This window comes from Pavona decussata, unplaced genomic scaffold, assembly GCF_977016875.1.
Source record: "Pavona decussata unplaced genomic scaffold, jaPavDecu1.1 SCAFFOLD_145, whole genome shotgun sequence".
Taxonomy (NCBI): domain Eukaryota; kingdom Metazoa; phylum Cnidaria; class Anthozoa; order Scleractinia; family Agariciidae; genus Pavona; species Pavona decussata.
The window spans coordinates 1-110,000 of record NW_028145558.1 but is presented as its reverse complement, the minus strand read 5'-3'; the positions used below and the strand labels follow the sequence as shown (position 1 = coordinate 110,000).

Genomic DNA, 110,000 nt, shown 5'->3' with positions numbered 1-110,000 from the left:
TGAAATTCTCTAATTTTCCATTGGTGTTGCGCGACATAACTTTCTGGACATGCTCTGAAACTGCATTATCAACAAGTGATCCGAAATTGAACTCCCAGCGACTAGATATACCTACAATTGTAGTAACTTTCGAGTTGCATGGAGACTTCTACCTTCGGTTACTTGGTTTAGTTAGTTATCTTTGCTACATATTTTGTTAATCTGTAACTTGTGTCCCATTCCTGGAAGAGTGGGGGAAAATAAATAAAAACTGGTTTTAAATAATGCTACAGTTTTCACTATAAATTCTGAAGAAAACGACAAAACTTTCAAGTTTACCAAAAATATTTCGACAGAGACTTCTGACATCTTCAGTTAGTAGGCGTTGGAAGTGAATTTATATAAGTAGGCACAAATGCTAATTATGACGAAAGGTGACAACAAAATGAACATGAAACGTGACAATGTGAGAATTGTAAGGATAATTTTAGATTTACATGATGAAATTGTTGATTCAAGGAAGGTTGTTCTCAGAACGTTGTTCTCTTTGAATATGAAACGCTTCTTTTATCGTGAGTTGGAAAATGGTAGAAATAATGGAAACAATCTAATGAACATAAGGCACGACTATGTTCAGAATTCTGTAAGTTTTCCAACTTGTGTTTAAATCTTTAGTGTCAAGAACTACAAAGCTTTTTGTAATTGAAGGTATCATTTCACACTTCATCTCTTTAGGCTACTTATTTACATGCAAAACATGCCTTTATACCTTGATATAAAGCTTGATGTTAACCACAACGCAGAGTAAAACTGTACCATTTATTTTAATTCAAATTTCGTTTGTCTAGTTAACTTCACTTATTAAAAGAGAAAAGCTCAATGTCATATCGTCCGAAATAGGTCAATAACAAATTGTTAAACTTTAGAAATGTCCGGTACCTGTTGTTTACTTTTTTCAGGAAATTGTTTCGTCAAATTTTGCACAACTCTGTGCTTTAAAGTTGTAGAAGGAAACAATAATGGCGGTATAGAATCGATGTTTGGCTCTCAATCTTTTGTTAATACGTTACGTCCACTGATAGGCAAGCTTTCAATGTTTAACGTTTCTTGAACTCTCTACCGAGTTTGTTAACAGACCTAACGCGAAGGCGAATCCAATTTTATTTTGTCAGTCTATGCTGTTTCGTATTTTTGGTTCGGGCTCACATAAATACGTGCTTAAGATTATTATTAAGTTAACTTTGAAAACTCATTAATGGTTCACGAAGTCAAAAAAAAGGGGTATCACTACCATGATGGAGACACTACGCTCTGAACCAATAGAGCAGCGTGATAAACAGGTCCAACGAGATTAGCGGTTCTAAAGAATTGCGTGCTTTCTACAGTGGAAGAGGTTTGGAAAAGCCATATTAATTATCATAAAATTCGGTAAACATATCTCCAAGAGTTTTTAATGGTTGGAGAAGCCACGTCCAACACTCGAAAGAGTGTTTGATTCGATTTCCAAATCTTCGAAGATAATCTTCGATGAGCCTCGTTCAGTCTTCAACCCACTTCTGGGTTCAAGCTTATTAATAATTCATCAAGAGAAAACAAAGAAAATCACTACTGTGACCGTGGTTTGGATATGTGTTCGTTATAACATAGAGGGTAAAATTACTGAATGCTGATTTGTCCAAACAGGGGGCATTTCTTCTTAATTCTCCTTTCACCGAGGGCAAAATTACTCACTCCTGATCGGTCGAGCGGCGAAAATACTCATTTTCACAAGTATTATCACCGTAAACAACATTAACTGGATGAAAAATTTTCCACGATGATCGGTTGCAATTTGAGTTAAATCTTAACTACACCTGACAAATGATCTTACGGGTTAGATCCAAGATTTTAACTAAAGCATGACAAGTAGCTGGCTACATAAAACAAGTAAACCGTAAAGGCTTATTAATCGACCGCATTTTACCCCTCCCACCACGCTACGCCCCTTAGCTTTTTAGTCTTTCCCCACCCACGGTACCCGCGATGACAAAGAACAAAGAAATTAATAATTTGTTACTTTGGAGGCGGAGCGACGCCGTTGCATAGATGAATACTCGATTTGTAGACTTTGTTTAGGAAATAAACTTCGCTTACTTCAACGTGAAGTTGTTGTTGTGTCTTCTGTGTAACTTGAGTGGAATTTGTGGCCACCCACGTTTTTAAGGCGGGGTTTAGTTTCGGTGTTGTCTCCCTACAAAAGAAGAAGAAGGAATCCCCAAGCCAACCTCAGAATCGCCATGAGAAACACCATATCCCAAAACATCAATAAATTGACAATAACACTCGCTCATTAGCTCCACGTTGAACGCACTGTAATCTCATTGTGAGAAAATTCAATAATATCTAAATTCGTCGATACACCCTCGCGTTGGGCTTTTGTTATAAGATACCCGCTGTTTGGTTTCACTGCAATTCTCTTAAGGATTCCCGAAATAAAGGTGGTTCGTCAATACCTCCAAAACTCAGCGAATTACGAGTGATTTTCCAACTAAAACGAACCATGTTGACCTGTGTGAAAACGTTTTTTCGACCTTCCTTTACAAGTGGTCGAATTTGCATTTATATTGTTACGATTTTGGAAACACTTTTTAATTTGCTATTTTAAATTCATTTTTAAATTTTTAACGTTTAAAAATTGTTTGGACCTTTGATGTGCTTGGCTTTCGAAGGTAAAAATAGAAAAAACTATATAAATAAAAAATTTCATCCGCGCGGGCGGAACTCAAATGCCCCTAACTGTAAAATTAACCTTCATTTTCTTTGCTTTATTACTAGGAGCGTCATAGCATACGCGACGAACGCTTACAAAATAGGTACTAGAGGCAGTGTGGTATACGGGACGGCCGCCAAACAAATGAGTTCACTTTCGTCTTAAAAATAAAGATAACTGATAAATGCTAACTTTCAAAGGTATTTTAAATTCATTTGATCCTTTGTTAAAGCTTTAGGCCAGTTTGTTCAACTCAGCACGAAAAAAAATTCACCTGTTAAAATCACAGCAGTTCGACTTTTTCGCTAGTAGGAAACTAAGTATTTAATAATAAATTGCTACACAGTTTTCCCATTGACCTGAACGCAAATTGCCCATTCTGAGTTCTATTCCTTTCAGTCGAGAGCTGCAAAGCTTCCTTCCATGAGTAAGTAACATTTATTTACATTTATTGTTTTGAAAGTATGCCGTGCAGTTGTACATGTTACTGATAAATTATAGTAAATATATACATAAGAGTATTTTATTTCGAGCATTCCACTATTTGGCAAATTGTGACCTTGACTAGAGACGTTATTCACTACTTACATTAACACATAATATTGAATTTATTTTCATGTTCTGGTTAAATTGAATAAACAAAAAAAAAGACAAAAAAAAAAAAACAAGATTCTCCAGTTACCGTTAGTGAGTCCAGGAGACGATGTTAATGATTTAATTTACTCCGCAGTTGCGATTTTCAGAAAATATTGAAACATACGCTTATATCAGGTTGTGAAACTCATTTCCCTGATATATCTACTTTGTTTTGTACTAGTATGTCAGTTAAAACCCATAGGCAAAAAAGTAAAAATAACTATATATTTAAAAAGTAAATAACCATTAACTAGATATTCGTGATACCCGTCACTCTTCATTTTTGAACAATGCTCCGGCCAATTTTCTCAGACAATAACCAAATTTTCCTACCTTCGAATTTCTTAAGAAGGACCACTTACCATGGAAAATAATTTGTATATTTAGCTTTCAATTCTGCGTTACAAGTGCGTTTTTATGACGTTTTATATAGCTATTTCAACTGACGTTGTCGGAAAGATAACATGACAATACCTCAAGGCGGTGTGGGTTACTTATTAACAAATTTATCAAATTTAGCTATACTTTACGGCCCGTCAGAAAATAAATCACAGAAACAAATATTTATGATGTTTTCACCAATTCTATGGCATCGACAACCACGAAATCACAGCCGAATTACAAAGGATTTACAGGTACCCGGTTACCCCTGTGAGGATTTTCCCTTCTCGCCGTCGGAATAAAAAGTTTTTTTTTTGTAGGCGGAAATGTTTTAAATACTTAGCGAAGACCTTTAAAAGTCATCTACTATTTCGGACATTTTTCAAAAAGTTGTTTAAAATATCAAAATGTCAAAAAAGCAAAAATGCCAAATGCAACAATATCCACTTGTAAGTTAGACAGTGCATAATGGTCAGTAGACATGTACTCAGTAAAATAGTAGACAAATACCATTGTCCATTATCTACCGCAAACGCCGCCACGTTCTACTGGGTTTGGTTGGTTGGGTTTTTGTCGCGTTCTTTATGGCAAAAAAAAAAAAAACCCGTTTTTGGTTGGTTTAGTTACTTAACTTTTTCAACTCATAACTGGGTTGAAATCCATGGTCCGTACCCGCTGACACGTTAGGGTACAAGAAACAAAGTGGTGAGGAGGTGATAAGCTAAACATGTGAGTAGTGTAAACTAATTGTCCGTACAAATCGACGAGAACCAGACTAATAAAATATCACGCAAAGCGCCTCCATAATCTTGAAGAAGTTAGAAGACGAGTATTCATGGGCTTGATCGCCGACAATTCATTTCAGTTTTGGACGGACCACTGGCATTTTTTCAGTTTATTTATTAATAATAAAGATGTCGCGGAGTTCGTGCTGTGCTGTTCGATCCAATACCTTATTCTAAAGAAGCGTAGGCATAAAATTATGGAGCATTTTGTATACAACGGATTTCAACTGAAATGTCACGAAAACTTCTTACAAAAGCTCGTAAACAGTCACGAAGACGATTTTCGTACTCAGCTTTTCTCCTGTTAAAAAAAGAAAAATAGATGTGTAGCGAAAATGTTCAAGCACAAGGTTAAATATATTAAATTGTTTTGACTACACAGCCGTGCTGAAAACAATATTTTTCTACCAGAGAGACTTCAGTAGTGAAAAGTGTTGCATTACCCATTGCATAACAGGACGTTTGTGAAATTTTTCAATTCTCAATTGACTAACAAAGACATCACCTGAATTAAAGAATTTTTCGACACATAGCGTTTGTATTCCGGTTAGCCTGACCTATCATTTGTTGATAAGAAACAAAGCATAAATTCTGGATTATTACCATATTAGCAGTAGTCACATGATCGACCACGCCCTAATTTATGCGACATTTCAATATTCGGATTACAACCTGATAATCGACATCAAACTACTGTTCATTGTCTTCAAGTCTTCACTTTGCAGATAATTATCCTAATTTAATCGGGATTTTTTTGAAAGCTTTAAATGTTATTTAACTATTTAGTGTTTTTCTTCTTGTTCCAGTCCCTCAGCAAGCTAAAAACGTCGTCGGTCACAGAGAGTAAATAAATTTCAAACCCCAAATTAGTTCCCTAGACCCTTACATCAAAGTCCTTCATATAAGGTAACTTGGATGGGAAATCATTTTTCAAAACTGTCGTAAATTTCAATCAAAATAAATTTAAAATTGGGTGTGGTGTCACGTGGCATGAGAACACCGTTGGTGAAACCAAAAATGAAACGCTTCTTGTAGATTATTGAATCTTCCAACCTTGCAAATCATCACCTTCAATTCATTATTAAATAGGCCCACCCCTGCTAATACATCGAGACCCTTTTCCTTGATTCACCTGAGACCTCCTTAGTTAAAAGTTAAAGATATATCCCGAATATTGATTGTTGTTGTCCCAACACTAGTCTACAGTTGGCAAAAAATACTTCAGATTCACCTTAACTAGGGTTTTATGATTCAGTTCATCTGTTTGGAGGTCACGAGTCAGTTAAGTTCTATAATCAACAATTATTCCACGAGCGCGCGTTGGATATGACATGATTTATAGCCAACGAGGCGCGTAGCGCCGAGTTGGCTATAATCATCTCATATCCAACAAACGCAAGTGGAATAATTTTTTATTAAAAAATATCAAGAAATATTGCTAGATCTTACTGATTTCGCTGTGCAAGAACAACTACAAGACAATTTTAATGGTCGCCATTTCTTGGCCATGGTATAATGGCTCATATACCATGGCCGCTAAGCCAATCAAATCCCTGGAATTGCATTAAACAATGATTCAGTTTTTAATAATGATACATATCGTAGTATAATCAATATTTTCAAATAATATAATATATGAGATAATTACTGTTTAAACGGATAAATAAAGCAAGGAGAAATTGCTGAAAATCACAAGTTTTGAAGGTGTGCTATTGATACGAGCTGTGTTTATTTCCTTTTTTAGACAAGATGTTCACCTGTGCTAGATTGTTGTTGTTAATGGTATTTTTATCGGCCTCAACCACAAACCCAACAGGCGAAGCCAGTGAAGGTAAGAGTCATTCACAATTTGAACAGTTTGCCCTTCATAGAAAATGAAAAAAAGAAAAGAAAAGAAATTTTATCCATACTTGTTTACAAGTATTACCTCAAAAATTACCGCACTGGGCAGTTTTCTGTTTCCATTTTCAGCGCCATGTGTTACGGAAGATAATAGCGGAGGAAGCTTGCCGGGAAGCTATGATGTTCCATCACAGGATTGGCTCTCGACTCCTTCAATTGTGGAAATTTCAACGGGTGAGATAAAAATGTTAAGTATTTAACGCCATCCAGTCAGGGTCTTTTTCGTGTTTTGGGCGAAATCGGTGTCCTCAATAACTTAACATAAGGTTATGAGAATTAGAATCAGACAGTAGGTTCAAAGATGCTTCTTGTGAGGTAGGCAATATGACGAGGCAATTACTGTAAAATTTCAAATTGGAGACCATTCTGGATCCGCCATCTTGGATTTCCAGATTTTCACCAAAACCTAAGAAGCACGCTTATCAGGAGGTTTAGCCGTGAAACACTGACAAGAATGTACATACACAATATTTTCCATACGTCACGATAGGAAGATTATTGTAAATTAGTGTAAACAATACACGCTTAAACTAATTCTTTTAAAATGCAGGACAAACGATCGTAAATTCCATCAAAACACCCTCAAGCCTTTCTCAACTTATGCAGAGTTCACTGTGTTTGGAAAGCTAGAACAAAATCGACCCAATTGAAAATGATCGAGACAACCATTTTACAATGCCAGTGAACTGAGCTCGAGAGGATAATCTTGTTAAGTTTCTACTAAGGGAAAAGGTACATAATTTGCTGACTAGTTTTTAAAGACCCCAAAGTCATTTAGGCTCACAAGCTTTCTGCAGTAAATCCAGAAAACGTTTTATCGACACCATTTTTAATTTTCCCGTTTTCTGTCAGGCTCGTCGGTCATTTCAACTGTATATGTTGTATTGGATCATCGAAAGAATCGTTTCACTCACCAGACAGAAAGAAAATATACAATACGAAAGTTTGACATTTGACTTGGTTGGAAAAGCTGGCGAACGAAACTTCCCTAGTTCGAATGGATTTCATATCTGCATAGTGTGTCTAAAATAATATATCTTTTGCATATATCACTATGGCTTGACGCAAATATACCAATATCACATATAGCAATTTCCGGATACCTAAATAACTCCCAAACGAGGACTTCGTGAAAAAGATTAACCTGTATCTTCTATTTAAGGTCATTATCGGGCTGTTGGTCGAATAATTCATGCCAATTACTTGAAGGAGCGATTAGCGTTGAAAACATCGGCTTTTGGTGACAGTGAAACAAGTGAGAATGTGGATCTTGTTGAACAGCTGGAAATTCTTACAGATACACTTTATATACAGGTAAGATCCTTCTGCATACAGTACCTCATCTTCCTTGCACCGTGCAATTTTATGTGTTGTATATTATTTTAATTGATTGCTTGGTTCCTTGGTTCCCTTCTTCCTCCCTCCCTTCCGTTTTCCCTCCCTCCCTCCCTCCCACCCTTCTTTCCTTCATCTTTTCACTGCCTGTCTGTGTCTGTCTGTCTCGTTCTATCCTTTGTTGAAACTTATATCATATTTTTAAATCGTTGAATTTTTGTGAAAAGACTTTGTGGTTAAAGGCGTTTTGTTTTTCAACCTTTGAAAACAACAAAGGCAACCTTATCTTTCAGGTTTTATCGCGAGACCTAAACATGCATCTTATGAAATAGGAAAAATTAATCCAGATATTTAAATAATACTACAAAAAGACGTTGAAAGCTAGTTAAACACTTGCAGTTTTTCTGTGAGAGCACTGTGGGCTCACTCTTGTAATTTATTTGGTATTGTTGTCTTTCTAGCTTTAAAATAAATAAATAAATAAATAAATAAATAAATAAATAAATAAATAAATAAATAAATAAATAAATAAATAAATAAATAGGAATTTCAGTGGATTCCACGGGGTGGCTCTTCCATCCACTGTTTCCAGGTCGAATTAGAATTTGGAAATGTTGGTTTTTGTGGAGGGAGGAAAACCGGAGTACCCGGAGAAAAACCCTCGGAGCAGGGACGAGAACCAACAACTAACTCAACCCACATATGACGCCGAGACCGGGAACCGAACCGAGGTTAATATTTAATCCTGTGTAATATTACGTTCTTTTACTTTTTGAATTGGTAAACTGAATGGTATTCTTGTATATTTAATAAGCAATTAAAATTTAACAATTTATAGAACAACGTTGAAATTTACGGAGTAAGAAATGTCAAAATATACGCAAGGGAGATTGTGTCGACCCCAGGAGCCAAGCTATCTTTCACTGCTCCAGATCGACCAGAAGCTTATACAAGTGCAGCGACTACTGGAAACAACGGGAATGGTAATCCGGGCAACGATGGTGACCATGGTGTTAACGGCCCTCAGGGTAAGTCCTAGAGTAACAAACAGTACAAACAGATGCATGCATGCGCATGCATGCGCATTTCACTTTCTTATCAACTCTTTGGCCTTAAAAATCCCACTCATATGTACTTCAGTAATCACATTCTATAATTAGTCCAAGTAAAAAGACTGATGACCAAAATTTACAGAAAATGCTAGTGGATTGAACTCGTATTGTCGATTTTGAATTTAGTGTTGACCCGTAGGATTATTCCGCGGTTGATGTGTTTACAGTTATTTGCATGCGAAATAACGCAATCATATGAAAAATTTACCACCCGAGTTACCTATTCCCTTCCGAATGGTTCATAAACAACTAATTAAATTAAACAGGCTTGGGTCATAGTGAGCAAAAGCGAAAAAACTATTTCGATTCATGGACATGCGCAGAACCGTGAACCCCTCTCTTTAAGTTTACACGAAAGGCAAACGAGAATGGCCTAAGATGAACCGTAAGGAAAAACACGATGGCAGAGGACGACATTCAGCTTGCTGGAGAAACTTCATTCCGGTTGCTTACAGCGAATGTATTAAATTCCTTGCTTTTTTACATTTGAACATTAGATTTGTGGTGAAATAAAAGAGAGAAAAATAATAAAAAAAAAACCTTTGACACGTAGAACTATTTCTGCGAGCACTTGAAGTCGCGAAATTTATCTTGCTGTTAAAAGGAAAACTTAATCTTTGAAATCTAAAAATGGGGATAGAAGAGAACTTATCATCAAATTAATGAATGGGGAGGCCAAGCCGGACCCTGAAGCAAGCTAAAATACAAACAACTTGTACGTTTCGTAAGTTTCAACAAACAACTCGTAAAAAGAAAAACAAATCGTACGGCGGGGTTTTACCGTACGAATAACTTGCCCACCCCAAAACAGTTTGTTATAGTACAAGTAAAAAGCTGTGCAGATTTAGCGCCTTTTTCGTACTACCCTCACGCTCTCTTAATGGAGTAGGATAATGACTTGTTATATTAATAATTCAAAAGAAGTAAATTGGAATGATGGAAATTGAGAAGTCCATCCATCTCTTTGATCAATTTTCTTCGTTTCGGTATCACGGAACATTGTCAGAATCCTGGGAATCGTTTGGAACTTAGCATCTTTAATTTTATTTTCAGTCGAGATTTTCTGTGACGTCATCACTGGCGACTTAAAGGTAACCTCCAATGGAGGAAATGGACAAAAGGGACAAGATGGCGGCAAAGGTGGCAAGGGGCGAGACAACGGTGATGATGTAAGGGTATTCTTTGTTTTTGCGAATCAGTTGACAGTAACAAGTCAAATGTATAAGAATAATGTGTTGTTCAGTCATTGGCCATCTCACCTCTACGGGTATAAAACGAATTCATAAAATGACCAACTCCCAGTTGCCTTGATATTAACCAAATGACCGTTGAAAGAAATGCTTTGTTCATCATCATGATTATCAAGATGAGTTTCCCGCCGAGATAGTGAAGTAGGTGGCAAAAGACCTGTCGGAAAAAGACTTTAGAGTTTGTTTGTTTCGATGGTTTCTCACCAATTTTGTCCTTTCAATAGAGTGATGACAGGACAGGAGCAGACTGCACATCACAGCGTTATCATGCTTGCCGCGATGTAGCTGGAAGACGTGGAAAAAGAGGACACAGAGGAGGAAACGGGGGCAACGCCGGAAAATCAGGTAGAGGTCGAGGAAAGTCCTTTACTGAGTAATATGTTAGTGCGGTTTGATTAAAACAGAGGTAGGACCTGACAACAGCATAGATTCCAGACAACCAGAACAGAGTTATATGTATATGTTCCACACACATAACAAATGGAACGGACTAACCCTGACCAGAAGGAAAGAGAATCTTCCAACATTGACAAAGGAAGCTGGTACATTTACTCGGAGAAGGAAAAGCCACTATTTCTTAAACAATAACAACAACAACAACATGGTAACACTAATTTAACGGTAAGCAAAGTCAGAATTTGTATTTTCTCTCTCTACGATGAATAAAACAAAATGTTTTTGACGAAACCTTTCATTTTTGTGTTTCGCATGTCGGGATTTTTATGCATTTTAAAAAAGGTCAAGTAGACTGTTATTTAGAACATATAGAAATAACTTTTTCGCCATGAGTCTTTATGAACTCATGTTTTAAACCTCCCCTCAAAATTAGGAAGTAATCAGAATCCCCCTGTACCTAACCATGCCCCTCCTTCACCACAATCACAAAACACCAAATAATCTCAAACAGACAAACCATGGCAGAGTGCATGAGAATTTCAAAGTAGCAAGAACAAAAAGAGATATACCAATCTTTGTACCTAAAATGCTTGTAGGAAATGGTGGAGATGCTGGAGATGTAAATGTGCGCTACAGAACAATTAATGGGAACTTTCAATTGAAGACCTGCGCAGGAGTAGGAGCCCCAGCAACCAGAAACGGAGCGGGAGGAAGAGGTAATATGATTCATGCACGCCGTAAAAATAACATTCAGTCACAAATACATTCAATTTGACCGCTCATGTATACTCGACCAGATGATATAAGAACATGACCAAACAAAGCGTCATGAAATGTCACGGGTAAGAAAACCACGTTCTAAGCCATTTTCCATTTTGCCAACAGTCATATCTAAACATTGTCTGCTGCTGACAGTAACTCGAAGGTTTGCATCCCAGACTAGAAAACTATTTAATATCTACTTAAAATAAACCACTTATTAACAGATTTGGAGGCACACTAATTGTCTTAAGCCGCGGCCTAAGTCAGACTCTGTTTAAATAATTGGCACTACGTGTCTGTTGAAATTCTATCTATAACAACAATGTTTACCTGGTCAGGATGAGGCGAAGCGTGACTTTTTCGGAAAGCATACTGAGATCTCAATAAGAAAGGTTTTGATCAATATAGCGCATTTAAATGAGCCAAACCAGACCAAGTTTAAATGACCCAAAGGTCAACTTCTAACAAAGAGGTTTTTAAAGAAATAATCACTTCTTGAATTTAATTTTATTCAATTCATTTTGTGATACGTATCCTGTTCTGAAATTTGTTCTTCGTCTGTTTATGTTACATCGTTTGCTGCTAGCTCTACCAAACAAGTCTCCCGTTATACTGGCAGCCAGAGCACAAATCATTAAGCGAGAAAGTGACTTTTTGGAAGTCGTTTCCAACTGAATTGACGAGAGTTTGTGTTCCTTTTTAAACGTTGCTATGAATTTGTTATAACTACCAACTTTCACTTAATGAGTTGTGTGTTACTTCCCATTGCAGGCGGTGCAGGTAGTGGAGGCGGAAGAGGAAGGGAATGCTACCAGGATGGGGCAATTTGGTCACGCAAGTGCAGGGACACTAGGAGATCTACTGGAAGAGGTCCAAGAGGACCAACTGGATACAGTGGAAGCCCAGGAACAGGTAAGATAAAAATTGTTACACATAACTCCACCATGGCTCTCATTGAAGGGGTACTGCCACTTAATTTTAGTGTCACTATGAATAGCCCCAAAACATATTTGTTTCAATGGAATCTTTAAAATAACTGTTTTGTTAACAATAACGTACCTTACCAGTGCGCAGAAACTACTATTAATTGTACTTAGCTGCGGATGGCTAGGATGGAAGTGGATTGCAACTTGAAAAATCGGCCAACTTGTTCAAGTTCTTCTTGAACTTCCTGCGTATTTTAGACAAGGCATTAGAAACTGATTATAGTTCGTTTTTCCTTAATATTTTCTTTAAGATGTTGCAAAAGTAATTTTCATTTTACAAATAAACCAGGTTCAAATATTTGACGGCTTTGACCAGAATGCAGTAAAATCGTCGTGACAGTGCCCCTTTAAGCTCAGGATATACGATGAAGCATTTTTTAAGCTATTGGGCAAAAAAAAACAAAAAAAAAACAAAAAAACAAAAACGAAAAAAAACCTCCATCACTTGATGCTTATTAATGAGATTAAACTGAAAGCCCACTTTTTGTGTTTTTGTTCCAAGACTACACACCACAACCTTTTTTGTACGGCTGCTCTCATGTACCTTATTCCGGAATAATATTGATCTTAAAGAAAAGAAATATAGTCATGAACAATATTGATTTCGTCAGTTAAACCACACAGAAATTTCCTTTAACTGCGGAACCAGCTTGTTTCTTGAGTAACTAACTCTAATGGGAATGAGTAACTGTTCCCTCATCCTTCCGATTAAGGGAAATGTTTGCAACCATCAGTACTTTTGGCGCTTGGTTATATGTAACTTAGTCAGCGGCACCTGTTTATTAACATCCAGGTACTTGTTAGCCTGCATAGCAGGCGTATTTTTGGAGCGGGAGCGCTGAATAAACCTTCGTTGCTGTCATCTTGGTCGAGGAAGCGCGAGAGGGCTGGAGCGAGTCAAAAGTGACCCTAAGGGAGAGGACGACTGGCTGAGAAATAAAGGAGGGGGAGGGGGAGAGGAGGGAAAAATACGCCTGCTTTTTTTTTTTTTTGCTCTCATTTCCTGCCCCCCCCCCCCCCCTCCCCCTCAGCCTCCTTCAAATACGCGAACTAAATTTATTATTCAGCGCTCGCCCATGAAAAACGCCTGCACTGCAGGCTAGGTACTTGTGATATATAGATGATGATGATAATGATGGTGGTGGTGGCTGGAAAAAATAAATATATTTTTTATAATTTTTTAGCTCGAAATACCCAGGGAGATGATGGCGCAGTTCAGCAATCTCTCATTCAACATGGGTCCTTAGAGGAAGCAAATAAACAAAGCTTCCCATTGGAGCTGATCAAAATCATGGAAAGAAAGGCTGTAGACTTGTTGCTAACCAGCTCTGATAATAAAGGCAGGGACATCCTAACATTTATAGTCAGCTTGACGGAGGGAAGGAGTGAACTGGTGCAGTTTAAAAAAGGTTATTTTTCTGTTTACCGTTTAAGATGACAGGGGGCATATTTTGCAGACCCCTTAAGTTAAACACAAACTCGACTCAATTCAAGTCCTGCTCATTATTTCTGATATTGTAGCGTTCTTTTTAAGACCTAATGATCACTTCTTTTGACGACGCTATATCTGGTTCGATCTTTGTCATGTTGATGGAAATTGTAGGACAAAAAAGGACTTTTTAATGTGATTATATGGAAGTGGTAGTTACACAAAACTGCCTGTTTTCATCTGACGCATCTCATGCCTGAGTTTCATTTGGTTGTCCGTGAGCAAATATTCTTCTCGAACTTATTAAAAATTCATGAAGAGGAAACAAAGGAAATCATTATCGTGAAATGTGATCTTAATCATCCCAGACTTTAGTTAACTATTGCTTTAAATTTCTCCAAGAACTATTGATAATTTACGAAGCTATATATCAAAGATTTAAAAGGGTGTTTCATCAAACACCTTGAAGTTGGAAAAAAAGCTCGGTTAATCAAACGCTCTTCTTGGAAATCGAATAAAACACTCTTTCTTCTGTTTGATATATTACTTCATTTATGTTCTCAGATGCACAAAGAAGGCTTAATTATTTGGGAATGGAAGGCTACAACATATTTGGAAAGAACAAATTCTTTGCTCCTCGCGTCAGGTGGAGTACCCTTGAAACAAGAGTGCAAAGAGCTCACGATGCAGCTAAAGTTTATGAAGATGCTTTCAACAATGTTATAGAGATCGAAAATGTTGACTCAAATTTCAAACAGGTCAGTGTTCCGGATACCGATTTTGTTCTCTAGATAGACTTTCGCGGTTAGAGTACGGGCCTTTGACTGATATCTCTACATTCGGTTATTGAAGTCTGTAGTCAAGTACTCCGTTCATCGTTAGCATGGTGTCAAAGAAGGGTCATTTGGAGCAAGATCCTCAAAAGCCATACATTGAATGATTACGTGTTCAAACTATTGTTCTAAGTTACTTCAGCATACTTAGAAATCTTGTTTTGCATCTTTTCCACCACTAGGTGGACGAGTTTTACAAAATTATATCAGTCCTGAAAGTTTACAGAACGTACTCCGAGATTTAGTTTCATTGTAAACTCGTACAAAAGCCAATGCAGTGCTCCTAATACTTTGATTATTTGAGCATTTTTCTAACTGCTTATTTAATGAGAGAATGATGTATTATTCTAGAAAGTGAAACAGGCATACTAACTCGGAAAATAGAAATCCGAGTGCTCCTATCAGGAGTCGAACCTAAGACCTTCCGATTACTAGTTCGGATACTCTACCACTGAGATGCTAATTTAGTCTACACAAGAATTTCCACGTCTTTACGTAGATGCATTTGTTCATTTATAGATGGCAGTAAAAATGTCGCAAATTTCAGAGACATCCGTTGAAGGAGAACGAACGCGACTTGAAATGGCCAGAACGATTGCAGAAAGTGAGAAGAGGTTGAATATCAAGGTAACTCCTGGGCAACTGATTGATCAACGAGTCCGTGCTTCAGACAGGTTGTGCTACCGACTGTGAGAATGACTATTATAAACCTACGACATCCCTTTTGCCATAGAACCAAAGTTGAAAAAAAAAATAAGTATTGGGTTTTGTAATTCAAACCTGGAACACACAAAATTTAAGATTTTTTTACAGGGTTTTGGTTTATGGTCACCATGGTAATTGTACATTTCCAATGTCGCATTAACGGGGTACCTTTGTTATATTACGAGATCGTGAAATAAACGGGGTTTTCCGACAAGGAAATTTCTGACCGGTTGTTTCCGGACAAAACCGCAGGCGCTAGATTCTTAGTCTGTAGGTCCCCGATTCCAGGTTTGTTTGGCAATTGGCTAGGGCTGTTCTCCGTAGGCCAGTGTTCAAACCCTCGTCCACGCTTTGAGCCATTAGGCCTGCCTCCGGAAAGTTGGGATTTTTAACTTGGTATGTTTCAGTTGGATTATATGTTTCCATAATTTGAGTGTGGTGTCTTTAAAATAGCTTAGGTTTCTAAGTTCTCGTTTACTTTAAACAATGTAATCACATTGTGTCTGTCCATGCACATTCCTAGCCAAGAGTCCGATTTTTCTAATTTTATCTCCTCTCCTCACAGGCGATTAAAACACTAGAGGAAGAGATGGAAAGTATTATAAGAAGATTCCCGACCTTACTTAAGGACACGTACGAGCAAGGAAAGTTTAACAAAAATGACCTTATAGCTATGCTGCAGGGTATCACAGGATTTGCAAAAGCAATTGCATCCAGGAACCCTTTGGATTTCATTGATGCAGCTCTTGGTGTTGCCTCATCTTTCGCTGGAAAAGCATGTCTGAAGACCCTTGACCAATACCTAGACAGTGTCAAAACATGGCTGACGTTTGGAGAAAAGTACATAGCTCTAACTGATTCCAGTGACTTAGACTTTGATCAAGTGGCCGTGTCTTCAGTACCTGAGATCATGCAGGTAACAGGTTTTTGTATATACTTCAGCCTTGTGTGCATAATTATTTAATTCATGTCTTGTTTGTGTTTGCATCGTATAAATTAATCTTCGTTTACTCAGGTTGTTAGTGGATATACCAGTGAAGTAGTATTTCACGCACGGAAGTTAATAAGAATTTCACATTGTTTAACAGTGATAACTAGTATCGCGAACAGTTACAATTTGATTGCTGATTTTGCTAAAGGTTACTTTCTTTTAGGCGAATCTTGAGATGAACAAGGAAACGTTTGCCGCGGAATTGGTGTGTCTGCTGGAGGTGGCCTCCTTAGAGGGCGATGTTGCAGACTTAAAAGCGGAAATAGAGTCATTCTTTATCGCAGGATCGGCCCGTATCGACCTGATAGCAAAAGTTATGGACCTGGATAATGAGATTGGAGGATACAACTTTGACATTCCAGTTCTTCAAGACACCGAGAACGCAATTGCTGAGATTAGCGCATCACCAGGTACTATTGCGGTTTGTTTCGATCAGGGAAACTGATAAGCAGGGAAAGATCCCCTCGGACAGTTTTAATAATAATGTTTTAGTACATTTACCTTAATGGTTACTTGAAGAACTGGCTATCAGACACTGCCGTCTTTGAAGTTGATAATAACGGTTCTGCAATTTAAGTTGGAAGGACGGTGACCGTGCACAAACAACTCAATATCTTATTTAGAACGTTTCTGGTAGTCAGTAGCTCCAAGGCATTTCGAACTTTGTTGTGGTTTAAACAAAACCAATGCCAAAAATGATATAAAACCTACAACAAAATTTTTTTTATCTAGCTTCATAACCATTGTCTTTTACTTTTTAAACTATCTAATGGTGCGGCTTAGTTTTTGTCTCAAGAAGGTCATCTGAGAGAGATGATCTTGTTGACATTTTGCTTGTGCTGACAGAATCCTGTAGTAGCATCTTTCTAAATTTATACCTGGCATTTTTACCTTCAAGATGCCCCTATCAGCAAAAACCTCCAGCAGACCTTCACTGAAAGTCTGCTCCGCTCATACGAAGAACTGGAACGATCATATACGAAGAAAATCTACCAATTCTACAAGGCTATCGAGTTCCGTACATTGTGGGTAGGAAATAATCCACTAACGTCTTTCCGAAGAGTGGCCAGTGAGAGTGCAACGGGAACGAAGACTCTTGTTGGAGTGGTTGAACTCTCCAAAGCGCTTATAAAAGTGAATCAGTTAAAAGACAAGGCAGTGGACTGTTTCAGTAGACACATATTCACCACCAATGTACAAAAGTGGAGTTTTGATGAAGTCAAAAACAAAGGGGTATGTTTCTGTTTATTAAGGTTTGGTGTGTGTCCTCTTTCTTACATGCTGTTGCGGTTTCGCTGGTTAATCCGAAGGAACTCATCCATTTCAAAATAACTGTGAGAAGTCATCCACGGAGGCACTGCTACTTAGGCCGCACAAATAGATCACAACCGAATGATGTTCATTTACCATGTTATATCAGGGTTTGTTTTACTCACTCATTGCCCTTAGTTGTTGTACATAGTGGTCCTTCTTACAGTTCCACATGCTTTACATTTACGAAACACCCACACTCGGACGTAAATTGTATTATTGCAATTATGTCCAACTATGTCATGAGATCGCTTAATGCAGTCTGATGACTTGATAGAATTCCAACCAAACTTCAACTTATAGGTGAGTCTCGCTTAAGTTCTCAATAAAATGATACGTTGCTAACACAAAAGTCTCACTTTGTTTCTACCCTTCAGATGTTTCAGCAACTTGGTTCGAACGGGAACACAACATTCAGCATTAATATAAGCGAAAGTTGTGGAACGTGCTACAACGTGCGAATGCTAAAGGTAAGAGTTACTGAACACACCTCCATTTTTAAATATTTAGAAGACGTTGTATACAAGCCTACTGAGCCACTAGCTCTTTTTTTTAGATATACCGAGTAAATATGTACAACAAATTGTCTTGTTCTTTCTTACCGTCAAAAGTTTCAGTTCATGTCTTTTTTTTTGTCAGATATATATTGAGCTTTTTGGCCCCGATGAGCAGCCTGCCAATGTTCCCACCAGGGTTCATCTTAGACTTCGTCATCGAAACAGTTCTTATTTTCGTGCTGGTGACAATACCATCAAGAAATACGTCCAACAACTCGAACCCAGGCCGATTGAGTTTGATCGGCTCACCATCACTGATGAGGAGACGTGCCGGGAGAGGAAACGATTAGGACAAGATACAGGTGTTAATAGCTTGCTGGCATCTTATTTTGGCTAGGTCATCAAACCACACTTTCCACCTTTTGTTCTTTGTTTTGTCTTGAAGGATAATCTTTCTCACCCCATTAATCACTGCATGGACGGCTGGGAAGAGCCAGCCCTGCCCTTGCATGCAAATTATGATAGGATGAAAGATCAATCTAAATTTAACGAAACCAGCTGTTTGTTATCAAACTTTTCTCGTTTTGGTTGTCGTATAAAATGCCGAGAGCCTCTGTATTACTCTTTCCGCTGTTGCTCTGCTGCTCCTGACTATTCATTCTTGGTGATATGGACAAGATGAATAAAAATGTTCTGTTCTTGATTAGATCACCTCTTTAACTTTCCGCGTGGAAACAATGGAACACGATGATGAATCTTAGAATCAAGCACCGATCAAAAGAAAATCGATTGCTTTTCTTGCATGGCTTAGGCATATATAATAATGATAATAAAAAATAAATAAATCACTTTATCTAAGTGTCAATGTCTTTAGCGCAGAGCAATAATTGGGGACACTTTCCAAATCGAATTGGAATTTAGAAGTGTTAGTTTTGAAGAGAGGGGAAAACCGGAGTACCCGGAGAAAAACCTCTCGGAGCAAAGACGAGAACCAACAACAAACTCAACCCACATATGTCGCCGAGTCAGGGAATCGAGCCCGGGCCACATTGGTGGGAGGTGAGTGCTCTTACCACTGCGCCATCCCTGCTCCCCTGACATGAGGACAGACGACAAGAAGTACAACGACGTAAAAAACGAGTATTTATCCATGTGGCGACAGTGTCCTCCCCCCTCCAAAAGTCACAAGGAAATGAACTTTCTTCGTTCTCAACAGGACATTATTGCATGACTAGAGGGGATAATCGCTGGACATCTATGTGCAGTGATCCATTGACCAGTAGAAGTGACGATTTCTTGGGAGCAGATGAATGCATCAGTCCATTTGGTATTTATGAGCTAGAAATACCTATCAATAAAGATCTGGCGTGTGGAGGCAGCAGGATAACAACCTTCAACTGCAAAGACCTTGACGTAAGTGCAACATTGCGCTCTGCAACAAAACAAGGGCAGATGCGATTAACTTCTTTTATAAAGCGAAATTCAAATTACACGCCTAGCAAAAAACTTTCAAGTGGCTCTGGAAAGTCGGTTTAGATAGTACGGTCTTAAATTACTTCCTTGATCACTGGAATTGCCATATTATAACCGTGGGAGTAAATCACGTGATCATTAAATGCGGGGTCCTTCTTTCAGCAAAGTGTAATATAGTTGTAGCCAGTGTTTCGATATCTTTGGATACTGCTCACGTTAGCATTCGAAACAAGAGCAAGGCGGGTATATTCAATATTGTATTCATAGAAATTCTAATTTCAAAGAGGCCGAATTCTGTAATCCAGAGAATTTTAATATTTTGTTGAACTTCACCCGAACGGAAATCTGTAGTCAAGCCGTTTGTATTCTCCACTCGTTTGTCTATAGTTTCAGCGTGAGCACTACCTTGAATGATAACGTCACAAAACAAGCCTTGGACGGCGACGTCATAATATCGACAGCAAAATTGAAAAAGAATGCTTTCGTACTTGGTCCAGCCTCATCACAAATATAAAATTCTAGTCTAGTCGTTAGTTAATCCTTGAATTCAGTTACTTCATTTTCTCCACTGTTTTCGTGGAATAAGCCAAACACGTTTAATATACATTTTCCACAATGCGTTGTTTTATATCCATTTCCCCACAGTTGACAAAGTTCACAAAGATGAACGTCTGGACTTACGTCTATTTATGGTCTGGCCAGTATCCCACGGGACCAACCGACCACATGTGCAACAGACCTGTGTTAAAACTCAATCAAACAGCTATAGCCACAGAGTGAGTCCCACTGGCTCAAATGAAGAGGAACATGGATTTTTGGACGCCTTTGATTCTCCTTATTCTCGTTCGTTTGATGGTATACCATATAGCATACATGGCGTATGGTCTATATAGTCTATATGAGCTATAGTCTATACTCTACTGATTTCTATGCTCTGAAAAGCGCGGATAAAAATGCTTTACTAAGATCGTGGTAACTTAATACCACAACCTAATCTCAATCAACCAATTATCTTAATAGTTAGTATGTATGTTTGTATAACCAGCCAACATGAAAAAGAAATAAACTTCATTGAACATCACTATAGTCTTTTATTTTTTAAATGTTATTATAGACGGCCCATAAGCGCACGATAAAACCCAGGGGTAGTGAGAGGAGTTACTTCCTGTGATGGGATACATTTGGGGACTTCCCCCCAACGGGATGTCGTGTACACTCATGTAGTCGTTAAAGGCTAGGGCAAATTTTAAAATTTTCTTTTATAATGGGATACAAAAATTGACTGTGAACCGAAAGGGAAGCAATTGATTTTAAATATAAGCAAGAGAAAAAGAAACTGAGGGAAATTTTGGCAGAAAATACCACGTTGGGAAAGAAATGAAGCGCGCAAGGAGATAGGTCAATGGAGTCTATTAATTTGTTGGCCGCCCATTTTGCGCACATAAAACACAGTGAATACATACTGAATGTTTTTATACGAGAAAAATTCGAACAAAATATTCTTAGGTTTGTTTTTGCGCTCTTTTTTTTTTTACTTGAAGTGAAATATCTAACATCTCTATACTTGAACCGCGGATGATTAGTGGGAGTGCGTGATGTGGTAGTTGTGAAAATTTCACTAAGTTCCGACGGTGTCTGACAGAAATGTCGAGGTACAGCGCAGTGTCGATGTCGCAGAGGTCATGGGTTCGAACCTGTTCGAGTCTGTATTATTTTCAGCAGCTGTCTAACTTGCGAAAATAACTCTCATGGCCTCACATAGAAGTCTTTCCCTCCGGGCTGGAACACCAAGTTTGTTAAGTCTAATAGCCTGGAATCTTGTACTTTCTTTAAACAGAGTTCAACAACAATAATGATCACAACAATAAGGATAACTTACTCAACAAATAGGAGCTGCTATTTTCTGGAACTTCAGAGCAAACCCTGGATCCACTCAATGTAACCTGTTGCAACCAGTTTCAAAACACAAGTCAATCCAGTATACCTATCAAAAATTTAAACTGAGGCTTTGCCTTATCAGAGCAGATTATGCCTTGCACGAAATAGATTGTACCTCTAGTTAGGGTTTTTTTCAGGGCGGCCTTTTCCATCTTTAGTTTCTTGCATCTCATGCTTTCTTATAGTTTGCATGTAACATTTCGTCCCACTTTCCAATGCAGTCTGCTGTAAAAAGTATATACATAAGAGGCTATGTTAAAAGTGAAGATTGCCTATAATTTCCTTGCGATTTTGTAGCTATCTGAAACTAGCGGGCAAGATAAGTCAAATTCTGCGCTGCGATTGGCTACTCGAGCGGGCAAGATGGAGTTATCTCATCCGCTCGGGATTGCCGGCCGTTGCTCGTTCGCTTGGCTTCGAAAAATGCCGCAATCTTTTCTTCTATTTTTCAACAGTTGCCTAAAGAAAAGGAAAGGGACATAAAATCATCTTGGTGTATTGTAAATTTTGTTTTGGCTAAACTAAATGTGGCATTGAATCGGTGAGCTGCTCTTTAGTGTCGGATCTTACGCAGATTAATTTTGTTAACGCTTGTTATCTAAATTCGGGTACTAAAATAGTTAGTTCTCCCGATCTGCAATGAGCTATATTTGAATCCAGTGAAAGTTGCGTCAAGCGTTAGTACAGTCCAGAAACTGAGTGTTTTTTCACAAGTTCTCCCACGAAGATCACGTTCAATTTACCTGCGTCTTGCTTGTTGTAAACAACAAAATCTTCTCACTATTTCGCATAGTTTTCTAATTTACCCGCTCTAATTTTCGGCTTATGTTTGAATATGTTTTGAAATTTACTGTCTCGTTCAAGAATTTTTGATTGGAACCCGAAAACCTTGTAAAAATGTTTAACATTTACTCCACCGCACGATCGGTGGAGCGATCGCGAGTTTAACGATTAGTCAATAAGGTACATATATTTTACCTATGCCATGGTATTTCATCGTACACACTCATTCAGTAATAATAGGGACGTTACGAATGGAAGTTAAGTTGACGACGCCAACGAAAACGTCACTTGAAAATATAACTTCATTTCATCTGTGCTACTTCGCGATTATTTCAACTCGTTCAACTAACACAAACGATCGACAAACTACCTAGGAACCAAATTGGTAGAAGTGGCGTTCAAGTTAAGAAAGAGAAAGAAAAATTGACCGTCGTGTGTTCACGTTCTTGACAAAACCTTGAATTTTATCATTTCACTTTGTTGCTTCGTAGAGAATGGCAGAGAAATCGACCAAAACTTCAAACGCACGTGCACAGCGATTGTTTATTGTTCATTAAGCCTTTTGTTTTGTGGCGTTGTCGTTGCCGTTGCCGTCGCCGTCGCCGTCGTGTTTTCGTAAGGTCCCTAATAAATACAAACAAAACCTCTAGGGTGGTGTATTTACGTTCTTCGATGACAAGCACGTTCCCAGGCGTCTGCATTGTTTGCGTGTAGTAGTTTGGAATCACAAAAATTCCCTTCTTTTTTCCAATGCAGCCAACTCCCGTTATACTGACGGACACTTTTGTGACCATGAGTTTGTGTACTTTAGAGAGTCCGTAGTGACGCGAGTTATTACCGTTTTCCACGACAATTCAACTCTTGTTCTTAATTAAGACGGAAGACGATCTTAGTTACTTCATGAAGATAATTTCATGCTTTCGGTCAGTTCCTTAATTTGTTATTTACTACTTGCTGAGGATTTCCGAAAATTTTCAAGTACCATTCCAAGATTAGCCAAAATTTCATATCTGAAAAGATACTTTTACTGATCAGAAACAATGAACCCTTTGAATAATAAAAAAAAAAAAAAAAACAAATATGTTGTGACAATCTACACTTAAAATCCTAATTTGAAGGAGGCTTACCAGCTAACTATTTAGATAATGTGGGCGAGGATGTGACCGGGTTGTTTTCAAAACAATTGCACAGCTTATGTTCAAACATGATACTCAAGCAAGAGACACTTGGGATTAAAACTCAGTGCCTCTTACCAATTGACAACTTTAAAATAACTCTCTTCCACGAGGACTGGTTATAGCGAAACCTTTTCAATAGTTAACCTTTCAACGGTTAAGGCGGTGTACAGATTGTCGTTTGTCAATTATGATATCCATATGCTCTTGTTTTTATTCGACATAAGAGTATACACAGACACAATAATGCCCTGCAGTCCTTAAACGAGAGTTTAACAATTTCATTGGCAATTAAGTTATTTTTAAATTTTGAAGTTCTGAGCTTATAGCTGGCAATTGGGGGCAACTGGGTAGGAGAAATATTTGTCTTTCTCTTCAATGTTTCAGCTAGCGTTAAGTTGTCGCAAGCAAGTCACCTGCCGCAATACACATTTAACTTGTAACTTTCACTCAAATAACAAAAAGGCTGTTCGGTGGTAGCTGTTAAACTGAGTAATCAATTGTTTAACTTAAGGGCTTCGTCATAAAACTGAGCAGATTATGCTAGGTAGAGCTCGAGGATTCCATAAATTCTGCCGGTAGAAACGTTGATTAGCATTTGGCTTTGGTGAAGGACTACAAAGTTGATGGTAAGTTATATTTCTATTTCATTCAACCAAAGCACAGTCATCATTCAAACTGGTGCACTACCCGATAAGCGGCGGCACAATCCTTAAGAAATTATGATCTCATAATTTCCCTACGCGTAAAACCATCAGGCAGAAAATAATTTTCATGAAGGTCACGACTTTTTTCACTTCATCAATCTTTAGTGCAAGTAACAGAAACCACTAGTTTGTGTGATATAAATACGAGGATATTCATATTCAATGGAAAAAACCCTTACCCAATACGCAAATTTTTCAAGTCAATCTTTTAGATCAGTCGTATTACTACTGATCATCTATTTCACGTTCCGTTGCTTTGTCATCGTCACACCGCAATTAGCTATACCTTTTTCTTGTCCAAACCATTGAAGAAACTAAAAAACATAAATTAAAAGCTTCTGAAAGTAATTTTTCTTCATTTTAAAAAGTGATTTCCCCGTTTCCTGAATATAAGTAGCCTGTCAAAAATTGGTTGACATGGAAACATCAAAGTCGATGAATTCCATCCGACCAGATTAAATTTTCCCAGATAAATTTCTGAAAACATACTGAAGTTTCAGCGCGTTTGCTCAAACATAAAAAAGCTATTCAGGTTCAAAATCGCAACGGGCAGAATCGCTCTCTCCTGTCTACAGAAGGTTAAGGTTAATTCATCTTTTCAATTGTAAAACCTTTCTAATCCGATTCCCTTCGCTGTGACCTCACCCATACGTGAAGTTCAAATTTCCCTCTTTTTTAACGATTTTGCCTTGTTGTCGCTATTAGTATTTCTGATAGAGAAAATAATGGAATATTTCAACAGAACAATGAGGGCTGCGTTAATGTTATCACTTCTGACGATTTGCTCAGCAGCTAAACCTAAACCTGCTGGTAAGTAAAAAGTGTTTTCATTTAAGACGCACAAACATATACCCCATCGACATATTTTATCAACGAAGACGTACTTTAAAAGGTTTTCATTCTCTCTAGAACGTCAATAAAACACATACTCAGTCACAATAAACCAGTGGGTAGTAAATTATAAAGTGTGTAAGTATCAGTAAGTATTAATCAACCAAATAAAATGATCAAATAAAGAAAAACAATACGCAACAAGACACCACCTTGAATAATGATGACATGAAAAGAAATAATTTAAAGTGCCCCTAACCCTTAAATTTGTTTTCTTTTGGTAGATTTCCATATCTGTGAAGAACTCATTTGCGAAAAAAATGTTTTAGAAATATTGAATCCTTTTATTTACGAGCGCTAAAAGTTACTGAAATTTTTAAATTTTTGCGCGCTTTAAGCCTCACTGGACAAATTTTTGTCTCGTGGGCTTATTAGGAACGAGCCAATGAAAAGCGTCCGATATTTGACACTTTCTCAGCTGTTACGTAAAAAAAAGGACACCAGAAGGATGCAGAAGGCATCTTATGCATGCTGGTTCCTTTCTCTACATTTCGAGAGTTGCTGCATCCAAAAACCACATTTTTTTCAACCATTTTCTCTGTTTACAATTGAAGCATTACCGCGAATCTTCGGATAATTTTGCACGATGTCCTTTTCTTACGTCACGCTCCATATTTGGACACATTTGGCCGAGTGGGGAACTAATGCGAACGATAGGTGAAAATATCGACAACACTGCCTTCACTTCTAGCGCTCGTAAAAAAAGGATTTAATATTTCTCAAAATTATTTTCGAAAATGCGTTCTTAAAAGATATGGAAATCTACCAAAAGAAAACAAATTGAAGAGTTAGGGGCACTTTGACGTGAGACCATTCTTTCTTGTAAGATATTGAAATTACTTGTACGTTTCTTTCTTGTTTTTCTGTTTCTCTCTCGCTCTGTAAATAGACCTCCCACAGGGAAGGTGGCCTTCTATTCCTGTGTGGCCTATTGACCCAACATGGATACCACCCCCAACAAAGAAGAGGCCACCCGCGAGATGTGAGTGAAGACTTTGTCCTTGTTTAACTATTAACGGCCAGGATATAAGCTTAAGTTACAAATGGCAACGAATCAAATGGCACAAAACAACCTTAGTTTTGCAGGTTCTTGTTTCATCTTCCTCGAAAGAGAACCCTGGTTGCAGCTGGTAACTTTGTACTCCAGGTCTGGGTGTTTCACAGTATTTGCCATTAGGCAGAGATAGTAGATTATGAAATAGCCCGCTTTCTCAAACGGCCCGAGAAGCCGTCTACCATTTCTTCGTGGCATACGCATTTTCGACCGGTAAGAAGTTCGCCAAAAAGGAAAGTAAAACAAAAACAAACAAACAAACAAACAAAAACTGGCAAAGTTTGGTTGTGTTCGCCAAAATACATATATGTAAAAAAAAAAAAAGGTTTCGGCAAAATGAGGTTTTGATATTCACATGACGTGAGAATTACGCCATTGTTATTTGATAGCCGCCATTATGGATCCGCCATCTTGGATTTTTCAATTTCTGGAAACTTCCTAATATAGTCAACTACTCTCATAAGTTATGTATAAATAACAAAAAAATAAATAAGTAACGAAATTCAAAAATGACACAAAAAATGTATAAAAGGTTGAAATTTTTACACAAAAAGTTTAGAATTCCAAATTTCGAATAAGAACTCTACCCAAAAGCATATTGCCGTGGAAACGCACTAAAACCATATCGTTGCCCGGTAAATTTTATGAGAGACAACATATGTATTGTCTTAGCTTTCAAACGTTACCTTAAAATTTGAAATTGACTCAGAGAATTGGAAGAAATTAGTTTATTTATGTTAGAAATCGATCAAGACTATGTGGCGAAGAATCAGTTTTTTCATTAGGTTAGCTCTTGTTAGAAAGTAACAGGTTACGGAATAAGTTGACCTGTGCCATAATGATTTGAACTAAAAATCGTTTCAACTGACAACAACCACATTCTTTCAGTTTTAAATCCCGGTATTAAGCTTTAAACTGCTACTGTTATCACTGCTATTTGTTGTGCTCATTTCCAGTGCTTTTGCCTTCTCATTGTCGTGGAGTAGAAGAAAGCCAAGGTAGCGTGCCGACTAAATACGACATTTCATTACCAACCTGGCTTCTGACTCCCTCAATTGTGTCAGCCAAAACGGGTAAAGTATTCGCAATAATGTGATTTTACTCTATTTTGGTTTTTAGAATCTGCTACGATAAAATCTAGAGGGTGTGATGCAATAGACTAATTTCGATATATTAAAATTCGGACTCGACCATGAGAGGCAACAGAAATTACGAGATTCAGAGATGAAAAACTAATTCCTTTTGCTTTATTTCCCTAAACACCTCCGTTTTAGCCCCTTAGCCATGTTAGAATTTTAATACATCGAAACTGGTTTATTCCACACTCCACTGAGTAAAAGTAAGAAGAAAGTAAGGGAGTAAGGGATTGTGAAATCGCTTGGGTAGACGGATGGACATCGCGTCGGCAAATAAATTCATTTTCTGGCATCTTCTTTGGGTAGCTCTTTTTAAATCGTTTCCAGATAAGAGTATTTCCTATAAAACTGACTGCCGAGAAGTGCACTTATTCATTGGTGCAATATCGCATTTAATTCCTTCCGACTACCCACACAGTCCCATAATTCCTCACTCTTGCTAGTCTCACCGTAATTTGTGGGGTGAGGAATGGTACATGACATTTTTCAACCTCACCCCAAGGTCAACCCTTCTCTTCCCATATCATCATCATGGAACAAGAGATGACCCTTCACACAAATTTGGTATTTCCTTTGAGGCTAGGCTAGATTTGTTTCTATAATTGAAAAGAAAACCCTTTAAGTTTTTAAAATTGCGAATTAAGGAAGGTTTAAATAATCTAACAGGCAAAGGATTCCAGACAAAAAAAAGATATAAAAATAATTAAGAAAACAACGATAACTTAAATTTTGAAAGAACTAAAAGATTCTCACGATGCGTTGTCAAAGCGAAGATTTACCAATCTAATGGAAAGACTATCTTTAACTAAGTTAAGAGTGGCGTCCAATACTAACTGCGACAAATAATTACAGAAGTTCTCGGCGATCATAGCAAAGCACGGTTACTGTCAGAAAATTGTCTGTTATTAACACTTACTTCTATGATCAGAGTTTTTGCCCAGCACGAAAAGTGTTCGCAATTACGTAAATTGTCAACCTTTCCTCCTAACTCTATCTTCCCTATGTTCGCCAACAGAGCTGTCGTTGTATCTCTTTTTGTATCTTTTCGTGTTCTGTTTCAGGTTATTATCGAGCTATCGGTCGAACCATCCATGTCGATTACTTAAAGGAGAGATTGGAGGAGGAAACGGATGCGTTTTCTTCAACCAAAACGAAGGAAGGTCTTGCTCTCGTAAAGGAACTGGAAATCCTTGCAGACACACTTTACATTAAGGTAAAGTAACAGAAAACCAAAGTGTTTTCTTATCTCCACCAAGATCGGGCTTTTTTCGTCTTCTGTTGGTGAGTCGATAGGGAGTGGGGTGGGTGGTACGGGTGAATTCCTCTCCTGTCATTAACCCCGACAGTAATAACCGCGGGCTGGGGGGATTCTACTCGCTGCGATTTTAAACCTGAATTACTTCTACAATATTTAAGTAACTGACATGAAACTTCACGAATTTTTCCGCAATTTATCTGGGAACTATTTGATGTGGTCAATAAGTGTTATTTGACTTGATGTTACCATAGCAACCAAATTTCGACCGGCAGTTTTCTCAAGAATGCGGATAATGCGTAACATGAATAAGATATCCACATGCCGAGGATTCATTAATAAATAAAGCTTGACCCTTTGCAAACCTGTATGTGTGTATGTATTTGTAAATACGTATGTTTTGTAAACCTGGAGGGTAAATAGTACCCCCACCCCCTTCCCACTCACTCCACCCCACCAAGGCTGAAAAGGGTTAATACAGGATTTAAAAAACTAAAGAAAAACCAAGGGTACTCGTGATTAACTGATGAAAATCTTGAATATATTTCTCCAGGGTTCCATTACTCTCTATGGAATAGACACCGTCAAGATATACGCAAGAGAGATTGTTGCGCACCCAGAAAGCTCGATCAATTTCACTGCACCACACCGGCATTCTTTTGAAGATGCAGCGGGTACTGGAAGTAACGGCTTAAACGGAGACAAGGGTGTTAAAGGATCCACTAGTAAGTCAATTTTCCTTAGAAAGAAAGATATTGCTGATATCAAATAAGGGTTAAAAATACTAGGATAAATGAGTGCGTAAACTGTAACGGGAAAGTAAAATGCTATTCCAACGATAAATTTTAAGCTAGAAATTACAATCTGGAAGCTCATTTATTTAGTACGAAGAAAACTTGAGGTAATGAAGGCTACCAAGAAATCAAGAATCTCCGAATTTATTCTGAAATTAACAAGTAAAATAAGGGCAGCACTGCTTTCAAATATTACAACATTTTTTTATATTCCAATAAAAGTTCCCTAAAATATCTTGGTCAACAGTTAAATATGACCATACCATATAAATATAAAAATTAATCTTTGCCCTTGATGAAGGTCAAGATCGAGCTCATATAGAAATAAACATTATGTTTAACAAAACCAAGTTCTAAGCCATTTTTAATCTTGCAATTAGTTCTATGTAAATAATTACTGTCTACTGCTGGCGGTAACAAGAAGGCTTGCATCCCAGCCTAGAAAACTATTAATCTATTTAAAATAAACCGCTTACAAACAGATTTGGAGGCTCACTGATTGTCTTAAGCCGCGGCCTAAGTTACACTCTGTTTAAATAACTGGTCCTATGTCAAACATTTCTCTCCTGGTAAGAAATTGAACAGATCACGATCACCGTATATGTACAAAAATATTTACGAATAAGAAAATATTTACACTTGTAAACCACTCATGTGGTTTACAAGTATATCCTGTTTTATGGACAAGCATATTTACCAACCAATAATTTTTTTACCTTCTCTTATGGGGTAAAATTGCCAATTTCTTGACTCTGTCACCTTGAAATATTGTCAGAGTCCCAATTAATTTCAACTGCTTTTCTTTGGTTGACGTCCACCAAAACGCAACTTTATCCTACTCTTTTAACGGCGGATATTGCAAACCGCTGTAAGGGTATTGACTTTTACCACGGCCAAAAACCTCTCATTTTTAAACGATACACGTTTTCTCCGTCGAGACAATGTGTTTAAACGTCTTCCATCACCTTTTCCTAAGAAAAACTTGATTTCTCGTCTACCAATAACATTTGACTACTAAATATGCAATTAATTAATTAATTAATTGGAGTTGAAATATAAGAAATTCATACATTAACAGTACCCATTGCTGTAAACTAGAGGTTTCTCTTTCTTCTTCATTTTCAGTCCAAATTTTCTGTGACGTCATTACTGGCTCCTTAAATGTATGGTCTAACGGAGGAAATGGGAAAAACGGACAGGATGCCGGCGACGGTGATAGAGGATCGGACAATACTGAGAACGTAAGAAGCGTTTTATCTTTTTACATATATATATTTCATCATCGCTTTTTTAAACAACTACGCATTAGCTATGATAAGTACAAACAAACAAACCAAAAAAAAAATAATAAAATAAAGAAACAAAAACATGTGCCTATTTGTGACTAATTTAGTAAGATTTATAACCAAATCTTTGATATACAGAACCTCTGAACAGCATTCAACCGGACCCGTCGACACAAATTTAAAAAAATAACGATAACAACCTCTTGAAGACTGGAGCTCTATCACAACGTAATCTCTATGGAGAGTTTGAACACTTTTATCGGATAACGCGACTCAATAAAACGATGGAATATTTTATACGATCATAGTACATTCAAAGTCACGTAATATACACATTTCGTGTCACGTTACGTGATAGAATCACAATCAATGATGGTGATGACGATAACAATGATGATAATGATCAACTTTAGCTATTAATAAGTGTCACGGTATTTAGAATTTTTGCTAATTGTCGACAAGATAACTAATAGTTATCAGTAAAAAAAAAAAAAAATGAAAAAGGTGCGCACTGCAGCGCAAGACAGGAATCGATGGAAAGCACATGTGGAGGCCCTATGCGCCATCTTGGCACCAGGGGACAAGTAAAGTAAAGTAAAAAAAAAAAAAAAATGAAGAATGCTTGGTTAAAAGAAATACAGACTAGCGACAGTCCATGATCAATTCATTGTATATGACGTTTCCCACTTAACTTCCTGTTTTAAGAATGCTGGATGTCATCAATGAAGAAACCAATAAAAGAGGGTTTAGCTTGCCAAGAAATCTCACTATGCTTGGGAAAATTTTGCTACTTTCTACCAGACGATTTTTTATGCTGTTAAATTTATCTAAAAAGAGGCGGTTGGAAATTGATTGAATAGTTTGCTGTGTAGTTTATAACACAAAGAACAATAAGGAAATTGAGTGAGAAAAAAAAATACAAACTCAGGAACGGTAGGACAAAAACTTCAAAAACCTAAAAGAAATGTTCTTATATTCAGTATTCGATAAACTGGTGCTATGCGCTGGAAAATTAAAAAAAAAAAAAAAAAAAAAGAGAAGGTAAGCTTGCCAAATCGCTTGGCGAATTACACAGGAAGACAGCCTACCCGTCTTTTACAGGGCAACGCTTTTCTCAAAACTAGCCACAGCCATTTAACGTAATGCAATTGGCTCTACTGTAGAAGTTTATCCTTTTGTGGTTTTTCGTTCGCTTTAAAATAAAGTCGAAAGTATATATCATTCTATTGAAAGGCTGATGATAGGAAAGACACAGATTGCACAACTCAGTGGCCCGCTGCATGCACAAGTGTTGGTGGAAGACAAGGAAAGAAGGGACATCCAGGCAAAAAAGGAGGAAACGGAGGAAAACCGGGTAGGATTATGAGGGAAGGGGGAATTTCATACAATAAATCTTGCCTTGTAGCATTCCTTTCGGATTATGTCGTAGGCTTTTTGGGATAAAATATAATTTCAGGTTAATGTAACGCGCTTTTAATCTAAAAAAAAAAAAATGACTTGAGCATGCGATGCGTTTTCCTGGCAGAATCTCACCAAAAATTTGATTGTGCCAGCGAGTATAAGTCGTAAGTGTGTTCCTTCTTAGAGCTTGATTGGATGACTGTTTCAGCTCTGTTATAAGGCATAAACGAAGAAAACTAACCAGTGTAAAGCCCGATCTGAAATGACCTCTCCAATGGAGCTAATATGCTGCTTCGGAGTTTAAACAGTTACTGTCAGTTTGCCATACCTACAGAAACAGAAAATGGTTATGTAAAGTCACATAGAGTGCATTGGAATACGTTTTATTGTATAATGGCATTGTATTGTATAATGGCATAAAGCCAACGACCATTTGTACCAAACACGAGGAAGAGTATTTTATCCAATTTCGGAGAAGTGGGTTGAAAAAACGAGGTGAAGCCGAGATCGTTCCCGCACTCAGAACCCTACTCTGATGTCAAGGCCTTCTCACTGCAGAACTACTACTTCTTAGGCCTCGTTTTTCAACGGAACTGTAAAACCCTGGAATACTATCTGCAATCTTGCCTCTCCTGACAAATTCTCCAGTCTAAGTATTTTTAAGAATTTTCTACGTGCTACCTATTTGACCTTATTAGATACAGCCTTTGACGTTTATTTATTTATTTATTTATTTATTTACTTATTTATTTATTTATTTATTCACCACGACATACAATCATAGAAAGTGTCAGTGAATTATAGACTAGGATCTTACATAAGTTTAGAGTAAATAATAATAGTAAAAGAAGAAGTAAGAAGTGGCGAGGAGACCTCAAGAAGCCCCCGGGCTTATACTGAGAGGTCTCCTCGGAGATATGTTAGGACTGTAAGACTAGGAAGGACTAAAAAGGGCGAGGGCAGCAAACGTTGGTGATAGGAAAACATAAACTTTGCAATATAAAGGGAATTCGCTTTAAAAATATCTGGGATATTCAATTGTGCAAATAAAGGTGCATAAGGTGCAAGGTGATTAGAATTTGTCATAGCTCGCACAGCTCGTTTTTGAAGACGAAAAATGCGATTTAAGTTTGTTACTTAAGTAGAAGACCAAACTGTAGTACAATAAGTTAAATAGGGGTAAATTAAGGTATAATACAAAGCTTTTTAGTGTTTGATGACAAAAAGAAACGAAATCTGTACATTGTACCGACGGACTTATAGATTTTCTTGCAAATATAGCAGATATGCGATTTCCAGGTAAGACCTGGTTCCTCTCCCGTGACTGCCCGTGCCACCGTTCGTAATCTTCGTGTTTTTGTTTTATTAGTGTTCCCATTTGTAATTTTACTTGATTTTTCTTAGGTTGGGGTTGCGCCTAGCATGGGTATCATGTCCCGTTCGCGCTAACCCTTTTGGTCTTTCTTTCCAAATTTCTTTCTTTCATATTTATAGTTTGTTGTTAATTAATTAATTAATTAATTAATTAATTAATTAATTGACCAATAAAGCTGAAAGAAACCTTAACCAACTTTGAGGTTTTGGGAAATAACAGAAGACACCCTTACGATTGTTTGATATAGCTTCTCCAACCATTAATAATTCTTTAAGAAAATCAAAGCAAAAGTTCTCCAAATTTTACGATAATTAAGGCCACATTTCCAAACATCCTTCACGAAGGTGATTTCCTTTGATTTCTCTTCATGGATTATTTATTAGTTTGAGAATATCTAGGAAGAATCCATCTTATCGTTTCAACTTACAATCATTTTGAATTCAAATGTTCTATTCTGACTTCGCGTTATTGGCCTGGCTCCGGTTGTTTAAAGAGGGGATAAAGTTATCCGCTCTTTGAACAACTGGGGCCTTGTCATAAAGGTTTCATTTATTTAGAAGCCATCTTTTGTACTCCAAACTTTTCAAGGAAACGGTGGAGACGCTGGAAGCTTAACCATCCGCTACAAAACATTACAAGGAAAATTTCAACTGAAATCTTGCGCGGGATTTGGAGCCAAACCAGGAAAGAATGGAAAAGGAGGAAAGGGTAATATATTTCTCATATGTCTTATAACACTCGAACATAGCAGCAATATTCTGTAAGTAGAGTCCAATTTGGCCCATTTGAATTGAGTAAAATTCCCTGAACATGGCCCACTAGATTAACCAGCTGGAAACACGTACAGCAAGTAAGATACATTTCCACCTGGAGGGGGCTATGTCAGCTGGGGCACATGCGCAGTAGAGTCCGGTTGAGACTAATGCATATAACTCATCACGATATTTTTGCTTTTCCGACATTGCAAAAGCGTTAAAAAAAGGAACACAACAAACAGCTTCTGTAATTACTAAAGAACGTATGTAAATAAAAAATTCTCCTAATGGAAGCAACTTTCTGAACTCTACGACAGTATTTCAAACAGTTGGGCCAACAATTTTAAAGTGCTACACATCAACGCGTGCATGCACCTGGGGTGACACTTTTTTGGCCCAGGTCATTTCATTAAGCAAATATGAACTGGAAAATGAAATAAGATGTACCAGACTGAAACAGGGTCAAAGTTATAGGTCTCTGCTTCTATTATCATTCCTATCTGTTAAGCCGATCAGATCTGCAATTGATCCAATGTATACCAGCAGGATTATCGCCCACGGTTGTTTGCTTAGACATAACTACTTATAAACCATAGCCTCAATATGAAGTCGAGGCTAAGTGCGTAATATTAAATAATTATGAAATTTACTTTTCATTTGTTAGCAAACAAAACTAGTATTCACATGAAAAGTTTTGCACTAAGCCTCGCGCTTTTAAAACGATATTCAAAACAACTCAAAAATGGCCTATCGATTACATTCATTGTTCTTCATTTTTCCAAGAACGTCTCCACCCCCGTTAACATAAATTTGGGTACCTTTGTGACATTTCAGGCGGTGCGGGTAGCGCAGGTGGACATGGAAGAAAATGCAAAAAGAAAAGAACTCCTTTTGGGACAACTTTTAACCCAAACTTTTGCGAGGACGATGGCCCTAGCGGCAGAGGCCCAGATGGCCCAGAAGGACCTAATGGGGTTCCAGGAACAAGTGAGATCTTTTGATAAAGTAAACGCTTATTTAGTTTTGCAGGACGTAGTTAAAATAACAATATTTGGACATAATAAGAAATATGATACACAGACGACAGATTTGCTTGAGTGACATAGGCCAGATCGTCTCAGACGTTGTCTGTTGGAGACTACCATTTCCAAACAAAGGAGAAAGACCCACTAATTATATGGATACTATTTCAAGGGACACAACAGATAATTGAGGACCTACTAAAATGAGCAACAAAACTTCCTGGCGCAGTGTGGCGAGTTTTACTTGGTTACGGCTAAAGAAAGATGATGATGATGATGATGACACTAAAACAGTTTCAGTGGCTTTTTTTCTACATTCACAAAAACGCAGGAAATCAGGACACTCCACGTAGGCCACAACACGTACTAGTAGAAAAAAATTACAAGTATACGTATTTTTATTCTTTTATATCACGAATTGGTAACCTTGTCTCTAATTGCTTCCCTGTTCATCCAAGATGGCAACGTTTACCTTGACATGCATTCTTATGAAAACCGAAAACATTTTCAGGACCTAATCGTTCGCAGAAATCAGGAGTTTTCTCTTTGATTATGATAAACTACTGGTATGTCAATGGTCAAATAACCGAAAAAAATTAAAATACCAACTCGCACCGTGGCTCTGGTCGGAAATTCCTAAAACTTAACTTTGTAGCTTTGTAAGGAGTTTCTATAAAAGGGCAAGCCCTTCCTTTATTTCACACCTTTACGGGCGTGAAATGCAAATTTAGACGCTGTTTAGTCGTGGCAAGTTGTTGACTCAAGCGTCCTCTTAAACATGTGCCTCAAAATTTTGTAATATCACCACAGCAATATAAGATATCAAGTTCTAATTTGTTTAACAAGGGTTATTCTGAAAACTAAGCCAATTTTATCAGTAAAAGCCAATGAAAAAGGCACATGTTGTTTGTCAGTTGTTTACGCTCTGATGGTTGATTGACAACTGAAGGTGAGAATGGCCTGGCCACGCCCTTTTTATACCGGAACTTCCTGTTTAAGTGATTGCTCCCACCTCACAGTGACAGCCACTCTTTATTACGAGGTCTCGAAAGCAATTCATTTCTCATTAAAACTACTTCATAGTAGAAGTACTAGATCTAAAGAAAATGTCATTGCTACAAGCAGTATTTGAAATTAAGCAAGATTATGCATTGCCTAAATATTTGAGACTTTATCGAATTGCTATACAGAGATTTTTGAGTAATAGGGTTATAAGTTTCTTATTTAAATATTTTTTTAAAAATATTTCATGGCCTAAATAATGACAGTGAGGAAGGAAAGGAAGCTTAGATCATGCAAATCAAATGCGCTGACTGTGTTTGTGTTGTTGGTGTCTTTTTTTTAAACTGAATTGGAGTTATTGAATTTACAAACAATTGGTTGTTGATGGGTCTACAAATTAGTATACTTTCTTTTCTGTTGTTCAGCTCCTAATACTCCTGGGAAAACGGGCTCAATTCAGCAGTCTTATATCCAACACGGGACATTAGACGCGGCAAGTTTACAAAACTTTCCACTCGAACTTATCAAAATCATGAGAAGAAACGCTGAAGACCTGTTGCTAAGCAACAAGCGTGATCACAAGGCCACCGACACGTTACGGTTTATTCTCAGTTTGAGGAAAGGAAGAACCGATGTGCAAGGGATAAAGAAAGGTACGTTTATGAGAAAGCTCAAGTTATAACTTTAAACTAGAGAATAGCTTTGCTTCCTTAGAAGTACATAGTGTATGATATCTGAAGAGGAAGAAACTCACTGGGAATGAACGTCCACTCTAATCACTTCCTCATAGCTTTGAGAGTAAAATGAAGACGTCCAGTAAAACATAATCACAGAGCTTCACTTGTCGCGGTTTTGATATATGGTTCCTTTGCAGTACCTCCTGTTTAGGTTGCACGGCTGCTACGCAAATGTAATTTTGACGTTGAAAGGTTCCACAAAGGAGAACTTCGCGAAGTTAAAGCAGACTTCAACTTCAAGTTGGGTTTGTTATTGTAATGATGTACATCAAACTGTTTCAGTTGATATTCGTACTTGGTTAGCCAAAAAGCGTTTTGTTTTTAAGGGATTTTTTTTTTTTGTTATTTCAACCTAAAGGAAGAAATTGCTGTGCAAAAGTTGAACTGAACTACCTCACTCAAGAATTTTCGATAAAATACAGTATAATCCCGTTCTTAATTTAAAACTAACAGACATTGTTAGTTTCTTGACAGAATTGCATTTTTTATTTCAGACATTAATAGAACGCTTGGATTCTTGGGAAAACCAGGCTTCGACATTTTTGGGAAGAATGAACTCTTTGCACCTCGCCTTAGATGGGATATTCTGGAAAGAAGGGTCGAACGCATCAAAAAAGCAGCTAAGGACTATGAAGAAGCTTTCAACCGTGTAATCGCCATCGAAAATAGCCAAACCAACTTCAATGAGGTCAGCTCATCTTTGAATAACGAACTAAACATATTTTCATTGAAATAATGGTTCAATTTTGTTAAAAACTATCTTACTACGGCACAGAAACTAGTACCAATAATCTATGATTGCAGATGGCTTGGATGCAAATGGATTACAACTTTTTTCAAGTCCCTCCTGAGAAACGGCTAAAAACTGGTAATAGTTTATTCTTCCGCGAAGAAATCATATTTTTCTCCCGGTGCTCTAAGAACGATTTTAAGTTAAAGAAGAGGTTTTTTGTTAAATATTTGGGCTGTTTTTGCCAACAAACAGAAAAAATATCCGTAACAGTTCCCCCTTAAGCTGTAGACCCCGTCCGTTATTTTTGTTGCATACTTTTGGAAACGTGCACTAAACTAAAAATTGAGAAAATGTGAATTTTATCTGATGATAACTAAACAGTTCGGGCAAGGAGCACAAGGCAGAGAAAGATGTTTCAAGCCATCAAGCCAAAACAAAGCAAATCACTATCGTGAAGGAGGTTTAGAAATGTGATCTTAATTATCATAAAATTTTGTGAACTTTTGCTTCGAATTTCTCCAAGAATTATCAATATTTTGAGAAACTATATCAAACACTCGAAAGAGTGTTTCCTCCTATTTCCAAACACCTCGAACTTGGTTAAAAAAAACTCGGCTGCGCCTCGTTTTTTCAACCTACTTCTCGGTGTTTGGAAATCGGAGGAAACACTCTAAATTCCTCGTGTTTGATATATTACGTCAAAGTCTGCTGTTCTGAATTTAAAGTGAATCTCCACCATGACAACAACTTGACGTTAAAATGTTGGAAGTAATGTCTCAATCCATAACTTTCTTTTGGAAAGTGGAAAGACCATTCAAGTCTGCTAGAAATTGGATATGATTATCGCCTATTTTCGCTTTTAAATTTCCCGGGGACCACCATTTTGGATTTTATGGCATGATACGGTTGTCGCTATTTTCAGAAAGCAGGCATTGTTTTGTGTGAAACAACTGGGAAAGCGTATGACGTTACAGAATCCAACACGGTGCCTACCGTTAAATTCAAAAGCAGGTGTAATGAAATTCCGTTTTGTCCAAAACGGAAACAGGATTGCCATGTTTGTCAACGAACTTTGAACTTACATTGTACTTTCATCGATTTGACGTTATTTCATTTCAAGAGTGACAGTTTTCTTTAAGGGTTTCACTGATATGTATTTTCAAGGTTTACTGCTAATGCTGTTATACGTTTATAATTATCTCCTCGTGGAACATGACGACACAAGTATACATGATTATTTTTAATTGATTGATTATTGATTGATTAATTGACTGACTGATTGACTTACTGACTTACTGGTTGACTGCTTAATCGAGTAATTGATTGATCTCAGCTATTTTGAAAATATGTTACTCACCATTTTTGCTGTGTAGACGAAGACATGTCATGTTTACTTTTTTTTTATCTATTAATTGATCTCAGCTATTTTGCAAGGATGACAATCACCATTTTGCTGTACACATGACATCTTTGAATTTTTTTTTTATTCTTTTCTGAAGATGGCTGGTAAATTGTCAACGATATCATCTACATCTCTGGAGGCAGAAAGAGTACGACTTGAGGACGCCAAAGGGTCAAAGGAGAAGGAAAAGAAGATAAATGTTTTGGTAACTCTTAAACAGATTATGAATTCAAGGAGCCTTTACGCATTACGCACCAAACGTTATACAAAGATGTTTTTAAAATTGCATTAGTCTCATTCGATAGATATATTAAGTAATATATCAAACACGAGAAGGCATGTTCCATCAGATATCCAAACAATGAGAAGTAGGTTAAAAAAACAAGGCGCAGCTCAGTTTTTTTTAAACGACTTTGAGGTGTTTGGATATCTGATGAAACACACTTTCTAATGTACGGTATTTGGCTTCTAAAATGATCAATAATTCTTGGAGAAATTCAAGGCTAAAGTTGGCAAAATTTTATGGTAATTAGGAAGACATATCCAAACCACAGTCACAGAAGTGGTTCAATGTTTTTCTTAGTTTTCTCCTGATAAATTATTAATGAGTTTGAGAGCATTGCATATTACATCTATTCACAGTTTTGGTAACTCTTACACAGCTTAATAATCCAAGGAGCCTTTATGCATTACTCCTTCCGCACCAAAAGTTATATACCGATGTTTAATTGAATTATTCTCATTAGATCGATATGTTAACATTACATATTACATCTGGTTACAAAAAAAAAAAGAAGTTATAAACAGGTTAAATAAACCATAAATGTCTGGTTCAGTACAAACGTACATAGGTAGCGAGATACGAGAGTGGTGCTCAACTTACCTAGTTATCAACCCAGTTGAAAGAACAAAATATACGCTTCCACTCCCCCAATCAAAGCAGCATCATAGCCTTGTTCAGAAACTAACCGCCTTATATACGTATTCACTTTCTTTTCAACGTGTGGTTGAGGCAGAGACAGCATCGATCTTCTGCCATGGCACATTCCTTAGTACTTCACCATTCTCTTAAATTTGAAATTTGCAGGCAGCCAACTTCTCAGCTGTTTTTTGTAATAGGCAATGCTTTACAGGGCAGTGCCTCGGAATATAAAGTTAGCCTTCATATATCACATGTCAAGAGCAAATTATATTTGACAGTGAGGGTATCAGCAAACCCCCCAGGTCATTACAGCGTTTTGTTTCTGGCGGGCGGTCGTTGCAAGGCCTTAGACCAGGTTACATTTACAGGACAAAGGGACTAAATAATAAGGGTGAGGTGTTTTTATCATGTATGCACATCCAACGATCTTGACGCAGTCATCGCCAAGCCCTATAACAAATCCCCGGATGTTCTTAGCAAGGTGCTCTTGGGACAAGTCCCAGCGCTGAAACTCATTTCTTATGTGCTGCCCTGGTTTGAACATTTTTCCTTTCTTCAGATGCTTTCGAAAGGAGACCTCATAAAACAAGATTAAAAGAAACCAATATGAAAAGATTAATTACCATTCCTTTTGTTTTTCCTGAGTTGAGGAATTTTTATTCTCTCTTTCCTTAGGCTATCAAGAGGCTAGAGAAACAGATGACGGATATCCTGAAAAGTATCTTAACATTGCTACCAGGCGTGGTCCCAAAAGATAAATACACCTTTGTGACTCTCCTTCAGAGTCTTACAGGATATAGTCAAGAACTAGTAAATTATGACCCTTTCGATTACATCAACGGGGCTGTCAATCTTATCTCGTCAAACGATGGCGAATCCTGCCTCAAGACACTTAAATCGTATCTAGCGAGTGCTAGGAAATGGTTAACATTTGGAGATAAATACAAATCTCTGGATGATTCCAGTAATTTGGACTTTGATCAGCTTGACATCGCTGCACTCCCCGAGATAATGAAGGTACGATTGTTGAACATTTGAAACTAAAGATCCAAACGTTTACACAATTCAAGGAGAAATATAGTATACCCTGGCGTCTGTTTCAGGGAACAATCCAGTGTTTCTGCCGAAGGGCTGTCGGCTCCCAGATAAATGGTCCGCTAAAGTCTTATGTTCTTAAAACCGCTTTCCCACTTTTCAGAACATAAATTTGTCTGATACTGCCGCTATCCGAAGTTCGGCAGAAATATTACCCGCTTACCGATTTTTGTAGTGAACCTCAAAGTAAACGTCTTTAGACATACTGTTGATCTTCTAAGTGTCATTGTCAACGGTCAGAATCTCTTTTCCCGCGGTCCCAGAAGACGACGAAAACCCGGTCTAGATAGGTTTGCTGCAGTGCAGGAATAAATAGGTTTTCTTTCAGAGGAGTGTCAGACAAGTATTGGACAAAGCGTCTCTCCGCGGATGAAAACTGCCACTTAACTTGATTAAATTCACATAATCAGACTTGGAGAACATTTAGTGAACTATGACTTGCTGTAGTATGAATAAATGAATTTTCGCCATTTTACAGGAAAAACGACAAATACGTTTTTGAAGCTCTGGGCAGGAAAATATAAATAAATGCATAACACTCGCTCACCCTTGTAAACTATTTTCTTTGAAAGGCCAACCTTGAGATGAACAAAGAAACGTTTGCCAAGGAACTAGTTTGCCTTCTGGTTGTGTCTGATACTAGAGATTTGGAACTACTGATAGAGAAATACTTCATCACGGGAACAGCTCGTATTGACCTTATAGCAAAAGTTATGGACCTCGATAATGATATTGGAGGACTCAAGTTTGATATCACAATCCTGAATGACGCTGAAAATGCAATTAAAGCCGCCAGTACATCAGGTATAACAACGATAGTGTGATAAATTAATTCTCGATATCTAACCGAAAATACGGAGGTTAACTGGGGTTTTACTGGCCTCCCACGCAGACGTTCTTAGTGGTTCTTTGCGGGGCAGGAACGCGTGACGAACCCCTAAGAACGTCTGCGTGGGAGGCTAGGGTTTTACCATAATGGGAACAAACACGATAAAATGCATAATTGGTAGTTTCTTTACCCTCGAACATTTTGGAGAAAAGGCTTGGGCTAGAACATTAACTAGTGAAGTAGTCCTCCATAAAAGCATTATTTAATAAAATAAATGACAACAAATCTAGTTTTTTTCCAAATTCAGGCATCAGGTAATGACGTGACAACCGATCATACTTTGTCATAATTTTAGAATAGGAGAGATATTGGATTTCTAGATTTCTCTTAAATGTCCCTGAACAATTACGCGTTATTTCCAAGTAAAATTTCTCCACCTCGTTAAAATAACACGAAGCAAATGTTATTCAAAAGCCAGACAGAATCGCAGAGAACTTTCAACCTGATTTTGTAGTCCTCTAAATTGAAGGAACGTGATTTAAACATTAAAACTAGTAATCTCTTGAAAATAGCGGCCACACTGCCTTTTTCTGCAGGGAAATGTAGTGCAATAATTCTTTTGGAGTTTAGTATTAAGGTTTAAGCAACAAAACGTACATTGATCACCTCTGGGGTAAAAATTATCTCCACTCGTGTCAAAGTCTATGGCGATCTTTCCTGAGTAAATCTCATAGTGGAGAACTTTGAGTTATTTGGTTCCAAAATGGACTTGGTAAAGTCAGTCCAACTGCCTTACAGAAAGATTACCGTGCACATTGAATCCCGAGACATCATTAGACCCGTTCCATCACGCATTCAATCCGACAAGCTTCTAACCAAGTTAGAGGTGATGGAAACGTTCATTTGCGTTTATAGTTCTCGAAGCTAAGGATGAACAAGAAAGTCGTTGCTGTTACCCTATGCTAGAGATTACTTACAGGAAATACTTGATTCATACGCTGAGCGATCCTGTGCCGGTCCTTTGTGTTGCTGGATACACATCTTTCTTGCCACAAGTAAACATTATTTTCCTGGCCGGGAATAACAACCTCCGAACATATAGCCGGGAGGAACACTTCCGTGACCTAATAGACTTGTCCCGGTAATTCGGCAAGGAACTACCTGATGCAGGGAGTTAACGCTCTTTTATTATTAGATTCATTAAAGCTATCATCAGTTAGGCGCAGTACATTAAACGGAATTGGAGGAGCAAAAACGAAAACAAATTCCTTCCAACGATAAGGTTTGGATTTACGGAAATGTTGAAGGGGTCGTTGTTATCGGTGCGGACTTAGCGAGAGATCCAGAGTGACTAGGGAAGAAGAAGAACACTATACATATGTGAACAAGATTCTACTAGACCGGGCTTGCAGCCCAGGCAATTCAATGAGCGGACAGACCTGTCCCTTCTTTGCCTGTGATAAACTACATCAAGATCAGAGAGTCATTCATGCGCTGTGAACGATGTGTAACCTTCGCTACAGTTTCGCTTAAACAACAATTTTGTTTACGATTTGACCGTTTACGCTAGCAATGAATCCACATAGTGAGAGATCCAGAGTGCTAGGGAAGACTAGCTACCAGCAACTTTGGCTAGGGAAGTTAACAAACTGTATGCTTCGGCCAAGTCACCGAAGACAATAGCTTCGCCTAATAAAGTGTCCCCTCAGAGCAGATAGCTAAGTTTGAGGTGCAAATATATTTGAGACTCGTGATGGAAAGTGTATCATTATGAATCTGTTTCATGTGCATGTAAGTTTTTGTTAAATGTCCACGACTCTGTTCTTTAAGAAAGTGGAGCTGTAGTGTTTGCTAGGACCGGACGGCGGGCATCTAAAGTCGGTGATAACGGATGCCTGCTGTTGCCTTTGTCCATGAAACCCGGTGTACTCTGCTACTCAAATTTGTGTAAGGAATCTACATCCACCCACAGGCTAAATGTTGCAAAAAGGTTCTTTGTAGCGACGATAGCGTTGTAGTCAATCAAATTGCTTGATTTCAGTTTGTTATTATCTTTCCATTGTAAAATGAACAAACTCAATTTACAATTCAGGTGTCCAGATGAGCATTGAGCTGCAGCAGACCTTTGCAGACGATCTTCTCAGTGCGTACGAAGGACTAGAACGACTATTCGTGAGGAAACTCTATCAATTCCACAAAGCGATCGAGTTCCGAACACTGTGGTCATTAAACATCCCGATAGCCTCGTTCCAACGAGTGGCCAGTGAGGGTGCTCTGGGGGCTAAGACACTTGTTGGAGTGGTTGAACTGACAAAGAGGCTCAACCAAGTCCAAGATATAAAAGACAGAGCTGCGGATTGCTTCAGCACTAACATTTACAAAAGCGACTTCCAGAAATGGAGTTTTTGTAGCGCTACACACAAAAAGGTGAGCATTGCCTTTTTGTTTAAATTTGTTTTTTTGCCATTCGTGTTTCGCTTTCCAATATTTGTTTAAAGTGTATGCACGGATATGACGTGGAAAAAAACCCTTAAGCATTGGTGGTTTCAATAAATAACTTGTACAAAACATTCACAATTAAGTTCATTGTCAAAACAATTGAAACGAAAAGTTGCGCTTGTCTCCCAGCTTTGCACACCATTTTCTTATGTTTGTCCTTATAATGTTAATTGCTGTGGAGATTAGTACCTAAAATTTAATACTGATAGCCAATTGGCACTTTAATTGTTCCTTCTCATCAACAAATATGACAAAGAAAAATCAGTTATATCAACCAACGCAGAAAGAATATGTATGGAAGCAGTCGCAAATACCTAAAAAAGCTTTAAATAACCGTAAGACATAAAGAAAAGGAGAAATTTAATCCGTCTAAGTTTTTAATCTGCCGCCGTCCACAAACCTGGACGAATAAATTAAAAATTCTGGTCTCTAACCGGCTGTCAACAAGCAGCTTGTAAGCACTTTGTCCGACGGTTTGGAATTTAAATGATAAAAGTTGCTGTGCAGCGCTGACATCAATCAATACCTGACTGCGTGAATTCGTTTGTGACTTTTGTGAGCGTTTTGGGTGAGAATTTCTTTGAAACTTTCGAGGCGAGTTGCTGACGTGACGTACTAAAATACAGGAAGTGATGATTCACATGACGTATTATAGCGTATGTCACGCATGCACGACAGTGAATGGACAGATGTGTCAAAAGATTCTGCAAGGACTTCTCCTTCAGCGTTGGAGATATCAGCTCGCGTTTAATTCCCTTCAGCTCTTTTTCAAAATAAAAAAGAAATAACATAGATTCGCCTTCTTTCAGATGTTCGAAGAGCTTGCCATGAACGGAAAAACGACATTTAGTATCGACATTGATCAGAGTTGTAGTACTTGCTACAACGTGCGTTTGGTGAAGGTAAGCCCATCCAAAATGTCCATTTTTGTAACTCCGATTTAGATTTGTTAAAAGTGATTTGTGCCAATTTCTTTTCCATTCCTTTTCCAGATATATATTGAGCTTTTCGGCGTCAATAAGCAGCCTGACAATGTCCCCACCAAGGTTCACATTAATGTCCGACATCGGAACAGCTCTTACTTTCGTGCAGGCGATAACACGATCAAGCTATTCGTTCAAAATCTTGGATCCAAGTCAATCGAGTTTAACCGATTCACCATCACTGATGAGAAACAGTGCCAAGAGAAGCTCAAGCAAGGAGAAGACCCCAGTAAATGTAAGCCATCATTGAGGCTTTATTTAAGGGGAGGCGACCTAACCGAGTGATAAGAGGCGCGGACTCGTAATCTGGAGGCCTCAGGTTCTAGCCCCCCCTGACCACGAGCGTTGCTTCGGGGTAGTCCCCTGTTCAAATCCTTGGCCACACTTTGTAAATAGCCAACTGGTAAGCGCCCCTGCCAGTTGGAATTCTAAAGGAGTTTCTATTCGTTTGATTTCACGGCCCCACAAGCTTCTAGCTTTAAATCTAACCACGTTTAAATTAAAATAAATTTGCTTTACTCTACTTTACTTTTCGCTGTAGAGTGGTGTAATCATGTTAGTTTCAGTTTTGAAGTTTAAAAATGGCTAATAAGTTGTCTTCCGAAAAGGCAATCATTAGAAACGATCGTAAACACAGATCAGAATTAGGTGAATGTCCCAAACAGTTTTAATCGATCCTTTTCAAAAGGGATGAAACTACATTGCTTTACATATCCTCTTCGTCGACACCCGCCAAACAATAACGGAAGTGGTCAAAACTAGATAGCAGTTCCTCTGCCTGAACCCCCTTCCTCAACCTCAAAAGATGGTGTCTTTATTGCATAGCCACCCCTCTAACCAGCGGTAAAAATGACGGTGGGATTCAACCCTCACTTTTCTTGTTTATCTAGCAATCCCGACCTTGCTAGCTGTGTCAAAGGCGATCAAATGTTGTTGGTAATGTTCATGAGATAGGCGTTGTCTTCAGTAACCCCGCTACCCCAGACAAGGTGGGTCATCTCCGAACAAGGGTTATGGCCAGTTCCCTAAGGCTTTGTTTTTGTTGTTTTATTTTATTTTATTATTATTTTTTTTTTATCGCCAGGGACGTATTGTATAAATAAAGATGATTCGCGTTGGGAGTCCATGTGCAGTGACCCAACGAAGGCCAAAGCGGATGAGCTGCTGGGAGCAGATGAATGCGTCAGTCCGTTTGGTGTTTACGACTTAGAAATACCAGTGGATGAAGATCTGGTGTGTGGAAGCTCCGGAGTAACTGACAAAAACTGCAAAGATCTTGACGTAAGTTGAACGTTTCCCTTCTTTGAAACTAAAGGGATTCTGTCATGTGAACATTGGAGCATCCTGGTAACATGACGTTTGGGTCATCTTACCTTGTCATTTAAATTCTTTATCATAAAGGAGGACACTGCCTAGACATGGTTAAAGACTGACTATTTTCTTGTTTTTACTGTGTCAATGCCAGTGTTAATTACTGTATTTCTTTGTGCCAGTCGACATTCTTGTAATGCTCACCTAACTGCATATGATGGATCAGACAATTAACTCTGCAGTGTATGTTAACCCTATTAGGGTTAACATACACTGCAGGCTATCTATACTGGGAAGGGGAGCAAGGGGGTTATTCTGCCTGCGTTGACCTCAAGCCTGAATAACTCTTTTATATTTGCGCAAACACCATGAAACTTCAGGACTTTTTCGGACATGTATCTGAGAAAAATTTAACGTGGTCGTTAAGTGTTCATTGACTTTGCTGTTACCATGGCGACCACTTTTTGACAGACGGTTTTTTCTAGAAAATGGACAGTCTCTTTTGAAAACCCAGAAATCCAAGATGGTCGCCATTTGTCAATCATGACGTAATTTCAACGCCAAACAACGGCAATAATTGCCATTGCCATTGTGGACTTCAGCGGAAACATCTCTGGACTTGCTATCCTCTTGCTATCCTCTAAGCCTCATCATCATAGACAAAAAAAACCCGATCTAGATAAGGTTAAAGTCCTAATGAAATTTCTGTTGAGTGTAAGCCCTAGTAAGGAAAGGGGAGACCGCACAAGACAACAACAAAAAAACATTCAATCTCGTCGGGGATCGAACACACGACCTCCAGATTTGATCGTCCGTTGTTCTACCGACTAAGCTACGAGGCCAGGCGAGAGCAAGTCGTAGTGGTAATTGCGGCAATTTGAATGTGAATTTGCCTTTAATGCTAACGGCACAACATTCACTTCGCTACAGTCTGACTGTTGTCTTTATTTAGGCCGCAAAATAATATGTATGTGTATTCCACTGTCTTTTGTTATTGATGTCCATTCTAATCAAGTTTATCATAATTTTAATTTCCTTCTTTTCTCTGTCTTTTCTTGCAGCTGGCGAAGTTCACCAGTATGAACGTTTGGACGTATATCTACTATTGGCCTGGGCAATACCCTACAGGACCAAATGACCCTATATGCCCCACACGACGGCGCAAATTAGATCAAACAGCTATCAACACAGAGTGACCCCATCCCAGATGAACAATACCGTGAATTATCTGCCGCCTTTGCAGATTTAGCTTTTATTTATTCGCTTGATGTAATGCCGTGTATATAGCATAGAATATTTGAGGGATCTAATTTTTTGCGTATTTCCTCGGTAAAAACGATCCAGAATCACCATCCGTTTACAGTGACTCTAATGAGCTCGTTTGAAATAGCACATGTTTTTAATGCCATGCGTTGTGTTTGTTAAAAAGCTGAAAACTTGGACACGAAAACTGCTTTTCGTTAAAGTGCCCCTAACCCTTCAATTTGTTTTCTTTTGGTAGATTTCCATATCTTTCAAGAACTCATTTTCGAAAAAAATTTTGAGAAATATTGAATCCTTTTTGTTTTCACGAGCGCTAGAAGTGAAGGCATTCTTGTCGATATTTTCACTTATCGTTCGCATTAGTCCCCCACTCGGCCAAATATGGAGCGTGACGTAAGAAAAGGACATCGTGCAAAAATATCCGAAGATTTGCGATGATGCTTCAGTTGTAAACAGAGAAAATGGTTGAAAAATGTGTGGTTTTTGGTTGCAGCAACTCTCGAAATGTAGAGAAAGGAATCAGCATGCATAAGATTCCTTCTGAATCCTTCTGGTGTCGTTTTCTTACGTCACAGCTAAGAAAGTGTCAAATATCGGACGCTTCTCATTGGCTCGTTCCTAATGAGCCCACGAGACAAAAATTTGTCCAGCGGGACTTAAAGCGCGCAAAAATTTAAAAATTTCAGTAACTTTTACCGTTCGTAAAATAAAAAGGATTCAATATTTCCAAAAAAATTTTTCGAAAATGAGTTCTTCACAGGTATGGAAATCTACCAAAAGAAAACATATTGAAGGGTTGGGGGCACTTTAATTCCAGGGTTGGTAAATTGACACCTCACCGTAATGCGCTCTCTGACAGACAAACAACGGTCATAGTAACATTCCATTATCTGCCAACATCTCCAGAAAATTTAAGGACAATGGACTTTGGAAATTCAGATGTGTGAAGGTTTACCACAGAAATTTGGCTAATGAATTTATTTATGGCAGGGGTCATGTGCAACATTAGATGGCAGTCCACAGCAAAAATGATACCCACAAATGGGACAAGCTCATTAATTATTTTCTGAAACAACAGCGGGATCGATGCGCAGTTGTGTTTTAAAAGTAATTGTCATAAAATACTTAACTGTCGTGAAAATTTAATGTAGCACGGTTCTGTAATCAACCATCTTGCGAAAGAAATAAAATTTAGGTGAGCATTATTGAATTCGTTGGTTTTATTAACGGTGCCTACTTTTGTTACTGCGCATACGTTCTGCGCATCTCGAGATACTCGGATTTCCTATGGGTGGTGCCTACTAATACAGGGAATTTTTTTGTACGGTTTAAAACTATGCGGAGAAAGCATAACTTAGCAAGAGCTCTCGGGCTTTAAAAAAAATGGGGGTAGCCATGCATTTTTCAGAGATAATAAAGCTTCAATTAAAAAAAATAAAAAAGCCATACATTGCTTTGTATTTTAGCACTTTTTAGAATAATTGTTGCTTAATTATCTCTAAAAAATGCGTGGTTACCCCCAATTTTCTCTTTGGATTCCAATAGCCCTTGCTAAGATCTGCTTTTCCCGCATAGTAATAAACTGCACAAAAATACCTCTGTGTTACCAGGCACCGTCCTTAACATGTGGGGGTTATGTGAAATATTTATTTCTCCTCCCCAACTAAACGATAAAGAATAAAGGAAGAGAACAGGAATAATTTTGGTTTCGACGGACGATTTCAAGTACCCATAGAGTTTGAATTACTCCATTAAGTCCACGGTTATATCTTTATACCATTGGACCTATAGACCTCTTTCATAATGGAGGGCATAATTAGTATTCTTTTATGTGCATGCAAATAAGCTTTCTTGACCTCGCTTTTGAGTGAAAATACTTTTGTTTTTACACATGCTAGCGAGGCCAGGAAGGCTAATTTAAATGCATACAAAAGAATAACAATTAAGCCCTCCATTTATGAAAGAGGTCTATTTTTAGTGTCACTGTGAACAGACAAAAGACATATTTGCATGGATGTAAACGTTACAATAATGCTTCAGTTTTGTTAACAACAACCCTACTAGCGCACAGTAGGGTAACTAGTATCATTCATCAATGGATGCGGATGGCTAGGATGGAAATGGATTGCAACTTGAAAAAATTAGCCAACTTTTTCAAGTTTTTTTTTTTTTTACAACAACAACAATTTATTTACAAATTCAGATGATATAAGGGGCCTTCCGAGTTCATTGTGAGTATTTTGAAAGAATTGCAAAAAACTGTTTACAGTTGATTCTTCCTTAGAGACTCATGTAACATTTTCCTCCCGGTGCTCCAAGAGTAATCTCACGTCAGAAAAGAGGTTCTTAGTCAAATATTTAAGCAGTTTAAACCAACATACAGCACAATCTCCGTGGCAGTGCCCCTTTAAAGATTTCAGACCGTCTAGCGTACGTTGGCACTTGCACACCCTGTTTCGTCCAAACTGGGGCAACTTACGTCTAATTCACGCTGAGTTTTAAGTCTGACGTTAGGGTTTAGATGGTACTTGAGATCCCGATGACAGGCTAGTGTGATAGGAACAACTGTTGTTTACATCTGAGTCAGCGAACTGACATTCAGGAGTTTCAGGCAGTTTAAGAATATCTGCAACAAAAGCCAGTGCTTAGAATCTTAGCCAGTTTGAAAGGGACATGACCTTTTTCTCATGTTTTCTCTACGCTCTCAGCTAGATAAACAAGGAGAGGTATTTTAGAACTCGCGTAAGATTTAAACACGAAGGGAACATCATCATGATCACGATCTTAATCATCATTACCATTATCACAATCACGTCATTACTGTTATTATCACAACATTTATGACATCATCATCACCATCGTCGTCGTCATTATCATCATCATCATCATCGTCACTATCATCACTTTACTATTATTATCACAACATTTAAGTCATTAACATCGCATCATCATCATCATCATCATCATCATCATCATCATCATCATCATCATCATCAACACTGTCATTTTTTAAATTTAGATTTCTGTTGGAAGACAGACTGTAAATTGGAATCATTTCAAATTCGTAAGAGGTCAACACCTGAAGCCACTCATGTATCAATGTCACGCCGTTAGCTTGCGTAAACGGCGGTCCCTTATCGCTGGGAACGGTGAAAGGCAGCAGTATTCGCAGACTTAGCCACGATAACAAAATCTTGCCAAACGCAAGATTGCTTCCACAGTTTGTAGATTATTTTTTAGTATTTATTCTTTTCAAGCGTGTTTCCAAGGGTTTTCTGTTATCGTTTATTTACAAAGTTGTTGTTGCTGTTGCTGTTGTTAGTTTTGAAGATTGGGTTGAGGCAAAAATTTTATTTGAAGCGAAACCAAAACTGTCGACCTGCACCCTTAAAAAGCTCTATTTTGACTCAACTTTGATAACCTGCAGCTGCATTGTTTTTTTTTTTTTTTTAGGGTCGGGAGTTTTGCTCTATCGTCCGTTCCTTTGCCCTCCCGACCATGTAAGACGTAGCTAATGGTGCAAGTCGTCCCAACCAAAAGAAGAACCAACATTTTGACAAAATATGGATCTGCATAATGAGTCAAGAAATACATACTGCTGACCTGTTGAACAGCTTTCATTAAATAAAGCCTGGCGAACATAGCGGGGAAAAGATGATGTCTTGACTCCTGAAAACACATGTAAATAATAATAAAAAAATCGTAAAAATTACCAAGCAAAGCTATAGCGCTTTCAGAGGGGCCAACGGCACCCAACACGAACAAAAATAATGTTTTATTGCACAACAAGCTCTTAATCTGCTGTCTAAATGGTAATTTGTGCTGACACGCTTTTCCATAGGTTCAGTGTTTTTTCTCAATTCAATGCACAAATCCAAGCAACTGAAAAAACTCTCCTCCGATGCTATTTGTTATACTACACAATGCATTTATCCCTTACAACTCTAAAAGAATATGAATATATAAAACATATATTTGAACTGCGGGTGACAGATTAAATACAAGAAAAACCACAGACGTTCGAGTCTGTGACTCACCCCAAGAATGTGCACTCGTCCGTAATATGAGCTGAACTTATGGCTCAGCGTAAACAGGAAGGTACAGATCTGTGAAAAAAACAATCGTTACCTTTGAGTCAGACCTTCGTTAACTGACAACAGTTTAAAGGACTGAACAACACGTATGACTTGATGGCAAGGTCAATTGTAAGCTGACAAACGCCCCGCCACCACCCCCAAGGCATGTGGTCAATCCACAATCGGGTATTTGCTTGACATAAGTGAAGGTCTGCCCTGGGAGAGGCGTTAGTCCATTGCTCAACAATAAAGAATTAAAATGAGTACCATTTGAGTATTAGTTCGTAACAGTAGACCCTGTATAACCCTAACATTAAATACAAGTACATGCATATCTTTATATTTGTCAACAATTCTGCTTTGACTGTTAGTACTTGAAAGAAAGTGATATTTTTATGTTATTCCATGTGGCGCACTTACACTCTTGCCTAAGCTCTACCATGGGGATTTCGTATACAACAGTTGACTCCAAAATGTGCCATTTTACAATGGCCTAAAAAAAAGGGAAAGGGGAAGGATAGAGGAGATAGTCAGGTTGTAAATACGTGGCACAATAAGTATGCACTTTACTTTCTGAGTGTAACTAAAATATATGCGTAAGGTAACGTTTGTGTCTGAGTCAATGGATTAGATGAGTCGACAGTGTGATGGTCATTCAAACACGGTTATTAAAACCCCACCGGCACCATAACTTTAGCTCACTGCCTCCTGTTAAGATGTGGAAAATTTTCCAGGACGAATCAATGGGTAATAGCTAAAAACGGAGATGGTACACCGGGACTAGTTTGCAACTGCGATCAAAATCGCAGTGAAATCAGGTAACAATGTCCTCTACAGCAGTGTAGATACCTCCCAAAATTCTTCAAGGTTACACCGAAACGTCTACCAAGTTTTTTTTTTACTACACGGTTTTTATACCTGTATAAATCAACTTTTTGCTGACCTTATTTGTGTGGATGGTAACGTATTGCGACTTGGTAGCAGTTGTTGGGGTTGCTTCCTTTATAACAGATGGAAAGGCCACTATGAAGTTCAATACCAATTCCCATTCAGCCTATGGAAAACATACAGGAAAAAAAAACATTAAAGAGTGATAAACCATTCCCACATGTGCTTAAATAAGCAGAAAGGCTAGGAAGGCAGGACAGAAGGATGGAGAGAAAAGTGAAGGAGGGAGGCGTGGGTGCAGGGAGGGAGGAAGGAGAGAGGGAGGAGGAGAGTGGAAGTATAGCGATATACGGAAGATAGGACAGAGGGCAGGAGGGAACGAAAGGATGTATAATGAGGGAGGGAGGGAGAGGCAGCAGAAGGAAAGGAGGAAACGGAATGAAAGAGGGAATGGGGCAGGATGTAGAGGGATGAAGGGAAGGAGGAAGGAGATCAAGGGCAGGTGGTAAGGAAGGAGGCGAGGATGGACAGAGAGAGGGACAGAGGGAGGAAGGAAGGGACAAAGGGTGCTGGAAAAGAAGGAAGGAAGGAAGGAAGGAAGGAAGAAAGGAAGGAAGAAAGGGAGGGAAGGAGGGAGGGAGGGTGGCAGGCGGGGGAGGAAGGGAAAGGGGGAAAGATGGATGGTGAAGGCGGTAGAGAGGGAGGGAGTGACAGATTGAAGGTGAAACACAGATATGGACGTATGTTGTAAAAGTATGCTATCATAAAGGTGTGTAGTTTTATTTGTAACAAAAAAGTTAAAGGAGAGAAAACAAAAATTAGGAACAGTCTGCAAACAGAGAGAGCTCTCAAAAACAGGCACGATTGTTACACTGAGTTGGCAACTCTTCACACATTGTGCGGGTCCTCTTTTCCTTTAGTGCCCCCTCGACCTCCTCATACATAGGGGTATTTAGGTCTGCCTATGTGCAAACTAGACCACATTTAACAACGAAGTCCACAGTTCTAAAATTTTCACGAAGAGTAACTTACCTGGTCTCGGAGAAGATTAAAATCCACATCTTTCACTGGTGGTAGTGCTGGATATACGCCTACATAAACATATACCGTAAATAAGTAGTGTATGTGTACAGCAAAAATTTACGCCAGGGGCCAATTCAATGAAACTTTTACACTTGTAGCTAAGAAGCTTGTTATTACATGCGCGTGCAGAAAACAAGTTCAGTTAACATTGTTAGAAGGCCTTAAAAAATGATTAGTGAACTTGGCTACGGACGCTTTATTTACTTCTCTGTTGCGAGCACATGTATAAGCAAGGACCCACCTTGAAACCTACGGGCGTGAAAATTGAAATTGGACTAGCCCCAGGTTGAATCTTAAACAAAGATACATTTGGCTTAAAAATACACGGAATCTCCTCCTCTTTAAATAGCATTGAGGGAAAGCAAGTTCTGGTAGTGAAGGCGAAAAGCAACGGAGGTGAGGCGATAGTAGAACAAAAGTGAATGACATTCGACGCTTTTGAAAGTAGCTTTAAATGTCTTCTAACAGTAATTTCTCACGTTGCTGTTTTTCCAGGGGTTTGCATGATGTAATTTGGACAAAACAACTTACGTTGTCCTCACCTTTCTGAACATTTTCTTCATAATTTTGGAAAAGTTTGGCGAGCCTGGCACAATTGTACAGAACGAAGGTAGCTTGTCTGAATTCCCGTGAAGATTCACATAAGTTTATTTTTAACTGAAAAAAAAAAAAAGAAAGAAAAGAAACTTGGCTTTAACACTATTCAGATTAGGGAGTGTGGAATAAAATTGAAAATACTATGAAGAAAATCTAAGATGGCAGAAGATCCAAGATGGCGACGAATTAACTATTGACGACGCAAGGCCAGGTCTTCGTCACCAGTTCAATAATATGGACCTTGAAGGAAACATTGTTGGACGTAAGTTTACAAAGTATTTACCCTCCAAGTTTAATTCTCATGGAGTGAGTTTCCACCAGCGCCAGGAGAAATAGGATTAACTACTATAAACTGCCACAATAATTAAGATAGACTACAGCGTGTACTACCAGTTGGGAATCTTTTCACCATTTTGGAAAAATGGGTAACTGAGGAACACAGAGGAATGTTAATACAGCGTTTGGATCTTGAGGGTAGCAGAAAAGTTTTACTTAAGCAATAGACCGCACTTTCCAGAAGTTTACCAGCGTAATAAAACCACGCGGGATGTTGGGAGAACACGAGAAAGCTTGTAAATCACGAGCCGCAGGCGAGTGATTTACAAGCTTTTCGAGTGTACTCCCAACATCCCAAGTGGTTTTATTACGCTGGTAAACTTCTGGAAAGTGCGGTCTATTGCTTTTATGAAATAACTACTTAGACAAAAACACTTAGAAATCGGCGCTTTTTATTTTGTAACTTGATCAAGTTGTTTATTCTCGTCAAATTCATCAGTAAGGCGGGAGAACCAATCACAAATCGGGATCTATTTTGAGCATAAACCTGTTGAATCGCCGAAGGACGCATCGCAGTTTGAGCGAATGAATGAAAGTGTTTTTTAAGTTAAATTACTGTCTAACTCTCACAAAAATGTGGCTAAAAAAGCTTAATGCCTTGGCGAAAGAATGCTTTTTATCAGCAGATAGCAGTTACTGATGAAAAGCGGACAACGGCTTGGTGAGTGAAAAAAACTTCACTTGTTTTGAGCTTGGCCAGGTCTTCTTTTTCTATTGCTGGTTTGTGCATGGTGTTTTGCATGCCTTCTTGCTTAAGCTGTTTAATTTTGGCGTGAAGCATTTGGTTTGAGAGGACAAAACGTGGGTCGTGAGTGAACCTTATTTCTAAACTGTGTGGTGGTGTGTTTAGATATCTCTCAATGCCATTTCTTATTGACAGAAGAGTCGCACGGCTGTAATTTTCGCCTTCTTTATTTCTTGCTTCGGCGTAGAATTGCCTCAGATTCCTGTCCAGCTCTTCGACCGCCATTTCCGCCAGACTTACGCCAATAACCTCTTGTTTACTCCACTCTAGGTGAACAGAGAAAGAGGAATTATGATTTGAGCAGTTAATATCAAATACCTTGTACTCGGGTTGAAGTCGGTTTTATATTGTTTTAAACGCTTCAAGTTATTTGTAAACAACTTGACTTTGGCATACATAACCTTCAATAAATTACAAATTTTGTACTGTTTATCAATACTGTTTGAGCCGTTTATTTTATAAAATAACAGTTTCAGTGAAAAGCCAGGCTAAAAGATTATTCATGTAATTAAAACCAACCTGTGAATACGGAAACTGCCCACTGTGTTGCCTGCTTGGTTTTTTTGGCTTGTGCATTTTCGACGATCGAGTCAAGTTCTTCGTTTTCCACATCGGCAAATCTTCTCTTTTTGCTCGACCTTTCTTCTTCTGCCTCAGTATTTAAGCTCTCCTTTTTAGAATTTGGCTCCGAATTTTTATTGTGCGGCAAAAGCACATCAAAGCCTGACAATATGTCGAAGTTCGGAAAGTTTTCGTCGCGCTCGTCGGCCATTATCGAGAAATCTCCAGCGGGAGAGCAGCGGGAGTTTACCGGTACAATAGTACATAGGTTTGGCAACTCTATTGACCAATCAGAACGCGCGTAGTATGTTAGTTATTTTATAAAGAGCAATATTTGGAACATTGCAAGATACATCCAAAAAGAAACATTTTATTAATATCATTTTCTTTAATATGCGTCGTCACCAGTTGTAGAAAATGGCAACAAAAAAAGTTGGCATCAGTTGACATTTTAATTATTTAAGGAAACATTGACACCCGTTGAAACTTCAATTATTTAAAGGAAAAAACTTAACACCAGTTGATTCTTCAATTTTTCAAGGAAAAAATTGACACCAGTTGACACTACGGGTGTAGTTTGTGCTATTAAGAATTGATCTCAACCCTCAACTGATCATTATTAAGGTCGCTATTTTAATGGTATTTTAATTAATTATGGATAGTTGCCGATTAACGGATATTTTCTAAGTTATAAGTTCGATGTATACATTTATTTAAATTTTTAAAGTATGATTCTTCATTTTTATTTTCTCAAGTTTTTAGTATATATTATACTACTTAATGTGAAGCGCTTAGAATATTTTAATAATTTAAGCGCTTTAAAAGTGATTTTATTATTATTATTATTATTATTATTATTATTATTATTATTATTAATGTTGGAGAAGCGGACTTTGAATTAGATAGATGCCTACCCAAAATCTAGGTCCTATGATTTTTATACGTACTTTTTCTTGTTTCTTTTTTTATGATATAGTTTGATGGGTTTTTTTTAGGTAAAAATCAATGAACGAATAATATTGTTGTAACCTGATGAGATTTTTTTCCCTTTTCTTCCAAAAAATTGTGCTTAAAAATAGTCTTTTTTTCGAAAAGAATTGTAAATAAGTTTTAATAGCTACTTTTAACCTGTAAATAACATTTTACTTGGAATATTTTAATAAAGAGATTATTATTATTATTATTATTATTATTATTATTATTATTATTATTATTATTATTATTATTATTATTATTATTCACCCTAATTGACACCTCAATTATTTACGGGAAACTTACTGAACTTACTTCGCTATTTGGGGATACTGATAGAATTTCCAGCTTCACGGCAGCTACTGCCATTTGTCTGATTGACGATTCCCAGCCTTGCCCTAACAACACAAGAAAAAAAAAATTGAACATTGTCCACCAGAGTCAGAAAAAATTGTAAGTCGCTACGCTACTACAACGAGGTGTCAGTTTACCCCAAACTTGCAGATAGTATGCAGCTCTTAAGAACTTTGTCTGAACTTGATAGCACACAGCTCTATTGTTTCAGGGGTCTCCGCTAGTGGTGATGGTGTTGTTTATTAGCCAATCCTGTGATCCGTTCTAAGAACTGCGTGACGCCCTAACAATTGATCTAAGATTAATATCAGGTGAATGATCAAACATTCCTCAGTGCCTCACGTATGGGAGATGCGCTTTCTTGCCGTTATACTCTCTTTATTTCCAAAACAGCAGTTAAAAACCGCGTGAGGCGGGATCAATCTTCCGTCTAACCTGGAGGTTTTAAAAAGTTTCTTGGGCGAGTACAATTAAAATTTGTTATGTAAACGGCTCATTGGAAGAGCATTTTTAATGAAGTGATACCTTTAATAAAGCTTACCCATTGACAGCACCATTGTCGTTTCAAACGTTTGCCAAGTCGCGCGGACCGTCTCCCAATGGGAGAAAAAGTTTTAACTCAAATTCTACGGCACAGCCAAGTTTTTCTTCCCCTAAATGTTGGTCCAGACAGGATTTCATTGTTGCGAGTCACTATCATCAACATTGGGGGAAGGCGAAGAGAGAAATGTTCAGTCTTTCAAGTCTAGCGCAAAACCATCTTTAAGGGTATCTTTAGAGACCGTTATGTCTGCTCAAAAAAATCATTTTTCTTTGTTTTTGAATGTTTATTTCAAATATTGCGTTATTCGTGACTGACGTATGAAGCTCATTTTAGGGAAGTGGTTAAAACTGCTATACTCGAACAGGACCCACCAAGCTTCAAAAAAGATCGTGGTCTCTGCCTGCATCCCCTTTCCTCAACCTCAAAAGATGGTGTCTTTATTGCATAGCCACCGCTCCATCCAGCAGCAAAAAAAAGACAGTGAGATTCAAACCACACTTTTCTTGTTTTATCTAGCAATACTGCCTCTTGCTAGCTGAATATATTTTTTGTCTGTGTCAACTCAAATTTTAAAGCCAAAAACATTTGTCGGTAAAAGGGTAATGTTCATGAGATAGGTGGTGTCTTCGATAACCAACCTACCCCAGACAAGGTGGGTCCTCTTTGAACAAACTTGTTATAACCAGTTCCCTTATATTGTCTTTCTAGTTTCAAAGCATGTCAATGAACTGTAACGCAAAACTATTTGCGATTTGTATCGGCCTTTAGCATCCAAGTCGCAGCACTTTGGTTGACATAGCTATGATTCAAGCAATCACCGACAGAGAGAACTTTCTCAGTCAAGAAATATCAATTTAAAATCATTTACCTTCAACTTTGTCGCCGTATTTCAGAACATAAGATTCCCTTAGCTGCTTTTCACGTACTCTAAGGCAAGATATTCAGATTTGAGTATAGTAATAGAACCTTCTCCAAAATGGAAGCAACAGATTTGAATAAGTTAAAATTGAACTGAATGAAAAACTGATACCAGCACTGGAAAGAGCACCTTTACTTTAGTAACCTTGCAAAGTTTCAGCATATTAGGTGATATATCAGCTTAGGAAATGTAAGACGAAATTTGACAAATTTACAGACGTTTGTATGACTGGGGGTATACGTCATACATCCAGTCTTACAAACGTCTGTAAATTTTTCATTTTCTCAGCTGATATGCTGAAACTTTGCAGGGTTACTAAAGTAAAAGTGCTTTTTCTAGTGCTGGCATGCATTTTTAATTTGGACTTATTTGAATTTTCGGCCGCCATTTTGGAGAAGGGTCTGTCAAACAAGAAATAAATAAATAAATACATAAATAAATAAATAAATAAATAAATAAATAAATAAATAAATAAATAAATAAATAATTAGTTTTCTGAGTTCATGGATTTTCCTTGTAAACTGATCGTTTTACTGTAAGATTTTTGACTAAGCGTGAAGCTTAAATTAGTCACCATTTACGATTTTATTTTTTTGCGAAAAGCATCCAGGATAGTTCACAGGTCACCTACAATTTCCCAGCTAGCACTCGAGATGTCAGCTCTCCAATCTCTTTACGGTGGCCAAATTACCTTATCAACACTGTTGATAAAAGCAAATATTCATGATAAAGATAGCATCAAATTCCACTACACCTTAGAAGATTCATAGCATCAACGTGATCTTGGATTTTTTCTCCATCATTGTTCACTGTCACCAGTCCATGAGTCAGGTAAAACTGTATAATGAAAATTGTTAAAAACTGGATAATTTTATAATACAGTTCCAGAGATTTGATTGGCTTACCGGCCATAGTATATGAGCCATTATACCATGCCCCCCGAGAAATGGCGACCATTTAGCAATATTTCTTGATTGTTTTTAATATAACAATTATTCCACTCACGCTCATTGGATATGAGATGATTTTCAAAAACTCATTAATAATTTATAAGCCCATTGACCTATCAAACGGTCGATAAAACATCACGTGCAGTAGTTTTCAAAACCCGATAAAACCTCCCCCTTACTAGTAAGAGGTGTTTAATGTTTTTATCGTATACTAATTTCCAACGTTCACAAAAGCATCATTGTTCTGAACTCTCTTGACACACGCTTTTCCAGGAATGTTTTTGAAGCCGTTCAAAAAACTCGCAGCACGTGTTTTATCGGGTCTAAAACCACTCGACTGCGCCTTGTGGTTTTAAATCCCGATAAAACACTGCTGTTCGTTTTTTAAACATTACATAGCCAACTCGGCGTTACGCTCCTCGTTGGCTATCTATCATCTTACATGTATATCCAACGCGCGCTCGTGACGTGGAATAATTGTTAATTACAATATACTAAACAAAGGATTTTGCAGATTTAAGCAATATTGTTGGTTCCGTAATAAAGATATACATAATACATGTAACAATATTCCCTGAGTGCGTGTTGGAAGCGAGATACTTGATAACCAACGAGGCGCGAAGTGCTATAATCACACCCATTATTAATCGACAAGTGTGTGTGGGATAATTGTTTTATTAATTCGTGAGATCTTCATTATTTCATTTTGCAAAAAAAAGACCATTTCTCGCACACGGTATAATGAATGATTCAGAAGAATGGTAGGTAATGTATAGCAAATTACATTCACTTCGTTGAGGCAGTCAGAGCAATTTTCAATTTATTTAGTAAAACCAAGTAGCCAAGTAATTACTCTGATCGATCACAGCAGCCGTAAATAGCGGAATGACCCAATTAGAATTAATAGCAAAATCAAGTCATGTAACCGGCTCCAAGTACGGGAAAACGCGATCGATAAAGTCAAGTGGTTTTGGGGTTTACTTCTCGTTGTTTGTGAAATTGGCACAAGTTTTGTTAGGCAATCACAGAGCGCAGTAAAGCAAATACTAATAAGAAGCAAATGTTCCGACACTCATTGAAAACGGCTTTATGTTAGATAGTTTTGCAAGAGTTTAATCCTGATAAGTCATCATTTCAAATCGCACACGTGTTTGTCATGCATGTGGTTTCATGCTTTGGCTGTCTAATTAAGGACGGTGCCTACTTTTGTTACTGCGCATACGTTCTGCGGATTTCGAGCTACTCAGGTTCCTATGGGTGGCACCTACTAAATAAATACAGGGATATTTTTGCGCGGTTTAAAACTATGCGGAGAAAGCAGAACTAAGCAAGTGCTCTTGGTACCCAAAAGGAAAATTTGGGGTAAGCATGCATTTTTCAAAGGTAACAAAGCTTCAATTTAGAAAAAAAAAAAAACGTCATATACATGTACCCTTGCTAAGATCTGCTTTCCCTGCATAGTCATAAGCCACACAGAAACACTTCTTCATCAGTAGGCACCATTCTTAAGAGGCTTCATTTTAACTGGGTATACAATTTTTTGAATGTTTCTGTCTCAATCCACCCACACCCTAAAAAGAGTTTGACAATATATCACCTGCTTATTTGCCAAAAGACTTTTAGAAGCCATCTGCCACAAAGTACTAACTTGCTGCTGCATAAACGTTCTCCTACAACTTGTCACGTGAAGCAACATGTCTGTGCTTACTTCCTGAATATGCAAACAAACGCAGCAAAGTTACTTTAAGTCCCCGGCTTAATGACATGAAAGAACATTGCTCATTCCAGAGATGGGATTTAACCAGGGAGGAGGGGGTAATGTCCTCTTTTAAGCTATAATGCAGGTACGTGTCAATGCGGTGTTTAGGCTACGATTTTTGTGGCCTGAAAGTCCAAAAACGGGTTCTATGGATTCTAGAAACCAAGGTCTCAAAAGAGTTCGGGAAAATTACTTTTTTTGGTCTGATATAGGATCAGGGCTAGAAAAACCAAGCCACTCCACCCTACCCCACCCTATACAATAACCAAGGCAGTCGTGAAAGGGATATTAGGGGCTTTAAGAAACCACGACGGCAACGGCAACGAAAACGTCGTTGAAAATAAAGTTCGCGTTACTTGTACTACTTTAAGATTATTCCAATTCGTTCAACATGTACAATGTGCGCGAACTATCCAGTAACAGAATGGGTGAGAACGGGGTTCACGTTTAAGACAGAGAATGAAAAATTGACCGTCTTGTGCTCACGTTCTCTAAAAAACCTTGAATTTGGTAATTTCACGTTGCTGTTTGGCCGACCACGGTGAAGGAATGTACCAAAATTTAAACGCACGTGCAGGACCTTTGTTTTTCTCACTAAATCCTATTGTTTTGACACGTTGTCGTCACCGTCAACGTAGTAGCTTCACAAACTCCCTATTCATGATGAAAGTACTGTAGCTAACTGCGAGCAGTGCCTATCTTCTCTTTCTATGTGTTTAAATCTTTTAATAAACTTGAAGCTTTAAACTGGTACGGCATCTTTGAATAAACAAGGCGTATACAATGTAAGACACCTCCCAGTTGTACAATTCCACATGTCTGGCGGGGGAGAAGCGGGGGGGGGGGGGGGGGTCCCTCTGCTCTGATAAATCAGTGATTGCAGGAGCAAATTCCTCTGATTCTATAACACAGATTGTAGATCACTGAATTATATGGGCCTTGATTATGATTTGTGTTTCGTTTCCTTTGGCTTTCTCAGCAACTGAAAAGAAGACTTTTCTCTTTAGGAATGTTACTTTACTAATAAAAATGACAATTTTGGTGATCAGTGGAATAATATCGAAAATTGTTTTAATGTAAACATATTAGTATTGTCTAATCATAGCCTAACAATGAATTACAATGAACTTACACTTTTTCCAGCAAGTTCCAATTTTGCTACATCTTTGAGAAGAGAACATGACATGGCAACTGCTTGATAAAATGGGGGTAGTGACAAATTTCATTACATACATGTACATCTTAAAAACTGAAGTGAAGAGAACATGTTGTATCTACATTAAGTTGCTAAATAAAATTGAGTTATTAAAGGGGATTTTTCATGGGGATCTTGTCCTATTTCGATGAAAATGGTACAACCATACACTTACCCTTTAGTTCCAAAAAAAAAAAAATGCTGAAACGCCGAGAACAAGAAATGAACTGAATGTTTGAATGGAATAACTTGTGATCTGCTCAAGAGAATTTTGGAGTCAAAGTTGGCCTAACTTTTTTCCTGTTGCAATCAATTCTGACCAAGTCCATTTGTGGCCAGTGACACTCATCGACAGTTTTAGGAAACTGAAGTGGCAATTTATAATAAAAAAGGATGGTTATTATTAGGTTTCTGTGATAGAAAAAAATGTCGTTTTGGTTTTGGAAATGAAATCAAACTCATTTGAGATTTCCCTTTGATCTTAATACATGACTGCAAACTGCCCTTGTCACTTGCATGAGGATGGTGTTAACAATGAAGATTAAAAATTAAAAAAAAAAAATCAGTTACCTTTGGGTTTATTGCACAAATCTGTGGCACAAAAGAAATAGTACAAATATTAAATTGAAAAGAAAATTTTTGTACTTGTATTAACAAGATTCCCATGCTTGAGAGAAGGGGATTAATTAATGATCCCTATAAGGAAATCCCATATAAGTTTTACAGGGGTGCCTGCTTGTTAAATTTGCATTTTCTTTCATTTGCATGTATTTTTCTGGTTAATAGCTGAAAACTTCGAAACTTACTAAGGTTTCCAAAGTGTACCACATTTAACCCTAATGGGTTTAACAAGCATTGGTAAATATACTCAATGGCCAATTAAACTACAGCTGTAGATGCACTTTTTTCAGGAGTGAAAATAAAATCATTAACCATGCTTAAAATTGTGGTTATGCTATCCATTGGGTTACACTTCTTACTCTGATACATGTCAAGTAATTTTCTCACTGGCACACTTGTCACATGAATGTTGCAGACCCCCACCCCCCCCCCCCCTAAAAAAAAATCTGGAATCTGCAATCAGGAAAAGGGTTGGGGCTTAGGGAGGGGGGGGGGGGAGCAGCATATGTAGGATCATACAATAATTTAAAGATCAATTTATTAGGATAATTAATTTTTGTGGGTGTCATGATTCCTGGTTTAAGTAACAAGTATTAGCCTGGTAATCTATTTACAATTCTTGATAGGATGTAGCCTCCCACGCAGACGTTCTTAGGGGTTCGTCACGTGTTCCTGCCCCACTAACGTCTGCTGAAACGAACAGCCACTTCCGTTCGTCGGCAAATTGCCTTTGTCTGAATAGACCAATCAGCATTGACTCATTATGACAAGTAAAGCCAATCACATACTGCGAAACAACGGAAATCATCACCTGTGGAGATATTTTCGCTTCCGGACGTGCGATTGAAATTTTTCCTTCCACAACACCCTGCATTTTCTTCAGTGATTTCACTGAGAGAAGCGGCAAGAATTCCAAGATTTGCCAATTTGTCTACCTGGTCTTTCATAAGATTTACAAGCGGCGAAACCACAACAAAACAATCAGTGACCAGCAGCTTCAAGAATTGAATTGTAAACAAACAATAGAGCTTGATAAATAAGTGACTTTCCATAACCAGTTGGAAGGTTTACGAACACATCAGTTTTCTTCAGCGCAAATTGCACTATGACTTCTCTTTGATACGCATTCAACTCCCTTATACCAAACGTTTAGCACACATGACCAAAAACCACATTAAGTCCGCCATCCTGTCTAGGGTAATTTTTTTTAATATCAAACACGAGTTTACCCAAAGTTGGGAAACGGCTCCTGATTGGTCCGCATTCGACGAACGGAAGTGGCCGTTCGTTTCAGCAGATGTTCGTGGGGCAGGAACGCGTGACAAACCTCTAAGAACGTCTGCGTGGGAGGCTAGATAGAATGGTGATGGCTCATGAAAAAATCCTATACAATCCTTTCATCACTCCTACCAATATCATAGGTGACATTTTAAATAATTAATAAACACCTTACAATAATGTCAAATCTGACCTTGTGAAATCTGATTGCTTTCATTGAAATACTCTCCCACATCAACAACAAAGTTTCCACAGAAGCATTCTCCTTCACAAACACAATCAACACCCTGCACACTGTTTGTCGTCTGGTTGTCATAAGAGGGTTTAGATGCAGCCAATTCAGCTTGATCAATCTGCTTAGCATATCTACAGCTTTTTAGGATACTGCCCAGTTCTTTAGCTGTTCTCACAAGATCTTTTTCTGTCCATGGATTTGTGTTACTTGAGGTATTTGATAGAGTAAAGAGTTGGCACATTTCTTGCCTTACTGGAATTTTTCCGACTTCAGTTCGTATCGTTTGGAAGTCATACGGCACAGCTGTCACAGAAACGCTGTAACATTAAAGTTGGATATAAAGGATTAAACGTGAGTAAAAAACCTTTAAAATGCATGAGTGTTATGGGGGGTGGGTGTTATAACAGTACAATAAAAAAAAAAGATACCTTGTTTCCATGACTATTAATAAAAACTAACTCGTGTGCACTATTAAATCTGAGGAAATTAAATATTTCATGACTCACCCATTGGCTTGCAAAAGTTCTTGAGCATGCTCACAAACAAGGAGTGTTCTCAACTGATCAAGATTTAAATTCTCCTGATCTCTGCCATATGACCTCCAAAACAATGCAGGATTCAAGAAAACAGATTGAGAGTTCTCTTCAGTTGATTTTCCAAACTGATCCCCTTTTTTCACTACATCGTTAACTACAGCGCTAGTGACAAGGACCTTGTTTAGTGTCAACAAGAGATGTCCACCACTGGTTAGCTGACAATCTTTTATAAACTGAATTTTTAATATTCTGTTAATGACCTCTTCAGTGAGCCTTTGATAGATCACCTAGAAAAAGTACAGTTAAACAGTCAAATTAAAAACATATTTTTTTTATTATAAATAAAAGCCAGATTTTAAGGAAATTGTAGTATGCATATCATCAGCACAAAAAAAAAAAAAAAAACGAGGCTGCAAGACAATGAAGTTTGGTTTAAAGTTTACCCCTTATAGGGGTATGACCATCAAGTTATTCTTGCACGCTTAATAAAAATATATAACGCGGCATTAACTCCGATTCTGTGAATGGGATGCTATAATTTGATCTTAAAAATAAAAGATACTGAGCAGACTGCTTTTCAGTGGTACTTTTTAAGCTTACTGTTATATGCAAGGTGATTCTACATTAAAATTCTAAGCTTACGTATACAGTAATAGGCCATTTTACAGTTGCTTACTCAGTGACCGGGCCTATTAATGGTAGCGAGGCTGCCGGTGACCTTGTATTTATACAGACCTCACTGTTTTTATCATGTAAATTGTGTTGTTGTGATGCAAACTAGCCTGCATTTGCATAAGAAAAGTAAAGAGATTTGTATCAAAACAAGGTCACCGGCAACCTCGCTTCCAGCCATAAGCCAGGTAACACAACAACAACTGTAAAATGGTCTATTCCCTTTCGGTTCGCTAAGAAACCCCTAGATGTGTTCATACAAATTAAAGTACCATCATTTCCAACTGGATCTGTTCTTTTTTTTTCATTCGAAAATGATAACAATTCATTGCCCTTTTCAGGAGTTAAATGAAAAAGAACTGATAAGCTCAAACTCACATCTTCCTCGCTGCCAGATAGATCGCCAAAACACGTGCGAATGAAGGCAGGGATGATTAAATCTCCAATTGAAAGCTTCTTGTTGAATTTCAAAGAGCATAAACCTATTCTGCTTTGATCCAGTCCTTCAACATTTTTCAGTGAATCGCAAATTAAAAGTTTTAAATGCGGCAGAAGATCACTAACACAACATTGCTGAAGATTTTCGGCAGCACTCGTGCCCGCCATGTTGTTGAAAGCGCAGCCTCCCCTGCTAGCTTCCAGTCTCTTTCATCTACTTTGAAAGAAAATTAGGAACCCTGGACATGTATGAACTATGGAATGAAAACAAGATAAAAGCTTGGGAAAAGCCGGTTTGTAAACAAAATTATGCAGATTACGCTTGTAGTAAAATTTAACAAATAAAATTCAACACATTGTAACACTACCGCCAAAAATCGCCGTGGTGCAAACAATTTTCATCGTCCGTAGTGAACACAAAGCTTACCGGAGCGATCATTTCGCTGCATTACTGTTTGGTGGATTCGCTACATTTTAAAATTGACATATCAGTTCTACATTTGAGCTCAGTTTACTCCTCAAGCAAATAGTGTGAATCGCAGAAACAGGTAAAATAATTATCCCCAAAGTAACTGAGATCGAGAAATAATCACATTTTGATACTTAGCGGTGAAGCGAAACGACCGTGTAGCCAAAAGGACTTTGTAGCGAAATGACCGGACATCAAAACATATCCTGCGATATTTATAAAAATTAAAAAAAAAATAAAGATCCTCTCCAGCTTTTCTGCAATACTACTATGCTTTTGTTATAGATGTGTTGAAAAATAAAACAAAAATAAAATTGGTGATACAGTAAACACGAGCATAAAAGAACAAGTGGAATTATTAACCTCCAGGCTGAAATTCGTCATTTTATATAAGACACCTGTTGAGAACCTTACAATAACCTATGAAGACTTATTCAGGCTGACCTTAAAAAAAAAGTTTCTAAAATGTGGGTGTTAACTGTATTACACGCGATTTTGCAGGATCATTTAATTTTCATGTCGCAGGAGATTTGTTGTGTAGAGAAAACGAGTATGGAGTCGGCACCATGGCAATATTTGGGCAGCGTTACAATGTGTTGATCATGAATAGTAAAATCAAATAAATGCTGTTTCTATGGACTCCCATTGTTCTTGTCAGTCAGTTTTGCGCAATCCAAGACACACTGTACGTCAGTGAGAAGTTCTATGTTCTATGTTGCTAAAGCGAAAAACACAACTAGGTCGGCCTCTTGAACCTGTAGGATGGTACAAGCACCTAACATTTTACTCTACAGTGTAAATCGCTGGGTTACGGGAAAGGTTAGAATGAGGGACAAAATAAATTAGATTGGTTGGCCGCCCCCTACTGTTAACAATGCCCAAACAGCCTTCTTTGCTCTGCATAATGTAACCAGGCTGAGATTTGTGAAAAATGCTAAAGAACGTATTCTCCTTCTCTCAAGACAAATGGTACAAATTAAGCAAACACTTTATTGCACTGCATACATGTGCACGATAGAGGAGTCGTATCAACAACTCGTACTTCGTGTTTCATCCGAACTCCTCGATACAATAGCGCCAGGCCGGCGGCCTCATCAGTTTCGAACCTCTAATTAAACACTCACATGTACACTCATTGTTCAGAGTACTACTTAAAAGTAACTATGTTATCAAATATCCATACTGGGATTCGCTGTTGATTTCCACGGCATTTCTGTGAGTGCGAGTGCTGTAGACAGAAAAGCTCTTCACGGAGCTAAACAGTGGAAATATCTCCCGATTAATTTGTGAGGTAAGTGTAGTTTTTTATCCGCGGTAAGTAAATAGTTCAGATTAATTAGGCTTGTTCTGGGCGCAAATTTATCAATAATAAAACAGATAAATGGGCGAGAACAGACAGTAGAAATCATTTGGCATTTTTGCAGCGAAGTTTAAGCCACTGAAGACTTCTTAGTTTAAAAACCAACAACAACAACAACAAAAAAAGAAAAAAAAAAAAAGGAAAAACAACAATTGCTCAGCAGTTATCTTATTTATGAAAAAAAATTGCATAACAACGTCCGGCTTGTCGGTTTCAAATAAAGTATGTTTCTATTATATTAAATGGACATTTTTATATTAACATATGAAATTAATAAAACATCCTGGGTTCACTGGGCAACTGTTGGTTATTTTCGCCAATTTTCTAGTTTCTTTTCCGTGAAGGGAGTGTCAGTGAACGGTACTGAGCGACTACATGTCCAGGTAAGAGAAATCTTTTTGCAAGTTCAGCACACTATAATGAGAACGACAGATATAAAAAAGGTTTTCTCTTGGCCTTCACAGCCAGTGCGGTCGATTTTCGCCCTCTTCAATTATAAGTCCTGGGATTAAATAAGTTGCTATAAAGACAACGAGATGGGTTTTCAGGTCATTTAGATAAAAAAGAGAGTTCGGTGAAGTAGGTAACGTGTCGAATCAAATTAGGAGAGTTTCGTTGAGGCCACTTGTTTGAGAACAAGGTAAAGATGCTGAACCGCTCTATATTACCTAAGATCAAGGGGGAAATCGTTTGATTCGTTACGTATTTTTTATTTATTTTATTTTATTTTATTTTGTTTTATTTTTTTTAGTTAAAGAGGCGAGCAAAATTGAAAAAGCTCAAACCTCATAGAGTACACCCACTTGAACTGCTTGAGTGTCTCGTTTTTTACTTGCTTACAGTTTCTTTCGAGTGTTTCCGTTTAGGTGTTAAAAAGCCTTCAAACAATAGGAACTAATCTTTTACAATGATAGTTACAATATAGTAATAATAGTTATTTCTTATGTCTTCTGTTTCTCCCGCCAGGTTACATACATCATTTGTAACATTTTGTGGCCTTTATTTTCTTGTTCGTGGAAGTATCTCTCACGGCAAGACCAGGTATATTTTTCTTTCTTTCCGTCTTGTTCCTCTCATCAAGATCAGCCAGATATAGTAACTGTCCAATTTTTATTGACACTTAAATGGTTCTACAAAAATAGCCAGATCTTCAAGATTAATTCAGAATGTAATTACTTTCAGAATGTAGGCAGGATTAAATGTTGCACACCCATACTTTAACTGAAAATTGCATTGAAACTCGTCACTGCTGTCAGCTGAGGCAGCGAAGTTCAATCTTGGCAGCTTTTCTGCGCATTTTAGGTAAAACTGATCATTTGATATAAAATTAGTCGTGGAGTGTATAAAGCTACTAATTAACATGTATCATTAAAGACCAATGACGACGAGGACAAACTAGTTACCATATTATATTGAATATTTCATATAGTTTTCTGGTGTAAACTTCCCAGTAAATAAAAGAAATAGTCTTTCGTTCGTTCAGTTATTCGTTTATTCTTTCGTTCGTTCGTTTGTTCGTTCGTTCATTCATTCATTCGTTCATTCGTTCGCTCGTTCGTTCGTTTGTTCGTTCGTTCATTCGTTCATTCGTTCATTCGTTCATTCGTTCATTCGTTCATTCGTTCATTCGTTCATTCGTTCATTCGTTCATTCATTCATTCATTCATTCATTCATTCATTCATTCATTCATTCATTCATTCATTCATTCATTCATTCACTCATTCATTCATTCATTCATTCATTCGTTCGTTCGTTCGTTCGTTCGTTCGTTCATTCATTCTTTCGTTCGTTCGTTCGTTCGTTCGTTCGTGCGTGCGTTCGTTCGTTCGTTCGTTCATTCATTCATCCGTTCGTTTATTCGTTCATTCGTTCGTTCGTTCGTTCGTTCATTCCTTCTATCGTTCATTCGCTCGTTTGTTCGTTCATTCATTCATTTATTCATTCATTTATTTTTCATTCATTCATTCATTCATTCGTTCGTTCGTTCGTTCGTTCGTTCGTTCGTTCGTTCGTTCGTTCGTTCGTTCGTTCGTTCGTTCGTTCGTTCGTTCGTTCATTCATTCATTCGTTCGTTCGTTCGTCCGTTCGTTTTTATTCATTTATTTATTTACTTTTTTATTTTATCATAGATTACACAAGCGCACGATGAAATCCAGTGGGAGGGGAATGGGGTGGTCCATGAAAAGGGCTACACATTGGGATGCCGTTTTCACCCACCATGTATTTTAAGGGTGAGGCAATTTAAAACTGGTTATTTAAAAGCATTTTAAGCACCGGTGTTGTAGAAGTCATGGGTTCGATCCTGTTCATGCCTGTGTTTTTTCAGACGTTCTTCCCAGTCCAATGCTGTGATACTAGCCTGAATGCATATGACGTTACACAAATCACATCTACTCGATATCTGCAAATTTTGCATAAGTCTAGCCTTTGGCTGAGAAAGCAAACACAACATGCAGAACGGGTACCATTGAATAAAAATCGGCATGGAATTCTATTGATGATTACAAATCTCGACATCGTCAATTTTGTTACCTTAATATTTGTTTCTACCGCAAGTTATCTTTGTCATAGATAATATACCATAATATTAGAGCAGGGATAAAATGTGTAAAGCGACAATAGACGGTTTTTACGGCGGTCTTGTTGGAGGTACAGGATAATTACAAATATTTGCATAAAACTGTATTTTATTTCCCAAAGAAAATTATATACTTTTTTATTATTATTACTATTCCAATATGGTTTCCATAAAAAAACCCTCTATACTCAAGAATAAGAACAGAGAGCTTATACAGACCTATTATTTGGAAATATTATTTATACTATCTATCATCTCATATCTAACGCGCGCTCGTGGAATAATTGTTAATTACATCAAGGGAATGACAATAAGGAGAATCAAAGGCGTTGAATACTGCATGTTTACTCTTCATCACTCTGTGGCTATAGCTGTTTGATTGAGCCTTAACACAGGTCTGTTGCACATGTGGTCGGTTGGTCCCGTGGGATACTGGCCAGACCATAAATAGACATACGTCCAGACGTTCATCTTTGTGAACTTTGTCAGCTGTGGGGAAATTGATATAAAACAACACATTCAGTGGAGAAAATGAAGTAACTGTATTCAGGGATTAACTAACGACTAGACTAGACTTTCATATTTATGATGAGGTTGGGTCAAGTGAGATGGCATTCTTTTTCAAAATCAATTTTGCTGTCGATATTATGAAGTCGTCTTCCAGAGCTTGTTTTGTGACGTTATTATTCAAGGTAGTGCTCACGTTTAAACTATAGACAAACGAGTGGAGAACACAAACGGCTTGACTACAGATTTCCGTACGAGTGAAGTTCAACAAAATAGTGACATTCTTTGGATTACAAAATTCGGCTTCTTTGAAATAAAAATTTCTTTTAATACAGTATTGAATATACTCGCCTTACTCTTGTTTCAAGTGCTAACGTGAATAGTATCCAAAGATATCGAAACTGAACCAGCTACAACTATATTATATTTAGCTGAAAGAAAGACCTCGCATTTAATGATCACTTGATTTACCGTCGCACGTTAATCATGTGGCAATTCCAGTCATTGAGGAAGTAATCTAAGACCGTAGTATCTAAACCGACTTTTGAGAGCCACTTGAAAGTTTTTTTTTAGGCGTGTAATTTGAATTTCGCTTTTTAAAAGAAGTTAATCGCATCTGCCCTTGTTTTGTTGTAGAGCGCAATGTTGCACTTACGTCAAGGTCTTTGCAGTTGAAGGTTGTTATCCTGCTGCCTCCACACGCCAGACCTTTATTAATAGGTATTTCTAGCTCATAAATACCAAACGGACTGATGCATTCATCTGCTCCCAAGAAATCGTCACTTCTACTGGCCAGTGGATCACTGCACATAGACGTCCAGCGATTATCCCCTCTAGTCATGCAATAATGTCCTGTAGAGAACGGAGAAAATTCATTTCCTTATAACTTTTGGATGGGGAAAGACACTGTCGCCATATGGATAAATACTCGGTTTTGGCGTCGTTGAAATTATGAAGTTCGGTTATTCTTCTCGTCGTCTGTCCTCATGTCTAAGCCATACATGAATAGCAGTAAATTTTACTTTGTTCGGTGCTTGATTCTAAGATTCGTCATCGTGTTCCATTGTTTCGACGCAGAAAGTTAAAGAGGTGATCTAATTTAGCAAATTTCCATTCATCTTGTCCATACCACCAAGAATGAATAGTCAGAAGCAGCAGGGCAACAGCGGAAAGAGTAATACAGAGGCTCTCGGTATTTTATACGACAACCAAAACGTGAAAAGTTTGATAACAAACAGCTGGTTTCGTTAAGTTTAGATTGATCTTTCATCATATCGTAATTTACATGCAAGTGCAGGAAATTTCCAAATCAAATTATAGAAGGTTGGCTCTTCTCAGCCGTCCATGCAGCGATTTCTAGGGTGAGAAAGATTATCCCTCAAAGCAAAATAAAGAACAAAAGGTGGAAAGTGTGGTTTGATGACTTGGCCAAAATAAGATGACAGCAAGCTATTAATACCTGTATCTTGTCCTAGTCGTTTCCTCTCCCGGCACGTCTTCTCGTCAGTGATGGTGAGCCGATCAAACTCAATCGACCTGGGTTCGAGTTCTTGAACGTATTTCTTGATGGTATTGTCACCAGCACGAAAATAAGAACTGTTTCGATGACGAAGTCTAAGATGAACCCTGGTGGGAACATTGGCAGGTTGCTCATCGGGACCAAAAAGCTCAATATATAGCTGACAAAAAAAAATATGAATGAATTGAAACTTTTGACGGTAAGAAAAAACAAGACAATTTGTTCCACATTTTTACTTGGTACATCTAACAAAGAGCTAGTGGCTCAGTAGTCTTGTGCAGAAAGTCTGCTAAATAGCAAAAAATGGAGATGTGTTCAGTTCACCTCTTACCTTTAGCATTCGCACGTTGTAGCACGTTCCACAACTTTCGCTTATATTAATGCTGAATGTTGTTTTTCCGTTCAAACCAAGTTGCTGAAACATCTAAAGGGTAGAAACAAACCGAGACTTTTGTGTTAGCAACATATCATTTTATTGAGACCTTAAGCACCTGTAAGTTGAAGTTTGATTGGAATTCTATCAAGTTATCAGACTGCTTTAGCGATTCCATGACATCATAGTTGGACACAATTGCAATAATACTATTTACGTCCGAGTGTGGGTGTTTCGTAAATGTAAGGTATATGGCACTGTAGGAAGGAACACTATGTACAACAACTAAGGACATGAGTGGGCAATTACTAAAGCAAACCCTGATATAACATGGTAAACGAACATCGTTCGTTTGTGATCTCTTTGTGCAGCCTAGGTAGCGGTGCCTTCGTGGATGACTTCTCGCAGTTATTTAGAAATGGATGAGGAGCTTTAACCAGCGAAACCGCAACGGCATGTAAGAAAGAGGACACACTAAAGCTTAATAAACAGAAACATACCCCTTTGTTTTTTACTTCATCAAAACTCCACTTTTGTACATTGGTGGTGAATATGTGTCTACTGAAACAATCCACTGCCTTGTCTTTTAACTGGTTCACTTTTGTAAGCGCTTTGGTGAGTTCAACCACTCCAACAAGAGTCTTCGTTCCCGTTGCACTCTCACTGGCCACTCTTCGGAAAGACGTTAGTGGATTATTTCCTACCCACAATGTACGGAACTCGATAGCCTTGTAGAATTGGTAGATTTTCTTCATAAATGATCGTTCCAGTTCTTCGTATGAGCGGAGAAGATTTTCAGTGAAGGTCTGCTGGAGATTTTTGCTGATAGGGGCACCTTGAAGGTAAAAATGCCAGGTATAAATTTAGAAAGATGCTACTACAGAATTCTGTCGGCACAAACAAAATATCAACAAGATCATGTCTCTCAAATGACCTTCTTGAGACAAAAACTAGGCGACACCATTAGATAATTAAGGTAAAAGACAATGGTTATGGAGCTAGACAAGGTTATTTGTTATATGTTTTTTATATCATTTACGGCATTGGCTGTGTATAAACCACAACAGAGTTCGAAATGCCTCGGAGCTACTGACCACCAGAAACGTTCCTGATAAGATATTGAGATGTTTGTGCACGGTCGTAGTACTTCCAACGTAAATTGCAGAACCGAAATCAACCAACTTCAAAGACGGCTGTGTCTGATAGCCAGTTCTTCAATTAACCATTAGGGTATATGTACTAGAACATTACTATTAAAACTGACCGAAGTGAATTTAATCACTTTCCCTGATCGAAACAAACCGCAATAGTACCTGGTGATTTTCCAATCTTAGCAATTGCGTTCTCGGTGTCTTGAAGGACTGGAATGTCAAAGTTGTATCCTCCAATGTCATTATCCAGGTCCATAACTTTTGCTATAAGGTCAATACGGGCTGATCCTGCAATAAAAAATGACTCTATTTCCGCTTTTAAGTCTGCAACATCGCTCTCTAAGGAGGCCACATCTAGCAGACACACCAATTCCGCGGCAAACTTTTCCTTGTTCATCTCCAGATTCGCCTAAAAGAAAGTAACGGTTAGCAAAATCAGCGATCAAATTGTAACTGTTCGCGATACTAGTTATCACTGTCAAACAATGTGAAATTCTTTTTAATTTTCGTGCATGAAATACTACGTCACTGTAACTTCACTGGTTGACCCGCTAGCAACCTGAGTAAACGAAGATTATTTAATACAATGCAAACACAAACAAGGCACGAGTTAAACAAATAATTATGCACAGACAGCAACGTGACACCAGGCTAAAGTAAATACTGACAACAACCTGTTACCTGCATGATCTCGGGTACTGAAGACACGGCCACTTGATCAAAGTCTAAGTCACTGGAATCAGTTAGAGCTATGTACTTTTGTCCAAACGTCAGCCATTTCCTGACACTGCCTAGGTATTTGTCAAGGGTCTTCAGACATGCTTTTCCAGCGAAAGATGAGGCAACACCAAGAGCTGCATCAATGAAATCCATAGGGTTCCTGGATGCAATTGCTTTTGCAAATCCTGTGATACCCTGCAGCATAGCTATAAGGTCATTTTTGTTGAACTTTCCTTTCTTGTACGTGTCCTTTAGTAAGGTCGGGAATCGTTTTATAATACTTTCCATCTGTTCCTCTAGTGTTTTAATCGCCTGTGAGCAGAAGAGATAAAATTAGAAAAATCGGACTCTTGGCTAGGAATGTGCATGGACAGACACAATGAGCTCACATTGTTTAAAGTAAACGAGAACTTAGAAACCTAAGCTATTTTAGAGACACCACAATCCAATTATGGAAACATATAATCCAACTGAAACATACCAAGTTAAAAATCCCAACTTTTCGGAGGCAGGCCAAATGGCTCAAACCGTGGACGAGGATTTGAACACTGGCCTACGGAGAACAGCCCTAGCCAATTGCCGAACAAAACTAAAATCTGGGACCTACGGACTATGAATCTGGCTCCTGCAACTTTGTTTGGAAACAACTGGTCAGAAATTTCCTCGTCCGAAAAACCCCCTTCATTTCACAATCTCGTAATATAACAAAGGTACCCTTTTAATGCGACATTGGAAATGTACAATTACCTTGGTGACCAACTGCATAAAACAAAAAACCTCTAAATAGATCTTAAATTTTCTGTGTTCCGGATTTGAATTACAAAACCCAATACTTAAATTTTCAACTATGTTTCTATGCCAAACGGGATGCCGTAGGTTCTAAACAATCATTCTCACAGTCGGTAGCACAACCTCTCTGAAGCACGGACTCGTTGATCAATCAGTTGCCCAGGAGTTACCTTGATTTTCAACCTCTTCTCACTTTGAGCAATTGTTCTGGCCATCTCAAGTCGCGTTCTTTCTCCTTTAACGGATGTCTTTGTGATTCGCGACATTGCTACCGCCATCTATAAATAAACAAATACATTTACGTAAAGACATCGAAATTCATGTGTTTATCAAATGAATATCTCAGTGGTAGAGCATACGAACTAGTAATCGGCAGGTCTTAGGTTTGACTCCTGATAGCATCACTCGGACTTCTTTTTTCCGAGTATGCCAGTGTCACTTTCTAGAATAATATGTCATTGTCATTAAATATGCAGTTAGAAAAATGTCAAATAATCAAAGTATTAGGTGCACTTTATTGACTTTTGTACGAGCATCTAAAGAACCTAAAGCTTTGACTACTCTGTAAACTTTCAGGAGTGATATAATTTTGTAAAAGTCGTCCACGTAAGGGTGGAAAAGATGCAAGACAAGATATCTTAGTATGCTGAGGTAACTTAGAACAACAGGTTAAACTGTGGATAAGTCAGGGTATGGTTTTTGAAGATGTTACTCCAGATTACACTTTTTTGACTCCATGCTAATAATGAACGGAATAGTTGACTGCAGACTGCAGTTACGGAATGTAGAGAAATCAGTCGAAGGCTTGTACTGTAACTGCGACAGTCTATCTAGAGAACAAAATAAGTATCCGGAACACTGACCCGGTTGAAGTTTGAGTCAACATTTTTGATCTGTATAACATTGTTGAAAGCATCTTCATAATCTTTAGCTGCATTGTGAGCTCTTCGCACTCTTGTTTCAAGGGTACTCCACCTGACGCGAGGAGCAAAGAATTTGTTCTTTCCAAATATGTTGTAGCCTCCCTTTCCTAAATAATTAAGCCTTCTCTGTGCATCTGAAAATTAAATGAAGTAATATATCAAACAGGAGAAAGAGTGTTTCATTTGATTTCCTTTGTTTCCTCTTCATGAATTTTTAATAAGTTCTAGAAGAAACTAAAACTTAGGCAAAGATGCGTCTGATAAGAACAGGCAGTTTTGTGTAACTACCACTTCCATTTAATCACATTAAAAAATCCTTTTTTGTCTTACAATTTTCATCAGCATGACTGAGATGGAACCAGATATAGCATCGTCAAACGAAGAGATCATTAGGTCTTCAAAAAGGATTTTACAATATCAGAAATAATGAGCAGGACTTGAATTAACTCCAGTTTGTATTTAAGTTAAGGTGTCTGCAAAATATGCCGCCTATCATCTTAAACGGTACACAAAAAGCTAACCTTTTTTAAACCGCACCAGTTCACTCCTTCCCTCCGTCAAGCTGACTATAAATGATAAGATGTCCCTGCCTTTATTATCAGAGCTGGTTAGCAACAAGTCTACGGCCTTTCTCTCCATGATTCTGATCAGCTCCAATGGGAAGCTTTGTTTATTTGCTTTCTCCAATGACCCATGTTGAATGAGAGATTGCTGAACTGCGCCATTATCTCCCTGGGTATTTCGAGCTAAATACATAATAGATACCTCGATGTTAATAAACGGTTGCCGCTCACTAAGTTCCATGCATACAACTAAGCGCCAAAAGTACTGATGGTTGCAAACATTTCCCTTAATCGGAAGGCTGAGGGAACAGTTACTCATTCCCATTAGAGTTAGTTACTAAAGAAACAAGCTGGTTCCGCAGTTAAAGGAAATTTCTGTGTGGTTTAACTGACGAAAACAATATTGTCTATGACTATATTTCTTTTCTTTAAGATCAATATTATTACGGGATAAGGTAAACGAGAGCAGCCGTACAAATGCAGGTGTGGTATGTAGTCTTAGAAAAGAAAAAAAAAATATTAAAAGTGGGCAGTCAGTTTAATCTCATTAATAAGTATCAAGTGATGGAGTTGGGTTTTTTTTTGCCCATTGCATAAAAAAAATGCTTGATCGTATATCCTGGGCTTAAAGGGGCACTGTCTAGGCGATTTACTGCATTCTGGTCAAAACCGTTAAATATTTGAACCTGGTTTATTTGTAAAACGAAAATTACTTTTGCAACATCGGAAAGAAAATTTTAAGGTTTTTCTCCAAGGAAAAACGAACTATAATCAGTTTCTAATGCCTTGTCTAAAATACGCAGAAAATTCAAGAAAAACTGGTACAAGTTGGCCAATTTTTCAAGTTGCAATGAACTTCCATCCTAGCCATCCGCAGCTAAGTACAATTAATAGTTGTTTCTGCGCACTGGTAAGGTTATTGTTAACAAAACTCAACAATTTTTTTTAAAGATTCCATTGAAACAAATATGTTTTGGGGCTATTCTTAGTGACACTAAAACTAAGTGGCAGTACCCCTTCAATGAGAACCATGGTGGAGTTATGTGTAACAATTTTTTGTCTTACCTTCTCCTGGGCTTCCACTGTATCCAGTTGGTCCTCTTGGACCTCTTCGAGTATATTCCCCAGTGGGCTTGCATTTGCGTGACCAAACCGCCCCATCCTGGTAGCATTCCCTTCCTCTTCCGCCTCCACTACCTGCACCGCCTGCAATGGGAAGTAACACACAACTCATTAAGTGAAAGTTGGTAGTTATAGCAAATTCATAGCTACGTTTAAAAAAGAACACAAACTCTCGTCAATTCAGTTGGAAACGACTTCCAAACAGTCACTTTCTTGCATATTGATTTGCGTTCTGGCTGCCAGTATAACGGGAGACTTGTTTGGTAGAGCTAGCAGCAAACGATGTAACATAAACAGACGAAGAGAAAATTTCAGAACAAGATACTTATCACAAAATGAACTGAATAAAATTAAATTCAAGAAGTGATTATTTCTTTAAAAACCTCTTTGTTAGCAGATGACTTTTGGGCCATTTAAATTTGGTCTGGTTTGGCTCATTTAATTGCGCTATATTGACCAAAACCTTTCTTGTTGAGATCTCAGTATGCTTTCCGAAAAGGTTACGCGTAGCCTCACCCTGACGAGGTAAACATTGTTGTCTTTTGTGTTATAGATAGAATTTCAACAGATACGTGGGGCCAATTATTTAAACGGAGTCAGTGAATAACTGGTTTATTTTAAGTAGATAAATAGTTTTCTAGTCTGGGAAGCAAGCCTTTTTCTTACTGTCAGCGGGAGACAATGTTTAGATATGACTGTTGGCAAAACTGAAAATGGCTTAGAACGCGGTTTTCTTAAACACTGTCTAAACTGTCTTTTAATAACTGACCCGCGTCATTTCATGACACTTTGTTTGGTCATGTCCTTATATCATCAGATCGAGTACACATGAGCGGTCAAATTGAATGTATTTGTTACTGAATATTATTCTTACGGGGTGCATAAATCATATTACCTCTCCCTCCTGCTCCGTTTCTGGTTGCTGGGGCTCCTACTCCTGCGCAGGTCTTCAATTGAAAGTTCCCATTAATTGTTCTGTAGCGCACATTTACAGCCCCAGCATCTCCACCATTTCCTACAAGCATTTTAGGTACAAACATTGGTATATCTCTTTTAGTTCTTGCTACTTAGAAATTCTTATGCACTCTGCCATGGAAGGTCTCACAACTGTTTGAGATTATTTGGTGCTTTATGATTGTGGTGAAGGACGGGCATGTTAGGGGCAGGGGATCCTGATTGCTTCCTAATTCTGAGGGGAAATTCAAAACAAGAATTGGCAAAGATGCGTGGTGAAAAAGTTATTTTTATATCTTCTAAATAACAGTCTACTTGAGTTTTTTAAAATGCATAAAAATCCCGACATGCGAGATACAAAAATGAAATGTGTCGTCAAATACATTTTGTTCTATTCATCGTAGAGAGAGGAAAAAAAATTCTGACTTTGCTTCCCGTCAAATTAGCTTTACCATATTGTTGCTGTTGTTGTTGTTTTTATTGTTAACAAAGAGTGGCCTTTCCTTCTCCGAGTGAATATACCAGCCTCCTTTGTCAATGTTGGAAGATTCTCTTTCCTTCTGGTCAGGGTTACTCCGTTAAATTTGTTATGCGTGTGGAACATTTACTTGAAACTGTCCTCTGGTTGTCTGGAATCTATGCTGTTGTCTGGTCCTACCTCTGTTTTAATCAAAGCGCACTAATATATTACTTAGTAGAGGACTTTCTTCGACCTCTACCTGATTGTCCGGCGTTGCCCCCGTTTCCTCCCCTATGCCCCCTTTTTCCAGCTCTTCCAGCTACATCGCGGCAATAATGATAACGCTGTGAAGTGCAGTCTGCTCCAGTCCTGTCATCACTCTATTGAAAGGACGAAATTGGTGAGAAACCATCGAAACAAACAAACTCTAAAGTCTGTTTCTCACAGGTCTTTTGCCATCTACTTCACCATCTCGGCGGGAAACTCATCTTGATAATGATGATGATGATGGACAAAGCATTTCTTTCAGCGGTCATTTGGTTACTTTTAAGGTAACTGGGAGTTGGTCATTTTGTGAATTCGTTTTATACCCTTAGAGTTGAGATGGCCAATGACTGAACAACACATTATTCTTATACATTTGACTTGTAACTGTCAAATGATTCGAAAAAACAAAGAATACCCTTACATCATCCCCGTTGTCTCGCCCCTTGCCACCTTTGCCGCCATCTTGTCCCTTTTGTCCATTTCCTCCATTGGAGGTTACCTTTAAATTGCCAGTGATGACGTCACAGAAAATCGCGACTGAAAATTAAAATTAAAGATGCTAAGTTCCAAACAATTCCCAGGATTCTGACAATGTTCCGTGATACCAAAACGAAGGAAATCGATCAAAGAGATGGAGTGAGTTCTCAATTTCCATCATTCCAATTTACCTCTTTTGAATTATTAATGTAAAAGTCATTATCCTACTCCATTAATAGAGCATGAAGGTAGTACAAAAATGGCGCTATAAGTGCACAGATAGTTACTTGTACTGTAACAAAATGTTTTGGGGTGGGCAAGTTATTCGTATGGTAAAGCCCCGGCCGTGCGATTTGTTTTTCTTTTTTATGTACGAGTTGTTTGTATTTTAGCTTGCTTCAGGGTCCGGCTTGGCCTCACCAGTCATCTCCGAACCCAATTCATCAATCTGAAAATTGAAGTCGTGTCATTGTTATGGAAAAGAAACCGTAAATAAGTTCTCTTTCATCTACATTTTTACATTTCAAAGATTAAGTTTTCCTTTTTACAGCAAGATAAATTTCGCGACTTCAAGTGCTCGCAGAAATATTTCTACGCGTCAAAGGTTTTTTTTTTTTTATTTTTCTCTATTTTATTTCACCACAAATCTAATGTTCAAATGTAAAAAAGCAAGGAATTTAATACATCCGCTGTAAGCCAGCGGAATGAAGATTTTCCAGCAAGCCGAATGTCGTGCTCTGCCATTGTTTTTCCTTACGGTTCATCTTAGGCCCTTCTCGCTTACCTTTCGTGACAACTTAAAGGGAGGGGTTCACGGTTCTGTGCATGCCCATGAATCGAAATACTTTTTTCGCCTTTGTTCGGTATGACCCAAGCCTATTTAATTTAATTCGCTGTTTATGAACCATTCGGAAGGGAATAGGTAACTCGGGTGGTTATTTATTTATTTTTTTTTTCATATGATTGCGTTATTTCGCACGCAAATAACTGTAAACACATCAACCGTGAGTACAATCTGAGTACAATCCAGTAGCATTTTCTTTGAATTTTGGTCAACAGTCATTTTGCTTGGACTAATTATAGAACGTGATTACTGAAGTACATATGAGTGGGATTTTTAAGGCTAAAGAGTTGATAAGAAAGTAAAATGCACATGCGCTGAAATGTGAACTCCTTCCTTTAACGCCGTGATCAATATCACCTCATTGCATCCTTGCTGTCATCTATTCTAGCACTCGAGTTTTTTGGACCATCCCGGAATACGCAGAGTGTACAACCATTTATAAAAGGAGGCTTAGTATTTTTGTACTGTCTGTCACTCGAAAACTTACCCTTAGGGCCGTTAACACCATGATCACCATCTTTGCCCGGATTACCATTCCCGTTGTTTCCAGTAGTCGCTGGACTTGTATAAGCTTCTGGTCGATCTGGAGCAGTGAAAGATAGCTTGGCTCCTGGGGTGGACACAATCTCCCTTGCGTATATTTTGACATTTTTTACTCCATAAATTTCAACGTTTTTCTATAAATTGTTAAAATTTTAATTGTTATTAAATATTCAAGAATACTATTGTTACAAATACAAAAGGAAAAAGAACGTAATATTACACGAATTAAGGCTTGAAAGACAACAATACCAAATAAATTACAAGAAAGAGCACACAGTGCTCTCACAGAAAAACTGTTAGTGTGTAAGTAGCTTTCAACGTCTTTTTATAGTATTTAAATATCTGGGTTAATTTTTCCTATTTATAAGATGCATGTATAGTCCTCGCGATAAAACCGGAAAAAAGGTTGCTTTTGTTGTTTTAAAAGGTTGAAAAAAAAAAAGACACTTTTAACCACTAAGTCTTTTCATAAAAAATTCAAGGATTGAAAATTTGATATAAGTTTCAACAAAGGATAGAACTACACAGATAGACACAGACAGGCAGTAAAAAGATGGAGGAAGGAAGAGTGGGAGGGAGGGAGGGAAGGCGGAAGGGAAGGAAGGTGCACGTGGGAGGGAGGGAGGAACCAACGAACCAAGGAACCAAGCCATCAATTAAAGAAATAGACAACACATAAAATTGCACGGTGCAAGGAAGATGAGGTACTGTATGCAGAAGGATCTTACCTGTATATAAAGTGTATCTGTAAGAATTTCCAGCTGTTCAACAAGATTCACATTCTTACTAGTTTTACTGTCACCAAAAGCCGATGTTTTCAACGCTAATCGCTCCTTCAAGTAATTGGCATGAATTAGAGTAGAACAGAATAGAATGGAATAGATACTTTATTCAGACGTTGCAGCCATAGGCTGAATTACATCTTGACTAACAATCATAAAAGTGAATAAAATAGAATCAAGGTTAAAAACTTAACTAAAATGTTCATAAACTGTATGCTAAGCTTCTAACGAAACCCTTTTTACAACAAACGGTCTTGCAAAGGGGACGAACGAACTTCCTCGAGTTCCTGAGCGAGTAATCGCAATTGTTTCTAGCTAGGAGAAGCTTTTGGAGCCTATGCTTTAGATTTGTAGTAATCTCATCAAAAAGTGTACAGAGACCAGATTGGCCTAAGGCATCGCTGTATGACAGACCGAGATAGATGAACCTAAGCTCCCGTTTTTGCAATCTCTCTAAGTCATCACTTAATTATTCCGGTAGAGCACGATGGTAAACTTGGCAGGCGTTATGATTGTTTGATTTGTATGTTTAAACATACATTTAATATTCGGGAGATATCTTTCTTTCTTTCATTCATTCATTCATTCATTCATTCATTCATTCATTCATTCATTCATTCATTCATTCGTTCGTTCGTTCGTTCGTTCGTTCGTTCGTTCGTTCGTTCGTTCGTTCGTTCGTTCGTTCGTTCATTCATTCATCCATGCATTCGTTCGTTCGTTCGTTCGTTCATTCATTCGTTCATTCATTTTTCCATTAACCAGAAATACAACAACATAAATACATTAAAGATGATATACAATATTCCTACTACTACAATATCCCTACTAAATCATTTACAGGATCAAATGTGGTAAAGGCGAGGAAGCCTATATAGAAGCCGGGGGATTATATTAAACTATAGGCTTCTTGGAACTATAGGATGAACTATACAAGTTAATTTTTTAATTCCAGTTAATTTTTTTTAAGAAAAAGAAAAGGTTTGTAGCTTAACAAAGAGTCAATTTAACTAAGAAAGAAGGAATTTTTTTACGTCTTTTGCCAAACAAACTGATACTTTCACTGTTTTGAATTTCACGACTAAGCGAGTTGAAAAACGAAGGACCTTGAAACCGAATTGAGCATTTTCGAAGATTAACTAAGGTAGTCGACGTGAATCAAGGAAAAGGTTCTTGATGTATATGCAGGTGTGGGTCTATTTAATAATGAATTGACGGCAATGATTTGCAAGGCTGGAAGATTCAAGAATCTACAAGAAGCGTTTCATTTTTGGTTTCACTGACGGTGTTCTTATGTCACGTGACACACAACGCCCAATTTTAAATTTATTTTCATTGAAATTTACAAAATTTTAGAAAAATAAATTTCCCATCCAAGTTACCTTCTATGAATGACTTTGATGTAAGGGTCTAGGGAACTAATTTGGGGTTTGAAAATTATTTACTCTCTGTGACCGACGACGTTTTTAGCTTACTGAGGGACTGGAACGAGAACAAAAACATTAAATAGTTACTTAACTTTTAAAACTTTCAAACAAATCCCGACTAAATTATGATAATTCTCTGCAACGTGAAGACTTGAAGACAATGAACAGCAGTTTGATTCTGATTATCAGGTTGTAATCCGAATATTGTCGCATAAATTAGGGCGTGGTCGATCATGTGACCACTGCTAATATGGTAATAATCCAAAAAATATGCTTTGTTTCTTATCACCAAATGATAGGCCAGGCTAACCAAAATGCAAACGCTATGTGTCAAAAAAAATTCTTTAATTCAGGTGATGTCTTTGCTAGTCAATTAAAAATTGCAAAAAAAAAAAAAAAAAATTCAAAAACGTGCTGATATGCAAAAGGTAATGTAACATTTTTCACTACTGAAGTCTCTCTAATAGAAAAAAAATATGTTTTTCGGCACGGCTGTATAGTCAAAACACTTTTAATATATTGAACCTTATGCTTGAACATTTTCGCTACCCATCTATTTTTTGTTTTTTTAACAAGAGAAGTGCTGAGCAAGAAAATCGTCCTCGTGACTGTCTGGGAGCTTTTGTGAGAAGTTTTCGTGACATTTCAGTTGAAATCTGTTGCATACAAAATGCTCCATAATTTTTTAACTACACTTCTTTAGGATAAGGTATTGGATCGAACAGCACAGCACGAACTCAGCGACAACTTTATTGTTATCTTAATAATTAATAAACTGAGAAAGTGCCGTCCAAAACTGATATGAATTGTCGGCGATCGAGCCCATAAACACTCGTTTTCTAACTTCTTCTTTAAAATTCTGGAGGCGCTTTGCGTGATTTTTTATCAGCCTGTTGTTGTCGATTTGTAGCGACAATTAGGGTACACTACTTACATGTTTAGCTTATCGCCTCCTCACCATTTCTTTTCTTGTCAGTGGGTGCTAACCATGGATTTCAACCGAGTATTGAGTTGAAAACGTTAAGTAACGAAACCAACCAAAACGGTTTTTATCATAAAGAACAGGAAAAAACCCAACCAACCAAAACTTAGTAGAACGTGGCCTAAACAACACCGTGGTAGATAATGGACAATGGCATTTGTTTACTATTTTACTGAGTACATGTCTACGGACCATTTCACACCTTCCAAATTTTAAGTAGATATTGTTACATGTGGCATTTTTGATATTTGATATTTTAAACAACCTTTAAGGAAATGTCCAAAATAGTAGTTAACTTTTAAAGGTCTTCGCTAAGTATTTGAAAAATTTCCACCTACGGAAAAGAAACGTTTTAGTCCGACGGCGAAAAAAGGAAAATCCTCACAGAATAAGTTAATGCAGCCGGGTACCTGTAAATCTTTTGTAATTTAACTGCGATTTCGCGGTTCCCGATGCCATAGCATGGGTGGAAACACCACAAGTAAGTTTTCTCTGAAATATTTTTTTAAAGGCCGTAAGGCATATAGCTAGATTTGATAAATTTGTTAAGAAATAACCCACACCGCCTTGAGGTATTGTCTTGTGGGCTTTCCTACAACGTCAGTTGAAATAGCTACACAAAACGTCATGAAAACGCACTCGTAACGCAAAATATAAAGCCAAATATACAAATTACTTTCCATAGTAAATGATCCTTATTACGAAATTTGAAGGTAAGCAAATTGGGTTATTGGCCGGAACATTTTTCAAACATGGCGAGTGGCAGGTGTCGCGAATATTTAGTCAATAGTTATTTACTTTTTAAATAGAAAGTTAATTTTACTTTTATGCCTGACATACTAGTACAAAACAGAGTAGTCATATCACTAAAATGAGGCTCAAAACCTGATAAAAGCGTATGTTTCAATATTTCCTAAGAAACGCAGATGAGTAAATTAAATCATTGACATCGTCTCCTAGACTAGTACGCACTGAAGGTTAGGGTTAAAAATAGGGTTAGGGTAAGAAAAAATAATCTTGGCTACTCACTCATGGAATGAAGCCTTGCAGTTGTCGAGTGAAAAGGATGGCACTCTGAATGAGCAATTTCCCACAAGAAGCGGTCAGGTCAATGGGGAAATTGTGGTGTAATCTATTATTAAATACCCAGTTTCTTACTAGAGAAAAAGTCGAACTGCTCTGAATTTAACAGGTGAATTTTTTTCGTGCTGAGTTGAACAAACTGACTTATAGCTTTAACAAATGATCAAATGAATTTAAAATACCTCTGAAAGTTAGAATTTATCAGTTGTCTTTATTTTTAAGACCAAACTGAACTCATTTTTTTAAGCGGCCGTCGCGTATACCACATTGCCTCCTTTAACCAAGTTTTTAAACGTTTGTCGCATATGCAATGACGCTTCTTGTAATAAAGGAAAAAAGGTCAAGGCTAATTTTACAGTTAGGTGCATTTGAGTTCCGGCCTGGTGGATGCAATTTGTTTTTCTATTTTTCACCTTCAAAAGCCAAACACATTAAAGGTCCAAACAGTTTTTAAACGTTTAAAATTTAAAAAATAAATTTAAAATAACAAATTCAAGAGGGTGTTTCCAAAATCTTTTCAATATAACTGCAAATTCCACCACTTGTAAAAAAAGGTCCTTAAAAGGGTGTCACACAGCCAAAGTCAACATGGTTCGTTTAAGTTGGAAAATCACTCGTAATTCTCTGAGTTTTGGAGGTATTGACGAGCCTCCTTTATTTCGAGATTCCGCAAGGGAATTGCAGTGAAACCAAACAGCGGGTACTTCAGACGAAAAGCCCAACGCGTGGGAGTATCGACGAATTTAGATATTATTAAATTTTCTCACAATACGAATACAGTGCCTTCAACGTGGAGCTAATTAACAAGTGTTATTGTCGAATTATGGATGTTTAGGGATATGAAACATCAAACAAATCAACAAACAACACTTTATTAAAAACAGATAGTTACAAGCTGGTTATATACCTACCCGCAAATAGCTGAAGCCAGTAGAGGCGGATAGGTATGTCTGTACTAAACTAAATAGAAATAAATTTGGTGTTTACAAATTGACTTAAATAAAAGCTAAATAAGTGGTAAACGATATAGTGTTTCTCATGGCGATTCTAAGGTTGGCTTGGGGATTCCTTCCTCTTCTTTTGTAGGGGGGCAACATCAAAACTAAACCCCGCCTTAAAAACTCTGGTGGCCACAAATTCCACTCAAGTTACACAGAAGATGCAACAACAACCACACCTTAAAGTAAGCGAAGTTTATTTCTCAAACTCGTTAATAATTTATCAATAGAAAACAAAGAAAATCACTACCGTGACCATGGTTTGGATATGTGATCCTAATTACCATAAAATTTTGCTAACTTTAGCCTTGAATTTCTCCAAGAATTATTGATCATTTGCGAAGCCATATCAAACACTCCAATATGTGTATCATCAGACATCGAAACACCTCGAAGTCGTTTAAAAAAAAAACTCGGTTTTTACCATAAAGAACAGATAAAAAACCAACCAACCATGTCTACGGACCATTTTACACCTTCTAACTTTCAAGTGGATATTGTTACGTGTGGCATTTTTGATGTTTTGATATTTTAAACAACCTTTTGGAAGATGTCCGAAATAGTAGATTACTTTTAAAGGTCTTCGTTTAGTATTTGAAATATTTCCGCTCACGGAAAAGAAACTTTTTAGTCCGACGGCGAAAAAAGGAAAATCCTCATAGAACAAGTTAATGTAGCCGGGTACCTGTAAATCTTTTGTAGTTCGACTGTGATTTCGCGGTTCCCTATGCCATAACATGGGTGGAAAAACCACAAATAATTTTTCTCTGAAATATTTTTTAAGGGCCGTAAGGCATAGCAAGATTTGATAAATTTGTTAATAAATAACCCATACCGCCTTGAGGTATTGTCGTGTAGGCTTTCCGACAACGTCAGTTGAAATAGCTACACAAAACGTCATGAAAACACACTGGTAACGCAAAATATAAAGCCAAATATACAAATTACTTCCCATAGTAATTGGTCCTTGAAGAGAAATTTAAAGGTAAGCAAATTGGGTTATTGGCCGGAGCATTTTTCAAAAATGGCGAGTGACAGGTGTCGCGAATATTTAGTCAATGGTTATTTTTTTTTAAATAGAAAGTTAATTGTACTTTTTTGCCTGTGAGTTTAACTGACATACTAATACAAAACAGGGTATTCATATCACTGGAATGAGGCTCAACACCTGATAAATGCGTATGTTTTAATATTTCCTGAAAAACGCAACTGAGTCAATTAAATCATTGCCATCGTCTCCTAGACAAGCTAGTACTCACTGAAGGTTAGGGTTAAAAGTAGGGTTAGGGTAAGAAAAAATAATCTTGGCTACTCACTCATGGAATGAAGCCTTGCGGCTCTCGGCTGTTAAGGATGGCACTCTAAATGAGCAATTTCACAGAAGATGCGTTCAGGTCAATGGGGAAATTGTGATGTAATTTATTATTAAATACCTAGTTTCTTACAACAAAAAAAGTCCAACTGCTCTGAATTTAACAGGTGAAATTTTTTTGTGCTGAGTTGAACAAACTAGCCTATAGCTTTAACAAATGATCAAATGAATTAAAAATACTTTTGATAGTGAGGACTTATCAGTGTTCTTTATTTTAAAGACGAAACTGAACTTATTTGTCAAGCGGCCGTCGTGTATACCACACTGCCTCCATTAACCAATTTTTTAAACGTCCGTAGCATACGTAATGACGCTTCTTGTAATAAAGGAAAAAAGGTCAAGGCTAATTTTACAGTTAAGAGCATTTGAGTTCCGGCCTGGCGGATGGAATTTTTTTTTCTATTTTTCACCTTCAAAAGCCAAGCACATCAAAGGTCCAAACAGTTTTTAGACGATTAAAATTTAAAAATGAATCTAAAATAGCAAATTCAAAAGGGTGGTTTCAACATCTTTACAATATAAATGCAAATTCGACCATTTGTAAAGGAAGGTCAAAACAAGGGTTTCACACAGCGAAAGGCAACATGGTTCGTTTAAGTTGGAAAATCACTCTTAATTCGCTGAGTTTTGCAGGTATTGACGAGCCTTCTTTATTTCGAGAATCCGCAAGGGAATTGCAGTGAAACCAAACAGCGGGTACTTCAGACGAAAAGCCCAACGCGAGGGAGTTTCGACGAATTTAGATATTATTGAATTTTCTCACAATAAGATTACAGTGCTTTCAACGTGGAGCTAATTAACAAGTGTTATTGTCAATTTATGGATGTTTAGGGATATGAAACAACGAACAAAACAACAAACAACAAACGCTACTTTATTAAAAACAGATAGTTACAAGCTGGTTATATATCTACCTGCAAATAGCTTAAGCTAGTCGAGGCGGGTAGGTATGTCTGTACTAAACTAAATACAAATCAATTTGGTGTTTACAAATTGACTAAATTAAAAGTTAAATGAGTAGTAAACGATATGGTGTTTCTCATGGCGATTCTAAGGTTGGCTTGGGGATTCCTTCTTCTTCTTTTGTAGGGGGACAACACCGAAACTAAACCCCGCCTTAAAAACGTCGGTAGCCACAAATTCCACTCAAGTTACACAGAAGATGCAATAACAACCACACGTTGAAGTAAACGAAGTTTATTTCTCAAACTCATTAATAATTCATCAAGAGAAAACAAAGAAAATCACTACCATGACCGTGGCTTGGAGATGTGATCCTAATTACCATAAAATTTTGCCAACTTAAGCGTTGAATTTCTCCAAGAATTATTGATCATTTGCGAAGCCATATCAAACACTCGAAAGTGTGTAGCATCAGACATCGAAACACCTCGAAGTCGTTTAAAAAAACTCGGTTTTTACCATAAAGAACAGATAAAAAACCTACCAGCCATGTCTACGGACCATTTTACACCTTCTAACTTTCAAGTGGATATTGTTATATGTGGCATTTGTGATGTTTTGATATTTTAAACAACCTTTAAGAAAATGTCCGAAATAATAGTTGACTTTTAAAGGTCTTCGCTTAGTATTTAAAATATTTCCGCCTACGGAAAAGAAACGTTTTAGTCCGAGGGCGAAAAACGGAAGATCCTCACAGAATAAGTTAATGCAGCCGGGTACCTGTACATCTTTTGTAATACGACTGTGATTTCGCGGTTCCCGATGCCATAGCATGGGTGGATAATTGGGTTATTGTCTGGGATTTTAGGTTATTGTATGGGAATTACAGCGAAACCAAACAGCGGGTGCTTAAGACGAAAAGCCCAACGCGTGGGAGTATCGACGATTTTACATATTTTTAAACTTTCTCACAATAAGATTACAGTGCGTTCAATGTGGAGCTAATGAGCGAGCGTTATTGTTAATTTATGGATGTTTACGGATTTGGTGTGTCTGATGGCAATTCTGAGGTTGGCTTGGGGATCGGCTAGAGCGAGTTTTGGGACAACAGGATGTCGAGTCCTCGACCTTTCTTGTTCTTCTTCCTCTTCTTCTTCTTCTTCTTCTTCTTCTTCTTCTTCTTCTTCTTCTTCTTCTTCTTCTTCTTCTTCTTCTTCTTCTTCTTCTTCTTCTTCTTCTTCTTCTTCTTCTTCTTCTTCTTCTTCTTCTTCTTTTGTAGGGAGACAACGCGGAAACTAAACCCCGCGTTTAAAACGTCGGTCACCACAAATTCCACCCAATTTCAAGGAAGACACAACAAGAACCTAACGTTGAAGTAAGCAAAGTTTATTTTCTATACAAAGTCTACAAATCGAGCATTCATCAATGCAACGGCGTCGCTCCGCCTCCAAAGTAACAAATTATTAATTTTCCTTGTTCTTGCCATCGCGGGTACCGTGGGTGGGGGAAGACCAAAAAGCTAAGTGGGGTAGGGTCGTGGGAGGGGTTAAAATGGGATGTATTAATAAGCCTTTACGGCTAACTTGTTTTATGTAGTCAACCACTTGTAATGCGTTAGTTAAAATCTTAGATCTCGATCAGGTAGCCTGTAAGATCATTTGTCGGGTGAAGTTCACTGAAATGGCAACCGGTTATGGTGAAAAGTTTTTCATCCTGTTAATGTTGTTTACAATGTTGTTTACAGTGACAATACTTGTAAAATTGAGTATTTTCGTCGCTCGATTTATCGGGAGTGAGTAATTTTGCACTCGGTGAAAAGGAAAATTAAGAAAAAAAATGATCTCTGATTCGACAAATCAGCACTCAGTAATTTTACCCTCTATGTTATAAGGGACACATATCCAAACCACGGTCACAGTAGTGATTTTCTTTGTTTTCTCTTGACGAATTATTAATAAGCTTGAACCCAGAAGGGAGTTAAAGAAAACGAGGCTCGTCTAATTATCATCTTTGAAGATTTGGAAATCGGATCAAACACTCTTTCGAGTGTTTGACGTGGCTTCTCCAACCATTAAAAACTCTTGGACAAATATTCACCAAAAGTTTATGATAATAAAAATGGTTTTTCCAAACCTCTTCCACTGCAGAAAGCACGCAATTCTTTAGAACCACTAATCTCGTTGGACCTGTTCATCACGCTGCTCTATTGGTTCAGAGCGTAGTGTCTCCATCATGGTAGTGAATTGCCTTGTTTTGACTTTGTGAACCATTATTGATTTTTCAAAGTTAACTTAATAATAATCTTAAGCACGTATTAAAGTAAGCTCGATAAACCAAAAATACGAAACAGCATAGACTGATAAAAATGGATTCGCCTTCTCGTTAGGTCTGTTTTACTCGTCAGGGGCACAGTGAACAAACTTGGTAGAGAGTTCAAGAAACGCTTTGCCTATCAGTGGACGTAACGTATTAAGAGTAAATGTCTGTAAAAACCAAAGAAATCCCGGACACAGCTCAAAATTCGAATTCGCTCATACTTTGTAGATTGATAGGCCCTAGTGCCACACTTATGAAAAGGACATCCATTTAACCAAATAACCACTCGTTAACGAGAAACGAATTTTAAATTATCAACGGCATTTTTGGTCAACAAAGCCTCAAATAATGTCAACATTCATTAAGCTACCGAATCAAGCAATCGTAACTTTTGAATCTCTTACACGCAAATCCTATTCATTAAATGCTTTTTTAGTTCTCTGACTTGTAACATAGCCAGGCAACTCTTCTTATAAATATTTTACGATTTTTTTTTTAAGGAATGCCAACGGCTTCTCTTAAAGGCTTTGTTAGGACCTCCAACAAACTAGCCATAACTACCTGTGGTACTCAAAAAATCTCACCGAAAAACCTTCTGGGGGTACAATTTATGATAGTTTTCAGTTTCTATCGCTTCAATTTCTTGGGATCTTTCGTACGTTAAGAAAAAAACATTTCTAAACTGAGCATATTTTCACTATCCGCCATTTTGAAATGAACAACAAACACACTTGAATTGTTTATAAAACTTACATTGTTTTATTCAAATACGCCGCTTCAAACATCTATTTGTACGAAGTATCAACTGCTGTAAATCCCTTTTATGTTCTTTTTTGTGAATTGAAATCATAACCTAAAGTGTAGCAAGTTAACATAACAAAATCGCGTCTGGCAATGGTTTTGCATAATTTCTACATTTTTGCCGTGACTCACCTCATTCCCGTCACTGACCTTCAACAAACTTGATTTCTTTGCCGTTATTTTCTTAGTTCTCGGTTTAATCTTACGTTCCCTACTATACAAGCCAAGCTACAAACCATTGTGAATCTTTCACCGCGAGCTCAGCCGTTCCAACCAGAAATTTGTGCAGTATTTTCGTCTATTTCGAATACAGTTTTACAGAAATTCACGTGATCAACACGAAACGTCACTTTGTGTTACTTTGCGTCACGCTGACGCAACTTCCAATACCCCTTCTTTGGCAAAACTCGCTTACGCGAACCTTGAGACTGGAAAAGGTCAAAACTGGCAAACATATTTTATAACTTAAGCTAAGCGAAAAAAGACAATAAACTTCTTGTCGCTATTTGTCTAGGAAGACGTGAATTAACTCAACGGGAACTCCAACCAATAAACCGGCAAATGGGTGGCTTACTGCAGTACACATTTGTTTTACGAACTTAAAAAAGATTGAATAAAAGTCAAGGCTTTTCAAAGCACTTTCAGGCTAAGGTTGACGAAAAATAGAAAATGAATAAATGTTTTTAAGTTGACTGTGATCAGCTTGTACCATATAACTGGGTGTTCATATACCTTATGCAAAAATGACTGACATTTTAACATTCCCGTTTGTTGCATTCACTAGCCTCGTTCAAGGTAAAATGCTCTTTTGATTTTTAAACTCTATAACGAAGCTAGTGAGGCTAATTTGAATGCAAACAAAAGGATATTAAAATGTCAGTCATTTTTGCATAGGGTCTATGCCCCCACCCTCCCACCCATTTTCTTTAAAATGAAACTCACGGTCGCGCGCGACAAGACAGTTACCGTTTCGCAGGACTTTCGCGCGCGGGGCAAACTCACGCACAGCGTCTTCTATTTGTCGCTCAAAAATTGTGACTGAAAAAGAACAAGAATTTATTTTAGCCCAGATTCTAGCGGAGGTAGAGAATCTGGCCCTTCGATCTTCGTCCTTAACCTATTGCAAACACTTTCATTATATCCAATTCTGATCAAACGAGGACTGCATGAAGTGCACCAACCACACATAAACTAAACACCTTAGGGGTTCGTCAAAATAAACAATTCTATATGAAAACGTATTCTGGCAGACTTGTCTTCCCTAACACTCCTTTATTAATGCCAAATTTTTGGCAACTTTAGCTTACGTTGCACTGTCCAATTGCAGCTTACAATGTGAGATTTGGGAAGGTTATAATAATAATAATAATAATAATAATAATAATAATAATAATAATAATAATACAGTCAACTCTCTCATAGCGACCACTTCTCATAAGCGACCACCTTCCGTAAGCGACCACCTTGTAAACAACGGTTTTGTTTCTCAGTTAAATACTGTTTCAAGAGCTGTCTTGTAAGCGACCACCACTCAAATTTCTTAAGGGACCGCGACCACTTTTTAGGCCAGAAATTACACATTCTTTTGTTTTCTGTTTCCGGTAAGCGACCACACAACATAATCACGTATGATCGCATGTAAATCATTACTCAGAAGTGACAAAAGTTCAATTTTGATGACGCTTCCCCGTACTGCTGACAGATAATGACAGTTTACAGACAGAGAAGATGGCTACAATTAGATCTTTAGGTAAATGGGAATTGTTACAGTGATCTGTTCCAGAATGAACCATGAACCATGTTATACAAAGTTTCATAAGAAGAATGAATAAATGTGAAAAAATCAAATAAATAAGTTTCTATTTGCCTGATTTTAGCTGCTAAGGTAACATTTTTTTTGTAATTAATTAATCAATCCAGTATTAGGCTTAGTTTGTTGATCTTTCCCGTAAGCGACCAGACCACTTTGTCGTGCACCAAGGGTGGTCGCTTACAAGAGAGTTGACTGTAATAATAATAATAATAATAATAATAATAATAATAATAATAATAATAATAATAATAATAATAATAATAATAATAATAATAATAATAATTTTGGCAGGTGTCATTTACGTGCACATGACCTTTCCCCAACAAGCTGGGTAAGCAGATCAATGAACGGTAAGTTCCATCCACATTTAATCCCAGATTCTCACAAAGCTCCCTTAACATTTTAACTGGAAAATTTGATAACTTCTTCTCGCTCGCCAAGCTGCATGACTTGATCGATAGCCAACCTAATCTCGACATTCCCGAACCGACTGAGATCAGGGTACGAGATTACCGCCAACCAATACCCAAACGTTCACGGTGCAAGGGACATATGGTCATTTCCTGGATGTTCGGCGGTGTTTGAAAACAGGCTGGCACTTCTTGCTAGTATGAGCTCGACTTCCGTTTCACAGCCACTAAATTTCAACAGTTTTTTGTGACCTGATACACTCTTGTTGCACGACACACGAGGTAGGATCCCACACGACAGAATCCTACTTCTTGAATCACATCCACATTCGCCACCGACCAAAAGAGAGAAAGACATTTTCCTTCTTCTGACCAGACGTATCAGCTTTCGGTTAACAGCCGCATTTCGGAAACATGAAAGAAAAGAGTCGGCTCCGAAAGGTTGTTTATTTCAGTAAATATTCTAATAAGTTTTATTAAACTGAGAACCGGGTTTGCGAGATAACTGTCTTTGCTTCGAATTTGATGTAATGACGGCATTTATCCTTTCATGATATTTGTTTTTATTCCATTTCGAGTTTCGTTTCGACTGATTTGCTTTCTTCACTTTGCAAGAGACTCTTTAACCGAGGCACGCATTCAAACAATACTTGTCATTGCTACGGTTTCACGATTGCCGCGGGTCACAGCACACCGTTTTGGACAGAACAGGTACATAATCATAGACATTATGGAGTTCAATACACTTTGGACTTATACTGCCGTCTTGAGGTAAATTGAGGGGGTAAAGTAATGACGGAAGGCCATGTGACGTTTACTGTGAGAAACGGCCCTTCGACAAGGGTAATTTGATACAAACAGGTAAGCTTATTTCAATCCATTTCTTTGTCGCATATGTGAAAATCTGTAGTAGTCCCGAAACATTTTATTCTTGGATATTTGATCCACCAAAAAAGGGAAATTTTGGACTGACGCTTTCGAAAAAAAACAAAAAAAAAAAAAAACAAACAAACAAACAAACTCAAATACATGCTCAGTCAGTGTCTGGTTCTCCAGGAAACCCATTCCAAAGGGGCAGCACTAAAAGCAGGAATCCGGAATCTGAAATCCGAAATCCAGAATCCAGAATCCGGTTCCAGCGGAAGCCTCAAAATTCAACAATTAGGTTGTACAAAGATTGTCTCCAGAAAACCTTAACATAGTTTCAAAATGAAGATATAGACGATCAAATTTCTTTTCTTTACTGTACGCTCGATCGTTTTAAAATGTTTTAACCGTGACACCAATCATTTGCGGGAAATAATGACTTAATTAGATTTTTTCTCTGGTGCCCCGAATCGAAAAATATAACATTTGCGTTGACAATATTTTCATACAATTTTTGTACAATCTAATTGATCAATCTTGAGGATTCCTCTGGATCCGGAGTCCAGTTTTCTGTTCCGTACTCCGGATTCCGGATTCCTGATTTTAGTGTTGCCCCTTAGTTTTCAAAATGGCGTCCGTCGGCAAATTTGTCATATTAGCAAACTTCAATGAAGTCGTATCACACAACTAACCGACATCCCAAAAAAATGCCAGCATAACTTTTGACATCTATCCTTTATTTGTATCTGCAGTATAGTTTGAGGTCCTAGTTTGGAGTACCGACATGATTTTTAGGGAGTTATTTTAAGGTACCTCAAAACTATTTGAAAAGAGTATCGAAGGTGGCTTCAAGAAAAAACCCATGACCGTTGTTAAGGAAGAAAATAACCGCTTTTCTTATCACTGCTGAATTTTCTAGAGACCAAACTATAAAGTTCCAGCAAAGGAAGATTTACAGTGTATTTTTAACGAACACTAGAATGCTATGAATATTGTGAAATTTCGATCCAAATTAGCCTCAAAACCAACGCAAACGTTTTTTTTAAATTACTCTCAAGGAAACGAATTTTAAAACGAACTAACCCTGTTTTGTTTAGTTTGGGTCAAAGGCCTATCTATAGAAAAAGTATGAGCGAAATCGAATTGTGAGCTGTGTCCGCGATTTGACGATTATATTTGATGCTTAGGGACATTTACTCTTAACAAAAGATTGAGAACCAAACAACGATTCTATACCGCCATGATTGTTTGCTTCTACAACTTTAAAGCTAGAATTGTGCAAAATTTGACGAAACAATTTCCTGAAAAAATAAACAACAGGTACTGAGCATTTCTAAAGTTTAACAATTTGTTATTCACCTGTTTCGGACAATATGACATTGAGCTTTTCTCTTTTAATAAGTGAAGTAAACTAGACAAACGAAATTTGAATTAAAATAAATGGTACAGGTTTACTCTGCGTTGTGGTTAACGTCAAGCTATATATCAAGGTATAAAGGCATGTTTTGCATGTAAATAAGTAGTCTAAAGAGGTGATATTTGAAGAGATACCTTCAATTACAAAAAGCTTTGTAGTTCTTGACAGTAAGATTAAAACACAAGTTGGAAAATTGACAGAATTCTGAACATTGTTGCGCCTTATGTTCATTAGATTGTCTCCATGTTTTAGATCACGCCTCTCCCATTTTCCAACTCAAGATAAAAGAGGCTTTTCATATTCAAAGAGAACAACCTTCCTTGAATCATTTAACCTTTATAATTCTCACATCGTCACGTCTCATGTTTATTCAGTTGTTGTAACCGTTTGTCATAATTAGCATTTTTGCCTACTTAACATAAATTCACTTCCAACGCTTACTAACTGAAGATGTCAGAAGTCTCTGTCGAAACATGTTTTGTAAACTTAAAATTTTTGTCGTTTTCTTCCGAATTTTTACAGTGAAGTTATAGAGAAAACTGTAGCGTTATTTAAAACCAGTTTTGATTTATTTTTCCCCAATCTTCGAGAAATGGGACACTAAACAAGTTGCAGATTCACAAAATATGTAGCAAAGATAACTAACTACACCAAGTAACCGAAGGTAGAAGACTCCAACTCGAAAGTTACTACAATTGTAGGTATATCCAGTCCGTGGGAGTTCAATTTCAGATCACTAGTTGATAATGCATTTTCAGAGCACGTTGAAAGTTGTGCCGGGGTTTCAGTAAAACGCGGGGTCGGGGTCGGGGTCATTTTTTTTTCCTTTTTTTTTTTCTTTTTTTTTTTTTCATCATCACAGGTCATTTGTGGGTCAAATAAGGATTAAAGCCAATATAAAAAAGTTAAGTCTCTGAAGCTTACTTGCTTAGGATAGGTAATCGGTGACAACACTCGATGCAGTTCCGTATTCTGGCGGACATTGGTTCCGTGAATTGACTACCTTTTATTCTTCCAAGAAACGAAATGAGGCAAAAAATACAAGGTATGAGACAATATATTTCCTTGAACTAACAAATTCGTGAACTGGAATGTGCATGAACTTACTATAAACAACCCCGCCCCCTTCCATGATCGTGCTCCTTTGTTACAGTCAATCCATGTCACGCGTGACTGACTATTATTTCCGAGAATGAAATAAACATGCGTTCGAATTCCTTTTTAAAGCCCGGCACTTGAATGGAATGTAGAACATTTCTCTGGAAATCTTTCCGAAAAAGACGCATTAACTGACAAAAAAAATTAAAAAACTTGAGAGACAATTGTTATTCTTGAAATACTTGTGCTTTAATGTAAAGAAAAATTCATAGTTTTATACCGCCAATAAACTAGGGAAATTTCTACGAGAACTCTGAAATCTTACTGCCGACATCAAGACTGACATGTAAATAGGCCTTATCACGGTTTTCGACGCCATTTTGACGAGTAGGCAAACAGGCCTAAAATAACAACGTGCGACACCAAAGGAATGGAGAATTAGATAATTTCACTGTGGTGAAAGTTTAAGTGTCAAGGTGATCAATGGAATTTACAACTGAACGTTAACCCATTGAAAAAAATGATGGGAAAGCAGACTGTACAACCTTTAAACTATTTTTTTGGCGGACTGTGTCAGCAATACCTTTACAAAGAATTTTCCGAACGACTCATTCAAGTTGTTCTTTTACTAAAAAAAAAAAAAAAACAAGGAAAATCCAGTGGGAGCGGGATGTGGTGTTCCACGTTAGGGTTACACATACGGATGCTGTTTTCACCCACTTTGTTTTTTAAGGATGAGACAATGTAAAACTGAGTATTTTAAAGCATTTTTAGCACCGCTGTCGCAGAAGACATGGGTTCGATCCTGTTCGTGTCTGTGATTTTTTTTTTTTTATCTTTTTTTCAGACTTTCCTAGGGCACTCGCATGAATGGCGTTACCCAAATCACACCTATTCAATATTTGAAAACTATTTTAAAAAGATACAAATAAGGGATTAAAAAAAGAAAGCAAGAATTGATCAAAATTGTCTCAAAAGATTCTTTTGTCCATTTCAACCATGCAATTACAAACTCGAACGACCTCTGTCATTCGACTCCAATTCGCGACACGTGGCATAAGCTTACACAACATAAGACACGTCCGCTGACACAATTTTTATTTTTCGCGATCAGCATGGAGGTTCGCTGAGTGGTGCAGTGAATTGACGAATATTCGGACGGACGAATATGCTTTACTGACTTTACTGACTATACAACCTACCAGGAACGGAAGTGCCTCAATATCGTTCTTGCCTCTTCTATGCTTAAAGGTAAGTCTCAAATTTTGCATTAAGTCTTGCATTTGGCTGAGAAAGCAAACACAACATGCAGAACGGGTACCATTGTATAAAAATCGGTATGGAATTGCTTCGATGATTACAAATCTCGACATCGTCAATTTTTTTACCTTAATATTTGTTTCTACCGCAAGTTATCTTTGACATAGATAATATATCATAGCGGAGCTCTCGCGCGCGCCGCAGGCGCGCGCAGCGGAGCCCCATAGCTAAGAGAATTTGGTAACCCGTGAACGCGAGAAATTTTGGTTTGGTTATGACGTCACTGTCCGTCCGGCGTACGTCCGTCCGTACGTCCTTCCGCCCCTCTATGTAAGCCACTGTGAAATGCCACAGTCAACCTGTGTGGTAACCCGCGTTTTTCTTGTTTTTCGGCGGGAAGTTGCATCGCCAACTGCGTTTTAGAAAAAAGAAAAGCAAAACATAATTTTAAAGACGACAAAATACAAAGTCAATTTATGTGTCCGACAGCGGGAGAAACAGCAAGACGTATAGCGGTGGAGGAAACAAATTGACTGGCACGTCATCAGAATCTTGAAGTGAAACCATTTTACTCCGATCCGGCGCTACGAAACGTTGGACTTTTCCTCTAGAAGTGAAACGTTTCGTCCACTTGACGTTGTAAAACAAACGACAAAACTCAACAATGGAATAAAAAGACTGATTATGCTCAGAAGAGGCGAGTATATTCATGTGATCTTGTTGACAAAACTTTGCTGGATTGCTATCCGTATCGTGCAAGATCTTGTTTTCTTGCAGTGTTGACACGCCGTGTAATTTAAACTTGAGCTTAATATTGCTAACTTAAGAGCAGTCTTTTGAGCTCATTTTTTTTTTCGGTCCATGTTTAAAATTTCCCTTGGAGTTTTATTTTTTAATCTCATCCGATCTCCTCCAAATTTTACCTTTCAACAGCGGGAGAAAGAGTAAGACTACGCGCGGCGGGAATTTACATGAAGGGGGCATTGATCATAAACAGCATGAAGGGGCAACCCTAAAAACCGGAACGGTGGAAAGGCAGAAAATCACCCCAAATCCAAGAACACGGAACGGGTAAGGGTTAGGGTCAAGGTTACAGTTTATTTGGGGTGATTTCCGCCGTTCTATGCTTTAGGATTTGTAGTGATTTTCCACCGTTCCGCCGTTCCGCCGTTCCACCGTTCCTGCTTTTAGCGTCGCCGATCGTGAAGTGAATCATTTTACTCCGATCCCGCGCGACGAGAAGTTGGATTTTTCCTCTTCATTCTTGAAGTGAAACGTTTCGCTCACTTAACGCTGTAAAACGAACGAAAAAATCAGCAATGGAATAAAAGGACTGGCTATTCTCAGAAGAGGCAAGTACATGTATATTCATGTGATTTTGTAGACAAAACTTTGCTCATTTGCGGCTGTTTTGCAATAAATTGATTTCTTGCTGTGTTGACACGCAGTTAATACTGCTAACTTCAGAGTTTTCCTTTTAGCTCATTTTTTTTTTTCGGTTCATGTTCATTATTTCGATCCCTTGGCGTTTTATTTGCTAATCTGGTCCAATTTTGCTTTCCAACAGCGGGAAAAAGAGCAAGGCGAATAGCGGCGAAAAAGGACTGTTCTAGAGGCGGCACATTATAAACAGCGGATCTGATCCTCGAAGAAACGTTGGATTTTTCCTCTTGATATGAAACTTTTTGCTCAGTTAACGTTGTAAAACGAACGAAAAAAACAGCAATGGAATAAAAGGACTGGTTATTTCCAAAGAGGCGAGTATATTTAAGCTTAAGTGTTATATGTGATTTTGTTGACAAAACTTTGCTGTCGACTTTTGCAAGTTATTTTTTGGCAGTGTTCACACTGCAACATGTTTAACTTAAGCTACTGCTAACTTCAGAAAAGTCTCTTGAGCTCATTTTTCGGTCCATGTTCGTTATTTCCCCTGGAGTTTTATTTTCTAATCTCATTCCTTTTTGCTTCATGTAAGAAAATTTGATTCTCACTAGTAAAATAGTCAGTGAAACAAACGTCTCGTTAAAGTCACTTTGTTGTCGTTATATATATAGCTAGCATAAACTACTGACAAGTTTTTCTCGCATATATTTCTAATTTTTGCATTTATTTCTGACAATCTTCACAGAGAACAAACACAAATACTTTAAAGGATAGGATATGCCTTTTCAAAGAACGTTAAAAGCGAATGTAAAATTAGTCATTAGTGTGACCTCATTTTCATCATAACATCAAGCGTACGCTAAATTTGTTCGCTTGTTTGTGCAAATTTTTGAAGATCGTCATTTAGTTTATCTCTGTTCTGATTGTTGTGAATTATCCCAGTTTGTTTTTTCATTTATTACTCCAGGTTACATGTATATTTTAAGTCTGTTTCATGGTTAGTGTAGCCTTTTTCTCTGAGGTTTATGGTTGATCAACAAAATTTTCCTAAGACAGTGACAGTTCGCCTCAATCATCTTTAAAACTAAAAAGAATGATAACAACAAAATAATACTTTGAGCGTGAAGAAAACTATCAAAACTCGATAAATACTGTAGCCAACCCGTCCTGAATATTTTCCTGTACAGTGTACATAATATTTTGATATTTTTTTGTACCCCCCACTCACATCCATGTATAGCTTTAAGAATGTCAGTTCTGCTGAAATGGGTTCTCGGGTTTCAAGAGGACACCTTACTTACTACATGTACACCTTAATGTACCTTATTGTATAGCCGATAGTATTTTTATTTGCATGAGGCCGAGTAGAATTAAGGTTTAATTTTCAAGCGGCAGGGGTATTTTGCAGAACAGAAGAATAGAAGTCCTTTAATGCAATGGCTGCCATAACAACAAATTAAAGCTAACTGCCTGTATAATCAGTGTTAGCCCTAAACAGAAAAGAAATGTGCTTAGACCTTCATAACTTTGTTTGTTGCTTAATAGGTGTCTTGCGTCCAAGCGATGTAGAGCGTCCGGTTTAAACTGTGGATACCTAACCCCCACATCAAATTAGCTTACATAGAGCCGGCTTATTAAACTATACCAAGAATTTTTAAATAAAATGAATTGTCGAATTTTTAGCGCTGTTTTCTTGAATCAATTTTTTCACTTGAAGGGGGCACTTGCTAAAACTCAAATGGAATTTGTTTGTTTACCTTCAATTTTGGACAGTAGCTAGTTTAACATATAAGGAACAAAGACGTGTCGCCAATTTTTTCTTTTGAAATATTTTTTCTCCAAGTGATTTTTATACGAACACTTCACATTTCTTTAATGGTATTTCGAAAATGTTCTGTAACTTTTCACTGCAATTCAATATCACAGAACGCAGACATGTTTTTTTTGCGCTTTGGGTGTACCGGAAACTGAGGAGCAAATTAAATTAGCGAAAAACAAAATTCACTTGACTTGTAGCCGTTTAAAAGGTGATTCGGATGCTCACATTTAGAGGTGGTAAAAAATTCGACAATTCATTTAATTTCAAAATTCTTGATATAGTTTGATTAAGCCAGCTCTATAAGCTTTAATTTGATATAGGGGTTTACATCTACAGTTTAAACCGGACATGCTACATTGCTTCGACGCGAAAGACCCCTAAAAGTATACGGTAACCTTACTGCTAAACTGTTATAGGTGGCGTAAAATGCAACATTCGGCGTTCGGCATTCTGCAAAATACCCCTTCCAGTTAACAACTAACAATATTCTAAGTACTTTTCTATACTATTTAGGGTTAAGCGATTTACCAATAATTATTGACTGCAGTGTGTCCACTTCTAGTGCTGCACTTTTTATTTGCCGGCAATGGTATTCACACTCACTATCATCATTCTCACTCAGCATCCCCTCAGTTTCACTGCACCATGTTTCACCCACAACAACAGTGTCGTCAGCTCTCCACCTTTTTTATCATGATCATCAGATGTGGGTTTGTTAGCTTGTAAAAGACGCTGGCCTGGGACTTTCATTGTCGCTAATGTCTGTCCCCTTTGCTTCTTGTAGATGACTGGTTACTAATTTTTTTCTTGTATGGAAGGGAGTGTTTTTCAAGAGAGTGTTAAGTGAAAAAAAAGAGCGATTTTAACCCTCCAGATGGTAGTAACTCTTCCCAATTGTTATCCTCATTCTCTGTTTCATCGCTTCTCAATGGTTGCTTGACTTTGCAAATCTTTGGAAAAATGGAGATGTTTTGAATGCACTATAGGTATATTTTCACTAGCTCCTCAGAAACCACAAAAACTTCAAACTATAGTAGAAGAAAAGTCTGCAATTTCTGTCGCTCTGTTCAGCTTTCCTTCATTGAAGGAATTAGGCATAAAGTCATCAACAGTACTGGTCATGCTGTTCCATCTAAAGAAGTAGCCGGAGATTCAAAGACATTTTAATTTGTACCTTAACTTCTCTTTTTCCAGGAAAGGGCATGGAATTCTGCCCATTATGGAGCCAGCCAACCATTTTCACATGAAGCACACTGCTGCTCTTTCTTAACCTTGCAGGTGTCTTTGACAATTTCCATGTATAACTCTAGCCACAAATTGTTGCAAAATAATAATTATAGCCAGGTACATGTTTTTTTGAACTTTCAGATGCCTTCAAGTAATCTTGATTAGCTGGGTCCTGTTGAAAAAAAAAACCTGCCTTCTCCTCCCTCTCTGTTACAAATTCCCTTATGTAATCTGACAACAGGTGCATCGTCAATGTGCAATGCTATGTCATGCATGAGCAACCCTCCATGCATTTCTTTTTATTCTTTATCTTCGTAATTTCATAGTGAGTTAGTTACAGTCGTCTTCTAAATTTTCTTGGTCTGATTTGTCATGAAATCTTTGAAAATATTCCATTTTATAGAACCGCCATTGGTAATGGCATCTCAGCAACCTGCAAGATTAGTCCTTTCCAGCCAGCTTTCCCCCAGTCACTGCTTTCGTGTGCTCGATGAATCCTGATGTGGTAATCAGACTTGCAAATTCTGGACAATTCGGCATCTCGTAAACCTGACCTCATCAAACAATAGCATTATCCAAAACGTGAACTTAGGGAAAAATTTAAAAATCATCATAGGCCCCCATCTGCTTAAATTATGAACCCTCACTTAGGAGTGTTTTAAGATTTGCCACTGCCTGGGCACAAAAGCCATGCACAGAGGGTGTAACCTTTACTGGTAGGTTTAGATCTTGTGTTTTAGCTGTAGCAAAAAATAAATTGATGTAAGCTTTATATTTACCATCACAGATCATGACAGATGTGATGAAAACACAGTTTGGCTCATGAATCACTTTGTTAATGGACGTTCTTGTTGAGGCAGTTCATAAACTTGTAAATCATCCATTCTTGTGTGAAAGTTTTTGTGCACTTTTCCCATCAAGGGATAGATCCAGTTGTGTATTAAATTGTTTACCTTTTGATAAATGTTGATGTGATGGCAGGAACCAAATTGAATGGGCACTCGCTGAGCATATAAAATTTTTCTTCAGCAGTAAAGATTTTAATTAGTTGGCCAGGCAGGGCTGTTGCTCTAGCATGTTGTGTACAACAGAGATTGGCCACTGGATGTCTGGGCCTACAATAGCTGCACGTTAAGCAACAGTTAGCACTGTCACTCAATCATTCTTATATTATAACTATTCAATTGATGGAGGCTACAGAAATATGCTGAACAAGGGGCATTCCCTGTATACTTTACGGTGCAACGAACTCAACTGGGGCCACCCAACATTGATCAGCCAATCATAGGTCACGTTTACAACAAAGGAGTCTGGCTTTGGTAGTTGGTAAACCAATCAAAAACGAGAACATGTCTTTAAATTTCAAAGTGTCGGTTTTATCGGTGGCCCCGGTTGAGTTTGTTGCACTGTCTGTAAGACAAAATCTCACCTTACCTTTGGTTAAATATATATATTTTTTACAAAGCCTGAATATCAGCTGTTTCCCATCTCTCACCAATCATCTAGAGAGGAGATGACTGATATTCAGGCCATGTTTAATGCAACCAGACCCTGGCTTCTTTTGAAGACTGTGATTTAACTGATACAAGGTCAAACTTCTTATCAGCCATCTCTTTTAATTGAAAGAAAAATTTAAAACTTGGTAGTGGGTAATGAATTATGAAATATGTACAGTTATTTATTTTTGCAGTGCAATCTTAGTTATTTGAACTCTCAATGTTTTTCAGCACTCCCAATTCTTCAAGAACAAATAGTTGTTAAAATTCTCTTGGATTTGCTTCAGTCAGTTTTTTGCCTCCTATTTTTTGAGCAAAATTCATTTTCACTAGGAAGTTAAAAAAAATTGGTAGAGTACTTCCACTGAAGTGATTGTCACATAACATTATTATAAAAATGTTAATATACCAAGTAAATTGTTTTCTTTTACTTACTTTTGAATATCCAATAATAACTGTTAATTTTCATGGGTTTTGTGACATGCAGTAACCAGTGCTACAGTTTTCTACACCTTATCACATAGTCTGGTATAACTTTTTCAGTAACATTTAAGGAAAAGCACTAGGTAAATATTATTTCCCTTTTCCATTCTGTCCAGGGTTTATGTAAAATCTTTATTTATATCAAAATAGTTTAATCCACTTATTGTTTTGGAGAATAAAGTGATATAATGCTTTTAATTTGCAAATTATATTTCAAGCAAAGTATATGTTGTACATCATTTTGTGAATTCAGAAGAGTACATGTACATGCACTCAACTCTCTTTAGGCACTCTTGTTCCTTCTATTTTTTTCTCTCGGAAAAACACGATGATGAAAATTAAAGTAAGGAACATTTTTTAGAGAATGCTTATTAAAATTAATGTTATGATACATGGTAGATATTTTACTGTGTAAAAATGAATGGTACTTCTCAGATGAGGTGCTATCCATAAACTGGAGTGATGAGTCTGCAGGAGTGAAGTGTTTAGCGGTCTAATGACTTCTTAAATTGGGATTTTGCTTGTAAGGACAAAAGGTTAATGGGTTGGAGCAAGGCCTGCTCCTTAATTGAGAAAAAAGAGAATAAAATCTGCGGTGTAAATTTTTGTGGTGGAACGAAACCGCTTGGTTTTCTGTTCAGTGTTACCTCAGTTAGGAATTGTGGTCCATGAAAGGTAAAGAAAAACTCTTTGATGGACTAAAACCTATGACCCCAGGATTTTTTTTATCACTGATGGACCAAAATTAAGGACGGTGCCTACTAATACCGAAGTATTTTTGTTTGGTTTATAACTATGCGGGAAAAGCAGATGTTAGCAAGGGCTATTGGAATCTAAACAGAAAATTGGGGGTAACCATGCATTTTTCAGAGATAACTAAGCAATAATATCTCTAAAAAGCGCCAAAATATAAACCAATGTATGGGATTTTTTCCTAAATTGACGCCTAATTATTTCTGAAAAATGCATGGTTACCCCCAATTTTCTTATGAGATACCAAAAGCATTTGTCAAGTTCTGCTTTCTCCGTATCATGGGTTTTAAACCGCGCAAAAATATTCCTGTATTAGTAGGCACCACCCATAGGAATCTCGAGATGCGCAGAACGTATGCGCAGTAACAATAGTAGGCACGGTCCTTAATCTCCTTACTAGGGTAATGCAAAATTTAAGTGGTTTCCTTCCCACACAGAAATTTACACTCCAAGGATAATTCCCTGATTTCTCAGTTGTATAGTCAGTACTGCACAACACAAAATTTCATTATCCCTTAATTGTTGTGTTATTTCCAACTTTACTCCAAGTTAACTCTCGTGTAGCAAAGTGTGGAAAAACTGCTGGGGATAACCGGCTCCCATAACTGCCTGATGGATTTTTTTTTGGTAAAGATTTTGGCAGCGACAGTAGAGGATTTATACACAATTGTTATTTGCTTCTATGTCAAACAATTTACTAACTTAATTTAAAACCAGGTACAAATGACTAGGGACTGAAAAAAAAATTTTTCCCTTGCATAATTAGACTTACGACATTTATTGCATTCAACATAGAAAGAACACACTCCTTACACAGATTGGAGTTGAGATTGTGTGGGAGAACCAAAGTTGATTGCCATGGATGAAAGGATATTGGGACATACATGTGTATATCTGGCAACCCCTGTAGATTTTGCAGGGGCAGATGACATCATCACCAAATTGGCAAAGGAGAGAACCTACGCTAGGATCAAGGTTATCAAACGCACTCTCTGATCCACTTTTGATTATTGCTAGTTTCCATATATACAAAGTAGCAAAAGGAATTCACAAGTGATTGTTGTTTTGACTTTACAATATCAAGAATAACAGGCAGCCAATTACTGCTGTGGTTTCTCTGTGGTTTCTCTGAACCTAAACATAAAAAAAATCATTCAATTTGACTAGAAAAAGATGAAATTTTAAATATTTTGTAAATCCCTATAGCTTATAATGACTCGTTTTTCAATTGCTCCACGGTGTACCAGTTTGGAACGATCTCCTAGTATTAGTAGACCACATGAATTCATATAACAACACTGGCCTACTATTGTCCGTATTAGCTTGCAATTTTAATATTATCTTGATTAAAGATTTCTTTTAGAAAATTGCTCCCTCGTCAGAAAAAAAACAACACTACAAACAGTTTGAAGGTGTGTATGCATACATAAAGATTTGAAGTTATCTTACCTCCTTGATTGACGGAGCTGTCGGACCTTTCGCCTTCCACCGACACAGCAAAACCCCTTCTACTTTTGACATTTAAGCTTATCACACTAAAAGTTTTCCTTCAAATCTGCTGTCAAAACGGAACATTTCCACACAGACGTGCAGGAAAATAAGATGAGGCGTAGGAAAAATTCGATGCTTCCAAACCTGAAAACTTATGCAGAAATTAATCCTTTTTTTTTATCCACCATCCTAATACAGGAAGATGTCTGAACACTGTTACTTTTATCCTGTTTTATCCAAATCTCTAGAAGCAAAGACTAGCAAAGACAACTACAGTAAATCGCCTCTTCGCTCGTACTCACATAGGGGGCCCACACAAACTATGTGACCGTTTGTATTTTGAATTTATAGAGGCAATGTATGGGAATATCGAAAATCCTCGTATTATCGTACTAGATTGCGATAGATATTCTCATTTAACATCAAAATAAACGTAGTTTTACCTTAAATGTTGTGTGTTGTCGTTCCTAAGGTTGAAGACGGCGATTTTAGCCATTTGAAGGGTTCGGCGTTGAACGTTCACTCGAGCGTAATAGAAGAGTGAGAAGGGAGGAAAACTTGTTTTGAAAGGGTTCCAGCGCCGGAGCGATTTTTCCCCCAAAAAACGCATCGCTTCGATTTCAAACTTCACAGCATAAAGGTCAAAAGATTTTCGATTCTTCTCGTACCTTCCAATCGAAAATCCATCCAAACGGCCCCGAGCTAGTCCTCGAAGAAAATCAAAATCCCACAGTATTCGAGCGAGTGGAATGCGCAGCAAAATTCTTACGTGCCAGCCACAAAGCTTCCCGCTGATTGCCCCTTTCTGATTGGACGAAGTTAGACAATGGCACGTAAGAATTTTGCTACGCATTCTACTCGCTCGAATACTGTGGGATTTTGATTTTCTTCGAGGACTAGCTCGGGGCCGTTTGGATGGATTTTCGATTGGAAGGTACGAGAAGAATCGAAAATCTTTTGACCTTTATGCTGTGAAGTTTGAAATCGAAGCGATGCGTTTTTTGGGGGAAAAATCGCTCCGGCGCTGGAACCCTTTCAAAACAAGTTTTCCTCCCTTCTCACTCTTCTATTACGCTCGAGTGAACGTTCAACGCCGAACCCTTCAAATGGCTAAAATCGCCGTCTTCAACCTTAGGAACGACAACACACAACATTTAAGGTAAAACTACGTTTATTTTGATGTTAAATGAGAATATCTATCGCAATCTAGTACGATAATACGAGGATTTTCGATATTCCCATACATTGCCTCTATAAATTCAAAATACAAACGGTCACATAGTTTGTGTGGGTGCCCTGTGGTACTCATAGCCCGCGTTACCCTTATCCAGGGTAGGTAGTTCATATATGGTAATTGTTATGTCCTCAAATAATTACCATATATGAATTACCTACCTTATCCAGCGCCCGTTCCGCTGGATAAGGGTAATGCGGGCTCTGAGAACATGATTGCCGCCATTTTTTAAATGAAGAATCTGGGTACTAGGAGTCCAGGATCAGGAATCAGAAGACCTTAGATAACATAGTCTCCTTCGCAGCCGTTATTAGTGTCGTCACGCTACGCTCCGTGGGGAGGAGCG

The 110,000-nt window shown here is 37.7% G+C and overlaps 4 protein-coding genes and 1 long non-coding RNA gene across 8 annotated transcripts; 2 read left to right on the top strand and 3 right to left on the bottom strand.

Annotated features, from left to right (window-relative positions):
• Nucleotides 1-6,109: 6,109 nt before the first annotated feature.
• Nucleotides 6,110-20,292, top strand: LOC146466294 (uncharacterized). The gene is made up of 18 exons (XM_085127533.1): nt 6,110-6,361; nt 6,502-6,606; nt 7,595-7,746; nt 8,606-8,795; nt 9,933-10,048; nt 10,354-10,474; nt 11,122-11,241; nt 12,059-12,199; nt 13,458-13,682; nt 14,267-14,460; nt 15,055-15,162; nt 15,806-16,156; nt 16,395-16,641; nt 17,130-17,464; nt 17,920-18,012; nt 18,182-18,401; nt 19,256-19,452; nt 20,158-20,292. The coding sequence occupies exons 1-18, from the start codon at nt 6,280-6,282 to the stop codon at nt 20,290-20,292; spliced, it is 3,132 nt and encodes a 1,043-aa protein (XP_084983659.1). The 5' UTR covers nt 6,110-6,279.
• A 29,544-nt stretch (nt 20,293-49,836) lies between these two features.
• On the bottom strand, nt 49,837-66,792 carry LOC146466293 (DALR anticodon-binding domain-containing protein 3-like). Of its 2 annotated transcripts, none has more exons than XM_085127482.1 (15): nt 66,560-66,792; nt 65,480-65,796; nt 64,932-65,290; nt 63,410-63,430; nt 62,777-62,838; nt 61,483-61,596; nt 59,690-59,772; nt 58,885-58,943; nt 57,434-57,516; nt 54,450-54,564; nt 53,857-53,915; nt 52,880-52,990; nt 51,898-51,966; nt 51,464-51,529; nt 49,837-50,486 (listed from the first exon to the last, which is right to left on the bottom strand). In XM_085127482.1, exons 1-15 carry the CDS (start codon nt 66,785-66,787, stop codon nt 50,433-50,435), a joined length of 1,800 nt encoding a protein of 599 aa, XP_084983608.1. In that variant the 5' UTR covers nt 66,788-66,792; the 3' UTR covers nt 49,837-50,432. The 2 variants fall into 2 exon arrangements, with proteins under 2 accessions (XP_084983608.1, XP_084983609.1); XM_085127483.1 differs by having other exon boundaries at nt 49,838-50,486; nt 62,777-62,835.
• Nucleotides 66,793-71,241: 4,449 nt separating this feature from the next.
• On the bottom strand, nt 71,242-75,586 carry LOC146466292 (uncharacterized). The gene is made up of 7 exons (XM_085127538.1): nt 75,259-75,586; nt 74,740-74,986; nt 73,927-74,261; nt 73,385-73,477; nt 72,994-73,213; nt 72,190-72,386; nt 71,242-71,516 (listed from the first exon to the last, which is right to left on the bottom strand). The coding sequence occupies exons 1-7, from the start codon at nt 75,583-75,585 to the stop codon at nt 71,382-71,384; spliced, it is 1,554 nt and encodes a 517-aa protein (XP_084983664.1). The 5' UTR covers nt 75,586; the 3' UTR covers nt 71,242-71,381.
• A 1,939-nt stretch (nt 75,587-77,525) lies between these two features.
• On the bottom strand, nt 77,526-93,040 carry LOC146466291 (uncharacterized). The gene is made up of 8 exons (XM_085127532.1): nt 93,036-93,040; nt 82,968-83,124; nt 82,184-82,373; nt 80,797-80,912; nt 80,368-80,488; nt 79,590-79,709; nt 78,638-78,778; nt 77,526-77,755 (listed from the first exon to the last, which is right to left on the bottom strand). Exons 1-8 carry the CDS (start codon nt 93,038-93,040, stop codon nt 77,526-77,528), a joined length of 1,080 nt encoding a protein of 359 aa, XP_084983658.1.
• A 6,906-nt stretch (nt 93,041-99,946) lies between these two features.
• On the top strand, nt 99,947-106,401 carry LOC146466290 (uncharacterized). Of its 3 annotated transcripts, none has more exons than XR_014868065.1 (3): nt 99,947-101,120; nt 101,336-104,248; nt 104,985-106,401. It is a non-coding gene; the product is annotated as an uncharacterized LOC146466290 (long non-coding RNA). The 3 variants fall into 3 exon arrangements; XR_014868064.1 differs by having other exon boundaries at nt 101,336-104,314; XR_014868063.1 differs by lacking the exon at nt 104,985-106,401 and having other exon boundaries at nt 101,336-101,525; nt 104,165-104,976.
• The last annotated feature ends 3,599 nt before the right edge of the window (nt 106,402-110,000 follow it).

Coding starts and splice junctions, on each gene's coding strand:
- LOC146466293 (XM_085127482.1), bottom strand. CDS start 66,787: ATGGCGGGCACGAGTGCTGCCGAAAATCTTCAGCAATGTTGTGTTAGT. Junction 65,291..65,479: donor GAACTTTTGCAAGCCAATGG/GTGAGTCATGAA, acceptor TTAATGTTACAG/CGTTTCTGTGACAGCTGTGC. Junction 59,773..61,482: donor GTCTTTTGGCAAATAAGCAG/GTGATATATTGT, acceptor TTCATTATACAG/TTTTACCTGACTCATGGACT.
- LOC146466292 (XM_085127538.1), bottom strand. CDS start 75,585: ATGGAAAGTATTATAAAACGATTCCCGACCTTACTAAAGGACACGTAC. Junction 74,987..75,258: donor CAGTACCCGAGATCATGCAG/GTAACAGGTTGT, acceptor ACTTTCTTTTAG/GCGAATCTGGAGATGAACAA. Junction 73,214..73,384: donor ACAACGTGCGAATGCTAAAG/GTAAGAGGTGAA, acceptor TTTTTTTGTCAG/CTATATATTGAGCTTTTTGG.
- LOC146466291 (XM_085127532.1), bottom strand. Junction 80,489..80,796: donor GGCGAGACAACGGGGATGAT/GTAAGGGTATTC, acceptor TCCTTTCAATAG/AGTGATGACAGGACTGGAGC. Junction 78,779..79,589: donor AAACGGAGCAGGAGGGAGAG/GTAATATGATTT, acceptor TTCCCATTGCAG/GCGGTGCAGGTAGTGGAGGC.
- LOC146466294 (XM_085127533.1), top strand. CDS start 6,280: ATGTTCACCTGTGCTAGATTGTTGTTGTTAATGGTATTTTTATCGGCC. Junction 10,475..11,121: donor GGGCAACGCCGGAAAATCAG/GTAGAGGTCGAG, acceptor AAATGCTTGTAG/GAAATGGTGGAGATGCTGGA. Junction 13,683..14,266: donor ACTGGTGCAGTTTAAAAAAG/GTTATTTTTCTG, acceptor TTATGTTCTCAG/ATGCACAAAGAAGGCTTAAT.